The sequence below is a fragment of the Pristiophorus japonicus genome, chromosome 1, assembly GCF_044704955.1.
Source record: "Pristiophorus japonicus isolate sPriJap1 chromosome 1, sPriJap1.hap1, whole genome shotgun sequence".
NCBI classification, from domain to species: domain Eukaryota; kingdom Metazoa; phylum Chordata; class Chondrichthyes; family Pristiophoridae; genus Pristiophorus; species Pristiophorus japonicus.
The window spans coordinates 353,439,240-353,583,418 of NC_091977.1; the positions used below are offsets into that span (position 1 = coordinate 353,439,240).

At 48.6% G+C, this 144,179-nt stretch overlaps 1 protein-coding gene across 1 annotated transcript; it reads right to left on the reverse strand.

Annotated features, from left to right (window-relative positions):
* Positions 1-15,622: 15,622 nt before the first annotated feature.
* On the reverse strand, positions 15,623-74,719 carry mal2 (mal, T cell differentiation protein 2). The gene is made up of 4 exons (XM_070874878.1): positions 74,529-74,719; positions 74,259-74,429; positions 27,325-27,489; positions 15,623-17,289 (listed from the first exon to the last, which is right to left on the reverse strand). The coding sequence occupies exons 1-4, from the start codon at positions 74,655-74,657 to the stop codon at positions 17,218-17,220; spliced, it is 537 nt and encodes a 178-aa protein (XP_070730979.1). The 5' UTR covers positions 74,658-74,719; the 3' UTR covers positions 15,623-17,217.
* Between the last annotated feature and the right edge of the window lie 69,460 nt (positions 74,720-144,179).

Here is a 144,179-nt window from a genome sequence, read left to right on the forward strand (position 1 = left end):
ATGGAACTAGACACAGGGGCGAGTCAATCAGTAATGAGCCAGAAGGTATTCGAGAGGCTGTGGAGCAACGAGGCACAGTGACCCAAGCTGATCCCGATTCAGGCAAAGCTGCACACCTACACCAAGGAACTGATACCAGTTATTGGTAGTGTGGACATAAGAGTATTCCATGAGGGAGCAGTGCACGATTTACCATTGAGGATTGTTCCAGGTGATGGGCCAATGCTGCTTGGCAGGAGGTGGATGCGGAAGATTCGATGGAACTGGGAAGACCTCTGCGTACCTTCTCTGGCGAATGAGGCCTCCCTTTCGCAAAGGCCGAGGAAACCCCCACTTCCAGCTGAACCAGGCATCGAAGTGCAGATCCATTTGCAGCTCCCCGAGGCACAGGCCGCTCATCACAACCACAAGGAGGTAAAGTTCAACCGAGCAGTGATACAGGCGCGGTACACACCACCCGAAGGCGACGACCTTTTCACGACGATGGAAGAGGTTTCAGGTCGACCATGCGGAGTGAGATTCCGGCCGAAACAATTCGAATGCGTCTTCCCGATGCCAGAGGCAAAATACCTGGAAAGGAAGATCACGGCAGTTGGCATCACGGACACAGAGAGGGCGCCCAGACCATGGGACGAGAATGCATCCAGACCACAGGACGAAGGTGTTTTCAGGCCACGGGACGAGAGTGCATCCAGGTCACGGGATGAGAGCGTGTCTAGACCATGGGACGAGAGAGCGTCCAGACCACGGAAGGTCGCCGCAATGGAACGGAGGAATGTGTCGCCCAGCAAGGAAGATGGCTGGGTTTGGTGCGAAGGTAAAGGGGCGGCCGCGGTGAAGGCCAGGAACCCACTATGCTCAAATAAATTGTGTGCACCATGTAACCCTTGCCAGCTGTCTTTCGCGGCCAATGATGTACCATTGTATGGTGTTGGGGGTACCTTACAACAAGCCAAAGTAGCGGGCGAACACCAACCGGTCATATATGTATCTGACAAAGTACTTGTAACAAGTGATGTGTTATCACACGGGGTCGGGTGTGTTGTACAGCAAGCCAAAGTAGCGGGCGAACCCCAAACGATTGAACATGTATCAAATAAGTTAAACAAAGCAGCAGCCTGTGTTCACGGAACTAAAGAGACGTACCAAAGTGTGTCCCAATGTGCGCTCGAGTCAGACAAGCTGCTCATCCCACAAGCTTGGGAGGAACATAGAAACATAGAAAATAGATGCAGGAGTAGGCCATTTGGCCCTTCGAGCCTGCACCACCATTCAATAAGATCATGGCTGATCATTCCCTCAGTATCCCTTTCCTGCTTTCTCTCCATACCCCTTGATCCCCTTAGCCATAAGGGCCATATCTAACTCCCTCTTGAATATATCCAATGAACTGGCATCAACAACTCTGTGCGGCAGGGAATTCCACAGGTTAACAACTATCTGAGTGAAGAAGTTTCTCCTCATTTCAGTCCTAAATATCCGAAGACTGTGTCCCCTGGTTCTGGACTTCCCCAACATCAGGAACAATCTACCCGCATCTAACCTGTCCCGTCCCATCAGGATCTTGTATGTTTCTATGAGATCCCCTCTCAGCCTTCTAAACTCCAATGTATAAAGGCCCAGTTGATCCAGTGTCTCCTCATATGTCAGTCCAGCCATCCCGGGAATCGCTGCACTCCCTCAATAGCAAGAACGTCCTTCCTCAGATTAGGAGGCCAAAACTGAACACAATATTCCAGGTGAGGCCTCACCAAGGCCCTGTACAACTGCAGTAAGACCTCCCTGCTCCTATACTGAAATCCCCTAGCTATGAAGGCCAACATACCTTTTGCCTTCTTCATCGCCTGCTGTAACTGCATGCCAACTTTCAATGACTGATGAACCATGACACCCACGTCTCGTTGCACCTCCCCTTTTCCTAATCTGCCACCATTCAGATAATATTCTGTCTTCGCATTTTTGCCACCAAAGTGGATAACCTCACATTTATCCACATTATAATGCATCTGCCATGCATTTGCCCACTCATCTAACCTCTCCAAGTCACCCTGCAGCCTCTTAGCATCCCCCTCACAGCTCACACCACCACCCAGTTTAGTGGCATCTGCAAACTTGGAGATATTACACTCAATTCCTTCATCTAAATCATTGATGTATATTGTAAAGAGCTGGGGTCCCAGCACTGAGCCCTGCGGCACTCCACTAGTCACTGTCTGCCATTCTGAAAAGGACCCGTTTATTCCGACTCTCTGCTTCCTATCTGCCAACCAGTTCTCTAATTGCGTCCGTATATTACCCACAATGCCATGTGCTTTGATTTTGCACACGAATCTCTTGTGTGGGGCCTTGTCAAAAGCCTTTTGAAAGTCCAAATACACCACATCCACTGGTTCTCCCTTGTCCACTCTACTAGTTACATCCTCAAAAAATTCTAGAAGATTTGTCAACCATGATTTCCCCTTCATAAATCCATGCTGACTTGGACCGATCCTGTCACTGCTTTCCAAATGCGCTACTATTTCATCCTTAATAATTGATTCCAACATTTTCCCCACCACTGACGTCAGGCTAACCGGTCTATAATTGCCCGCTTTCTTGCTCCCTCCCTTTTTAAAAAGTGGTGTTACATTAGCTACCCTCCAGTCCATAGGAACTGATCCAGAGTTGATAGACTGTTGGAAAATGATTACCAATCCACTATTTCTAGGGCCACTTCCTTAAGTACTCTGGAATGCAGACTATCAGACCCCGGGGATTTATCGGCCTTCAATCCCATCAATTTCGCTAACACAATTTCCCGCCTAATAAGGATATCCTTCAGTTCCTCCTTCTCACAAGACTCTTGGTCCCCTAGTACTTCCAGAAGGTTATTTGTGTCTTCCTTCGTGAAGACAGAACCAAAGTATTTGTTCAATTGGTCCGCCATTTCTTTGTTCCCCATTATATACTCACCTGAATCTGACTGCAAGTGACCTACGTTTGTCTTCACTAATCTTTTTCTCTTCACATATCTATAGAAGCTTTTGCAGTCAGTCGCTAACTTCTAAATTTCTCCCAGTCCTCAGGTTTGCTGCTTTTTCTGGCTAATTTTTATGCCTCTTCCTTGGCGAACAGAGGCACCATTATCGATGCGTTGTTTCAAGAATGTCCAACACTGTCTGTGCACTGTAACATGATTCGCCATGGGCCAGGCACAGAGAGCGGCACCTGTGCCCTCAGTTGGCCACCATTGTCCACCCCAGGAAACGGCGCAGCCTGCAGACCCACTCGCCGTCGTGGAAGTGCTAGAAAGCGAGGGGTCAACCATAACAGCCGCCCAGTTAGGACCTGGACCAGCCAGGATCCCATGTTACCGCCTGCCAAAGGTGAACTGCTAGACTCGATGTGGCAACCTATCCGCCGCAGATACGATAGACCCATCCCAATGTTGCAAAGCAAGGCAGGGCGGCTATACATAGTCGGTGGTCTGGGGCCCCCATATTACGACACAAGGTCCATGGGGACCACTAGACCTCCTGCCACTACCGAAAGTCTCAAGGCCATTGCGGCCATCCTGGGCTTGCCAGACCTCAGTCAGCGCCCAACTCACTAAACCTAGCACCACGCGTGTCACGGTAGACTCCCTACTGACCAGGCTATCCTGGGTGCTACGCAATCACCAGACGGAATCACTCAGAACCGAGCCTTCCGCATGTCACCAGCAGAGAATGCACCATAAGTGCACGGCCCCTCCACGTGACGTCAGAATAAGTGATGTAGATCATGTTCAGGGCCCTAGTTGGGCTGCTAGCTCCGCATTAGCCAAGGGGGGGAATGGAGTGTATGTGATGAAAACGGAGCGTTTATTGTGAAACCACATACTGGGCTAACGAGTAAAGCAGTTGGACAAAACCAAACTGCGAACGACAGATAACCAGGAACCACTGTGAAAGGACCTGACCCCCAGCGACCCACTAACACGATCAACTTCGCCGTCAACCACGAGGATGAACCCACCACGTCAGGACTTCAACCCAGGCAATCGACCCGGGGACGAGGGGCGCCAGATCGCCTCAACTTGCAAATAACTTCCACATAAGACTTTGGGAGGGAGTGATGTTATGTATGTATGTAGACCTTACCCAAATGTAAGACTTGCCACTAGGGGGCACACCTGTGGGAGACCTAAGGGTCACCTGTGCACCCTGGGGCAAACAGGTATAAAAGGTGACTCACCATGCTGCTTCCTCACTCTGGAGTCTGAATAAAGACACCAAGGTCACAACAGTCTGAGCTTGCAATATAGTCCTGTGAATTTATTCTGAACATAACACGGCCCTGGATAACGTGGACCACTTTCCATACCTTGGGAGCCTATTATCAGCAAGGGCAGACATCAACGACGAGGTTCAACACTGCCTCCAGTGCGCCAGCGCAGCCTTTGGCCACCTGAGAAAGAGAGTGTTCGAAGATCAGGCCCTCAAATCTGGCACCAAGCTTATGGTCTACAGGGCTGTAGTGATACCCACCCTCCTGCATGGCTCAGATACATGGACCATGTACCATAGACACCTCAAATTGCTGGAGAAATACCACCAATGATGTCTCAGCAAGATCCTGCAAATCCCCTGGGAGGATAGACGCACCAACATTAGTATTCTCGATCAGGCTAACATCCCCAGTATCGAAGCACTGATCACACTTGATCAGCTCCGCTGCGCAGGCCACATAGTTCGCATGCTTGACACGAGGCTCCCAAAGTAAGTGCTCTATTCGGAACTCCTTCACGGCAAATGAGCCAAAGGAAACGTTACATCAAGGCATGCCACGTTAGCTGTGAGGCGCTGACTGCATTGGGCTCTCTTAGCTGGGTCCTTAAGTGCCCCGGCATTGACTTTTTTGTGGCATTGCTTCTGCTGCCCCGTCCGCTTTGGGGCTATGTTAATGAAGATGATGGATCGGATTAAGCGGTGGTCCGTCCAGCAGTCGTCAGCTCTTGTCATGGCGCGGGTGATGCACACATCCTTGCGATCCCTGGCTCGGACGATGACATAGTCGAGCATGTGCCAGTGTTTGGAGCGAGGGTGTTGCCACGATGCCTTGTATTTGTCCCTCTGGCAGAACAAGGTGTTGGTGATGACAAGTTCATGCTCTAGACATTTTGTCAGGAGTAGGGTATCACTGGAGTTGGCTTTTCCTACCCGCTCTCTGCCAATCACACCTCCCCAGAGGTGTGTCCTTACCGACCCTGGCATTGAAGTCACCAAGGAGGATCAGTTTGTTGCCTGCAGGGACATAGGACAGGGATTTTTCAAGGTTGGAGTAAAAACTGTCTTTGGCTTCATCTGTTGCATTGAGTGTTGGGGCGTACGCACTGATGACTGTGATGCACTGGTTCCAGAATAGGGTGAGTCAACGACTCATGAGGCCTTCGTTAATCCCGCAGGGGTAGTCTTTGAGGCGGTCGAGCAGCTCGTTTTTGATGGCAAAGCTGACTCTGTTGAGGCAGCGTTCTTCCTCTGGTTTCCCTTTCTAGAAGGTGGTCTAACCTCCACCTTGTTCCTTGAGCTGGCCTTCCCCTGCCTGCCGAGTCTCGCTTAGGGCTGCGATGTCGATATCAAAGCGTCTAAGTTCCCGGGCAACAATGGCGGTGTGGCGTTCCGGTCTGTCACTGTTGGGGTTGTCCATGAGGGTCCTGACATTCCAAGTCCCGAACTTCATGTTAGAGGAGTGGAAGATGTCCGAGTGTTAGTTCTTTTAACGTGGGGTGATTGTTGCACAACGGCTACCACACGGGCTTAGCTGAGCAAGGTCTTGGTCCAGTGGCAAGGGGGTCCAAGACGACTGGAGACCAGGCACTGCTATATGGGTCTAGTTGCCTACAGCGAGATGTTGGCCGCAGGCTCAGCTCTGGGTAATGTCCTTGATGGTAGGTGGTCCAAGGCTTGGTTGGGGGCAGGCATTGGGATGCTCAGTGGTCCACTGGAGTTCAGAGTGGGAGGGCAGGGGGGGTCACAGCCATGGCATTCACCACATGCTGGAGGAGTAGAGGAGGCCAGGTCACCAATGGGGAAGGAGCGGGGGGAGGCCAGCCGACCTGGTCATCGTTGAGGAGGAGGTTGCCTGTCGCTGCACGAGGTCCAGCCGTCGCCGAGGAAGCCCAGACTCTACCGTGGAGGAGAGGCCCATCCGCCACTACTGGAGGTGTTCCGATCGCCGCTGGAGGTAGAGTGGAGGCCCGATAGCCAGACCTAGCCACCGCAGGAGGCCCAGTCATGTCATTCTTTGAAAATCTCTACAGTAGGTGTCAGTTGGCAATATATATATGATAATATGCATGATTCAAATTGAACAAGTGATTCTGGGAACTATGCAGTGGTGACCCCTTGAGGTCGGTATTAGGATCACTGCACTTTTTGCTATTTTTAATGACCTGGACTTGGGTATGCAGGGCATCATTTCAAAGTTTGCAGATGTCACAAAACTTAGAAATGTAACAAATAGTAAAGAGGATAGCAACAGACTTCAGGAGGACATAGACAGACTAGTGAAATGAGTAGACATAAGGCAGATGAAATTTAATGTGAAGTGATGTATTTTGGTAGGAAGAATGAGGAGAAGCAATATAAACTAAAGGGTACAATTTTAAAGTGGGTGCAGGAACAGCACTGGGGAGGGGGGGGGGGTGTATGAACACAAGTCTTTGAAGGTCTGATGAAGGGTCGTCAACCCGAAACATTAACTCTCCTCTCCCCAGATGCTGTTTGACCTGCTGAGATTTCAAGCATTTTCTGTTTTTATTCCAGATTCCAGCATCCGCAGTATTTTGCTTTTGTATTGTTGTAGCCTTTGAAGGTGGTTGCACAAGTTGACAAGGTTTTTAAAAAGCATATGGCATCCATGGTTTTATAAATAGGGGAAGAGAGTACAAAAGCAAGGAAATTATTCTAAACCTTTATAATCAGTGGTTAGGCCCCAGGTGGAGTACTGTGGACAATTCTGGGCACCACACTTTAGGAAGGATGTCAAGGCCTTCGAGAGGGTGCAGAGGGGATTTACTAGAATAGTACTAGGGATGTAGGACCTAATTACGTGGAGAGACTAGAGAAGCTGGGGTTGTTTTCTTTAGAGCAGAGAAGCTTATGTGGAGATTTGACAGAGGTGTCCAAAGCCACGAAGGGTTTTGATAGAGCAAATAAGGAGAAGCTGTTTCCAATGGCAGAAGGGTTGGTAACCAGAGGGCACAGACTTAAAGACAATTGGCAAAAGAACTGTGACTGGACCTGGACTAAAGCCGCAGTCCCACTTACCGGCAGTGTCCGATGGCAGAAATGTCGCACACCAGATAGCATGTCAGCAATATTCCAGCACAGACAGGCTGGTAAACAACAGAGGGAGAGAACAGAATCCTGAAACATGCAGCACCTGTGCAGTGAAAAAGCAGACGGTGGAGGGTTAAACCTGAAATGGTGCCAGTGTTCCCCACAGAAGCCACCGAACCAATCCTGCTCCAGGAAGAACAGGGAGGTGCCTGTCAGTGAAATCTGGTTGCTGAACCTGTCGAGTTACCTTTTAGCTGAAGGGAAGATAAAAGTTTTTACTTCACCACTCACCTCAATGCTCACTATATTGGACAGCCCGGGCAAAATTTCAGGCAAGTCTCTTTAACAGGGCACTGAAAAAGACTTTAATTTATATCGTACCTTTCAAGACCACCGGACATCCCAAAGCACTTTACAGCCAATGAAATATTTGAAGTGTAGTCACTATTGTAATGTAGGAAATGCGGCACAGCAAATTCCCACAAACAGTAATGTGATAATGACAGGATAATCCGTTTAGGGGTGTTGGCAGGTTTAGTTTCCATATTTACGAAAGGATATACTTGCTTTGGAGGCAGTTCAGAGAAGGTTCACAAGATTGATTCTGGAGATAAGGGGGTTGACTTATGAGGAAAGGTTGAGTAGGTTGGGCCTCTACTCATTGGAATTCAGAAGAATGAGAAGTGATCTTATCGAAATGAATAAGATTATGAAGGAGCTTAACAAGGTGGATGCAGAGAGGATGTTTCCACTGATAGGGGAGACTAGAACTAGAGGGCATAATCTTAGAAAAAGGGGCCACCCATTTAAAACTGAGATGAGGAGAAATTTCTTCTCTGCGGGTTGTGAATCTGTGGAATTTGCTGCCTCAGAGGACTGTGGAAGCTGGGACATTGAATAAATTTAAGACAGAAATAGAATTTCATAAACGATAAGGGGTTAAGGGGAGTGGAGTCCATGATTTTATTGAATGGTAGAGCAGACTCGAGGGGCCATATGGTCTACTCCTGCTCCTATTTCTTATGTTCTTATGACACTTGGGATAACTCCCCTTCGAAATAGTGCCATGCGATCTGCCCACCTGAGAGCGCAGACTGGGCTTTTATTTAAGTTCTCATCTGAAAGATGGCATCTCTGACAGTACAGAACTCCCGCAGTACTGCACTGGAGTGGCAGCCTAAAATTGTGTGTTCAAGTTTCTGGAGTGGGATTTGAACCCACAACCTTCTGACTCAGAGGCAAGAGTGCTACCCACTGAGCCACAGCTGACACTCACAGTATGACAAAAGTGCAGGGGAATGGGACTAATTGGATAGCTCTTTCATAGAAACATAGGAAATAGGTACAGGAGTAGGCCATTCGGCCCTTCGAGCCTGCACCAGCATTCAATGAGTTCATGGCTGAACATGCAACTTCAGTACCCCATTCCTGCTTTCTCGCCATACCCCTTAATCCCCCCTAGTAGTAAGGACTACATCTAACTCCTTTTTGAATATATTTAGTGAATTGGGCTCAACAATTTTCTGTGGTAGAGAATTCCACAGGTTCACCACTCTCTGGGTGAAGAAGGTTCTCCTCATCTCGGTCCTAAATGGCTTACCCCTTATCCTTAGACTGTGACCCCTGGTACTGGACTTCCCCAACATTGGGAACATTAAATTTCAAAGAATTAGCACAGGCACTAAGGGCCAAATGGTCTCTTGCTCTGTATCATTCTATTTCCTTTTAAAATGAGTGCCATGTCATGGGATCACTCCATAAAAGTACTATTTAACCATGCAATGTTTTTCAAACATCCTGATTTAGAAATGTATTTACTTATAGAAATTAATGCGGAGGTAAAAACGTTTGATTAGAGATGATCCGCTCTTCTGTCTTTTCTAAAGCCACTTTTGAGCCAACCTCAAGGAAATTCCAAGATCTTCACCCTCTTTCTCAATCAGGGCTTACCAGGGAAATTATAGTATTTCCACTCAACAGACTGCATCTTATTTCATGTATGTTAAGCCAATGCAGCCATGAATTGTCTCCATTGCTATATTTGCACCTGTTAAGCACACAACAGAAAGCAACTATATGCCAAAATGAAAAAAAATCACAATACCACCCAATTAATAAACTTCCTCTATTTATTGAGCATACAATTAAAGGCCAAACGGTAAAAGAAAAAGACTTGCATGGTCAGCTGTGGCTCAGTTGGTAGCACCCTTGCCACAGAGTCAGAAAGTTGTAGTTTCAAGTTCCACTTCAGAGACTTGAGCACAAAAATCTAGATTGACACTCTAGTTCAGTACTAAGGGAGTGCCACACTGTCCCCGTCTTTTGGATGAGATGATAAACTGAGACCCTGCCTGCTCTTTCAGATGGACATCATCGTAGGCAGTCCCTCGAAATCGAGGAAGACTTGCTTTCCCTTCAAAAGTGAGTTCCAGGTGACTGAACAGTCCAATACAGGAATTACAGTCTCTGTCACAGGTGGGACAGTCGTTGAAGGAAAGTGTGGGTGGGGAGTCTGGTTTGCCGCACGCTCCTTCTGCTGCCTGCGCTTTTTTTCTGCATGCTCTCGGTGCCGAGACTCGAGGTGCTCAGTGTCCTCCAGGATGCTCGTCCTCCACTTGGAAGTCTCTGGCCAAAGATCGCCCTAAGTGTCGATGGGGATGTTGCACTTTATCAAGGAGGCTTTGAGGATGTCCTTCAAATGTTTCCTCTGCCAACCTGGGGCTCGCTTGCCATGTAGGAGTTCCGAGTAGAGCGCTTGCTTTGGGAGTCTTGTGGCGGGCATGCAAACAATGGCATGCCCGATGGAGCTGGTCGAGTGTGGTCAGTGCTTCGATGCTGGCCTGATCAAGATCACTAACGTTGGTGCGTCTGTTCTCCCAGGGGATTTGCAGGATCTTGTTGAGACATCATTGGTGGTATTTCTCCAGCAACTTGAGGTGTCTACTGTATATGGTCCACATTTGTGAGCCATACAGGAGAGCGGATATCACTGCAGCCCTGTAGACCATAAGCTTGGTGCCAGATTTGAGGGCCTGATCTTCGAACACTCTCTTCCTCAGGTGACCGAAGGCTGCGCTGGAGCACTGGAGGCGATGTTGAACCTCGTCGTCAATGTTTGCCCTTGCTGTTAATAGGCTCCTGAGGTATGGAAAGTGGTCCACGTTGTTCAGTGCCGCGCCGTGGGTCTTGATGATTGGGGGGCAGTGCTGTGTGGTGGAGTCAGGTTGGTGGAGGACCTTTGTCTTACGGATGTTTAGCGTAAGGCCTATGCTTTCGTATGCCTCGGTGAAGATGTTGATGATGACGTGGAGTCCAGCCTCTGTGCGCAAGCGCCATCTGCGTACTGTAGCTTGATTACAGATGAGACAGTCTTACATCTGACCGGGAGGCAACAAAGGTTGAACAGGTTCCCACTGATTCTATAGTTTAGTTCCACTCCAGCGGGGAGCTTGTTGAGTGGGAGGTGGAGCATTGCAGCGAGGAAAATCGAGAAGAGGGTTGGCGCGATGACGCAGCCCTGTTTGACCCCGATCCGGACGTGGATTGGGTCTGTGGTGGATCCGTTGGTCAGGATCATGGCTTGCATGTCGTCGTGGAGCAGGCGGAGGATGACGACAAACTTTTGGGGGCAGCCAAAATGGAGGAGGACACTCCGTAGTCCCTCGCGGTTAAGTGTCAAAGGCCTTTGTGAGGTCAAAGAAAGCCATGTACAACAGTTGGTGCTGTTCCCTGCATTTCTCTTGCCGTTGTCGTGCCATAAATATCAATACCGTTGTGCCCCATAGTGGACGGAATCTGCACTGTGACTCCGGGAGGAGCTCCTCAGCCACAGGGAGAAGACGATTGAGTCGTCGTCTAGCGATGACTTTCCAAGTGGCTGATAACTGGGAGATTTCTCTATAGTTGCCGCAGTCGGACTTGTCCCCTTTTTTAAAGATGGTCACGATTACTGCATCTCTGAGATCTCCCAGCATGCTCTCCTCCTTCTAGATGAGAAAGATGAGGTTATGCATTTGTGCCAATACTGTCTCTCCGCCATATTTTAGTGCCTCAGCGGGGATTCCATCTGCTCCCAATGCCTTGTTGTTCTTGAGCTGACGGATGGCTTATTCTACCTCATGCAGGGATGGGGTATTGCTGAGGTGGTGGCGAGTAGCATGCTGCGGGAGAGTCGCGTCGAGGACACTCGTGTTAAAGGCAGCATCTCGATTAAGGAGATCTTCGAAGTGCTCCTTCTAGCGGGTCCTGACTGCCTTGGTGAGTGTCTTCCCGTCCTTGGCCAGCAGTGGGGGGGCCGTGGTGCTTGGATCATAGGTTGGCTTGACTGTGGTGAAAAATTCTTGCACATCATGGCTGTCGGCCAGCTGCTGGATCGCCTGTGCTTTCTCCACCCACCATCTATTCTTTAGGTCGTGGGTTTTTTGCTGGACTTCAGCCTTAAGTCGTCTGTAATGCTGCTTTGCTGCTCCAGAGTTGGGTTGTGGTTTTAGGTTAAGAAATGCCCTGTGGTTGCTATTTATTAGCTCTTGGATCTCCTGGTCATTCTCATCAAACCAGTCATGGTGTTTCCTGACATAAAGATCCCATGCCACTATTTTGAACAAGTGCAGGGGAGTTCTCCCCCGGTGTCTTGGCCAATATTTATCCCTCAATCAACTTCACAAAAAACAGATTACCTGGTCATTATCACATTGCTATTTGTGGGAATTTGCTGTGTGCAAATTGGCTGCTGTGTTTCCATTACAACAGTGACTACACATCAAAAGTACTCATTGGTTGTAAAACGCTTTGGGACACCGAGGTTGCGAAAAGTACTACCTAAATGCAAGTGCCTTTCCTTATGTAGTGTCTTTCACAAATTCAGGATGTCCCAAAACACTTTACAGCCTCCATTTTTGTTTTATGTACAAAAATCTTGTAAATATTCTGGTCATTTTTAATTTTTATTGCTACAGTTCCCTACAACCCATCACTGAAGTCTTGTAAGAGTTTTTCAGCCACCTACAGTAATTTTGACAAATCATCATCATCATAGGCGGTCCCTCGCAGCGAGGATGACTTGCTTCCACGCCAAAAAGGGATGAGTTCACAGGTATTTCAATGAAGGACCTAATATTCCAGATCCAGAACTACATCGTGAAGGATGGAAGATGCCTGTGCTTGGATTTTTTTTTAAACATGTGGTGGCCGTTGCACACCAGCCACCACATGGGCTTGATAGAATTAGGTCTTGGTCCAGTGGCAAGGATTACCCAAGACTAACTGGAGACCTGCTCAGCTGCACAGACCGAGCACGCACACAAATCGCAGTGTGGGCTGACCCGTGCTGCCCCTGGGCCTTCGCCTCTTCTGAGCCCCAGATTTACGCCTCTCTTGGGCCCCGGTCACTTCCCTCTATGGACTCTTGCCACTCCTTCGCCTCTCCTAGTGTGCCTGCCCGCACAGCAATCAGTAACCTGGCTTTGTAGCCGTCGCCCTCCTGCCACCGCATGCTACTCCCTCCAATGGCCCTGGCCTGCTGATGGTCTTGCAGGCCGGGACCACGCCGATTTCCGGGCCGAGCCGCCGCATGCTACTCTCTCCAATGGCTCCGGATCAATTAATAGGATTAGTAAAATAACAGAGGGTGTGACAATGAAACATATGTCAAATTATTTATTGCATTATTCTTGATTATAAATCACACAGGGCTTAAAATTGTTACTTGCCTTCATTGGAAGATGCTTCAGGTTGCATTAGCACAGTAAGTTTGATACTGGTACTTCACTGCAGGACCTTGGGGCAATTTCAACTGCAGTTGAAGGGTTAAAATTCTCCTGTTATGCTGTAAGGAGTCTAGGTGAAGTAAGTTATTCCTGTCACAATCCAATTCCCAATAGGCAAGGGCCAGTGCCAAATTGACAATTTCACTCAGTCACAGGATAGTTACTGTGGAAAATGAAAAACATTTAACGTCACAATGATGCCATACAGCATGTTCTGAAGTTGAGGCAAATTATATTGTTGAACAAAGTGAAGGAACTTTATATCTGCTTTATAGTTAACCAGAAATGCTTGATGCCAGCATTTGGTATTCAAAATAGAAAGGCTAGCGTAACATCCTTTACCTATGAGCATAATAGTCAGGAAAAAAAGTCCTGAACCAGTATCTGTGCTCAATGTTACCTGAACACTGGAAGGAAATATTAGTCTATTATCTCAGGTTTACCCATGACCAAAAAAAGCTACTCTTTTCAGTGTGTAGGGCTGAAGTTGCTGCAAAGTGTAGAGGAACAAAGAGGCCTTGGAGTGCAGGTCCACAGATCCCTGAAGGTACCAGGCCAGATACATAAGGTGGTTAAGACATCATATGGAATACTTGTCTTTATTAGTTGAGGCATGGAATACAAGAGCAAGGTGGTTATGCTTGAATTGCATAAAATGCTGATCAGGCTGCAGCTGGAGCAGTGTGCAGTTCTGGTCACATTACAGGAAAGATGTGATTGCACTGGAAAGGGTGCAGAGGAGAGGACTGGAGTATTTTGGCTATGAGGAAAAATTGGGTTGGATTTCTTTGGAACAGAGGAGGCTGAGGGGAGATCTGATTGAGGTGTATAAAATTATGAGGGGCCTGGATAAAGTGGATAGGAAGAACCCGTTTCTCTTGGCAGAAGGATCAACAACCAGGGGGCATAGATTTAAAATAATTGGGGGGAAATGACTTCACCCAGAGGTTGGTGGGGGTCTGGAACTCACTGCCTGAAAGAGTGGTAGAGGCAGAAACCCTCACATTTAAAAAAATACTTGGATGTGCACTTAAAGTGCCGTAACCTACAGGGCTACAGACCAAGAACTGGAAAGTGGGATTAGGCTGGATATAGCTCTTGGTCGGCTGGCGCTGATACGATGGGCCGAAATGGCCTCCTTCCGTGCTGTAAATCCAGAGTTGGAAAAGTCACTTGTTGAAGAATGGCTATCTTGGCAATTAGACCATACAAGCAATTAGCTCTACTTCTGGCTCCTACCATCAAACCTACATTACCTAGGAATGCAAGCGTGGGGATAAAAGATGATTCTAATCAGAGATGATTTTGAAAGAAAAGTTCCTTCCTATAATTTTGAAATCGCTCCACAGCCTCAACCAATATCTTTACCTCTATTTCACATCTCCAGCCTAATTCTTCATTCTGGATAGCTATCATTTTCATTGCAATTAGAATTCAATTAGTAAGCTGAAGCTAGATATTTCATATTTCGTCTTACTGATGTACATCCATCTACCAGCTGAGAGGAAAAGGCAAAGAATAGGGGATCACAATTGAGCAGTTGCACATCATTGAACAGTCTGGATATAGAGTGAGATCGAACCTCATAAATGAGTAACCAGGCTTATAAGTTAGAGGCAGCATTAGCTCTTCTATTCTGATCTAAAGCATGAAAGTTGTTCAATGGCAAAGCTAATTTAGTTTAAAAAAGTATAAATTGGGCAGTAACAGAAGGGAAAAGAAAATTAGGCAAAGTGCTAAACGGGCTGCCGATTCACTATCGCCAGTTGCCAATGATGAGTTTAGAATCTTCAATATATCTCCGAGTAAATTAGTTCCATCAATCCAAAACACCAGACATCTGGAATGATTTCAGTACAACAGAACTACTGTTGCAACTAAATGACGACATTCCAATGCCCCAATTTACATTGATTATATTAAATCTGTACAATAATGGCTACAATAGAACCAGCTCCAGATGGATAATGGATGTGTGGTGGATGCATCATCTGAACGGTGATTTCAGAAATGAAGTTAAAGACTGACAAAACATTGATAAAACAGGCAAGTTATAAATGCATAGGGAAATTTTCCCCAATTTAAAAACACATTTCCTTGCTTCATTTATGGCAAAGTCCCAAATTTTTAATGGTCACATTGATGTATATAAAAAAATGGTTGCTTACATGAAAGCAATTGTCATATGGTAAAAAGCAGTTTCTGGAGTTATCCTGCTTCAGTTTAGTAGTTACTTAATGTCCATTGATGTTTAAAATCCATTGTGGCAGTTAGAATTGTTACAAGTTTCATTTTTTTTTAAAAAAGGGACTAAAGTAATTCTTCAATTGCTCCAACTGGTGAGCAGTGGGATTGAAAACAAGTTGTGAACATACTGCGCAGTTTTTTGATACCCGAATAAGCACATGTACAACTTAATTCACCGACAGCCAGAATGTAGGATAAACAATGGCACCCTGCCAAACAGATTACTTTTGATGATAAGTAGTGTGCGATAAAGAAAGTATCCAAAAACATCAAAAAGTTTTGTGGATTACTACCTTTATTCAGTGCAAGTTTTTCAACATCCAAGATAAGGAAGACAATAGACAAATCAGATTTAGAAAAACACTATGAAAAGCATTAGAAATTAAGATAGCATGTTGGGTGATGGTTGCCTTGTATGGGCAGATAGGCAGTTTCCATTCACCTCAATTAAAAGTCAACTGAAATTTAACAAACCAATTTTAGCCAAGTTCAAGTTAGACAGCTGTGAATGAGCCACCCTCCATGACTGACAAATCCCTACTTTTCTGGAGGAGCAAGGAGCTGCAATCTGAAAACCAAATGTTATATATGGTCAGATAAGAACCGGTATAGAAAACATGTCAGAGGTAAACCAATCAGGAAGTTTGCTTTTATTCATAAAATTGCTGTTATTATTCAGTAGTGTCTTTGTCTAAAAGGAGGTAATTTTATTCATCTGTGCTGCTGGTGGGAAGTCTTGAATCCTGGCATTGCAAATGAGAAATTCAGACACAAGTCATAAAAATCTGGTTCGCACTGGTGATGGGAGACGTTCCTCACCGAGCATGGACTTGGAAAGCTATTCCTATAGTCTCTATAGCCGCAGCTCTAATCAGTTATACCAATTTGAAGAAAACTAACTAACATATGGTGTAACCACTTTTTAATACTGCGCAGCACCAAGTGTCAAATCTGTGCATAATTTTTCAGTCAAAGACTTTTTAGTTGATTAGTATGAAGCAGTTCATGATTAAATAAACTTTCAGAAAGCTTTATTACTAGGTCATGGACAGCAATTTACCTGATGTTGAGTCACACATTTCATTTGGAAAAACTTCCATTTTAAACCAGCATATCCAATACACACATGACCTGAAACACAAGCACTTAGTAAAAAAGATTCTTGAAATTTCAAGAATGAGGAAACTATAGAACAACTGTGGCATAATGAAAACATAATTGGAATAATTTCCAATTTGTTGTTTCACAAACAATGGCTCCATACTCAAGATTCAACGGTTATACACCAACGATATTTGGTACATACAATAGTTATGAAAAATGTAAAGAATGGATAATTATGTAACATATGCAAAATTGGAAAAATGTTTACTTAAATGATTATCTTGACAGCCATAATTTAATTATAGTAATAGGGAAGTCCCAAGCATAAAGATGAACATTTTTAAGGGAGAAAGGAGGAGTGTTCAAAACCAAATAATAGACAATGGTTATAAAGTCTGACTTATTTCATCCAATCCCTTTGGATTCTTTCATTTTTCTGAATTTAAGTTTACAGTAAATGAACTCCTGCTGTTACTGGTATTGGAATATTTTGTTTGTGAAAGCTATACATGTTTGGACAACACACTCGGCACCCAACATTCAGATAAAGTGGAAACTATTTTATTCTTCTCTTTCACAAGCTTTAGAACTTAACACTGAAAATGATCACAAAAAAAAGTTATTAATTTATAAACAAAAGCCATCACTGCTGCAAAATACTCCAGTATAAAACAGAATTGGCCTATGAAAGGACTGTCCTTCTCTTGGGAAGCATCTCCCATCGGTGTTTGAAAAAGTTTTGTGCCAAAGATTATGAATCCAGCCATCTACATCTTTCCAAACAGTTCATATGTTGCAATTTACAGCTTCCATCTTCTCAAAGCAAGAACCAAACTGCAGCCATAACACAGAGTAACGACAAAAGAAAATATCTGAAATAAGAATGGTAGAAAAATCAGTTTCACCATCAAATTTTTTTAAATCTTGCATAGTTGGCCATTTTTAATTTAGGTTTATGTTGTGTTCCTCTAATAATTTTTTTTCTGTAGTTTGGTTTCTAAACTTCATTGAAATTACAACACGGCAACAAACCTTTTGGCCCAACCCATCTGTGTTGGTGTTTATCGTCCACATAAGCAGTAGTCTTAATCCCACCTGCATACCCTCACCCCAATAGTTTTATTCTCTTTTCCTTCAACCACCTATATAACTGCTTAAGTGTTGACATTCTCTCTTTCGCTTAAGTGCATTTCACAAACACACAACCCTTCTAAAAAATGTTTTCCACATTCTAGAGTCTTGGATCGCTAGAAAGTGTGTTTACACTGTTCCATCCTTAAAAACATAAATGTACATCTAACCTCCTTTGTTCCATCAAAAACAGCCTCAATGTTTGAATTTTTTTCTATTTGTATTTATTCATACCAGGCAGCATTCTAGTGAATCTGCATTGTCCCTTTATTACCTGTGCATCCTTCCTATAATGTGGAGCTCAAAACTACAAGAGTACTCCAACTGTAGTTTTAGGTTTTCACTATTACATCTTGACTTTTATATTCTATACCTATTGCTATAAAACCCAACATTCAATTAACTTTTTATGACCTTATACACTTGAGATACTGCTCTTAATGTCTTATGAACTTGAAACTCCAAATCCCTCTGTTCTTCACGTTACCCAGCTTTCCCTCATTATATAAACATTTTAACCAAAATGTGCTACATTTACTGATATTAAATTCTATCTGGCACTTTTTTGCCCATTCCACCATCTTAATATCCCTTGCAGCTTTGGTTCTCAGAATTATTTATTGTGTCTCCTATTTTAGTATCATCTGCAAATTTTGACACCACTTCCTCTAGCCCTATATCCAAATCATTTATGCACATTAAGTGCCTATATTAATTTTCAGCTTTATTTTTGCTTTGTAACTTCTGCTTTGATTGGTCATTTTAATAACTACATAGCAAAACATTTCAGATATAGCCACAAAACAAATTATCTGCAACAGAAAAGATATTCAAGATTAGAGCAGCAAGTTGAAGGATTTTAGCAAAATATTTAACTATTCAAGATCAGCCAGATTTGTCAAAGGCTGCTTTTTACTGAAAAACTCTTGGACATACTGATGTAAGTAATTACAGAACAAAGGGCCCAAGTTTCCACACGCGCCTAGAACGGCGCAGTCCCGACCTGGACGCCCGTTTTCCGCGCCACAAAGTGCGCCTAAAAAAAATCCTCGGTATTCTCCACCCACCTGCAGGTTCTCTGGCCCTCGGCGCAGCCAGCACGAGCTGTGGGGGGGCGGAGCCAGGTCCCTGCGCTGAAAACAGTGCCGGGATCTCTGCACATGCACGCTACAGTGGGCACGCAAGTGCAGTAGCTCCAGGTGCCGAACTGTGTGGGAGGGGCCCGAAGCACGCAGACCCTAGCCCTGGCTGAATGGCCTCACTGGGGCTACGTGAATAAGGCTCCTCCCATGGCCAGACCAGACACCCGCTCTGGCCCCTCCCTCCCTCCCTCCCCTTCCTTCCTTCCTTCCTTCCCCCCCCCCCCCCCCCCACCCCCACCCCCCACCTGTAAATCTGGTGCTGGGGACGGGCCCTGCCCGAAGTCTCGGGCCGGCCGGTTCAGCCTTCGGTCCCGAAAGGCCTGCCTGAAGCACTTTCACACAGGTAGGAAGATGGTTTATTTAATCTTTTCTTTGCTTATAAATGTTTATTCAGGTTGGATTTATTTGTATAAGTATAAATAAGGATTTATTATAGAATTTAATGACTTCCCTTCCCCCCCACCTCGTTCTGGACGCCTAATTTGTAACCTGCGCCTGATTTTTTTTAATGTGTAGAACAGGTTTTTTCAGTTCTACAAAAATCTTCACTTGCTCCATTCTACTTTAGTTTGGAGTACGTTTTCACTGTGGAAACTTTGAAATCAGGCGTCAGTGGCCAGACACGCCCCCTTTTGAAGAAAAAATTCTGTTCCAAAGTAGAACTGTTCTACCTGACTAGAACTGCAGAAAAAAAAATGTGGAGAATTGCGATTTCTAAGATAGTCAGTTCTCCACCAGTTGCTCCTAAAAATCAGGCGCAAATCATGTGGAAACTTGGGCCCTATGAAACAGAATGATTCACAGACCAGACTCAAACAAGTGTAAGAAATAATATACCACAGAGAATTGTTTTAAATGAACATTAAAAAACAAGTTAGTTATTGAAAAATAGTTAAACATTTGAGCGCCCTGCCCCACAAAAGTAAAGATGATCTATCTGGTCCAAAATTCGAAATTTGCGACATATAGCCCAACCTGTGAAAGATTTGCTGGACCGGATAAAAAGTTGGTGAATGTAACTGATGCAAACCATTGGAGAAGCAGGACTATGAAATGCACATCCTTACACAGAGACTGGAAATCGAGAAAGTCCTTCAGACCAACCTTCTTGTCCTGTTGGACAAACACCTCTAGAACTAGAAATATCATAGCAACACCCTTCATCCCCGACTGACATCATTGCTACATTTAATGAGGCATTGAATTTTATACCAGCATACTGGGCACTAGCTCCTGCTATTTTGAGTTAAAAGTGCTGAACAGCTGCTGGAACTTTCCCAATAGTTGCCTCAAGTGCAGCTGGTACTGGATCCATCAAGCCAGGAGGTACATCCATTCATCGCCAGATCTAGCTGAACCACAATCAGGTCCTTCGCTCATCTTCCAAAACTATTCACTATTCCAGGGTCATCCTGGAATGTAAAAATAACTCCGAGCATGTCCTCTCCAGTACAGTCTTAAACCCCTCTCCCCAGCCTCCTCTATCCTCAGCTCCAACATGTGTAAGGAGCTCATGGAGTTTCAACACCAAGATTGAAACCATCTGTTCAGCTGCTTCCCTCTTTTCCCCTAGCCCATAATGCCAAACTTTCCATAAGGTACACCCTGCCATTCTCCCACCCTAAACTCACATCTTTCTCTAGTTTCTCTCCTATTTCACCTCATGCCCTCTCCGAGCTCATCTTGTCCACGAGAACTCCTCCTGCTCTCTCAACCTTATTCCCAAACTTCCCTTCCTGGCCCCCATGTTAGCTGATAGTTAATGGTCCCCTCTCCAAGTACTGTCCCCTCACCTTCAAATCTGCCATCATCACCCTCCTCCTCAAAAACCTATGCTTAACACTTTTGTCCTTGCAAACTACTGCTGGATCTCAGATTTCCCTTTCCTCTCAAGTCCTTGACATGTTGCCGCCTCCCAAATCCATGCCCATATTTCCCACAACTCCATGTTTGAACCGCTATAGTAAGGCTTTCAACCCTGCCACAGCACTGAAACAGCCCCATAAAAAAAAAAAAAATCACAAATGACATCCTATGTGACTGTGATGCATTCTTTCTCATCAAGAATGAGGGATAGTGTAAGAACAGAGGAACCGATGGTGGGGGGGGGGGGGGGGAGGGGGGTGCATATTCACAAATCTTTGCAGGTGGCAGTGCAAGTTGATTGGGTGGTTAAGAAAGCATATAGGATACTGGGGTTTGTAAATGGAGGCACTGAATACAAAAAAACAAGGTAGTCATGCCAGGCCTTTACAAATCTCTGGTTAGGCTTTAGCTGGAGTATTGCGTACAATTCTGGACACCATACTTTTAGGAAGTATGTTACATTCTTGGAGAGAGTGCAGGAGAGGTTTATCAGGATACCACCAGGGATGAGTGACTTCAGTCATATGGAGAGATTGTAGAAGTTGGGATAGTTCTCCCTGGAGCAGAAAAGGTTAAGGGGAGACTTAATGCAGGTATTCAAAATTATGAGGGGTTTTGATAGAGCAAGTAGGGAGAAACTATTTCCTCTGTCAAGTGGGTCAGTAACTAGAGGTCATAGATTTAATATAATTAGCTAAAGAACTAAAGGGAAATTAGGAGAAATTTCTTCAGAGGGTTGTTATAAGATTAATATCTGGAACACACTACCTGAAAGGGTGGTGGAATCAGATTCCATACGAATTTTCAAAAGGCAATTGAACATGCACATTAAGATGACTAATTTGCAGGGTTATAGAGAAAAAGCTGGGTGTGGGATTAAACTGAATAGCTCTTTCAAAGAGCTAGCACAGGCATGACTAGCTGAATGGTCGCCTTCTGTGTTGCCCATCACCACTACATCTCCCGACATCTCCATTGTCTACGATTTGTCACGCTGTTTGTCAGACATCCTATACTGAATGAGCAGAATTTCCTCCAACTAAATATTGGGAAGACAAAGCCATTGTTTTCAGTCCTTGCCACAGTTTATGTTCCATAGCCACTGACTCCAAACTTCTCCCTGGAAACAGAGGCTGAACCAGACAAGTCACAACCTTGGGAGTCCTATTTGACCTGGAGATGAGCTTCCAACCACATACACGCTTTATCACCAAGACCGTCCACTTCCACCTCTAACATTGCCCCTCTCTGCCACTGCCTCAGCTCATCTGCTGCTGAAACCCTCATTCATGCCTTGGTTACCACTAGACTTGACTATTCCTATGCTCTCCTTGCTGGCCTCCCATCTTCCACCCTACATAAACTTGAACTCATCCAAAACTCTGCTGCCTGTATACTAACTTGCACCAATTCTCGTTCTTCCATCACCCCTTTGCTCGCTGACCTACGTTGGCTTCTGGTCTGGCAATGCCAAGATTTTAAAATTCTCATCCTGTTTTCAAACCCCTCCATGGGCTTGCCCCTCCTTATATCTGTAAACTCCGTCGGCCTTCCATCATTGAGGTTTCTGCGCTCCAATTCTGGTCTCTTTCTTGCACATCTCCGATTTTAATTGCTCCACCATTGTCGGCCGTGCCACAAGAACATAAGAATTTGGAGCAGGGGTAGGCCATATGGCCCCTCGAGCCAGCACCGCCATTGAAGATCATGGCTGATCTTTGTCCTCAACTCTACTTTCCCACCTGATCCCCATAGCTCTCAATTCCCCTAGAGTCTAAAAATCTCTCTCAGCCTTAAATATACTTTGGAGTAGATAATTCCAAAGATTCACAACCGAGTGAATAAATTCCTCCTCATCTCAGTCTTAAGATGACTGAGTGACCCCTTATTCTGAGACAATGCCGCCCAATTCGAGTCTCTCATACCAGGGGAAACAACCTCTCAGCATCTGCCCTGTCAATCACCCTCAGAATCGTTATATGTTTCATTGAGATCACCTCTCATTCTTCTAAACTCCAGAAAGTATCAGCCCAATCTACTCAATCTCTTCAGTTTCAGCTGCCTGGTCCCTAAGCTCTGGAATTCCCTCCCCCTCCCCAAGCCACTCTGCTCCTTTAAGATACCCCTTAAATCTGCCTCTTTGACCAAACTTTTGCTCACCTCCTGTGACTCGGTGTCAAATTTTGTTTTATAACACTCCAGTGAAACACCTTGGGATGTTTTAAAGGTGCTATACAAATGCAAGTAGTTGTTCCTCTATCACCAGCTTGTAACCAGGTTGCAGGAACAGCAGAAAGTTTTGGTAAATTGGGGCTGCATAGGGTCTATGTGCACAAAACAAAATAAAAACACTCCCACTGTAGAAGGGCAAAATTTGTGGCCCCACCCCACCCTCCCCCCCACCGCAGAGGTGGGAGGTGTAATTTTCACTGCAACCCCTTTGAATGTGTGATGTACTGTTCTTTATTAGTGTAATTATAAGTGTGACATTGTATTTTCTTATCCTTAATAAAATCCAAGTTCTTTTGCATTAAACCAATGGTCTTTTGCACTTGATCACATCCCCCAGATAAATCCAGAGTCTAGAACCCAAGGGAGTGGGAGCAATTCGAACCGCTCAAGTAGGTCAGAGGTGAACCTGACCCCCGGGACCACTCCTTACACCACACCAAACCTAGGAGCAGGAAAAGATAGAGCCAGACACATTCTGCTCAGAGCAAGGAGAAAAGAAAAAAGGTGAAGAATTTCTTATATCCCCAACTACCAAACTGAAACAGAAGAGCAGTACAACAAGAGAAAGGAGATTGGAGTACAACACCAGTATCTCTCAAACAAGTTCCAGGTGAAACAGCGATGTACTTGTACTTCTTACAATTTAGTATACTGTATTCGCTGCTCATAATATAGTCACCGCTGCTCACAATGCTTTTTCCTCTACATTGGGGAGACCAAACGCAGATTGAGTGACCGCTCCGCTCAGTTCGCAAGCGTGACCCCAAGCTGTAGATCACATGTCTCTGCTCCACTCCCACTCTGTCCTCGACCTCTTGCACAGTTGAGTATAAGAAAGAGGAGGAGTGGGCCATTTGGCCCCTCGAGCCTGCTCTGCCATTTAATAAGATCATGGCTGATCTGATCACGGACTCAGCTGCACTTCCCTGCCCGCTCCCCATAACCCTTCATTCCCTTATCGCTCAAAAATCTGTCTATCTCCGCCTTAAATATATTCAATGACCCAGCCTCTACAGCTCTCTGGGGCAGAGAATTCCATAGATTACAACCCTCAGAAGACATTCCTCCTCATCTCAGTTATAAATGGCCAGCCCCTTATTCTGAGACTATGTCCCCTAGTTTTAGTTTCTTCTATGAGTAGAAATATCCTCTCTGCATCTACCTTGTCGAGCCCCCCTCATTATCTTATATGCTTTGATAAGATCACCTCTCATTCTTCTGAACTCCACTGAGTATAGGCCCAACCTACTCAACCTATCCTCATAAGTCAATCCCTCTCATCTCCAGAATCAACCTAGTGAGCCTTCCCTGAACAGTCTCCAATGCAAATATATCCTTCTTTAAATACGGAGACTAAAACTGGACTCAGCCTCACCAATACCCTATACAGTTGTAGCAGGACTTCGGCTTTTAAACTCCATCCCCCTTACAATAAAGGCCAACATTCCATTTGCCTTCCAATTACTTGCTGTACCTGCATACTAACTTTTTGTGTTTCATGCACAAGGACTCCCAGGTACTACAGCACTTTGCAATTTTTCTCCTTTTAAATTATAATTTGCTTTTCTATTTTTTCTGCCGAAGCTCAATGCAAGTTCGAGGAACAGCATCTCATCTTTCTATTAGGCACTTTACAGTCTTCTGGACTCAATATAGAGTTCAACAATTTCAGACCATAACCTCGGTTCCTAATTTTTCCAGATGGCAGCTGTTAATGATTCTGCCAATCCGATTTCCACCTCTTCTAGACTCATCTTTTGTTTCTTGTCCCATTAACATCTCTTTTGCTTTGTACAATCATACTTTTTGTAATTTAATCACTCCTGCCTTCCATCCTATTTGTTCTTTCCTGCCCCTGCATTTCTTAAAATCTGATACATCTCTAACTTTTTCTAGTTCTGACAAAAGGTCATCGACCTGAAACGTTAACTGTTTCTCTCTCCACAGATGCTGTCTGACCTGCTGAGTATTTCCAGCATTTTCTATTTTATTTCAAACTCACTGCCCTGGTTTTAAACACCCTCCACATCGGCTTCAAGCTATCCATCTCACTACTGGCAGTGGGTGTGGTTGAGGGGTTGTCAGTTGTGCACTCTGGTTAATTTTAGAACTTGCATATGTGATGGAAAAGCAAAAATAATGACGCTAGTTTGTTCATATTCAGCAGACCAACTTGACCATCACTTTCACAAGTTACCCAAGTGTCATCAAATGAGAAAGCTGTTTCTTGCAAAATTAAATCACAAAATTAATTCTTACTCATTATTGACAGGCCTTCACATCTTATACATTTTAGCACTAGATCTCATTCCCATCCGGCTCTTAAATCCCCTCGTTCAGATGCACTTCTCTAACACCCATCCTTTACAAAGGCAGACTCTTTGTGCATGTTATTCAAAGGCACACTCTTCCTTTCTCACCACTCCCCTGGGATGTTTTCCTTCTACAAGGCACACTCCATTTCTTCTCCTCAGATGAACGGTATTCACTGTACCTACCCTCAATCAGTTTCTACTCCTTGATGCACTCTTCACTGCTGATCCTGACTCTACTCCCAACTGCCACTTTGTTGCTTCAGAGAAACGTAGAAAATAGGTGCAGGAGTAGGCCATTCGGCCCTTCGAGCCTGCACCGCCATTCAATGAGTTCATGGCTGAACATGCAACTTCAGGACCCATTCCTGCTTTCTCGCTATATCCCTTGATCCCCCTAGTAGTAAGGACTACATCTAAATCCTTTTTGAATATATTTAGTGAATTGGCCTCAACAACTAGGTGGGGACTTTCTGCTTTGTGCTGTGGGCAGGAATTCTTGATCTATTATTGCAAACCTGTGTGTTGTTACCCACATTGAGCGGCATCGAGTCCACTTGGCATGAAGCAGTAGCCATCAGGTGGGAACAGTGAGAATCGCATCAGGGAGCACAGCGGTAGTCACCTTCCCTCTCCCCTCACCCAAACCCACATTTCCCATTGCTTGATTTGCTGGCTCAAGGAAAAAAATTTAACATTTGCTTACAATGCCTAAACAGGTCATGGCTCAGGATCCTGTGGCCATTGTTTCCCCAGGAAAAATACTTGGACGTAGTGATTTTAATATGTGGCTTGGGTAGAAGCTTGCTTGAAAGGGATTATTTTTTCCAGATAGCCCGGTATTGGGGTAGCTACCAATAGAGAGCTAAGAGGTAATCCAAAATCTGGATGGGAGGTTATTTTGCACATTAGAAACATACATAGAAAATAGGTGCAGGAGTAGGACCATTCGACCCTGCACCACCATTCAATAAGATCACGGCTGATCCTTCCCTCAGTATAATATATATATATATATATATATTATACCAATGATTCTTCATTAAAGGTGCTAGATGTCTCCTGGTGTTGACAACAGAGAGCTTTTAAAGGAACATAGATATCCACGGTCAAGGAGAGTTTATGTTTTTACATCAAACAAAGTGGGCTAGTCGACGACTTTTTTTTTTAAAACTGTGTGAACAGAAGTTGAACTAATTCTGTCAATTGAGCATCATACTCGATATTCCGTATGTTTTGCCTACTGTTGAATAAAGCAACTTTCAAACCAAACATCTCGCCTAGTTTTAACTTGGAACACAGATGAAAAGGACTACACATGCTTAAGTTATGGTGATCTTGTCCAGATCAGAAGGGGTTTTGTTGTTACATAACCAGATTCTGCTATCACACTGCCAAATACAGGAAAGTGGGAGTCAATTTTTGTAAAAAAAAGGCAACCAGACTACTTAAGGCAGTGACTGACACTGCTGAACCCAAGTAGATACTGGCAGAAGAACCAAATTCTTAACATCTACCTACACCCACAGTAGTTGAGCAAACTTGGATCACACTGAATTTGCAATTTGTTTTCATTCCTTAGAGGCCATGTGCTACCTGTAATCTCTAATGTCAAATGTTACTTCCTTGAACATTTAAAATGTTTGCATACAAGCAAATTACAGGAGAATGCAGCATCTAAGATTGTGTTCGATTAAAAGGGAGATAAGATCAAATTTATAAAGCTACTGCCGAAAACAGCTCTGTACTTGAAAATCAGGCATTATCCCAATTATTTTCACAAATGGCATCTGAAGGAGATGAATCTTCAATTCTCAAGGGATTATTTGATTAGATATTCAAAAAGTTTGCATACATTTCTATTAGTTGTGTATTAAGGCCTCATTTAGACATCTCAGTCCCAGATACAAAACTGTTGAGAAATGTTCCTGCTGGGTCCTCTGACCAGGAGCAGTAAATAGACCTCAGGAGTTTCCAAACAGCTACAATTATTTAGTTTGATCACCTCCTCAGAGAAATTGGAGTGACTTTAAACGGGACCTCCAGGTTAAGCACAGCTATGCCAGAGTAGCTAAATATCACTAAATGTGCTCCAAACTACCCATGAGCAACATTGGTTTGAATATTACACATAATTTGAAAGCTGCAGTTTCTAATTAGACCACTTCTAAAAACTTAATGAGCAACTTGTATTGGTTTAAACTACACAAATGAAAAAACTTACCGTAGCAACAACATTTATACTGTACTGCCGAAAATCTAGAACGGTTACAAAAACAGCTGTGGTTGCATTGAAAGACTCGCGTTCTACAGTTGCAGCTGTCGTTGCCGCTTCAAGGAGTGATGCTCCAAAGTAGAACACAAAGGCAACAAAATGATAGACAAAATCCTGCAATTCAAAAAGTAGCTATTAGGAATAGTATTCGGAATTAAAAAAAACACAAAGGGCATTAATTATAGAAGAAATTACATGCTCATCAAATCTTAACCATCAATAGCAGTTGATTAAGAGATTTTGCAAACATCTACAGAAAACAATCAATCTTGGGAATATACAATTATTTACTTGGAAAAAAAAATGTCCAGCATGGTAGTGAACCACACAGGTTCTATGACAATCCAGATAAGTGGCCAGAACCCCAACTGTGAATAGAAACCACCACTTTCTGGCTCCCCTCATGGCTTAGCTGACCCATCGGTTCAAGGTGATCCCAGGTTTGATTTGTGACCTTCCCAGAATTACCTCAACTGGAATGATGCTATAATTAACTTCAGTACCTCTGGGCTAGAGAAGGGTTGTAACTCCAAAACGCTATCCACTAATTGCCCCAGATATCCACATTCCTGCCCAGACAGGCTCAGGCTCGTCAATGACCTCCCTTTAGTTGAATAGCCGAATCACTCACCACTGAGGCAATAGGAGACAAGGGAGAAAATTGACAAGAGGATAACCTTCCTTAATTTTCAAGATTGAATGATCACTTCGATAATTAAGTTAGCCTGGAGTTAGGCTCCCAGGTAACTCTAGAAGCGTGCACATGTAGCATTTGAGAGAAGTATAAAAAAAAATAATGGTGCTGACTTCACCTCATAGAAATAACATGAGTGAGGTGCCATTTAAAATGGAGTGTTTTGCACAAGAGTTGAAGACTATGAAGGATGATTAGAAACATAAAGCCTTAAGTTGTCCAATTATGAGGAAAAGGAATGTAATGGCAAGGTATCTGGGTGACTGGTGGGGAGAATCAATGAGGCCCCAAGGTTATGGCTTTTCAATCTTTGTACAGTTGATCTGATACTTCCAAAAAAACATCAGTGCTGAATGGAGGTAATAACACTTTCTTTCTCACCATGCTTTTAAGTTTCCCCATCATTCACCAGCCAAGAGGGTGAGTACCACATATGCTCCTCAGTTTCTGATGTTCTCCAACAAGCTGTTTTAAATGGACATTCCAATTTTTCTTCCCAGTATGCGAGGATTCTACCTTGCTTAGGGATAGTGTGGTTGTGAGTAGAAACTGGACAATCACAGATGCAAACCCATATCTCATCACTCAAAGCATATTGGAATACCACTGAATTCTGCTTTTAGTAATAAATAAATATTTAAAAAAATAATAGATATACCTAAAAAGACAGAAAAACTATGACAGGTGAACAAATATGACTAAACCCAAAAATCTTGTCATATTTTCAAATCCAAGTAAACTATGAGGACATTTTATGGTAGCCCCTAGCAGTTTACAAGGACTGGAATATCAGGTCCTTCATTGAAACATCTGCAAACTCATTCCTTTTGGTTTGGAAGCAAGTCATCCTCGTTCGAGGGAGCGTCTATGATGATGATGATGACGACAACTACTCCATGAGAGAAACCAAGTCAAGCTGTCCACATTTCAACAGAACGATGTTTAATCCTTTCCTGACATTAGGCCATCTGTTTACAGCTACCTTTTCTCACAGCTAATCCTTTTGGCTATATATAAGCAGGAAGTTCCAGCTTTCATTTTCTAAAAAGACTTCATAATTTTATTCTTCTAAAACAAAAACTTTTCCCATTACAACTACTTGCATTTGTATTGTGCCTTTAACAAAGAAAAACATCCCAAAGCACTTCAGAGGCAGGAGGAATATAGAACCCGAACCAAAGGAGGCGAAATTAGGAGAGGTGATCAAAAGCTTGGCTAAAGAAGTGGATTCTTAAAAGGAGGGGAGGGAGGCAGTAAGGTGGAGGGGTTTAGGAATGGAATTCCAGCAAAATCAGACCGAGGTGACTGAATGCACATTTGCCAATGGTGGGGCAACGGGCGGGCATGACTGATGCGCGAGGCCAGAGTCAGGGGAACTGAGAGTTTAGTGGAGGCGGGGGAAGAAAGTAAGTTGTAGGATGTTCCAGGGTTGGGGCCAGGTACCGTGGTCAGAGACTTTAAAGACAAAGATAAGAATTTGAAGTTTGTGGTGTTGGGGAACTGGGAGCTAATGCATGTCAACAAGCACAAGGGTGATGGGTGAGCAGAGTACAAATAGAATTTGAGGAGCTAGAATTTATGGACAGTGAAGGATAGGAGTTGGAAAGATACGGCATCTTAGTAAGCGAGTCTGGAGGTGAGGAAGGCAGGCATGAGACTTTCAGTGATAGCTGGGCTCAGGTAAGGGTGGATTTAGGGAATGTTACTGAGGTAGAAGTTGCCAGTTTTCGTTAATGGCGAGGATGTAAGGTCAAAACACGGCTCAGGGTCAATTAGGACATCAAGGTTGTGAATAGTTCAGTCCAGCCCAAACAGTGGCCAAGGAGGGGGAACTGAGTTAATGACAAAGGAAGCTGAGCTTGTGGCACGGGCCAAAGATTGCAGGCTTGATATTCCAGATATTTAGCTGGAGACAGAGATTTGAAGATACAATATTCCTGATCAGTACCATCATAGCGAATCACAGGTGAAAGCTTATATATGAAAGCATATATATTCATTAACCAGGCTAATGAAATAACTGCACAATATTTTAGTCTATGATTTTTTTAAATGTTTCTGCACTTGATGTAATCATAATGATGCAATATTGTTATTGGCAAGAAGTTCTTCATATCCCCATTTCCAGTTCCTGTCAACGGAGAAAATAACATGGAAAAAAAGTCATACATACCACCCTAGGAAATAAAGTTCACCAACAGCTTAAAAAAAAAATCTGACAATTCAAAGCTGCCCGAATGTAGTCTACAACATACATGCAAGTGCAGTGGGGCACAGAGAATGCCAGGTATATTTTGCAATTTGTAATGGAGACTCTGGCAACAATTTTACTAATTTCTTGGAGAAATTGCAAGCTATTGGATTTATGTATTCATACTTTCTGCTGCTAAAACTAAATTGTTTTACATAGTTGTCAGTGACATGGAGGTGCACACTTTCTCTGTCCCCTTGGATCTTTCAGGTCTGTAAGTGACTAAAGGGCTGGATTTTTGGGTCGTTTGCGACCCGGGTTTTGCCCCTCTGCAGCGAAAAATGAGATGGTGAGTTCTTTTGCATTCGGGTGCGATCCTCCAATTGGATTTTGCGGTACCAGAAAGAGCTGTGCTGGGTGTGCAATGGCTCTCCTTGGCACACACCCGACCCATATGCCCTGCGATGACCACCAGGGAAAACACAGCGGTCCAGCCCTGCCGGCGAGGTGGATAAACTGCAAAAAAGGTAAGTTCCAGTGTTTATTTTTTTTTTTTTGTAGCGATGTGTTGTAAGGGTGTTTGCAATATTTTTTGGAATGTTTGAATTTTTTTCCCCCCTCCCAAGGCCTCTTGAAGTGCTCCCAGCCCCGCACTTTAATTGGTAAGGTTCCTGTTTTTGCGCCGTGAAAGCCGTACAACGTCTCCCTTTGCGCTGGTGCAGAGCCCAGATGACAAAAGTGGCTCCACACAGCGCAAACGTTAATCTGGCAGTAAATTTCCCACCCCGCCTCAGTTTTCGCCCCGAAAACAGCAAAGCCAAAAATCCAGCCCCAAGCATTTACTCACTGATTTAGGAGATATTATTTTACCATTCAAGTTAAAATGATCAGCTTCCAACATTTTTGCATTCAGATTAAATGTATGGCTCACCTATGGTGCAACATGTCTACCTTATGTGCAGAATGATATCCCGGTGCAGTGCACAAATGGTAGATCCCAAAATGGAAAGAAATGTCAAAGCAAAGTTGAAGAGAAGGATCTTAACTAAAACTCTGCAATCAGGGAGGGGAGGTAACAAGACAAAAGGCATTGGGAAAAATTTGGAACATAGTGGTTGAATGATTGGCCATTGATGGGAGCAGAAAGTAAGAGTAGGCTTGAATGAAAGTGAAGATTGTAGCATGGAGGAAATCAAAGGGTGGGGCAAGGCCATGTAGGGATTTGAAGTCAAGCTGATTTTAAAATCAGCAGTGCAACTTAAGAACGAGCGGATAAGCTTGCTATTGGAGAGGATAATGTAGGCATTTGATGAGTTGTAGTTTGTGGAGATTCTAGGTGTGGGGCCATCAAAGCCAGTGTTGGAGAAAGAGCCTTGTATCAGTAGAGATAGGGGCAGAGGCAGGCAATATTAGAAATTAAAAATAAACAATTTTGATGACTGATGTGATGCACAAGAGGAAGCTGAACACACCAAAATTCAGCACTTCTGGGCTTAACCCAAGGTGGTTGTCAGAGATATAATGAGTCAAAGGCCAATTGTGTGCGAGTGTTTGTAGTAGCCATTGCACTATTGGACCACTTATCATAATGGAATAGAATGTAGATGTACAATCTCCCAGCAATGTTAAATATGTGAAATTGCAGGTCATGGTTGCGTGTACTTTCCAAAGGTCAGCTGGCAGACTAGTCTGATGTAAATGTTAATAAGTGTTCCATTAAGAGATGTTATTTTTGAATAAGATTGAGCAAGGAGATTAATTTGGTGTCAAAAATGTTCTTTCAAATTAAGCTCAAAATGATTAGTTATAAACTGTTCATTCAAAAGGCATATAAAACAGAACTAAATCAAATTTTGTTTTCAGACAGATCAGTGTATTCATCATTGAGTGAGAAAGCCATTTTGTGCACGCATCTTACCACTTAACCCATTTCGCTTGTAGCCATGAAGATTTGGCTAAACAACTGGATCCATGAAGCATCAAAAGCAGTAAAAAAAAACCACACATTTAATCAGCTTCTAACCATATTGTTCGATATTGCAATTCATAACACAGATTATGAGCTTTTCCAAAACAAAAACCTGTATTTCTAATCTGGTGGCGTTTGGGGAAAGGCTTTGTGATGAAACAATACTCCAATCTTCAGCAGAGTCATGGGAACTTCTTGTTTTTAGTGGATTGCTTTAGTCTCTTTGTAACTTTCATTTTGGTTAGATACTTAATCGCCCTAATTTTAGCTAATGTGTATCTCAATGATAAACCACCAAGCGTAAAAACAAAATTTAAACTTTAAAACAGCGTAGTCTTACTATCTCAGTTAAAATTTCAGATGTGTATTTTTGCATTATTGGTGGTCAGCAGCTACACATGAACAATCAACCCTAAACCATCAAGTTTTCCAGTTTTTTTTTTGGGGGGGGGGGGTTGGGGAAGTATGTACACAAAAACGGATGTCATAGAAACCATTTAGAACATAAGAAATAGGAGCAGGAGGCGGGCTTTTGGCCTCTTGAGCCTGCTCCGCCATTCAATAAGATCATGGCTGATCTGATCATGGACTCAGCTACACTTCTCTGTCCACTTCCCATAACCCTAGACTCCCCTATAGCTCAAAAATCTGTCTATCTCCACCTTAAATATATTCAATGACCCAGCCTCCATAGCTCTCTGGGGTAGAGAATGCCAAAGATTCACGACCTTCAAAGAAGAAATTACTTCACATCTCGGTCTTAAATGGGTGACCCCTTATTCTGAAATTATGCCCCCCCTAGTTCTAGATTCCCCGAGGGGAAACATCCTCGCTGCATCTACTCTATCAAGCCCCCTCAGAATCTTATGCTTCAATAAGATCACCTCTAATTCTTCTAAACTCCAATGAGTACAGGCTCAACCTTTCTTCATAAGACAATCCCTTCATCTCAGGAATCAACCTAGTGAACCTTCTCTGAACTGCCTCCAATGCAAATATTTCCATTCTTAAATAAGGAGACCAAAACTGTATGCAGTACTCCATGTGTGGTCTCACCAACACCCTGTAAAGTTGAGGCAAGACTTCCCTACTTTCATACTCCATTCCCCTTGCAATAAATGCCAACATTCCATTTACCTTCCTAATTATTTGCTGTACCTGCATGCTAACTTTTTGTGTTTCATGTACAAGCTCCCCCAGATTCCTCTGTACTGCAGCATTTTGTAATCTCTCTCTATTGAAATAATAATTGGCTTTTTTATTTTTCCTACCAAAATGGATAACCTCACATTTTCCCACATTATACTCCATCTGCTAAATTTTTGCCCACTCACTTAACCTATCTATATCCCTTTGCAGATTCTTTGTGTCTTCCTCACAACTTGCTTTCCCACCTATCTTTGTATCAACAAATTTGACTGCAGTACACTTGGTCTCATAATCCAAGTCATTTAGATTATAAATAGTTGAGGCCCCAGCACTGATCCCTGTGGCACCCCACTAGTTACAGTTTGCCAACCTGAAAATAATCCATTTATTCTGACTCTGTTTTCTGTTAGTTAGCTAATCCTCTATCCATGCTAATATATTACCCCCAACCCCATGAGCTCTTATCTTGTACAGTAACCTTTTACGTGGCACCTTATTGAATGCCTTCTGGAAATCAAAATACACTACATCCACTGGTTCCCCATTATCCGCCCTACTCATTACATCCTCAAAGAACTCTAGCAAATTTGTGAAACATGATTTCCCTTTCATAAAACCATGCTGACTCTGCTGGATTGTATTATGATTTTCTAAATATCTTGCTATTACTTCCTTAATAATGGACTCCAGCATTTTCCCAATGACAGATGTTAGGCTAACTGGTCTATAGTTTTCTATATATTTGAGATGTTTCAGCTTTTAAAGTAGCAAGCCCTCAAGGTATTTCTTGAGGCAACTTACTTATCAAATGGTACCTTGACATGTTTTCAGAGCTCCCTCATATCAAGTTAATTAATTCTGAGAAAGGAGCAAAGTTACTGTACTGATGCACCATGAAAGAGCGAGTGGCTCCAAACAGTTCATTTGACCATCATACAAGCGTCATTCCAGAATAAATCTATTATCTTTTCACACATCAGTGTATCACTCTTACTTTAATTCTCTTGACCACGATGAGGCTCTTCATTTTAAGTCATGTTTAGCATGGTGCATTTTTTTGGGGTTTTAAGAAATATAGGGCTCAATTTTTCCAGGTCATTTGCGCTGTTTTTTTGGCGCGTGCCATTCTTTTCGGCGTATTTGTTTTTTTTCGCCCAAAGTTTCCCCCTGCGATCTGCGCTGGCGTAATTGACTTAGTTACGATTTTTCTAGGCCAGTTTTCTTTTGACGTCATGTCTACGACGTTTTTTTCAATTGTTCGCAGTTTGGCCAACATTTTTTCCTCTTAGGTTGGCGTATCTGGCCACTCCCGAAAAACCTTCTGGTGAGTTAAGAAAACCAGTGCACATTCACAAAGCTGCGCTGAAAGACGCCATTGTTTTTAAATCGAAGATTTTGGAGGGAGTCAAGAACACTGTCAAAATCAACAATAAAGTTCAACCTTTTTTTTTAAGCCTGTCAACGTAAAAGTGTAAATTTGTTGGATTTCAGAAGTTCTCTTTTTTTAAAAAAACACACCCACACACCACCACTGAACGTCTTGAAGCAGGGCTGGAGGGTTGTAGCTTTGGCCGTCAGAATCGGCCTCATGCCCAGACACAGCGGCTTGGGGTTCGGCTACAAAACAAGCTGTGTGGCGGGGGGGGGGGGCGGGAAGAGGAGAGCAAGGTGCTGATCGGAAGGCTTGGAGCCCGGGGAACAAGGTGCCTTCTGCACTGAAGACTGCAATTAGTGGGGGGTGCGGGGGAAGAGAGAGAGGGGAGAAGTCACAAGACTCCAATTAGTAAAGGTGTGGGGGAGGGGGAAGAGAGGATAAGTCATAAGACCTTTGGGTATAGTCCATCCATACAGATCTTGGGGGAAAAGAAAGAACTGCGAACCTGTCCTGCCCTGCCCGCCTTCCTGCCATTTTGAGCTTCTTTCAAATGTTAAATTTAAGTATGGGGGCAATACTGATAATGCCATACCTTGTATGAGACAACAGATTCGACTTCATCGCATCAGGAACATCAGAGCCCATAGGGTATTGGGCAGGAGGCCTTACCCACCACAGTTATATCGAGACAGGCGTTCGTATCTCCACCTGAGTGATGCAGACTGTATCAGAAGGCGGAGTTTCCGCAATGAAGTTGTAACTGAGATCTGTGAGTTGGTGAAAGCAGACCTGCAACCTAGAAGCATCATGGGGACCTCTGTCATAGCTGCACTTTCATTCTATTCCTCCGGATCGTTTCAAGCTACAACTGGAGATGTGTGCGCCATCTCAACATGCAACACATGTCTCCATTCGCCAGGTCACAGCTGCACTGTATGCACGGAGGAATGATTTCATAAAATTCCCCATGCAATCCATGACAGGGCTGTGGGCTTCTCCAGGATTGCTGGCTTCCAAAAAGATACAGTACTGCATTGATTGTAACCACATCGCCTTGCGAGCACCTTTGGAGGATTCAGAGATGTACAGGAACAGAAAAGGCTTCTGCTCCATTAATGTGTAGCTCGTGTGTGACGACATGCATCATATCATGTCAGTTGATGCAAGATACCCTGGCAGCACCCATGATCCGTTCATCCTATGCGACAACGTTATATCTGCCATGTTTCAGCAGCAGCCAGAAGGGCAGAGCTGGCTACTGGGAGACAAAGGGTACGGCCTCGCCACCTGGCTCACGACGCCCCTACGCGTAACCCGGACGGAAGCTGACCGCCAATACAACATGTCGCACATTGCGACGTGCAGCATCATAGAGAGGACTATTGGCATCTTGAAACAGCGTTTCCGATGCCTGCACCATTCCGGAGGCTACTTGCTGTACTCCCCTGAGATTAACGGTCAGTTCTCTGTGGTGTGCTGCATAACTTAGTCATCATGAGGCAGCAACACCTGCTAGTGGAAGACCCACCTGTGGTGAGAGTGGCTGATGATAATGATGCGGAAGATGCAGATGACTAGCAGGAGGACGACAACGAGGAGGATGAGGAAGCCATGCAAGTGCCTGAGGCTGGAGCTCGACGGCGGAGGAGGGTGGGCCATCGTGCCCCTTTAACGATTGCTCGAGCCTTGCACCACCAGCTCATCCGTAAACACTTCACTAATGCCCAAGGGCTCAGCGACAACTATTCCACATGGACATGTTTATTGTTTGGAGCTGTTCCGTAATGTTGTGTTGATGGAACATGATTCAGTTTTAATGTAAAATATATTTTATTCAAAAGTTTACAATGTACTTAACTTAACTGCAATAACATTATTCTTGCATCAAACTTCACTTTATCACTTATAAACTTGTAAATTTACATAACTTACAAAAATTTTTTTAATTTGACAACAGTTACAAACAGTAACAATAACAACAACAACAAAGAAAGGCTGCACCCACCCATCTCTCCTCCACCTTATTTCAAAGACCACTCGCTGCGCTTGGTCTTGGACACTCTACCATCCCCCACCCTGCCCACTGGCGATGGCACAGTGTTCCTGGGCTTGGTACCAAGCTTATTCTTTCTAACATCTCGGGTACTGCGCACCTCGGGGGGGGGGGGGGAGGGGAGGGGGGTGTCGCCGGCAAGTTGGAGGGCCCGGCTTTGGGCTCTTGAGAGGCTGGTGTAGGGATTGGAGTGGGAGTCACAGTTGATGATCAATGGGCGGCGGGTCTGGGCGTGTTCCCTTATTGCAGCAGCTAACTCCAACATGCCGTCCCTCATGTGCCCTGACAGTGTCTCAACGACCTGCAACATTCCCTCCCTCATGGCCACTATTCCCTCACTGATGGTCCCGATATCGTTTCCATTTCTCATGTCATTGCTGTTACTTCTCCCGACAGTTCCGCTACTCATCACTCACCCTACTGATGGCATCCAGGAATGATCGGGTAAGGTCAATGCTCTCCGCACTCAATGACATCATCTGAACCACATCTGTTAGATCCTGCACCTTAGGACAGCGCAGTTGAGCTCTCCTTCCCCTCCTCCCCACCGGTGTGGCTCACACCCCAACACTGGGACCCGCAGCCTGGGACGGTGGGGCCCTGGTGTGCCTTGCTGCACCCCACCACTGGGACCTGCAACCTCAGAAGGTGGGAAACCATGGAATGTCCCACCAACACTCAAACCACCCTAGTCACGGAAGGGGCTGTCACTTCAATGAGCAGCACCTCCCCCAAAGTCAGTACAACAGTGGGCGCTTCATCCAACTCCATCCCCTCCCCCTCCTCCCCCCCCCCCCCCCATGTTGGTACGGAGGGTTGGATTGGAAGATGTTCTCCTCTTCAGGCTCATCAGTGTCTGAATCATCTTCTGCATTGTCAGGGTTGGCCTCAAGTTTTGCAAAATATAACAGAATAGTTAAATGGTTAGCAGCAGAGGAAGGTGCAAGATGGGTAGCATGAGTAGGCTCACACATTGCAGGCCAGGCAGCAGGTTGATTTGAAGGACTTACCCTCTTCCTCGTTGTGGGCCCAGCTTGTGCAGTGGTGATTGCTTTTCTCCAGGCAGGACCCATCAAAGCAGTGACCCTCTCTTCCAAGGGGGTCAATGGGTACAGATTTGCTGGGCCCCTCCTGTTTGAATTCTTTTCCTTTTATTATCTGCCACCTTCCTCTGCAAAGATGAAAATGCAACTTTTTAAAGAGAGGGTGTCTTTCTGCTGGGTGGGACATAGATGGTCACATTTACAATTGCAATTCCATTGAATAAATGAAAATATTACTTACACTAACTACTTGATCAGGGTTCTGCCACCTCTTACACTGGCCTCCAGATCTCGTGGTGGTCACCATTGCACAGTAATCTTCTGCAACTTGGTTCCAGCGTTTCTTGATTTCTTTGGGTGGAACTTTTGTGTGACCTCTGCTGGTGTCCAGCTCCTGCCATCTGTTCTCAATCATAGTAATTAGTGCCTCCACTTCATCCTGTAAGAAACTCTTGGTCCTTGCATCGCGTTGCATCTTGTATTGCTCCAGTTGCGATTTTTCCTACGCTGTCACACAGCACTCCTTCTCACACACACAAATGGCTCTTTAAAAATGGCTGATTGCCAAATCCAAGCTGTACTGAGCATGTGCGTCCATGGGAATGTCGTCAAAAACTTACTTTTTTTTCCGCGCATGCGCAGAAAGTGCGGCTTCATTTTTTGGCGCAGACAGCAGGCTCCTCCCTCACCTCCCCCCCCCCCCCCCCCCCCGCGGCAGCAACTGGACATGCTGTGCGGCGTCAAATTTGAATTATACATTGGGGAAACTTTGGCAAATTATTTCTGGCTCATTTCTGGCCTAGAAAAACAGGCAATGTGCCAGAAAAAGGGCTTGGGGAAAATTGAGCCCATAGACTATAAATATTAGCATTGAAATCAAAATCTACATTTAGGTGTGGAAAGTTACACCCTGTTGAGCAACTGATTACAGTAATACACCATTTTCAGTACTACAGTTAAATATAAAACTCCCATTTTAACCGGCTAATTGCCAGGCTGTGGTTTAAAAGCAGTTTCTAAAGGTGTCTGAACTCATAGCATCAAGAAAGAAGCAATATGTGAAATGTTAGTGCTTTGTGCATTCCAAACTCCCAGTAATGTATTTATGACATCTCAAATATATTCCACACATACTTTAAACTTTGAGTTCTATTAAACCAGAGTTAACTACTAATCTGCTAACAGCTATGTATTCTCAAGTCATAAACAAAGGTGATATAATGAGGTAGAGTAGTTACAGATCAAGAGTCAAAACACTTCCACTCATTGCCAAGATTTAGATTCAAGCTATTAAACAATACTACTGCATGGGTAACAAAGGGAACATTACTGATGTGCAAAATCACAATATATTTAATATAAAATAAATTATTTATTTCACTTAGCTACCCAAGAAACAGGTTTAAAAATAATGACCCATTACCTGGAAGGAGATATAGGCCTCGATATTAACCCCCACCCATAACAGCCAGGATAGGGTGGTGGGGTGGGGGGAAACAAAAGTTTAAAAATGTAAAAGTGGGGAACGCTTCCCCAACTCACTGTGGCTGATTTTGTGGAGTGAGAGTGTCCCGGTATAGAGAACTGGGACACTTCATGAACAATTAAATCAGGCTCCCACAGTGCGACTGGGAGCCCGATTTAAATTCAACAGTTCGCACATGGCAATGAAAGGGAGGCGGAAGCTGCTGGCTCACGAAGGTAAATGCCTTTTACAGCACTCCTTGGGGGCTAGGAGAAGCAGGAGTGCTCCCCACAGCCCCTCAAGGAAGTCTTCAGCCTACCCTCTGCTGCAATCGCAGACCTTCTTCCCTCCATTTGTTCCCAAACTCAGATCTCTGGCCGTACCACCTCCCGATTCCCTGGGATTGTCCACAAGGGTCACCAGCTACGGCCTCCTGCCGCTGGTTTTCCTGCCGAGTAGCCTGCCAGTCTGTCGATCTGTCAATTTAGTCGGGTGCTAGGTTCGAAAGGGAAGAAAAAAATTATAATAAAGGTCCGTTAATTCGGCAGGACCTCCGCGTCCCTGGCCTTGCTGTTTTCCCTGGCCTTTTTCACCCTCCCCGCCACCATGTAAAAATCAGGGCCAACGATTCCTAAGTTAATGGGCCAAAGAGGGTGGTTTTCCATAGGACACATCTTTAATTTACGCCCTTAGCAACACTGAATGCCAGGGACTCAAGAGCTCTTGGTATTCACTATTGCCAGAGTGGTGGGGGTGGAGTACAAGGAGTTTAAAAGTTCAATGATCAATTGCAACTATGTCTTAGCAAAGTTTTTTTTTGCCCTCCCCACAGGAACAGGTATCCTAGTTTTGCAGGAATGGTACAGACATCCGCCCGATTTATTTAAAAATAGTTTGATCCTGGAATTACAGTGGGATTAGGGCATTCACAAAAATTCTGTTTTGTCCTAAATACACCCCTGAGTATTCCCTGGTATTTCAGGGTCACTGCAGCACCATGGAGGCCTGACATTAGAGAGTCTGACCATCAGCAAAGAGCTGATCAGCTGACATCCGCACTGAGTGTATCACTGAACAATTCAGATTATTGATGAATGGCATCCTATTGAATCCTGGATAGTCATAAGGTGACACAAAACTCAGTACCGACAGGGGTTTATTTAATTTACATTTCAGCAACCTCCTGAAACATGTAACACTTCCTAAAGACCTTTGTATATTACAGTAGCTCTATCTATGGTCATATAGCGCAGTCTATAAAAATCAAGATGCAATTGGTATAAAACCTTTAAGACCACAGTTGGATTATGTGCAGTTTTAGGCTTCACATTATAAGAAGGATCTTGGGACAATAGAGGGGTAAAAGTTCAGGAGAAAATACTAATAAGACTTGAAAAATTGGGGCTGTTTTCATCAGAACAGAGGACACAAGGTGATTTGATTGAGGTTTTAAAATTAATGAAGGGATAGGATATGGTAGTTAGAAACAAAACGTCTACAGTGGTTGAGTGATGTAGAATCAAAGGACCCAAGTTTGCCCCCAGGGTTAGAACGGCGTATCTCCGTGTGGTGCACCGACTTTTAGATCAGAAACGGCACCTATTATTTACCTTGGTATTCTCCCCTCCGTCTGGTCGATCCAGGCCCTTGGCACAGCGCAGCAGAATGCGTGGAGGGCGGAGCCAGGTCCTGGCGCTGAAAACAGTGCCGGGACCTCTGCACATGCGTGCTAGAGTGTTCGCGCATGTGCAGTCGCTCCAGACCAACGAGGCTGTGTGGGAGGGGTCCGAAGCATGGCGCCCCTAGCCCTGGCCGAATGGGCTGCCAGGGCGAAGATCGGACTCAGGCCTCCTTCCCTCCCTCCCATTTAGCTCCCACTCCCCCCGATCCCTCCAGTTTAGCTCCCGTTCCCCCCCCCTCCCTGTTAGCTCCCGCTCCCCCCTCCCCAGTTTAGCTTCCGCTCCACGCCTGTCCTCTTCCACCCTGACCCCCCCCCCCCCAGCCACGTCATCAGCGGCGGGACCCACCCGCCCGCCCCCCCCCCCGGCATCTTGCTGGGAGCAGGCCCGCCCAAAGTCTTCGGCGGCCCGGACTGGCTTCTACGTCATCGGCGGGGCCCGCTCGAAGTTGGCCCGTTCAGCCTCCCTCTTCTCCCCCCTCCCGCTCTCTTTCCACCCCCCGTCGTCAGAAACACAGACACTGAGAGAGAGAGCCAGAGACATTGGGGGGCCCCGTCCCAGCACACTGTTGGAGAGCTCCCGGTGCTGCAGTCGGTCAGTAAAAACTTCATTTTTTATTTATTGATTGATTGATTTTTTATTTTGTTTATTTTTTTTAATTTAAATTTTTTTTGATTTTATTGGTTGATTTATTGATTTATTTATCATTTATTATTGATGATGGCTCTTTATTTGTAAAAGTGAAGTGTTTAATGTTTGTCAACCCCCCTTCGCCCGCCCGCTCTCCCATCTCTCATTCCCTACGCCTGATTTATAACAGTAGGCAAAATTTTTCTGAGCGTACAAAAATCTACACTTACTCCATTCTAAGTTAGTTTGGAGTAAGTTTTTGCTGCTTAAACTTACAAAACAGGCGTAAGTGGCTGGAAACGTCCCTTTTGAAAAAAAATCTGTTCTACAATGAAATTATTCTCACTCACTAGAACTGGAGCAAACTAAATGCTGAGAATTGCAATTTCTAAGATTCATTCTAAACTAGTTGCTCCAAAAAAATAGGAGTAACTCAGACAGAAACTTGAACCCAAAGTTGCCAACTCTGATTTGATGTATTCCTGGAGATTTGATCATGTGACATTTGATCACATGGCTTTCAATCACGACAATTTGAGTGCCTCTGTATCAAGCCCCTAATTAAATATAATTGATTTATAACTTGTTCATCTTACTGAAAAATAAACAAAATAGAAAGATATAGTAATGCTTAAATAAAAACTTCTGCAATGTTTCTACAATATCAACCTCAATAAGAAACGTTCAGTAAATACCCTGATTCAACAAAAACATTGATGTAACCTCTAAAATTTTCATACAATTTTATGACTTAAAAAAAATACAGAGCAAGTTATAAAAACAAAATCAAAAATTCACTGACACCCACCCCTCACCACTGAAGCCCAGCATCAGGGAGGTGAGGCTCAGTCCTCAGCGAGAATCACCAAAGCTGCCTGACTCCTGTAGTAGAACACTAGACACAACAGCTCACATCACAGTCTGACAGGCATGTTAAGTGTATAATTCGACAAAGTGCTTCCAAGTCACAGTATCTCACCATCATCATCACAGGCAGTCCCTCGGAATCGAGGAAGACTTGCTTCCACTCCTGAAGTGAGCTCTTTGGTGGCTGAACAGTCCAATATGAGAGCCACAGACTCTGTCATAGGTGGGACAGATAGTCGTTGAGGGAAGGGGTGGGTGGGACTGGTTTGTCACACGTTCTTTCCACTGTGCGCTTGATTTCTGCATGCTCTCGGCGTTGAGATGAGAGGTGCTCAGCGCCCTCTCGGATGCACTTCCTCCACTTAGGGCGGTCTTGGGCCAGGGACTCCCAGGTGTCAGTGGGGATGTTGCACTTTATCAGGGAAGCTTTGAGGGTGTCCTTGTAACGTTTCCGCTGCCCACCTTTGGCTCGTTTGCCATGAAGGAACTCTGAGCAGAGCACTTGCTTTGGGAGTCTCGTGTCTGGCATGCGGACTATATGGCCTGCCCAGCGGAGCTGATCGAGTGTGGTCAGCGCTTCAATGTTGGGGATGTTAGCATGCCTGTCCTCCCAGGAGATTTGTAGGATCTTGCGGAGACATCGTTGGTGATATTTCTCCAGCAACTTGGTGTCTATTGTACATGGTCCATGTCTCTGAGCCATACAGGAGGGCAGGTATTACAACAGACCTGTAGACCATGAGCTTGGTGGCAGTTTGGAGAGCCTGGTCTTCAAACACTCTTTTCCTCAGGCGACCGAAGGCTGCACTGGCACACTGGAGGCGGTGTTGGATCTCGTCGGCGATGCCTGCTCTTGTTGTTAGGCTCCCGAGATATGGGAAGTGGTCCACGTTGTCCACGGCCGTGCCATGGATCTTGATGACTTGGGGGTGGGGGGGGGGGGGGGGGCAGTGCTGTGCGGTGAGGACAGGCTGGTGGAGGACCTTTGTCTTATGGATGTTTAGTGTAAAGGCCAATGCTTTCGTATACCTCAGTAAATACGTCGACCGTGTCCTGGAGTGCAGCTGCTGTATGTGCGAAGACGCAGGCATCGTCCGCGTACTGTAGCTCGACGACAGAGGTTGGGGTGGTTTTGGATCTGGCCTGGAGATGGCGCAGTTTGAACAGGTTCCCAATGGTTCTGTAGTTTAGTTCCACTCCAGCAGGGAGCTTGTTGACTGTGAGATGGAGCATGGCGGCGAGGAAGATTGAGAATAGGGTTGGGGCGATGACGCAGCCCTGTTTGACCCCGGCCCGGACACGAGTTGGGTCTGTGATGGATCCATTGGTAAGGATCACGGCCTGCATGTCATCGTGGAGCAGGCCGAGGATGGTGACGAACTTTTTGGGGTATCCGAAATGGAGGAGGACACTCCATAGACCCCCGCGGTTGACAGTGTCAAAGGCCTTTGTAAAGTCGAAGGCGGCCATGTATAAGGGCTGGCGCTGTTCTCTGCATTTTTTCTGTAGCTATCGTGCTGCCAAAATCATGTCCGTTGTGCTCCATATATCATTCAGTTATCGGAAGCCACTCACACCACAAAATCTCCTGGTTTAATTCCTGCTTAGTGTTTAGTTAGTTGATCTGAGGAGAGAGTGAATTCTCAATTGCATCTATTGCTTTAAGAAAATAAGTTATTCAATCACGTGTGATTCTCAATATTTTTGATGAGCAATGACCAATTTCTGTTTACTAGAGGAGGAATACACTGTTTACTCAAAAAATCATGTTATTTGAAAGGTTAATCAATTCTTTCTTTCCTTCATCAAGTTTCTTCTCTCCACACTAGCCTAAGCAATCACTATTCATACATCTGCCAGGACATTAAATGTAAATTTCAACATTAGGCTATTTGACTGCAGGGGATGTTACAGACAAGTCAGATCCTGTCCTCTTCCAGGAGTGGTTGCTGGATAAACGATCTGGATGAGGTACAACTATGAAACATTAGTGAAACATTAGTGAAACTTGGCAGACAACAGACCAATGCAAAAAGCTTCAAATCTGCTTCAGTTGACTCCATGGGACAAAAAAAAACTCCCTGCTGCAGTAGAAATGTACATGGTTCAATCCTTGGTCCTTGCAGATTCACATGATTTGGACGCTGCAACTGGTCTCAACATCTCTGTACTGGTGGAAACGAGGAATCAGAAGCAAAATTAAGCCAGGAATCTTACTCAACACTATCCAATAATATCTGCCAGAAAATTTGAATGGATGTTGGACGAGGGTAGGATTTGTGATGAGCCTCTTTGAATAGCCTGCCAATGCTCACCGTCTATGCCCAACCAAAAATTGTAAGGTGCCAACGGGCTGCTGGTATCCATGGAACTATCACCCAGCATGAATACAGGCAAGGAGAAAAAATTGGGAAAAAGGGAACACACTCAGTTGCAGCAGCAGACAGTTGGCAGGCAGCCCAGCAGGAAGTGGGAGTGGGAGTAAGAAGAAATATGGTGAGATGGAAGCAGCAGCAGCAGCAAGCAATAAAAGGTCTAGAGATGGGAAAATTGGAACAGACGTTGAGATCACCAGAAGGCAGGTAAAGGAATGAAGATAACAATTAGTTTTCAAAGAATAAAGCACAGAATGAAAAAAACAGTCCATCAAGTCTGCTGCTTCTAATCGATGTTTCCTGTAATTTTTTTGGGGGGGCTGCAGAGCCCATTCAAAATACCACGCATGCACGTTTTTTCTATTTAAAACCTGACAAGCCAGCTGCGCAGGACCATGCACGGCTGCGAGAGCTTAAAGGGAACATTACTTCTAATCCACAATTTACATTGGGAGGGGCAAGTAACCCTCAATTATACTAGAAGACGACTGTTCCAGTTTCCAGTGTGTGTGTGGCGATCAGAGGGGGCAAATGTTAACTGCGATGCTATAGAATCTGTAACGTGCATGTTGAATGTGCCATGTAAAACTCACTCCATCATCAGGAACTCTTTCAGTTAATCTTCCAAAAACATTTTGTATAAGGTAATGAAGCAAAACTCTCCAATATTCACCCATTTTTCCACCTGAATGAAGCGAAGGCTGAATCAATGCTTTTGTAAAAAATCTTATTCCGAACAGTAAAATATTTTCATGAAAGTTAGAATTATACTCCTCTTTCTCCATTCCTTCCCCCACCCCCCACCCCCCCATATAGTACTTGGATTGCCCCATACTGTATTTGGGAATGACTAAAGTCAATTCCTTGGATGGCTATTTGATTATCGAGTGAGTAGCTGAGCAATACAGACCAGGAAAGTCCCAGGTTTTATCCTAAACTGCACAGTTAGACAATTTCAGCCAGGGTGTCATTTAGGGTAGTACAATTGCCTTCACCGTCCCAGATTAGGAAGGGGGAAAAAAAAAAGAAATCAGACAGGTTTCAAACTCCTGATCCCCATCAAACAACCGACACTAAATATGTATATGTGTAGACTTTGGACAAAATAGGATTGGTGCTGGCTGTGATTCCTTCTTAGTCAAATATCTCACCATAAAGGTTCATACATGAATAATGGCCACTTGAGTGAAAGGTGCTCAGCTCCATGGAATCAAAGTCCATTCTTGGGAGGTGGTGGGTGGGGGCAGGATGAAGACAGTAAATGCAGAAAATTGGTTAAAGAAAAATGAATACATGATGTTTGTGGTTATGTTTACCTGCTCTTTTTGCAATCATATTTTTAAATCTAGTTTATATGGGCAAGGTAATCTCAATATACACACACAAGGTATCAACTTGACACTGTATGTAGCACACTCATTAAATAGAAACAGACTGCGTGAGTAATCACATTTTCTGCCTGCCAATATTAATTGCAGCAGGAAGCAAGATAAACCAATTTAAGAAATGGCAAAATACAGCTAGAATTCAATCTATATTGCGAAAGTTAATATGTTGGATTTTGCAGTCAGCGCTGAAAGAACGGCGCTCACCACTCATTACATTTACAGCTGCCCACAGTCTTTTCACAGGACTTTTGAGTGGCAACTTGCGGTTACGAGAGATCTTTTTCATGCTGAGCCCTCTACAGAGGGTCTGTGCTGTGGGTGAGCAGGGAAAGCAAGTGTGTCTCTTCAACCAATTAGATTGAAGAATTCTCAGAGATATGCAGAGTCTAAATCAGGAAGTATAAATTATATTTAATTAAATGTAAATTGATGCACAACAATTAAAATAGAGGGTAAGAAAGATAGGATTGAAATAGAAAAGGAGACAAATAATTTTTTAAAATTAATTTTTATAAAATCTCCAATAATTAAATTGAGTAGGAAATGAGACCCCGCACTTGTTAAATTTTCAGGGCCAGAGAGGTTGTTTAGCAGTAAATAAGATTTACCACACTTAAAAATTCACTTATACCTAAATGCATCAGCCCTAACTTTTTCTGGCGCGGTTAGTGGGTATCTAGTAGGTAAGTATTGCAACCTCATGCCCATCATGTATTTCAATGCCGAATCACTTGGTGAGGTACTGGTACAGTGAAGCTTGAGGAAAAGCATGGCAAATCGGACAGTAACCTCAGGATTTCCGTGTTTAATTGCGCATATGTGGACACCAGAAGTTGCAGTCTTATTTACTCCATAATAACGGTGAGCACCATTAGCCTCAGCATTATTCTTAACCCAAAATCTAGGCTAATATTTTTCCCTCCCTCAATGATCTTCACACCCACACTGGAACCTAAACAGGAGACTTATGCAGGCATAAATATCTGAATTCTATCTCCTGATGTAAATTGGAGAGCATTATTTGATGTTGAATTAGTTTACCATTCCTTAGATTTAATTTAACCAGATGTTTAAAAAAGTTATCTTCTACAAAAAATAACTCAGTATAAAAACAATCCCACCTAAATTTCCATGGTATAACAGTGAGATTTAATCCATTAAGGAAGATTATTCATCATCATGGCATGAAATAGATAAATAAATTTTACTGAACTTCCATTGATTAAATGGGTCATACTATCAATATACTAGGGATGTCAAATGTGATGGTGGCCGTGTCCCCATTACTCAGTCTAGTCTTTTGTTCATAACTCAAAAAAATGCATTGTTATGGAAGAAATGATGTGCAATAGGAGAGAGAGCATGAACATGTGGCTGGAGAGTTGGTGAAGGAGGGAGGGCTTTAAATTCTTGAGGCATTGGGACCACTTCTTGGGGACCTGTACAAACTGGACGGGTTGCACCTCAACAGCGCCGGGACCAGTATCGTCACGGGAAGTTTTGCTAGTGCTGTTGGGGAGAGTTTAAACTAGCTTGGCAGGTGGATGGGAACCTGAGAACAAATTCAATAGGGAAGGAAGTAAAGCAGAAATTTGATAGCAAGAATCGAGAAAGTGAATCTGAGAGAGAGGAAACAAGGCTTAGTAAGTAGCAATTAAGGAGGTTTTCCTGTGCTAAATGGTATATACTTTAAATGCAAGGAATATAGCAAATAAGGCAGATGAGCTAAGAGCACAGGTAGATACTTGGTTTATAGCCATTACAGAAACATGGCTGAAAGAGGGGCAGGTTTGGCAGATCAATATTCCTGGTTACAGGATTTTTAGACAAGACAGAGAGGGGGGTAAAAAGTGGGGAGGGGGGGGGGGGATTGTGAACTGATTTAAAAAACTATTACAGCGATGAGGAGGGATGATATGTTAGAGGGATCATCAAAAAAGGCCATATGGGTTGAATTGAAAAATAAAAAAGGGGCAATCACACTGCTGGGCATGTATTATAGACCCCCAAACAGTGGGAGGGAAATAGAGGAACAAATATCTAGGCAAATTGCTGTGAAGTCCAAAAACCATAGGGTAAACATAGAAAATAGGTGTAGGAGTAGGCCATTCGGTCGTTTGAGCCTGCACCACCATTCAATAAAGTCATGGCTGATCATTCACCTCAGTACCCCTTTCCTGCTTTCTCTCCATACTCCGTTATCTCTTTAACCGTAAGGGCCATATACAACTCCCTCTTGAATATATCCAACAAACTGGCATCAACAACTCTCTGCGGTAGAGAATTCCACAGGTTAACAACTCTCTGAATGAAGAAGTTTCTCCTCATCTCGGTCCTAAATGGCTTACCCCTTATCCTTAGACTGTGTCCCCTAGTTCTGGACTTCCCCAATACCGGGAACATTTTTCCTGCATCTAACCTGTCCAGTCCCGTCAGAATTTTATATGTTTCTATGAGATCCCCTCTCATCCTTCTAAACTAGAGTGAATACAGGCCCAATCGATCCAGTCTCTCCTCATATGTCAGTCCTGCCATCTCAGGAATCAGTTTGGTGAACCTTCGCTGCACTCCCTCAAAAGCAAGAACGACCTTCCTCAGATTAAGAGACCAAAACTGAACACAATATTCCAGGTGAGGCCTCACCAAGGCAATGTACAACTGAAGTAAGACCTCCCTGCTCCTATAGTCAAATCATCTAGCTATGAAGGCCAACATACGAAACGGTCAGAAACGAGTGTACTATGCTTAAACAAAGGGGACTACAGTGGGATGATGGCAGAGTTGGCTAAAGTAGACTGGAAACAAGGACTAAACGGTGGCACAATTGAGGAACAGTGGAGGACTTTTAAGGAGCTCTTTCATAGTGCGCAACAAAAATATATTCCAGTGAAAAAGAAGGGCGGCAAGAGAAGGGATAACCAGCTGTGGATAACCAAGGAAATAAAGGAAAGTATCAAATCAAAGACCAATGTGTATAAGGTGGCCAAGGTTAGTGGGAAACTAGAGGATTGGGAAAATTTTAAGCAACAGCAAAGAATGACTAAAAAAGCAGTAATGAAAGGGAAGATAGATTACGAAGGTAAACTTGCGCAAAACATAAAAACAGATAGTAAAAGCTTTTACAGATATATAAAACGGAAAAGAGTGACTAAAGTAAATGTTGGTCCCTTAGAAGATGAAAAGGGGGATTTAATAATGGGAAATGTGGAAATGGCCGAGACCTCAAACAATTATTTTGCTTCCGTCTTCACAGTGGAAGACACAAAAACCATGCCAAAATTTGCAGGCCACAGGAATGTGGGAAGGGAGGACCTGGAGACAATCATTATCACTAGGGGGGTAGTGCTGGACAGGCTAATGGGACTGAAGGTAGACAAGTCCCCTGGGGTCCTGATGAAATGCATCCCAGGGTATTAAAAGAGATGGCGGAAGTTATAACAGATGCATTTGTTATAATCTACCAAAATTCTCTGGACTCTGGGGAGGTACCAGCAGATTGGAAAGCAGCTAATGTAACGCCTCTGTTTAAAAAAGGGGGCAGGCAAAAGGCAGGTAACTATAGGCCAGTTAGTTTAACATCTGTAGTGGGGAAAATGAAACTATCATTAAGGAAGAAACAGCGGGACATCTGGATAGGAATAGTGCAATCAAGCAGACGCAGCATGGATTCATGAAAGGGAAATCATGTTTAACTAACTTACTGGAATTCTTTGAGGATATAATGAGCATGGTGGATAGAGGTGTTCCGATGGATGTAGTGTATTTAGATTTCCAAAAGGCATTCGATAAGGTGCCACACAAAAGGTTACTGCAGAAGATAAAGGTACGCGGAGTCAGAGGAAATGTATTAGCATGGATAGAGAATTGGCTGGCGAACAGAAAGCAGAGAGTCGGGATAAATGGGTCCTTTTCCGGTTGGAAATCAGTGGTTAGTGATGTGCCATAGGGATCAGTGCTGGGACCACAACTGTTTACAATATACATAGATGACCTAGAGGAGGGGACAGAGTGTAGTGCAACAAAATTTGCAGATGACACTAAGATTAGTGGGAAAGCGGGTTGTGTAGAGGACTCAGAGACTGCAAGGAGATTTGGATAGGTTAAGCAAATGGGCTAAGGTTTGGCAGATGGAATACAATGTCGGAAAGTGTGAGGACATCCACCTTGGGGGAAAAAAAAACAGTAAAAGGGAATATTATTTGAATGGGGAGAAATTACAACATGCTGTGGTGCAGAGGGACCTGGGGGTCCTTGTGCATCAATCCCAAAAGGTTAGTTTGCAGGTGCAGCAGGTAATCAGGAAGGCAAATGGAATGTTGGCCTTCATTGCGAGAGGGATGGAGTACAAAAGCAGGGAGGTCTTGCTGCAACTGTATAAGGTATTGGTAAGGCCGCACCTGGAGGACTGCGTGCAGTTTTGGTCAACTTACTTAAGGAAGGATATACTAGCTTTGGAAGGGGTACAGAGACGATTCACTAGGCTGATTCCAGAAATGAGGGGGTTACCTTATGATGATAGATTGAGTAGACTGGGTCTTTACTCCTTGGAGTTCAGAAGGATAAGGGGTGACCTTATACAAACATTTAAAATCATGAAAGGGATAGACAAGATAGAGCAGAGAGGTTGTTTCCATTGGTGGGGGAGACTAGAACTAGGGGGCACAGCCTCAAAATACGAAGGAGCCAATTTAAAACCGAGTTGAGAAAGAATTTCTTCTCCCAGAGGTTGTGAATCTGTGGAATTCTCTGCCCAAGGAAGCAGTTGAGGCTAGCTCATTGAATGTTTTCAAGTCAAAGATAGATAGATTTTTAACCAATAAGGGAATTAAGGGTTACGGGGAGAGGGCGGGTAAGTGGAGCTGAGTCCACGACCAGATCAGCCATGATCTTATTGAATGGCGGAGCAGGCTCGAGGGGCTAGATGGCCTACTCCTGTTCCTAATTCTTATGTTCTTATGTTCTTATACCATTTGCCTTCTTCACCACCTGCTGTACCTGCATGCCAACTTTCAATGACTGATATACCATGACACCCAGGTCTCGTTGCACCTCCCCTTTTCCTAATCTGCCGCCATTCAGATAATATTCAGCCTTCGTGTTTTTGCCACCAAAGTGTATAGCCTCACATTTATCTACATTATACTGCATCTGCCATGCATTTGGCCACTCACCTAACCTGTCCAAGTCACCCTGCAGCCTCTTAGCATCCTCCTCACTGGTCACACCACCACCCAGCTTAGTGTCATCTGCAAACTTGGAGATATTACACTCAATTCCTTCATCCAAATCATTGATGTATATTGTAAATAGCTGGGGACCCAGCACTGAGCCCTGCGGCACCCGACTAGTCACTATTCTGAAAAGGACCCGTTAATCCCGACTCGCTGCTTCCTGTCTGCCAACCAATTCTCTATCCACATCAGTACATTACCCCCAATACCATGTGCTTTAATTTTGCACACCAATCTCTTGTGTGGGACCTTGTCAAAAGCCTTTTGAAAGTCCAAATACACCACATCCACTGGTTCTCCCTTGTCCACTCTACTAGTTACATCCTCAAAAAATTCTAGAATATTTGTCAAGTATGATTTCCCCTTCATAAATCCATGCTGACTTGGACCGATCCTGTCACTGCTTTCCAAATGCGCTGCTATTTCATCTTTAATACTTGATTCCAACATTTTCCCCACTACTGATGTCAGGCTAATCAATCTATAATTACCCGTTTTCTCTCCCTCCTTTTTAAAAAAGTGCTGTTACATTAGCTACCCTCCAGTCCATTGGAACTGATCCAGAGTCTATAGACTGCTGGAAAATGATCACCAATGCATCCATTATTTCTAGGGCCACTTCCTTAAGTACTCTGGGATTCGGACTATCAGGCCCCGGGGATTTATCGGTCTTCAATCCCATCAATTTCCCCAAACACAATTTCCTGCCTAATAAGGATTTCCTTCAGTTCCTCCTTCTCACTCGACCCTCGGTCCCCTAGTATTTCCGGAAGGTTATTTGTGTCTACCTTCGTGAAGACAGAACCAAAGTATTTGTTCAACTGGTCTGCCATTTCTTTGTTCCCCATTATAAATTCACCTGAATCTGACTGCAAGGGACCTACGTTTGTCTTCACTAATCTTTTTCTCTTCACCTATCTATAGAAGCTTTTGCAGTCAATTTTTATGTTCCCGGCAAGCTTCCTCTCATACTCTATTTTTCCCCTCCTAATTCAACACTTTGTCCTCCTCTGCTGGATTCTAAATTTCTCCCAGTCCTCAGGTTTGCTGCTTTTTCTGGCCAATTTATATGCCTCTTCCTTGGATTTAAGACTATCCTTAATTTCCCTTGTTAGCCACCTTCCCCATTTTATTTTTACTCCAGACAGGGATGTAGAATTGTTGAAGTTCATCCATGTGATGTTTAAATGTTTGCCATTGCCTATCCACCGTCAACCCTTTAAATATCAGTTGCCAGTCTATTCTAGCCAATTCGTGTCTCATTTCATCAAAGTTGCCTTTCCTCAAGTTCAGGACCCTCGTCTCTGAATTAACTGTGTCACTCTCCACCTTAATAAAGAATTCTGCCATATTATGGTCACTTCCCCAACAAGATTGCTAATTAGTCCTTTCTCATTACACATCACCCAGTCTAGGATGGCCAGCCCTGCAGGAAATCCTCCTCTACCATATTGCTACCAGTTTGGTTAGCCCAATCGACATGTAGATTAAAGTCGCCCATGATAACTGCTGTACCTTTATTGCACGCACCCCTAATTTCTTGTTTGATGCTGTCCCCAACCTCACTACTACTGTTTGGTGTACACAAAACTCCCACTAGTGTTTTCTGCCCTTTGGTATGCCGCAGCTCCACCCATACAGATTCCACATCATCCAAACTAATGTCCTTCCTTACTTCTGTGTCAATTTCCTCTATAACCAGCAACGCTATACCACCTCCTTTTCCTTTCTGTCTATCCTTCCTGATTGTTGAATACCCCTGGATGTTGAGTTCCCAGCCTTGGTCACCCTGGAGACATGTCTCCGTGAAGCCAATTATATCATATTCGTTAATTGCTGCCTGCGCAGTTCATTCGTCCACCTTATTATGAATACTCCCCACATTGAGGCACAGAGCCTTCAGGCTTGTCTTTTTAACACACTTTGCCCCTTTAGAATTTTGTTGTAATGTGGCCCTTTGATTTTTGCCTTGGGTTTCTCTGCCGTCCACTTTTTCTTTTCTTCTTTCTATCTTTTGCTTTTGCCCCCATTCTATTTCCCTCCGTCTCCCTGCATCGGTTCCCATCCCCCTGCCCAACCGGTTTCGGTCTTGCCCAGGTGCAGACCGTCCAGTTTGTACTGGTCCCACCTCCCCCAGAACTGGTTCCAATGTCCCAGGAATTTGAATCCCTCCCTTCTGCACCACTCCTCAAGCCACGTATTCATCTGTGCTATCCTGCGATTCCTACTTTGACTAGCACGTGGCAATGGTAGCAATGCTGAGATTACTACCTTTGAGGTCCTTACAGGGAGGATAAAGAAAAAAAAGGGACGCTTATGTCATATACCAAAGGCTAAATATTATAGAATCTTTAGAAGAATATAGCAAGGTAAGAGGCAAAATTTAAAAGGATATTAGGAATGCTAAGAGAGCACGAAAAGTTCTTGGCTAGTAAAATTAAGGAAAACCCTAAGATGTTCTAAAAATTTATTAAGAGCAAGAGGGTAACTAAAGAAAGGGTAGGGCCTATAAGAGACCATGAGGGCAATCTTTGTGTGGAGGCGGAAGATGTTGGTAAGGTTCTTAACGAATACTTTGCATCTGTTTTCACAAAGGAAAGGGGCAATGCAGATACTGCTATCAAGGAGGAGTGTGATATTCTGGATGAAATAAATATAGAGAGAGGGGAGATATTAAGGGGTTTAGCAGCTTTGAAAGTAGATAAATCCGCAGGCCCGGATGAAATGCATCCTAGGCTGTTGACCGAAGTAAAAGAGGAAATAGCAAAGGCCTTGACCATCATTTTCCAGTCCTCTTTGGATTTGAGCATGGTGTCGGGAGGATTGGAGGACTGCTAATGTAGTACCCTCATTTAAGAAGGGAGAAAGGGATAGGCCGAGTAAGTACAGGCCAGTAAGCCTAACCTCAGTGGTGGGAAATTATTGGAAAAAATCCTGAAAGACAGGATAAATCTACATTTGGAAAGGCAAGGATTAATTAGGGACAGTCAGCACAGATTTGTTAAGGGAAGATAGTGTTTGACTAACCTGGTTGAATTTTTTGAGGAGGTAATCAAGAGGGTCGGTGAGGATAGTGCATACAATGTCGTGTATATGGATTTTAGCAAAGCTTTTGATAAGGTCCCAAATGGTAGAATGATCATCAAGGTTAAAGCCCATAGGATCCAGGGCAAAGTGGCAAGTTGGATCCAAAATTGGCTTGGGGTAGAAGGCAAAGGGTTGGTAGACGTTTGTGTGACTGGAAGAATGTTTCCAGTGGGGGTCTGCAGGGCTCAGCATTGGGTCCCTTGCTTTTTGTGGTATATATCAATGATTTAGATTTGAATATAGGGAGTATGATTAAGCAGTTTGCAGACAACATTAAAATTAGCTGTGTGGTTGATAATGAAGAGGAAAATCATGGACTGCAGGAGGATATCAATCTACTGGTCAGGTGGGCAGAGCAGTGGCAAATGGAATTTAATTCAGAGAAGTGTGAGGTGATGCACTTGGAGAGAGCTAATAAGGAAAGGGTAGATACATTAAGCGGTAGGTCACTTAATAGCGTAGATGAACAAAGGGAGTGCTTGTCCACAGATCCCTGAAAGTAGGCGGCCAGGTGAATATGGTGGTTAAGGCGGCATATGGAATGCTTGCCTTTATTGGCCGAGGCATAGAATACAAGAGCAGGGAGGTTATGCTTAAATTGTATAATACTTTGGTTAGGCCATAGCTGGAGTACTGCGTGCAGTTCTGGTCGCTGTATTATAGGAAGGACGTGATTGCACTAGAGAGGGTGCAGAGGAGATTTACTAGGATGCTACCTGGAATGGAGAATCTTAGTTAGGAGGACAGATTGAATAGGCTGGGTTTGTTCTCATTGAACAGAGGAGGCTGAGAGGAGACTTCATTGAGGTGTACAAAATATTGAGGGGCCTGGACATAGGGGATAGTAAGGGCCTATTTCCATTGGTGGAGGGGTCTATTATGAGGGGGCATAGTTTTAAGGTGGTTGGTGGAAGGTTTATAGGGGATTTGAGGGGGGGGGGGGGGGCTTCTTTACGCAGAGGATTGTGGGTCTCTGCCTGAAAGAGTGGTGGATACAGAAACCCTCAACACTTTTAAAGAGATGGTTAGATGGGCACTTAAAAGTGGCATAACCTGTAGGGTTATGGACCTACAGCTGGTAATTGGGATTAGACTGGATAACCTCTTGTTGGCCGGCGGAGATATAAGGTAAGTACTGCAGGGAATCGAATATGGCCAGGGTGATGATCTGGACTGGTTTTGATCGCCAGGATGGGTCGGAGAGGAATTTTCCCAGATTTTTTCCTCCCTAAATTGGCCTGGGTTTTTAATCTGTTTTTTGGCTCTCCCAGGAAATCACATGGCTCTGGTTGGGGTGAAGTGTAGAATGTTTTAGTGTAAGGGGTGTCGCAGTTGTCTGGGGTGGACTGGTTGGGCTGGGTGCTCTTTACCTTTCCGCCATTATTCATTGGTTTATATGTAACCTTCAGGGCTGCTGACCGAGGGCCGTGCGGCTCTTTGGCGGCCGGAGTGGACACTATGGGCCAAAATGGTCTCCTTCTGTGCTGTAAATTTCTATGTTTTAATACCTTATCTATAACAGGCTCAGACTTGTGTTGTGTACAAATTCAGCCCAATTTGAAACTTATGGCATCATCTGTCATTTTATTCCAAGCGCACAAGTGTACAGAATAGGAAAGAAACATGCATTTTAACAAGCTTCATTGGCTTACAAGGCACAAGCAAGAAAAGACTGGATTGTTAAAAATCACATCTATTCCATGCTACATTTTGTATAAGCATCTTTTTAAATAATGGCAATTTTATGTAATCAAATCCAGAATAGTCCCACCAGGGAACAAATTCCTCAATTAAAAAAAAAATCACCAATTGTTACCAAGGCCAGATTTATTCTTTGGATCAGTAATGGGCCAATAAGCTCAGGCAAAAGTCAGCTTTTCTAATCTAACACAATTTTGGAATTACAATACAAACAGTAAAATTGCATAAACATTATTCACCATCATAGTACAGGGTTTAAATTATATTTGATCTATCCAAGTGGGCAAAAATTTACTTTCCCCAACTTCATGAACACCTAAAATAGCTGCACATAAAATTATGTAGAATCTTGTGAGCAATGTTAAGAGGTAAGATTCAAGACTAATTTTAGGAATAGTCACGTGTATAGTGTGCAATTACATACAAAATTATGCTTATGATTCCTAAAGCAGTACAAATCCACTTTTCTACAGTGGAAACAGTGAAGGGCTATAGAGAAAAGAGCAGGGGAATGGGACTAATTGGATAGCCAGTACAGACCTGGTGGGTCGAATGGTCTCCTGTGCTGTATGTTTCTGTGATGCCAGCATTACTTTTATACTCTAGGCACAGTATTCTGATGGGAACAATGTATAGCCTTTAGCCCAAGAGGTAAAGCTTAACTAAATAAGCTGAGCACACTGAACCAGAGTTACAAATGAATTAGAAAGCCCACAGGAAAGTGAAAGCCTGAAAGTAATTTCATAATTTCTGCTCATCTTCACACGCCCTTGACTTCGTTCTTCTGCCTTCAAATATTTTCCTGCTGAGCTCATTCATTCCATATTTTCCTTTCTCTACTCCATAATGAACTCATTTAATTTCTCCACATCAGTGTCCTTGCTTGTCCTTACACTCAAATTATTCTTGCTGCCTCTCCTGAAGACACTTCTCACTGTGGTATGGTTTCACCATCATCATCCAGCACTTTACTCATGTGCCCATTATTCATATGTACTGTCATGCCACTCAACCACTGCAAGCATGATCCTGTCCTCAACCAATGTCCATACATGTACTTTCCTAGGGATCACTGAATAGCAATAAGGAGCAAGAACCCTAGCCAATTTCTTTCCTTCACTAACCCAAGGCTGCTGAGGCCATTGTACACTGATTGTCCTAGGTGGGATCAGCTAATTCTGCATAAACCAAGAATCAAACTCTGTGTATAGCTCAGCTACTTAGTGATTGCAGTCTCCTCCATCCTGCTCCTTACCCACCTGTACATCAGATACCACCACAAGATATGATGTCAGTAACAAACTCATCCTTCACTGTGCAACATGTTAATAAAATACACAATCAATGCTGCACAAAATAAACCATTGCATAAAGGGACCACAAATGCACAGAATGTGGACAAAATGCACCAGAGAATTTGGTCACATTGGCACTTGTATAATGGCCTTCATTTTATTTGAAACTTTCAGTGATAAATAATGAAAAGTGAGAGTGCGCCAAAACATGGTCTAACAACTTTAAATTTCAAGCAAAATGGAGTGCTTCCACCTCGGGAGAAACATGTCTTCCTAAACCAGAGCATGGTGAAATTCAGCAAGATTTACATTAACTGCCTTTTTGGGAACGAGCACTGCAAAAGACTTCTCAATTCAGACTGGATTATAGTTTTGCCTTTTTCACATTTCTCCCATCTGATACAAACTGAATTCTTTGATGCACAAATGATTATAGATATTAATGTTGGGAAAAGGTACATTTTCAACTTGCACACAGACACAGTGACAATACAAATCATTCATCCATCATGTTGGCAGATCGCATTCAAAACTTTGACATGAGATTCTGCAATACAGATAGATGCCATTGTAATGAGGGCATGAATTTCACATAGACAGAAATTTACAATGCACGTGTTCTACCCACACATGAGGAATCATGTATTCAAGCACAACAGCTGAAGGAATCAGCAGGCTGCACTTTTATAATAAATTAACTGATGCTAGGCATCAATTGCCATTTAACAAGGAAAATGGTCCTTCTAGATCATGAAACTTCCCAAGTGACAGTACAGGTAGTTCCAGGAGCTCACAAAAAGAGAACGAGTGGCATTCTCACTCCTCTGAACATTAGTTTTCTTCTTGTCTCCAGAACTAGGGATCACAGTCTCAGTATAAAGGGTCGGCCATTTAGGACTGAGATGAGGAGAAATTTCTTCACTCAGAGGGTTGTGAATCCTAGAGTGCTATGGATGCTCAGTCATTGAATATATTCAAGAATAAAATAGATAGATTTTGGGACACTCAGGGAATCAAAGGATATGGGGATAAGGCAGGAAAGTGCAGTTGAGGTAGAATATCAATCACAATCATACTGAATGGCGGAGCAGGTTCAAGATGCAGTACGATCTGCTCCTGCGCAATATTGGCTTTAAGCGGCGCGGCGCTGAGCAGGTCCCGCGCAGCTGGCTCACTGGCTTTTAAATGGAAAAACGGTGCATGCGCGGAAATGGGCTACACATTCCGTTAAATGTGCCGGGCTGCCCCCTCAAAAAGACTAGAGGGAACATTTCTTATGTTTCCTTTGCCACAGTAAGGGTACTGGAGAACAAAAATCTAAGTAAAAAAAAAAAACACACATTTTAGCTTCCTGCAGGACAGCTGGTAAAGGCAACGCCAAATTGAGTCAGAGACCAAGACCTATGTTAAGCCCAAGTTGGTGCTAAATTAGTTGATTTGAACCAGAGTTGCAGTTGAGTTGCTACAATTAGGCTGCTTGCGCCTGTCTAGGGAAGAGAAAAGCAGCCAGGGTTTGTGCTTATCATCACTGTTTACTGACCTCCACTGTAAAATGAACATGGGGGGGCCACTGATAGGATTGGAAATAAAAACAGAAAATGCTAGAATCTCAGTGGGTCAGGCAGCATCTGTAGAGTATAAGAGTTAACGTTTCAGGTCAATGACTTTTTAAGTGTTTCAATGTGAAATTCATGTCCTCATTACAATGACATCTATCTGTTGTATTGCAAAATCTGAAGTTAACGTTTTGAATGAGATCTGCCAACACGATGGATGAATGACATTAACTCTGTTTCTCTCTCCACAGATGCTGCCTGACCAGCTGAGATTTCCAGCATTTTCTGCTTTTATTTCAGATTCCAGCATCTGCAGTATTTTGCTTCAGTACTGATCGGATTGGTCTTAGCCATGATGTGATCTCCTCCCCTCCTCAGTGTACAATAGCTTGCCAATATACATGAAGAACAGCCACTTTGTTGAGGTACGATAAATCAGCTATGCCTGGGGGTTTGGGCACAAACAAATTACGTGACTTAATAGATCGTGAAATTTTGGGTGTAACTGTAACAATACTACAATTCACCCAAATGGCCTTGATCTTTTACGACCGTCCATCAAACCCTCTGCCTAAGTTAATATCTGGCCATGCCAGACTCTCAAATATAAATATCCTCCAATTGCACTTGTTCAGGGGTGCGGTTCTCATCGAGTCCAGATTTCCAGGCGCAGCAGGAAACAAGTCATTTTTCTGGTCTTTTATTTACACATTTTTGAACATTTTCAATGGAAAAAATTATCCTCAGAGACCTGTCTAGTTCTTTTAATTCATTTTTATGGCACAAGTGCAAGTCACAATAAAAATTGAAGTATCCCTGATTACAGCTTCTTAAACACACCGGCTGCGATTTTGCCGAGGGTGGAGAGTCCAAGGCAGCCGGAATTGGTGGCATGTGGAGAAGGCACTTCCAGCTCCAGCTCGCCCTCTCAACAATCTTCTGTTGATGGGGCTTGTTAAACCCGCCCTGCGAGGTTCCCGGCAAATTAACAGGAAGCGGGTCTGATGACGTCATCTGATGACGCTTCACCAGCCTGTTTCCCAAAAGGGACAATGGGCAACTTTTTTTTGACAGTTGTTCTGTCAGTGTTTTGCAGCATTGAGGTTCTGCAAACACTGACAAGCACTTCACAAAGGTGCATGGCTGCACCCAGGCTCTCCCATGACCCTCTCCAGATGCGTAGAGAGAGAGTCACAGCAGACAGGGAGGTTCTCTTCCCTTCCAATGGGCAGGGGAGACCTCTCCACGACACCAACGCAGCCTGGTTGCACATTGCACAGGAGGGCACAAGCAGGAGGAACTGGCTGCAGTGGCGCAAACTTTTCAATGACCTCAGTAGATCACGAAACGTTACTTCAAAGCCACACTCAACCTTATCCTGCTGTGCTACTCATCACATCCCCACCCTACTCCTGCACATCCTTACTCAACATCAACGTACCATGCACCTCTACCCACATTATCACATCCCCATCTCACTAGCCACCCCTCACACTCACCCTTATCCTAGTGCAAGCATACCAACTAACAAAACACAAGGGTAGGCACTTCACTGTTTTAGCCAATGTTGATGTAGAGTTTCTGCTAATGTGCTATCAAACACTGAAATCTTTATTTTCAACACTGTGTTCTTGGACAGATTTTTGTGCACCTTTGGAAGTGGCTTAGTGAATTGCAGTGACTGGTGAGACATAAGGGTACCCCGCACACTGGTGATAAGTATAAAAAGGAATAGCCTGGGCATGCTTTATGGTGCTGATGTGGGGTGGTGCCAACCTGGCGCATCATGTGGCAGCCAGGGTGTACAGAGTCTGAAGTAAATGTGGCCATAGTGAGGCCATCCCTGGCAGCAATGTGGTTGGGTGCTGATGCCCTTTGTCCTGTGCAGCATCAGGTGATTGCAGAGAAGGTTAGTGTTGTTGTTGGTGATGCTGGTGTGTTTAGTGGTGTGGGTGCTGATCATGGTGGGATTCTAAGGACCAAGGTGAGATTTTTTCAAGGGCACTGATGCTGCTGGAATAGCTGGTAGGTGAACTTGAGATGACAAAAGCGATCTTTCAATGGTAAGAGGGGTTGCTTCAAGGAGGTGACAGTGGAGAGTTCACTGCAAACTCTTCCAAACAGCAAACAATGCAAAAGTGTCTTCCAAATCCTGAAGGTTTCAGCTTCTGAGATTGGAAAGCGAACAGCTGTAAAATGATAGCTTTTATACCACTTTTGCAGCAGTCACCTATTGAAAGCAATGGAAATTGAGAACACGACACACTTATCTGGTGTGTTCCTCGAGGGATGGCAAACTTGTCAAAGTTGGTTAAATGGTAAGTGCCTGATTATAATCCTCTTAAATACCTTTAAACTACCTTAATTGACTGTCCCGCTGCTTGCTGCGAGAGCCACAGGCAGACTAGACAGTTGAGAAACTGGCACAGAGGTGGGTTCAGAGCGGACTTCTGCCCCACTGTCAATCAGGGCCATTTTGACAGCGAGCCCGCTTCCAAACCCACACTCGCAGGACTGTTAAGATTTCGGCCACCATCTCTAAATGATGGTTAAAAATGAGTTGAAACTTATATACTGCTGTGGGTTTCCTTAGTCTTTGGTGATTTATGCCCATTTTAAGTTCGAGTATACTCTCGTCATCACAGGCGATCCCTCGTATCGAGGATGACTTGCTTCCACGCCAAAAAGAAATGAGTTCGCAGGTGTTTCAATGAAGGACCTAATATTCCAGGTCCCAAACTACATGCTGAAGGGTGGAAGATGCCTGTGCGTGGATTTGTTTTAACATGTGGTGGCCTTTGCACACCAGCCCACCACACGGCATGACAGAGCTCGGTCTTGGTCCAGTGGCAAGAATTAACCAAGACAACTGGAGACCAGCTCTGCTCTAATGAAATTGGGGAGATACTTAGGCGCAACTTGACATCAGCAAAATGCATGCAATTTGATTGAGGGGAAAGCTAGCTTTATTTTTTTTTTTTTTAAGTTGTCAGGACCAAACTTGCCATTAACCCATGTCAGATGCTACCTGACCTGCTGAGAATTTCCAGCATTTATTTCAGATTTCCAGCATCTGCAGTATTTTGCTTTTGTATTAATCCTTAATCCATACCTGGATCTTGTAGCTCAATATTTATAAAGCTATAATTTACTAAACAAAATCGGTTTTGTCCAACGTTACGTATAAATTTCACAGTGAAGATAAATGAAAGTGAAAATTTCTCAAATGAACTTGTCTTAAAATACTTTTCCTCTCAAACAGCTCCTGAACTCACTCGGCCTCCAAAAAACAATCTCCGAACCAGGACATTAGTTAGTTGGTGTTGAAAGCTGACTCCACCCTATCAACAAATCAACTTCAACGACAACTGGAGCCTACACACTCATTGTAAATAGAATAGGGAGACGACAATCAGGACATCTCTATTCTAATGTTTACCATGCCTATGTAACCTGAATTTGCATGTTCATTCGCATGTGGACTTTGTCTGCTACTCCGGATCCAAGCCCATTACTTCTATCTTCCTAGTTTTCTCTATCCTTTAACACTTTAGGGCCTTTCGCTTTGCCTTCCTGTTACCCAGTTATGCCTTTCATTTATCCCCTTTTGGGTATTTTGCCCTCCGAAATCCTTCACTATTCCTCTAACTTTCTATTCGGCTGCCACCGTCCCCGGCTTGACGATCGTTTGGATAAATCACAGCTTCCCACTGTGCCTCTCAGCATTTTCAGAAGGATCCATTAAGGCACTCATTGCCGCCTCCTTACGAGCAACAACCCAATCCTATTCTCTCACCAACCTTCCCCACAGAGCACCCACTGGGGGCTAATCTTCTGAATCAGCTTCCTATTCCACTGTCATCCACCGACTGCTGACCCCATAGATTCTGCCAGTGGAACAATCACTGTTCCTCTCCACAACTCCCTCCAGAATGTCCATTCACTTGCAAACAAGGCCCTTGCCATCCATGACTTTATTGTGGATAATTGCATTATCATGGCAACAGAAATTTGGCTCATGGATGATATCACCTTGTTCCAACATGGTTATATCTTCTACCACCTGCCCAGTAGTGGCAGTGTAGTCATCATCACCAAATCTCACCTTGATAGGTCCACCTACTCCACTGAGCACCTCACTTTCCCCCCCCCCCCCCCACCCGCCCGCCCCTCACCTCTCCTTTAAAATCAGTTCTCTATCACCGACTCCAAGTTTCTCACCGAGTTATCCTCACTGCTTTCCTTCCTCAGCTTCTGCACCGAGCAACTTATCTTGTTATTTCAACCTCCGTATCAATTCACCCTGCTCTCTCTCCTCAGAGTTCAATGCACTCCTGTCCTTCCTTAAACCTTTCTCCTTATAAACTCTACCTACCCATATTCATGGCGACTCCCTCAGGCTTGCCTTCTCAGTGTCTATTCTCATCATCTCGATCACAGACAAAGCCATCTCCGATCACCATCTTGTATCCCTCAATACTCTCATTCCTCTTCCAATCCTACTTCCTTCTGCGCCCACCCCTGCTCACTACTCCAGGAGCATTCTGGAATTCAAAGATAACCACCAGATAGCTCCACTACCAACCTTCTCCTTAAATACCTCGTTCATGCCCCGTCCACCAAGTGGACTGGAGACCATTCATTCAGCTGCCTCTGCCTCAAACCTCCTTTCCCCTTGTCCAACAACCGAAGCTTCTCTTCCTCCCCCCACCCCTGAAATCACATCTTTCTCTGGTTTCTCTTCTATCTCCCCTCAGGTTCTCTCCAAGCTCATCTTGTCCACGAGACTCACTTCCTGCTCTCTCGACCCTATTCCTACTAAACTACTGACCACATAACTTCCCTTCCTGGATCCTATGTTAGCTAATATGATAAACAGCTCTATCTCCTCAAGCACTGTTCCCCTCCCTTTCAAATCTGCCGTCACTCGCCTACTCAAAAAAAAAACTCACCTTGACCCCTCCATTCTTGAAAGCTACCACCCCATCTTCAACCTCCCTTTCTTCTCCAAAGTCTTTGAATGTGTTATCACTTTCCAAATCTGTGTCCATCTTTTCTGCAATTCCATGTTTGAATCTCTCCAATTAGGTTCCTGCCCCTGTCACAGCAATGAATCGGCCCTATAGAAAGCCACAAATGAAATGGTGTGATTGTGGTGCACTATCCTTCCTCATCCTTCTCAACCTGTGCAGCATTCAACACCGCTACCACACCAGCCTCCTCCGTTCAGCTGAGTGGTATTGACATTGCATGGTTCCACTCTTACCTATCCAGTCATAGCCAGAGATTCTCCAGCAATGGCTTCTCTTCTTACCTCTGCACCATTACCTCTGGAGACACACAAGTATCTATCCTTGGCCCTCTCCTATTATTATATGCTGGGCCTCATTGATATCATTTGAAAGCATGTCAGGTTCCACACGTACACTGACAACATCTTGTATTTATATAGCGCCATTAACGTAGTAAAACATCTGAAGGCACTTCACAGGAGTGTTACAAGTCCAAAATTTTGACACTGAGCCACGAGATATTAGGGCAGATGACCAAAAGCTTGGTCAGAGGTAGGTTTTAAAGGAGCATCTTAAAGAAGGAAAGAAAGGTAGGGAGGCGGATAGGTTTAGGGAGGGAATTTCAGCTTTGGGGCCGAGGCAGCTGAAGGCACGGCCGCCAATGGTCGAGCGATTAAAATCAGGGATGATCAAGAGGGCAGAATTAGAGGGCGTGACTGGAGGCAAATACAGAGAGAGAGACAACAGCCAACTGTACCTCCCCACATCTCTCGATCCCTCCACTGCCTCTTGTCAGACCATTTGTCTGACATCCAGTCATGGATAAGCTGCAATTTCCTCCAATTAAACTTTGGGAAGACCAAAGCCAGTGCCACAAACTCCGTTCCCTTGCCGATTCCATTCCCCTCCCTGATCACCGTCCCAGGCTGAACCAGACCATTTGCAACCTCGGTGTCCTATTTGTCCCTGTGCTGAGCTTCTGACCCCATATCCTCTCCGCCACAAAGACCATCTACTTTCATAGCATCGCTCTCATGATCGGCCTCAAATCTCCTCTTGCCATAAACTTGAGCTCATCCAAAAGTCTGCTGCCCATATCCTAACCTGCTGCAAGCCTTGAGCATAGAGCTTGGAGAACTGGGTAAACGCAATCAGAGTGGATCACAAGCGGAGTGAAAGAATTTGGAGAGCTGGAAGGCGGTTAAGACGTCTAACTGAAAAGGAGTAGAGACACAGAGCCCAAGGACTCTAAGTTAACTGGCCCAACAGCAGACCTGCGGGTGTGCGAAAGGAATTGCCGGAGATAAAGATAGGCTCCAGAGCCCGGAGGGAGCATGAGCGCCAGAGAGCAAGGTTAAAAAAAAACGAAAAAAGTGACGTTAGTACAAGAGAAAGAGCTGATTGGTGAGTAGCTGGTGACTGTTTTTTTTTTCAGTCTAGTTTTTTTCTGTTACGTTAGTTAATATTTAGTGAGGCTGAGAGCTACGTGGATAGCACATTTCAAGAGGTAGTCACCCTGCAATGCAAGAGTGTACACGCATAGTGGGAATGGTTGACCACCAGACAAGGAGGACCAGGCAAGTGGCGCAGGAGTCCCAAGTGCATCTCGCTCTCTAACCAGTATTACTGGTGAAGGCGATGGTTTCTTTGTGACAGGTGGGATAGGCAGTCATTGAAGGAAAGGGTGGGTGGGGAGTCTGGTTTGCCGCACACATCTTCTCTGCCTGCACTTGCTTTCTGCATGCTCTCGGCGACGAGACTTGAGGTACTCAGCGCCCTCCTGGATACTCCTCCTCCACTTAGGGTAGTCTTTCGCCAGCAACTTCCAGGTGTCGGTGGGATGTTGCATTTTATCAAGGAGGCTTTAAGGGTGTCCTTGAAACGTTTCTTCTGCCCACCTGGGGCTCGCTTGCCATGCAGGAGTTCCAAGTAGAGCGCTTGCTTTCGGTGTCGTGTGTTAGGCATGCGAACAATGTGGCCTGCCCAGCGGAGCTGGTCGAGTGTGGTCACTGCTTCGATGCTGGGGATGTTGTCCTGATTAAGAACACGGATGTTGATGCGTCTGTCCTCCCAGGGGATTTGCAGGATCTTGGAGATATTGTCGGTGCTATTTCTCCAGCGATTTGAGGTGTCTACTGTATATGGTCCACATCTCTGAGCCATAGAGGAAGGCAGGTATCACTGCAGCCCTGTAGACCATGAGCTTGGTGCCAGGTTTGAAGGCTCGATCATCGAAAACTCTCTTCCTCAAGTGGGCGAAGGCTGCGCTGGCTTACTGGAGGCGGTGTTGAACCTCGTTGTCGATTCTGCCCTTGCTAATAATAGGCTCCCAAGGTATGGAAAGTGGTCCACGTTTTCCAGGGCCGCACCGTGGATCTTGATGACTGGGGGGCAGTGCTGTGTGGCAGGGTAAGGTTGGTGGAAGACCTTTATCTTACGGATGTTTAGTGTAAGGCCCATGCTTTCCTACGCCTCAGTGAAGATGTTGACTATGACTTCAATCTCTGAATGTGCGCAGACACAGCTCGACGACAGTGGATGGGACTGTCTTGGATCTGGCCTGGAGACAACGAAGGTTAAACAGGTTCCCACTGGTTCTGTAGTTTAGTTCCACTCCAGCGGGGAGCTTGTGGAGCGTCGCAGCAAGGAAGATCGAGAAGAGGGTTGGCGCTATGATGTAGCCCTGCTTGACCCCGGTCCATACGTGGTTTGGGTCTGTGGTGGATCCATTGGCCAGGATCACGGCTTGCATGTCATCGTGGAGCAGGCGGACAAACTTTTGGGGCAGCAGAAACGGAGGACGACGCTCCACAGTCCCTCGCGGTTAACATGGCTGAACTGATCCACTTCCCTGCCCGCTCTCCATAACGCTTTATTTCTTTATCGTTCAAAAATCTGCCCATCTCCATCTTATATATATTCAATGACCCAGCCTTTACAGCTCTCTGGGGCACAGAATTCTACCCTCAGAGAAGAAATTCCTCCTCACAGTTTTAAATGGGTGGCCCCTTATTCTGAGACTATGTCCCCTAGTTTTAGTTTCCCCCATAGTGGAAATATCCTCTCTGCATCCACCTTGTCGAGCCCCCTCATTATCTTATATGTTTCAATAAGATCACCTCTCATTTTTCTGAACTCCAATGAGTGTAGACTCAAACTATTCAACCTACCTTCAAAAGTCAACTCCCTCATCTCCGGAATCAACCTAGTGAACCTTCTCTGAACAGCCTCCAATGCAAATATATCCTTCCTTAAATACAGAGACCAAAACTGTACACAGTATCCTAGTGTGGCCTCACCAATACCCTGTACAGTTGCAACAGGACTTCTCTGCTTTTATACTCTATCTCCATTGCAATAAAGGCCAACATTCCATTTGCCTTCTTGATTACTTGCTGTACTTGCATACTAACTTTGTGTTTCATGCACAAGGACCACCAGGACCCTCTGTACTGCAACACTTTGCAATTTTTCTCCATTTAAATTATAATTTGCTTTTCTATTATTTCTGCCAAAGTGGATAACCTCACATTTTCCCCACATTATACCAAATTTTTGACCACTCTCTTAGCCTGATCTATCTATATCCCTTTGCAGATTTTTTGTGTCCTCCTCAAAATTTGCTGCCCCATCCATCTTTGTATCATCAGCAAATTTGGCTACATTACACTCAGTCCCTTCATCCAAGTCATTAATATAGACTGTAAATAGTTGAGGACCCAGCACCGATCCCTGAGGCACCCTACTAGTCACTGTTTGCCAACCGGAAAATGACCCTCTATCCCACCTCTGTTTTGTTAGTTAGCCAATCTGCTATCCATGCTAATATATTACCCCCAACCCCGTGAACTTTTATTTTGTGCAGTAACCTTTTATATGGCACCTTATCGAATGCCTTCTGGAAATCCAAATACACCACATCCACTGGTTCACCCTTATCTACACTGCTCGTTACATCCTCAAAAGAACTCCAGCAAATTTGTCAAACATGATTTCCCTTTCATAAAACCATGCTGAATCTGCTTGATTGAACTATGCTTTTCCAAATGTCCCGCTACTGCTTCCTTAATAATGGACTCCTGTATTTTCCCAACGACAGATGCTAAGTTAACTGGTCTATAGTTTCCTGCTTTTTGTCTGCCTTCTTTTTTTTTTAAATGGGGGCGTTACATTTGCGGTTTTCCAATCTGCTTGGACTGTCCCAGAATCCAGGGAATTTTGGTAGATTACAACCAATGCATCCACACATATCTCTGCAGCCACTTCTCTTAAGACCATAGAATGTAAGCCATCAGGTCCAAAGGACTTGTCCACCTTTAGTCTCATTATTTTACCTAGTACTACTTCATTAGTGATAGTGATTGTTCCTCCCTCCCTATAGCCCCTTGATTATCCACTATTGGGATGTATTTAGTGTCTTCTATCGTGAAGACCGATACAAAATATTTGTTCAACATCTCTGCCATTTCCCTGTTCTCCATTATTAATTCCCCAATCTCATCCTCTCAGGGACCAACATTCACTTTAGCCACTCTTTTCCTTTTTATATACCTGTAGAAACTCTTAGCATCTGTTTTTATATTTCATGCTAGTTTACTTTCATAATCTATCTTCCCTCTCTGTCTTTTTTTTTTTAAAAGTCGTTCTTTGCTGGCTTTTAAAAGTTTCCCAATCCTCTGGTCTCCCACTAGTCTTGGCTACATTGTATGCCCTTATTTCAACTTATCATCTCTTAATTCCTTAGCAAGCCACGGAGAGTTATACCTTCTCGTAGTCTTTCCTTCTCATTGGGATATATGTTTGCTGCGTGTTATAAAATATCTCCTTAAATGTCTGCCACTGCTCATCAACCATCCCATACTTTAATCTATTTTCCCAGTCCACTTTAGCCAACTCTGCCCTCATACCTTTGTATTCTCCTTTATTTAAGCTTAGGATACTTGTTTGAGAGCCAACTTTCTCACCCTCCAACTGAATTTGAAATTCAACCATTTTGTGGTCACTCATTCCTAGAGGATCCTTTATTACAAGATCATTTATTAATCCGGTCTCGTTACACAGTACCAGATCTAAGACAACCTGCTCCCTGGTTGGTTCTGCAATATACTGTTCAAGGAAACTATCCTGGATACACTATGAACTCTTCCTCAAGGTTACCCTGGCTAATTTGCTTTGTCCAATCAATATGAAGGTTAAAATCGCCCCTGATTATTGTCGTTCCTTTATTATTTCTTGATTTATACTCTGTCCAATAGTGTAGCTACTGTTGGGGTCTATAGACTCCACCCACCAGTAACTTTTTCCCCTTATTATTCCTAATCTCCACCCAAACTGATTCAACATTTTGATCTTGTGAGGCAATATCATTTCTCACTAACGCACTGATCTCATCCTTTATTAACAGTGCTACCCCACCGCCTTTTCCTTTCTGTCTGTCTTTCCGAATTGTCAAATACCACTGAATATTTAGTTCCCAGTCCTGGTCACCTTGCAACTTCGTCTCTGTATGGCTATCAGATCATATCCATTTGTATCTATTTGTGCCGTCAACTCATCTATTTTGTTACAAATGCTATGTGCATTCTGATAAAGAGCTTTTAAATTTGTTTTGTTACCATTTTTTTCCTGGTTTGACCCCACTTTCTGATTCATCTTTATGTCCCTTCGTGGCACGCTCTGGTTTTCATTTCCCCCCCCCCCCCAGTGATACTTACTCGATTGTCTTCTCCTTATTCTATGACTTTTTTAATTTTCGCTCATCTGAATCCCACCCCCACCCCCCACTTATTAGTTTAAAGCCCTCTCTACAGCCCTAGTTATTTGATTCGCTAGGACCCTTGTCCCAGCACGGTCTAAGTGGAGCCTGTCCAAACAGAACAGCTCTGGTGCCAATGTCCCAAAACCAAAACCCATTTTGCCCACACCAGTCTTTGAGTCACGTGTTTAATTCTCTGATCTTAATTACCCAATGCAAATGTAGGTCCCCTGCAGTCAGAATCAGGGGAAGTCATAACGGGGAACAAAGAAATGGCGGACCAATTGAACAAGTACTTTGGTTCGGTATTCACGAAGGAGGACACGAACAACCTTCCGGTTATAAAAGGGGTCGGGGGGTCTAGTAAGGAGGAGGAACTGAGGGAAATCCTTATTAGCCGGGAAATTGTGTTGGGGAAATTGATGGGATTGAAGGCCGATAAATCCCCAGGGCCTGATGGACTGCATCCCAGAGTACTTAAGGAGGTGGCCTTGGAAATAGTGGATGCGTTGACAGTCATTTTCCAACATTCCATTGACTCTGGATCAGTTCCTATGGAGTGGAGGGTAGCCAATGTAACCCCACTTTTTAAAAAAGGAGGGAGAGAGAAAACAGGGAATTATAGGCCGGTCAGCCTGACATCGGTAGTGGGTAAAATGATGGAATCAATTATTAAGGATGTCATAGCAGTGCATCTGGAAAGAGGTGACATGATAGGTCCAAGTCAGCATGGATTTGTGAAAGGGAAATCATGCTTGACAAATCTTCTGGAATTTTTTGAGGATGTTTCCAGTAGAGTGGATAAGGGAGAACCAGTTGATGTGGTATATTTGGACTTTCAGAAGGCGTTCGACAAGGTCCCACACAAGAGATTGATGTGCAAAGTTAGAGCACATGGGATTGGAGGTAGTGTACTGACATGGATTGAGAACTGGTTGTCAGACAGGAAGCAAAGAGTAGGAGTAAATGGGTACTTTTCAGAATGGCAGGCAGTGACTAGTGGGGTACCGCAAGGTTCTGTGCTGGGGCCCCAGCTGTTTACACTGTACATTAATGATTTAGATGAGGGGATTAAATGTAGTATCTCCAAATTTGCGGATGACACTAAGTTGGGTGGCAGTGTGAGCTGCGAGGAGGATGCTGTGAGGCTGCAGAGCGACTTGGATAGGTTAGGTGAGTGGGCAAATGCATGGCAGATGAAGTATAATGTGGATAAATGTGAGGTTATCCACTTTGGTGGTAAAAACAGAGAGACAGACTATTATCTGAATGGTGACAGATTAGGAAAAGGGGAGGTGCAAAGAGACCTGGGTGTCATGGTACATCAGTCATTGAAGGTTGGCATGCAGGTGCAGCAGGCGGTTAAGAAAGCAAATGGCATGTTGGCCTTCATAGCAAGGGGATTTGAGTACAGGGGCAGGGAGGTGTTGCTACAGTTGTACAGGGCATTGGTGAGGCCACACCTGGAGTATTGTGTACAGTTTTGGTCTCCTAACCTGAGGAAGGACATTCTTGCTATTGAGGGAGTGCAGCGAAGGTTCACCAGACTGATTCCCGGGATGGCGGGACTGACCTATCAAGAAAGACTGGATCAACTGGGCTTGTATTCACTGGAGTTCAGAAGAATGAGAGGGGACCTCATAGAAACATATAAAATTCTGACGGGGTTAGACAGGTTAGATGCAGGAAGAATGTTCCCAATGTTGGGGAAGTCCAGAACCAGGGGTCACAGTCTAAGGATAAGGGGTAAGCCATTTAGGACCGAGATGCGGAGGAACTTCTTCACCCAGAGAGTGGTGAACCTGTGGAATTCTCTACCACAGAAAGTTGTTGAGGCCAATTCACTAAATATATTCAAAAAGGAGTTAGATGAGGTCCTTACTGCTAGGGGGATCAAGGGGTATGGCGAGAAAGCAGGAATGGGGTACTGAAGTTGAATGTTCAGCCATGAACTCATTGAATGGCGGTGCAGGCTAGAAGGGCCGAATGGCCTACTCCTGCACCTATTTTCTATGTTTCTATGTTTCTATGTTTGTGGCTCAGGTAGTAACCCAGAGATTATTACCTTTGTGGTTATGCTTTTTAATTTGGCCCCTAGCTGGACATAACCTCTCAACAGAACCTCTTTTTTTGTCCTAGCTATGTCGTCTGATGGACTTCCAAAAGGCGTTTAATAAAGTGCCACATAATAGGCTTGCCAACAAGGTTGAAGTCCATGGAATAAGAGAGACAGTGGCAGCATGGAGACAAAATTCACAAAGTGACAGGAAACAGAGTAGTGAACAGTTGTTTTTCAGACTGGAGGAAAATATACAGTTGTGTTCCCCAAAGGTGGGTACTACGACAACTGCTTTTCTTGATCTAGGTTAATGACTTGGATGTGGGTGTACAGGGCACAATTTCAAAGTTTGCAGATGACACAAAACTTGGAAGTATAGTGAACAGTGAGGAGGATAGTGATAGACTTCAAGAGGACATAGACAAGCTGGTGGAATGGGTGGACATGTGGCAGATGAAATCTAATGCAGAAAAGTGCAAAATGATACATTTTGGTAGGAAGAACGAGGAGAGGCAATATAAACTAAAGGGTACAATTCTAAAGGGGGTGCATAAACAGAGACCTGGGGGTATATGTTCACAAATCATTGAAGGTGGCAGGGCAGGTTGAGAAAGCAGTTAAATAAAGCATATGGGATCCTGGGCTTCATAAATAGAGGCATACAGTACAAAAGCATGGAAGCTATGATGAACCTTTATAAAACACTTGTCTGACCTCAATTGGTGTATTGTGTCCAATTCTGGTCATCGCATTTTAGGAAGGATGTGAAAGCCTTAGAGAGGTTACAGAAAAGATTTACAAGAATGGTTCCAGGGATGAGGGACTTCAGTTACATGGATAGATTAGAGACGCTGGGGTTGTTCTCCTTAGAGCAGAGAAAGTTAAGAGATTTGATAAAGATGTTCAAAATCATGATGGTCTGGACAGAGTAGCTGGTGAGAAACTGTTCCCATTGGTGGAAGGGTCGAGAACCAGAGGACACAGATTTAAGGTGATTGGAAGAACCAAAGGTGACATGAGGAAAAACATTTTTATGCAGCGAGTGGTTAGGATCTGGCATGCACTGTCAGAGGGTGGTGGAGACAGATTCAATTGTGGCTTTCAAAAGGGAATTGGATAAGTAGCTGAAGGAAAAAAAAATTTGTAGGGCTACAGGGAAAGGGCAGGGGAGTGGGGCGAGCTGATGTGCCCTTGCAGAGAGTCGGCATGGTCTTGACAGACTGAATGGCCTCCTTCTGAGCTGCAACCATTCTATGATTCTATGATTCAAAGTCCTGTTCACCCATCACCACTGTGCTCGCTGACCTATATTGGTTCCTGGCCTTGCCCCTCTCCATTTCTGTAGCCTCTTTCAGCTCGACAACCCTCCAAGAACTCTGACTGCCTCCCACTATGGCCTCTTGTGCATGCCCCACTCCTTTCACCTCTGCATTGGCAGCCATGCTTTCAGCCCTCCAATTTTTAAGCACTAGGATTCCCTCCCTAAACCTCACTTCCTCTCTTCTCCTTCAAGACTCTCCTGAAAAAAAACTTACCTCCGATCAAGATTTTAAGTTACTTGATCTATCTCCTTGCACTAATTTTTGTATTACATGTCTGTGAAGCAATTCAGCACATTTTTCTATGTTAAAAGGCATGATACAAATAGATGTTATTAGAATATCTAAGATGTAATCAGATATCATAATTCCCCAGCACCACCTGATGTCAGATTAAATCAAAATCAGAAGTCTCAATTTGAATTAGCTATCTCAGCAAAAATGGTTGTTGGGGCGTTATGATTGACTTCTGCCCAGAGGGAGAAACAGGGAAGATCAGATTCCTATTCAGTGCTCCTGCTATAACATTCTATACTGACCGACAGTACATCCTAACAAATAGCCTACCGCTCAGCAATTTGTATTTTGTTTCATAATCCCAGTTTTTTTTCTTTTTACTTCAGGCTCTGAAATTGATAAATTCAAAAAAGGGGTTTCATACCAGCAGACCCGCCCTGCTACAAATCAAAGTAAAATCGCTCCCTGCAATACCACTGTACACCGACAGTCAAACAATGACTTCTTGCTTCATAAAAGGTGACAAACAAAGGGTAGTTTAGTTTCGAAGTTTCCGGATGCTAGATTTTACAGACCGATTTAAAACTAGTGGATAATTTTCACGAGTTTGCAGACAGGTGATTTAGCACTGGCTCCGGGCGACACCTTTTGGTCTTGGTGCTTGAGATTTTGCGAGCGGCAGCGAGATACGGACTACTTTCACAGGGTGTTGGGATCCCCAGTGATTACTGGTTGACAACGACATTTACTTACCACCAAATTCCAGTCGGTATCCACTCTGTATGCCAGCCCGCACAGGTACACGGACAGGTACAGAGACGAGCACACGAACATGGTGACGGACACAAACATCACCCAACCTTGCATCAGAGGCACGGGGACGTGGGACGAGGCGACCAGAATCCACACCAACCCTCCGAACAACTTGAGGTAAAAGAGAGATTGTTACCCAGTGAGCAAACACTCGCGGCGCCACCGCCCAACACTACAGCAGTCCTTGCAACGATTATATCGACTACTCACAATCTCCAAACAGATGAAGGCTCCGGAATAGGTTTGCAGAACCGACGTGCCGACAGGTAAAGTCGCCCGAGGCGCCGGGAACGCCACGGCGCTGGAGTTGAGGGTTGAATTTGCAGCAGGAGCCGACATGGTGCCTGTTGCCGCGAGCAGGTGAGTGCAGCGCCCTGGGAGCGAGAGCTGGCCCCGTCACGTGACGCCGAGCCCGGACAGGTGCTGCCACTCCACGCACGCGCGCAACCCCGCGCCCCGCCCTGCTGTTGCTGCTGGTTGATTGTAGACAAGCCGTCGCTCAGCGTGCCCCAGGTAAACCAACGCCAGAGCTTCCTGAGCGTAGAAGTTAGAATGAGAGGTGGACGACACTGAGATTAGGTGTGCCGTTTAATTCAATTGCATTTTATTCACACTTTCAATCCCGGACAGGGCAGCAATAAACTGTAACAATTCGTATCTCTTGGGCGCGTTGGGGGTTGCGAGAGGGAAAAAGCTAAGCGATCAATTGAACTGAGACGATCACTCCGTAATAAGATGTGCAAGATAGCCTTGAAACCAGCCATTGTACCTGCTACAGATCACGTCAAAAATAATTTGAGGACAAAGGCAAATACAGGTCGGCCTTGATGACGCTTTTAAGGTCGCATCATATTTCAGCTGGACCTGGTATCGTTTATAAATGAATAATGTTTAGTGATTTTAGGATTAATTGGCATAGCCAGATTTGTTGTAAGTAACCGCAACAGTCGTTGTTTGTGGTGTCCAGATAAGAGGCATTGGATTGTCACTGATACCCAACACGGAATCAAGCTTACACTGCACTCAAAGTTAAATGATGCAGCATCTCTCTCACAACTAACATTTCAATATATTCTCCGACACAAAATCTAATATGTAATCCAATTCGTAATAAGGTAGATGAATTAACTGCGCAGATAGCTGTTAACGGATATGATGTCATTGGGATTACAGAAACATGGCTCCAGGGTGACCAAGGCTGGGAACTCAACATCCAGGGATATTCAATATTCAGGAAGGATAGACAGAAAGGAAAAGGAAGTAGGGTAGCATTGCTGGTTAAAGAGGAGATTAATGCAATAGTAAGGAAGGACATTAGCTTGGATGATGTGGAATCTGTATGGGTAGAGCTGCGGAACATCAAAGGGCAGAAAACGCTAGTGGGAGTTGTGTACAGACCACCAAACAGTGGTGGTGAGGTTGGGCAATAAAGGTACAGCAGTTATCATGGGTGACTTTAATCTACATATAGGTAGGACTAATCAAACTGGTAACAATACGGTGATGGAGGATTTCCTGGAATGTATAAGGGATGGTTTTCTAGATGTCGAGGAACCAACTAGAGAGCAGGCCATCCTAGACTGGATCTTGTGTAATGAGAGAGGATCAATTAGCAATCTTGTTGTGCGAGGCCCCTTGGGAAAGAGTGACCATAATATGGTAGAATTCTTTATTAAGATGGAGAGTGACACAGTTAATACAGAGACTAGGGTCCTGAACTTAAAGAAAGGTAACTCCGACGGTATGAGACATGAATCGGCTAGGATAGACAGGCAAATGATACTTAAAGGGTTGACGGTGAATAGGCAATGGCAGACATTTAAAGATCACATGGATGAACTTCAACAATTGTACATCCCTGTCTGGAGTAAAAATAAAACGGGGAAGGTGGCTCAACTGTGGCTAACAAGGGAAATTAAGGATAGTGTTAAATCCAAGAAAGTGGCATATAAATTGGCCAGAAAAAGCAGCAAACCTGAGGACTGGGAGAAATTTAGAGTTTAGCAGAGGAAGACAAAGGGTTTAATTAGGAGGGGGAAAATAGAGTATGAGAGTAAGCTTGCAGGTAACATAGAAACTGACTGCAAAAGCTTCTATAGGTATGTGAAGAGAAAACAATTAGTGAAGAAAATGTAGGTCCCTTGCAGTCAGAATCAGGTGAATTTATAATGGGGAACAAAGAAATGGCAGACCAATTGAACAAATACTTTGGTTCTGTCTTCACTGAGGAAGACACAAATAACCTTCCAGAAATACGAGGGGACCGAGGGTCTAGCGAGAAGGAGGAACTGAAGGAAATCCATATTAGTCAGGAAATTGTGTTAGGGAAATTGATGGGATTGAAGGCCGATAAATCCCCAGGGCCTGATAGTCTGCATCCCAGAGTAGTTAAGGAAGTGGCCCCAGAAATAGTGGATGCATTGGTGGTCATTTTCCAACATTCTATCGACTCTGGATCAGTTCCTGTGGATTGCAGGGTAGCTAATGTAACCCCACTTTTTAAAAAAGGAGGGAGAGAGACGATGAACTAGTAGAGTGGACAAGGGAGAACCAATGTATGTGGTGTATTTGGATTTTAAAAGGCTTTTGACAAGGTCCCACACAAGAGATTAGTGTGCAAAATTAAAGCATATGGTATTGGGGGTAATGCATTGACGTGGATAGAGAACTGGTTGGCAGACAGGAGGCAAAGAGTAGGAATAAACGGGTCCATTTCAGAATGGCAGGCAGTGACTAGTGGGGTATAAGAACATAAGAACATAAGAATTAGGAACAGGAGTAGGCCATCTAGCCCCTCAAGCCTGCTCCGCCATTCAACAAGATCATGGCTGATCTGGCCGTGGACTCAGCTCCACTTACCTGCCCGCTCCCTGTAACCCTTAATTCCCTTATTGGTTAAAAATCTATCTATCTGTGATTTGAATACATTCAATGAGCTAGCCTCAACTGCTTCCTTGGGCAAAGAATTCCACAAATTCACAACCCTCTGGGAGAAGAAATTCCTTCTCAACTAGGTTTTAAATTGGCTCCCCCGTATTTTGAGGCTGTGCCCCCTAGTTCTAGTCTCCCCGACCAGTGGAAACAACCTCTCTGCCTCTATCTTGTATATCCCTTTCATTATTTTAAATATTTCTATAAGATCACCCCTCATCCTTCTGAACTCCAACAAGTAAAGACCCAGTCTACTCAATCTATCATCATAAGGTAACCCCCTCATCTCCGGAATCAGCCGAGTGAATCATCTCTGTACCCCCTCCAAAGCTAGTATATCCTTCCTTAAGTAAGGTGACCAAAACTGCACGCAGTACTCCAGGTATGGCCTCACCAATACCCTGTACAGTTGCAGCATGACCTCCCTGCTTTTTGTACTCCATCCCTCTTGCAATGAAGGCCAACATTCCATTCGCCTTCCTGATTACCTGCTTCACCTGCAAACTATCCTTCTGTCATTCATGCACAAGGACCATCAGCCGGTCCAGGCAGCGGGCGGTCGAGGGGGTCGTTCAACCTGACTGCCTGCCTCTCTTCCGCTCTTACATCCGGTCCAGGGTGTCCTTGGAGATGGAGCACGCGGTGTCCACCGGTACGCTCGCGGCCTTCCGCGAGAGGTGGGCACCGGAGGGACTGGAGTGCATCATCACGCCCGGCAACCAAATTTTAATTTGATTTTACGTTTTAAAGTTTAATTTGTTTTAATTGCCGGTGCTTTTAGTGTCCCCCTTCCCTTTTATAGGGGGCACTGGGGAAAATTGTGATTTTAGTGCCCCAAAAAAAAAAAAAAAAAAAAAAGAAAAACACAAAAAAAAACAAAAAAAAAGGGGGGAAAAAAAGGGCCTTGAAAATGTCTGGAGTGTCACCCAGGTCGGGTGGCACCGTTTATTGTTTTTATGTTTTCACAGGTGAACTCAAAAGAGTTTCATGCACAAGGACATCCGGTCCAAGGTGTCCTTGGAGATGGAGCACGCGGTGTCCACCGGTACGCTCGCGGCCTTCCGCGAGAGGTGGGCACCGGAGGGACTGGAGTGCATCATCACGCCCGGCAACCAAATTTTAATTTGATTTTACGTTTTTAAGTTTAATTTGTTTTAATTGCCGGTGCTTTTAGTGCCCCCCTTCCCTTTTATAGGGGGCACTGGAAAAATTTGATTTTAGCGCCCCAAAAAAAAAACCAATAACCCCCAAAAAAAAGGGGCCTTGAAAATGTCTGCTGTGTCACCCAGGTCGGGTGGCATGGTTTTAATGTTTTATGTTTTTGCAGGTTAACTCAAAAGAGTTCATGCACAAGGACATCCGGTCCAAGGTGTCCTTGGAGATGGAGCACGCGGTGTCCACCGGTACGCTCGCGGCCTTCCGCGAGAGGTGGGCACCGGAGGGACTGGAGTGCATCATCACGCCCGGCAACCAAATTTTAATTTGATTTTACGTTTTTAAGTTTAATTTGTTTTAATTGCCGGTGCTTTTAGTGTCCCCCTTCCCTTTTATAGGGGGCACTGGGGAAAATTGTGATTTTAGTGCCCAAAAAAAAACCAAAAAAAGAAAAACACAAAAAAAAACAAAAAAGAGGGGGGAAGAAAAAGGGCCTTGTAAATGTCTGGAGTGTCACCCAGGTCGGGTGGCACCGTTTAATGTTTTATGTTTTGCAGGTGAACTCCAAAAAGAGTTTCATGCACAAGGAACCAATCGTGGAGCAGTGGAGGCGTGTCCTGCTCAGTTGGAGCTGTGAGCAGTGAGAGGAGCAGCTTGCAACTTGAGCTCCTGCCTGGAGAGCCCTGAGACCAGCCCAGGAAGAGAAGGAAGGAAGGGGCTTCACCTTCAACTGTTATCCAGAGGGAGAGGAGGAGAACAGAAAACTTTAAACAACTTTACCATTTCTGCAAGGAGTTGGAGAGAGGGGGAAAAGACAAACAACATCCAGTGTGGAAGGAGGGAGACTCAACAGTTCTACAGGTGGGTGTGGGTGCATTTCCCAAAAAGACTTTGTTGTATCGGTGGGGGGAGGAAAGAAGACCACTGAGGGCCGGAACATCGCGGGGGGTGTGTGTGTGTGTGGTAGTGTGCGTGGGGGCCGTGCTTACAACTAGGTCCCCCCCACAATTGGAACCCCCCCCACCCCCCCACATTTGCCTAGCCTGGGATAGCTGGAGCTACCAGGCTGAAGATTTTCATTAATCACCCTATTAAAGATCGTTTGGGATTGTGTGCCTGGTGGCTCTAGCTACCCCAGGTGAAGACGTCTTCTCCCCCCACCTGAAGACCAACCCAAAGACTGTGTTTTTTGTGTGTTTTGCCATCTGGGGAGTGCACCCACCCACAGCTGCGAGGGGAGACCTCCCCTCGCAGCCCCCCCCCCCTTCCCACCCCCCTCTCTCTTTCTCCGTTACTCTCTGTTTCTCCCCTCTCTCTCTGAGAGCCCTTTTCTTCCGAAATTTAAAAAAAAACCCAATTAAGACAACTGAGCAGAGGGAGCAAGGCCTCTCCCCAATTGTCAACGAGGGGAGAGGTGCCTCGTTAAGGGCTCCTCTGCTCAGTTAACATACGAGGCCATTAAAGACCATTAAGGCCTGTGACTCTGGGGTGGGTGTAGCCCTTAAAGGGACCCCGTGATGGCGACCCCATCCACGCCGGTGGCAGGGCCAGCAAGGACGTATGCGCAGGCGGTGTCCACATCCACGGCACCTCCTGCGCCACCCGCTGCCCTGCCACCGTTCAGACTTATAACCAGGAAACACGGGGTCAAGAGCTACACTCACCCCACAATGAGCATTGAGGAGTGCGTGCGGGCGATGGCTGGGGTAGTCGGCCCCTCGGCCATTGTCGCAGCCTCCAAGATGTCTGGGAAGGCCGTGTTCTTCCTGGGGTCGGAGCGGGCGGTGTCCCTGGCCCTTGAAAAGGGGCTCACGGTGGGCGGGACGTTCCTGCCGGTGGACCCTCTCGAGGCCACCGCGCAGAGGGTCATCATTTCAAACGTCCCGCCCTTTGTTCCCGCTGAGCTCCTCCTCCCTCACCTACAACAACTGGGAGAGGTAAGGTCAGGGATCAACCCCATACCGCTCGGCCTCAGGGAGAGCAGCCTGCGCCACGTGTTCTCCTTCCGCCGCCAGCTCTTTGTCCGGCTGGCGCGGCAGGAGACGACGGAGGGATCTTTTAATGTGGTGCACGAGGGGACTGCCTACCGCGTCTTCTGGACGTCGGACGGCGTGCGGTGCCATGCCTGCAGGGAGGTGGGGCACGTTCGCAAGAACTGCCCCGCCTCCAAGGCCGCCAAACCACCGAAGGCGGCCAAGGCTGGCGCCGCCGCCACCCCTCCCCCTAGTTGCGTCCGCGTGCCGGGAGCCATGGGTGCGCGGGCATCGTCGGAGGCCTTTGTTTTCAGGGCCTCCGGCGGGGGAGAGGGAGAGCGTCCGACCGGAAAGAAGGCGCGGAAGAAGACAAAACATCAAGAGGCGGGTCCCCTCAGTGCGCCGGATAATTTGACCACCACGCTCAGCCCAACCCCATCACCGGCGAGCGCGGGGTGCCCCGAGCCCGCGCCCGAGCCCTTGAACAACACCACAGAGGGGCCCGGGCGCGGGCAAGAAAAGGAAAAGGGGGGGGCGGAGCGGGAGGCCTCGGCAGACATGGAGGTCTCCCTGACTCCGCGCGCCCCCAGGAACAAAAAGAGGCACCGCCCCAATGACGCGGAGGGGGAACAACATCCCTCCGCGGAGGAGTCGGTGCCCGCCGCGTGTCCCGCGTCCCCCACCAGCGCCCCCAAATTGCGCTGCAGGCGCGAGGAGTCTTTCCCCGGGGAGGGTGAGACAGTTGAGGCTGCCCAGCCTCTGCCTCCCGGGGATGGAGTGGAAGATCTGCCTGTCGTGGGGGGCGTGGGGACCGCGGAGGAATGCGTTGCCGCCGGGCCGGGCGTCCCGGGGACTGAGGCGGGCGAGGCCGAAAAGGCCGAACTTGAGCCCGCCCAGCTATTACCCAACTTCCCCCGGGAGTTGCTCGACCCGGCAGAAACAGAATATATTGATTTTAATGAAACTGTAGATGCTGGGCCGGGGGGTGGCAGCGGGGAGGGGGAGGAACACCCACCCTCGCCTCTTACTTTGGAGCTGGAGCACTTGGGGAGCCTGGGGATCTCCTATGGCCGGGTCTCTCCTTGTTCCCCGGTTCCTGGGGCGGAGGGGGAACCCCTTCCGCTGTCCTTTCCCGACCCAGCACCATTTTTAAAAGAGCCCAGTGGGGACTCCTCTGCCGACGGTCCTGGGGGTGGGATCGGGGCAGAGCCAGGGCCGGTTGGAGCGGCCGGTTCATTTGCCGTACCTTGTGCGGTCGATGGGCTGGCTGCTGGCGGCCACCTCCCGGAGGAGGACGGGGATTCGGTGGGGGACGCGGGAGAAGAACTAGAGACCACCGCCAGGGAGGCGGTGGATCTGCTCGCGGCCGCCGCTGAGGCCCTCCTCATTCCTGCAAAGGAACTCCGGGACTTTTTGGCCCAGAGCCGGGGTCGCCGCGACCAAGCCCGACTGGCCCTGGAAAAACCATAGCCAGCCTCAACATCAACGGCGGCAGAGGGGCACGCCGTAGATTTGACAATTTTTCGCTCCTGCGGGAGGGGAAATATGCGGTGTGCTTCCTGCAAGAAACCCACACCGTTCCGGGAGACGAAGCCACGTGGCTCCTGGAATGGCAAGGAGAGGTCTGCATGAGCCACCTCACCGCCATTTCTAGTGGGGTGGCCATCTTGCTGGGCCCGCATTTTCAGCCGGAGATCTTGGGGGTCGAGGAGCCCGTGCCAGGCCGCTTGCTGCACGTAACGGTTCGCCTGGGGGACGTGCCGCTCCATCTCGTGAACGTGTACGCCCCTCATCCCGGCCCGCAGCAGACGCGCTTCTTTGAAGAGGTGTCCGCTCTTCTTGGCTCCGTCGACGTCGGCGACTGCATTGTCCTCGGGGGGGATTTTAACTGCACCCTCGAGGCGAGGGACCGCTCCGGTGCCCCGCAGTGCATGACGGCGATGGAGAAGTTGAGGGACCTGGTCGGGTCCTTCGACTTGGTGGACGTCTGGCGAAATCTCCACCCCGACTCCAGCGCCTTTACTTGGGTGAGGCCTGGAGTTGGATGGTCTAGAGTCGACCGCCTTTACGTGTCTCGGGCGTACGTTTCCTGCGTCCCGGCGACCTCCATGCGGCCGGTGCCGTGTTCGGACCACCACCTGGTGTGGGCGGAGCTCGCTTCGCTCCGCGCGAGGACGGGGTCCGCGTACTGGCACTTTAACAACCGGCTGCTGGAGGACGTGCGGTTCCAGGACTCGTTCCGTCGATTCTGGTCCGACTGGAGAAGGAAGCAGGGGGGCTTCCCCTCCTTGAGGCTATGGTGGGACGTGGGCAAGGCTCACGTCCGCGTCTTCTGTCAAGAGTACGCGAGGGGGTCGACCAAGAGGCGGGCGGCCAGAGTCGGGCGCCTAGAAAAAGAGGTGCTCGACCTGGAAGCCCGTCTCGGTCAAGTCGTCCAGGACCCGGCCCTGCGGACGGTGTACGAAGCGAAGAAGGCCGCGCTGAAGGACCTGCAGCTCATCGGGTCCCGAGGCGCGTTCGTGAGGTCGCGGATCCGGTTCCTGCGGGATCTGGACCGCGGCTCCCCCTTCTTCTACTCGCTGGAAAAAAGGCAGAGTGTCCGTAAGCAGCTCTTGACGCTGCTGGCCGACGACGGCTCTCTCGTCTCGGATCCGGAGGGCGTCAACAACAGGGTCCGTGAATATTACGGGGCTCTGTTCTCTCCGGATCCGTCCAGCGAGGAAGCGCGTAGAGTTTTGTGGGAGGACCTGCCGAAGGTCAGCCCGGAGGGCGCCGAAAATCTGGAAGCTCCGCTAAGCCTGGCGGAGCTGACCGGTGCCCTCGCCCGGCTCTCGAGGGGAAAATCCCCGGGGCTGGACGGGCTGACCGTGGAGTTCCACAGGGCGTTCTGGGACGTCCTGGGGAGCGACTACGCGCGGGTCCTGGGGGAAAGTCTGGCGACCGGGGAGATGCCCCTCTCTTGGCGCAGGGCAGTCATCGTCCTGCTGCCTAAGAAGGGCGATCTCCGCCTCCTTAAGAACTGGTGCCCGGTCTCCCTCCTCAGCACGGACTACAAAATCTTCGCCAGGGCGATGTCTGCTCGCCTTGGTGCCGTGCTGGACCACATGATTCACCCCGACCAGTCATACACGGTCCCGGGCCGGACGATCCACGACAACATCCATCTGGTCCGGGACCTCATCCATTGCTCCCAGGAGGCTGGTCTGTCGGTCGCCTTCCTATCCCTCGACCAAGAGAAGGCGTTCGACAGGGTGGATCACGACTATCTGCTCGGAACTCTGCGCGCTTTCGGGTTCGGGACGCATTTCGTCGCCCGGATCCGACTTTTGTACGCCGCCGCGGAGTGTCTGATTAAGGTTAACGGGTCCTTGACGGCGCCCCTTCGCTTTAGGAGAGGGGTGCGCCAGGGATGCCCCATGTCCGGCCAGTTATACGCCGTTTGCGTGGAGCCTTTCCTGCGCCTCTTGCGGACGAGGTTGACGGGACTGGCTCTGCAAGGGCCGGGCGTGGAGGTCGTCCTCTCGGCTTACGCCGATGACGTGCTCCTCGCGGTAGAGGATCCCGCTGACCTGCGGAGGATGCGTGAGTGCCAGGAGATTTACTCGGCCGCGTCCTCCGCCAGGATCAACTGGGAGAAATGTTCCGGACTCCTGGTGGGTCAGTGGCGGGTGGACTCCCTGCCGGAGGAGCTCAGGCCTTTTGCCTGGAGCACGACCCATCTCCTCTATCTGGGAGTCTACCTTAGCCCCGACGAGGGAGCCTGGCCGGCGAACTGGCAGGAACTGGAGGCCAAGGTCGCCGCTCGCCTAGGGCGCTGGACAGGACTGCTCCGAGTGCTGTCCTACAGGGGTCGAGCGCTAGTTATAAACCAGCTGGTGGCCGCAATGCTGTGGTACCGGCTGGTCACTTTGACCCCTCCCCCTGCGTTTGTCGCCAAGATACAGAAGAAGCTGGTGGACTTCTTCTGGAACAACAGGAAGCACTGGGTCTCTGCCGCGGTCTTGAGTCTCCCGCTTGAGGAGGGCGGTCAGTCGTTGGTGTGCGTCAGCGCCCAGCTCGCGACTTTCCGTCTTCAGACCCTGCAGAGATACCTTTACGTCGAGCCCCCTCCTAGGTGGTGTGCTCTGGCGAGGTATTTCTTCCGCCAGCAGCTCGACCTCAATTATGACACGCAGCTCCTGTTTGTGAACTTGGGGGGTGCCAGGACCGCCCTCCGGGAGCTGCCTGTCTTTTACAGGGAACTCATCAGGGTCTGGAACAAAGTCTCCACCAAGCGCAGCTCTCCACCGGCTGGAGTGGCGGCCGTCCTGCAGGAGCCGCTGCTCGGGAATCCGTACCTCCACGGCCGAGGTTTTATGTGGCGGTCGGAAGAGAGGGCTGTGGCTGGTGAGGTGACCAGGGTCAGGGACCTGCTCGATGGTGGAGGAGCGGGCTGGATGGCGCCAGTCACGCTGGCGCGGCGCCTAAATTCTGCCAACGTCCGCCATGCGGCCGATGCCATCGAGTCGCTAAAAACAGCTCTGGGCCCTGACTCCGTTAGGTGTATCGAGGAGGCTCAAGCACGTGGGGAGATCCCGTCCGAACTGACCCCCGTCCGGACGGAATTCCTCATCGGCGCCAAACCCCGGAACCTCCCTCGGGGGCCGGCGCCTCACAACTTGAGCCGCCTCGGGGAAATCCCCTCCGTGCCTTTCAGTTCCGCGCGGAGGGGTTTCCTGTACGGGCTGCTCCTGCACACCCTCAACTTTGCCATCCTCGCCGGCCGTCCGGACACGCCATGGCGCACCATCTTGCCGTCCGGAGGAGGCGGGGGTCCCCGATGGAGGGCACTCTACGCAGGGGTCCTCCCACTATTCATCGGGGACTTGGCCTGGAGGGTGGTGCACGGAGCAGTGCCGTGCAATAAATTTTTTAAGCCGGTTCACGGACTCCCAGGCCGCCTGCAATTTCTGCGGTCTGGAGGAGTCCGTGTTCCATGTTTTTATTGAATGCACGAGGTTGCAGCCCCTGTTCCACTATTTGAAGGGGCTGCTCCTGAAATTCTGGCTGCACTTCAGTCCCACTCTCCTGATCTTTGGGCACCCTGTGCGGAGGGGAGCGGGTAGGTCCGAAGGCCTCCTCGTAGGACTGCTCCTGGGCACGGCCAAGGGTGCCATCAGCCGGTCCAGGCAGCGGGCGGTCGAGGGGGTCGTTCAACCTGACTGCCTGCCTCTCTTCCGCTCTTACATCCGGTCCAGGGTGTCCTTGGAGATGGAGCACGCGGTGTCCACCGGTACGCTCGCGGCCTTCCGCGAGAGGTGGGCACCGGAGGGACTGGAGTGCATCATCACGCCCGGCAACCAAATTTTAATTTGATTTTACGTTTTAAAGTTTAATTTGTTTTAATTGCCGGTGCTTTTAGTGTCCCCCTTCCCTTTTATAGGGGGCACTGGGGAAAATTGTGATTTTAGTGCCCCAAAAAAAAAACCAAAAAAAAAAAAAAGAAAAACACAAAAAAAAACAAAAAAAAAGGGGGGGAAAAAAGGGCCTTGAAAATGTCTGGAGTGTCACCCAGGTCGGGTGGCACCGTTTATTGTTTTTATGTTTTCACAGGTGAACTCAAAAGAGTTTCATGCACAAGGACATCCGGTCCAAGGTGTCCTTGGAGATGGAGCACGCGGTGTCCACCGGTACGCTCGCGGCCTTCCGCGAGAGGTGGGCACCGGAGGGACTGGAGTGCATCATCACGCCCGGCAACCAAATTTTAATTTGATTTTACGTTTTTAAGTTTAATTTGTTTTAATTGCCGGTGCTTTTAGTGCCCCCCTTCCCTTTTATAGGGGGCACTGGAAAAATTTGATTTTAGCGCCCCAAAAAAAAAACCAAAAACCCCCAAAAAAAAGGGGCCTTGAAAATGTCTGCTGTGTCACCCAGGTCGGGTGGCACGGTTTTAATGTTTTATGTTTTTGCAGGTTAACTCAAAAGAGTTCATGCACAAGGACATCCGGTCCAAGGTGTCCTTGGAGATGGAGCACGCGGTGTCCACCGGTACGCTCGCGGCCTTCCGCGAGAGGTGGGCACCGGAGGGACTGGAGTGCATCATCACGCCCGGCAACCAAATTTTAATTTGATTTTACGTTTTTAAGTTTAATTTGTTTTAATTGCCGGTGCTTTTAGTGTCCCCCTTCCCTTTTATAGGGGGCACTGGGGAAAATTGTGATTTTAGTGCCCAAAAAAAAACCAAAAAAAGAAAAACACAAAAAAAAACAAAAAAGAGGGGGGAAAAAAAAGGGCCTTGTAAATGTCTGGAGTGTCACCCAGGTCGGGTGGCACCGTTTAATGTTTTATGTTTTGCAGGTGAACTCCAAAAAGAGTTTCATGCACAAGGAACCAATCGTGGAGCAGTGGAGGCGTGTCCTGCTCAGTTGGAGCTGTGAGCAGTGAGGAGAGCAGCTAGCAACTTGAGCTCCTGCCTGGAGAGCCCTGAGACCAGCCCAGGAAGAGAAGGAGGGAAGGGACTTCACCACCACTTTTACCCAGAGGGAGAGGAGGAAAAAGCAGAAAACTTTGAACAACTTTACCATTTCTGCAAGGAGATGGAGAGAGGGGGAAAAACCAACAACATCCAGTGTGGAAGGAGGGAGACTCTACATTCTACAGGTGGGTGTGGGTGCATTTCCCCAAACAGACTTTGTTGTATCGGTGGGGGGAGGAAAGAAGACCACTGAGGGCCGGAACATCGCGAGGGGTGTGTGTGTGTGTGGTAGTGTGTGTGGGGGCCTTGCTTACAACTAGGCCCCCCCCACAATTGGAACCCCCCCCACCCCCCACATTTGCCTAGCCTGGGATAGCTGGAGCTACCAGGCTGAAGATTCTTTAAATCACCCTATTAAAGATCGTTTGGGATTGTGTGCCTGGTGGCTCTAGCTACCCCAGGTGAAGACGTCTTCTCCCCCCACCTGAAGACCAACCCAAAGACTGTGTTTTTTGTGTGTTTTGCCATCTGGGGAGTGCACCCACCCACAGCTGCGAGGGGAGACCTGCCCTCGCAGCCCCCCCCCCTTCCCACCCCCCTCTCTCTTTCTCCGTTACTCTCTGTTTCTCCCCTCTCTCTCTGAGAGCCCTTTTCTTCCGAAATTTTTTAAAAAAAAACAAAACCCAATTAAGACAACTGAGCAGAGGGAGCAAGGCCTCTCCCCAATTGTCAACGAGGGGAGAGGTGCCTCGTTAAGGGCTCCTCTGCTCAGTTAATATACGAGGCCATTAAAGACCATTAAGGCCTGTGACTTTGGGGTGGGTGTAGCCCTTAAAGGGACCCCGTGATGGCGACCCCATCCACGCCGGTGGCAGGGCCAGCAAGGACGTATGCGCAGGTGGCAACCGCTTCCACGGCCCCTCCTGCGCCACCCGCTGCCCTGCCACCGTTCAGACTTATAACCAGGAGACACGGGGTCAAGAGCTACACTCACCCCACAATGAGCATTGAGGAGTGCGTGCGGGCGATGGCTGGGGTAGTCGGCCCCTCGGCCATTGTCGCAGCCTCCAAGATGTCTGGGAAGGCCGTGTTCTTCCTGGGGTCGGAGCGGGCGGTGTCCCTGGCCCTTGAAAAGGGGCTCACGGTGGGCGGGACGTTCCTGCCGGTGGACCCTCTCGAGGCCACCGCGCAGAGGGTCATCATTTCAAACGTCCCGCCCTTTGTTTCCGCTGAGCTCCTCCTCCCTCACCTACAACAACTGGGGGAGGTAAGGTCAGGGATCAACCCCATACCGCTCGGCCTCAGGGAGAGCAGCCTGCGCCACGTGTTCTCCTTCCGCCGCCAGCTCTTTGTCCGGCTGGCGCGGGAGGAGACGACGGAGGGATCTTTTAATGTGGTGCACGAGGGGACTGCCTACCGCGTCTTCTGGACGTCGGACGGCGTGCGGTGCCATGCCTGCAGGGAGGTGGGGCATGTTCGTAAGAACTGCCCCGCCTCCAAGGCCGCCAAACCACCGAAGGCGGCCAAGGCTGGCGCCGCCGCCACCCCTCCCCCTAGTTGCGTCCGCGTGCCGGGAGCCATGGGTGCGCGGGCATCGTCGGAGGCCTTTGTTTTCAGGGCCTCCGGCGGGGGGGAGGGAGAGCGTCCGACCGGAAAGAAGGCGCGGAAGAAGGCAAAACATCTAGAGGCGGGTCCCCTCGGTGCGCCAGATAATTTGACCACCGCGCTCAGCCCAACCCAGTCACCGGCGAGCGCGTGGTGCCCCGAGCCCGTGCCCGAGCCCTTGAACAACACCACAGAGGGGCCCGGGCGCGGGAAAGGAAAGGAAAAGGGGGGGGCGGAGCGGGAGGCCTCGGCAGACATGGGGGTCTCCCTGCCTCCGCGCACCCCCAGGAACAAAAGGAGGCGCGGCTCCGATGAGGCGGAGGGGGAACAACATCCCTCCGCGGAGGAGTCGGTGCCCGCCGCGTGTCCCGCGTCCCCCACCAGCGCTCCCAAATTGCGCTGCAGGCGCGAAGAGTCTGTCCCCGGGGAGGGTGAGGCAGTCGAGGCTGCCCAGCCGCTGCCTCCTGGGGATGGAGTGGAAGATCTGCCTGTCGTGGGGGGCGTGGGGCCAGCGGAAGAATGCATTGCCGCCGGGCCGGGCGTCCCGGGGACTGAGGCGGGCGGGGCCGAAAAGGCCGAACCTGAGCCCGCCCAGCCAATACCCAACTTCCCCCGGGAGTCGCTCGACCCGGCAGAAAAACAAACTGATTTTAATGAAACTGTAGATGCTGGGCCGGGGGGTGGCAGCGGGGAGGGGGAGGAACACCCACCCTCGCCTCTTACTTTGGAGCTGGAGCACTTGGGGAGCCTGGGGATCTCCTATGGCCAGGTCTCTCCTTGTTCTCCGGTTCCTGGGGCGGAGGGGGAACCCCTTCCGCTGTCATTTCCCGACCCAGCACCATTTTTAAAAGAGCCCAGTGGGGACTCCTCTGCCGACGATCCTGGGGGTGGGATCGGGGCAGTGCCAGGGCCGGTTGGAGCGGCCGGTTCATTTGCCGTACCTTGTGCGGTCGATGGGCTGGCTGCTGGCGGCCACCTCCCGGAGGAGGACGGGGACTCGGTGGGGGACGCGGGTGAAGACCTAGAGACCACCGCCAGTGAGGCGGTGGATCTGCTCGCGGCCGCCGCTGAGGCCCTCCTCATTCCTGCAAAGGAACTCCGGGACTTTTTGGCCCAGAGCCGGGGTCGCCGCGACCAAGCCCGACTGGCCCTGGAAAAATGGTCCGAGCCAGAGCTGATCAAGGGGTCTGTCCGCGCCGCCGTTAAAACCTTGGCCGCGGGCGGGCCCTTGACAAAGGAGCAGCACCTTGAGCTGCGCGAGCTCGAGGGACTCCTCGCTGGGCTGCGGAGGGAGCGGAGTTCAACAAAAGACTCCGCTCCCTCCCCCACAATAGGTTAAGGTAGAGGTTGCACTATGCTTTTGCCATGAAGATAACCATAGCCAGCCTCAACATCAACGGCGGCAGAGGGGCACGCCGTAGATTTGACAATTTTTCGCTCCTGCGGGAGGGGAAATATGCGGTGTGCTTCCTGCAAGAAACCCACACCGTTCCGGGAGACGAAGCCACGTGGCTCCTGGAATGGCAAGGAGAGGTCTGCATGAGCCACCTCACCGCCATTTCTAGTGGGGTGGCCATCTTGCTGGGCCCGCATTTTCAGCCGGAGATCTTGGGGGTCGAGGAGCCCGTGCCAGGCCGCTTGCTGCACGTAACGGTTCGCCTGGGGGACGTGCCGCTCCATCTCGTGAACGTGTACGCCCCTCATCCCGGCCCGCAGCAGACGCGCTTCTTTGAAGAGGTGTCCGCTCTTCTTGGCTCCGTCGACGTCGGCGACTGCATTGTCCTCGGGGGGGATTTTAACTGCACCCTCGAGGCGAGGGACCGCTCCGGTGCCCCGCAGTGCATGACGGCGATGGAGAAGTTGAGGGACCTGGTCGGGTCCTTCGACTTGGTGGACGTCTGGCGAAATCTCCACCCCGACTCCAGCGCCTTTACTTGGGTGAGGCCTGGAGTTGGATGGTCTAGAGTCGACCGCCTTTACGTGTCTCGGGCGTACGTTTCCTGCGTCCCGGCGACCTCCATGCGGCCGGTGCCGTGTTCGGACCACCACCTGGTGTGGGCGGAGCTCGCTTCGCTCCGCGCGAGGACGGGGTCCGCGTACTGGCACTTTAACAACCGGCTGCTGGAGGACGTGCGGTTCCAGGACTCGTTCCGTCGATTCTGGTCCGACTGGAGAAGGAAGCAGGGGGGCTTCCCCTCCTTGAGGCTATGGTGGGACGTGGGCAAGGCTCACGTCCGCGTCTTCTGTCAAGAGTACGCGAGGGGGTCGACCAAGAGGCCGGCGGCCAGAGTCGGGCGCCTAGAAAAAGAGGTGCTCGACCTGGAAGCCCGTCTCGGTCAAGTCGTCCAGGACCCGGCCCTGCGGACGGTGTACGAAGCGAAGAAGGCCGCGCTGAAGGACCTGCAGCTCGTCGGGTCCCGAGGCGCGTTCGTGAGGTCGCGGATCCGGTTCCTGCGGGATCTGGACCGCGGCTCCCCCTTCTTCTACTCGCTGGAAAAAAGGCAGAGTGTCCGTAAGCAGCTCTTGACGCTGCTGGCCGACGACGGCTCTCTCGTCTCGGATCCGGAGGGCGTCAACAACAGGGTCAGTGAATATTACGGGGCTCTGTTCTCTCCGGATCCGTCCAGCGAGGAAGCGCGTAGAGTTTTGTGGGAGGACCTGCCGAAGGTCGGCCCGGAGGGCGCCGAAAATCTGGAAGCTCCGCTAAGCCTGGCGGAGCTGACCGGTGCCCTCGCCCGGCTCTCGAGGGGAAAATCCCTGGGGCTGGACGGGCTGACCGTGGAGTTCCACAGGGCGTTCTGGGACGTCCTGGGGAGCGACTACGCGCGGGTCCTGGGGGAAAGTCTGGCGACCGGGGAGATGCCCCTCTCTTGGCGCAGGGCAGTCATCGTCCTGCTGCCTAAGAAGGGCGATCTCCGCCTCCTTAAGAACTGGCGCCCGGTCTCCCTCCTCAGCACGGACTACAAAATCTTCGCCAGGGCGATGTCTGCTCGCCTTGGTGCCGTGCTGGACCACATGATCCACCCCGACCAGTCATACACGGTCCCGGGCCGGACAATCCACGACAACATCCATCTGGTCCGGGACCTCATCCATTGTTCCCAGGAGGCTGGTCTGTCGGTCGCCTTCCTATCCCTCGACCAAGAGAAGGCGTTCGACAGGGTGGATCACGACTATCTGCTCGGAACTCTGCGCGCTTTCGGGTTCGGGACGCATTTCGTCGCCCGGATCCGACTTTTGTACGCCGCCGCGGAGTGTCTGATTAAGGTTAACGGGTCCTTGACGGCGCCCCTTCGCTTTAGGAGAGGGGTGCGCCAGGGATGCCCCATGTCCGGCCAGTTATATGCTGTTTGCGTGGAGCCTTTCCTGCGCCTCTTGCGGACGAGGTTGACGGGACTGGCTCTGCAAGGGCCGGGCGTGGAGGTCGTCCTCTCGGCTTACGCCGATGACGTGCTCCTCGCGGTAGAGGATCCCGCTGACCTGCGGAGGATGCGTGAGTGCCAGGAGATTTACTCGGCCGCGTCCTCCGCCAGGATCAACTGGGAGAAATGTTCCGGACTCCTGGTGGGTCAGTGGCGGGTGGACTCCCTGCCGGAGGAGCTCAGGCCTTTTGCCTGGAGCACGACCCATCTCCTCTATCTGGGAGTCTACCTTAGCCCCGACGAGGGAGCCTGGCCGGCGAACTGGCAGGAGCTGGAGGCCAAGGTCGCCGCTCGCCTAGGGCGCTGGACAGGACTGCTCCGAGTGCTGTCCTACAGGGGTCGAGCGCTAGTCATAAACCAGCTGGTGGCCGCAATGCTGTGGTACCGGCTGGTCACTTTGACCCCTCCCCCTGCGTTTGTCGCCAAGATACAGAAGAAGCTGGTGGACTTCTTCTGGAACAACAGGAAGCACTGGGTCTCTGCCGCGGTCTTGAGTCTCCCGCTTGAGGAGGGCGGTCAGTCGTTGGTGTGCATCAGCGCCCAGCTCGCGACTTTCCGTCTTCAGACCCTGCAGAGATACCTTTACGTCGAGCCCCCTCCTAGGTGGTGTGCTCTGGCGAGGTATTTCTTCCGCCAGCAGCTCGACCTCAATTATGACACGCAGCTCCTGTTTGTGAACTTGGGGGGTGCCAGGACCGCCCTCCGGGAGCTGCCTGTCTTTTACAGGGAACTCATCAGGGTCTGGAACAAAGTCTCCACCAAGCGCAGCTCTCCGCCGGCTGGAGTGGCGGCCGTCCTGCAGGAGCCGCTGCTCGGGAATCCGTACCTCCACGGCCGAGGCTTTATGTGGCGGTCGGAAGAGAGGGCTGTGGCTGGTGAGGTGACCAGGGTCAGGGACCTGCTCGATGGCGGAGGAGCGGGCTGGATGGCACCAGACACGCTGGCGCGGCGCCTAAATTCTGCCAACGTCCGCCACGCGGCCGATGCCATCGAGTCGCTAAAAACAGCTCTGGGCCCTGACTCCGTTAGGTGCATCGAGGAGGCTCAAGCACGTGGGGAGATCCCGTCCGAACTGACCCCCGTCCGGACGGAATTCCTCATCGGCGCCAAACCCCGGAACCTCCCTCGGGGGCCGGCGCCTCACAACTTGAGCCGCCTCCGGGAAATCCCCTCCGTGCCTTTCAGTTCCGCGCGGAGGGGTTTCCTGTACGGGCTGCTCCTGCACACCCTCAACTTTGCCATCCTCGCCGGCCGTCCGGACACGCCATGGCGTACCATCTTGCCGTCCGGAGGAGGCGGGGGTCCCCGATGGAGGGCACTCTACGCAGGGGTCCTCCCACTATTCATCGGGGACTTGGCCTGGAGGGTGGTGCACGGAGCAGTGCCGTGCAATAAATTTTTAAGCCGGTTCACGGACTCCCAGGCCGCCTGCAATTTCTGCGGTCTGGAGGAGTCCGTGTTCCATGTTTTTATTGAATGCACGAGGTTGCAGCCCCTGTTCCACTATTTGAAGGGGCTGCTCCTGAAATTCTGGCTGCACTTCAGTCCCACTCTCCTGATCTTTGGGCACCCTGTGCGGAGGGGAGCGGGTAGGTCCGAAGGCCTCCTCGTAGGACTGCTCCTGGGCACGGCCAAGGGTGCCATCAGCCGGTCCAGGCAGCGGGCGGTCGAGGGGGTCGTTCAACCTGACTGCCTGCCTCTCTTCCGCTCTTACATCCGGTCCAGGGTGTCCTTGGAGATGGAGCACGCGGTGTCCACCGGTACGCTCGCGGCCTTCCGCGAGAGGTGGGCACCGGAGGGACTGGAGTGCATCATCACGCCCGGCAACCAAATTTTAATTTGATTTTACGTTTTAAAGTTTAATTTGTTTTAATTGCCGGTGCTTTTAGTGTCCCCCTTCCCTTTTATAGGGGGCACTGGGGAAAATTGTGATTTTAGTGCCCCAAAAAAAAAAACCAAAAAAAAAAAAAAGAAAAACACAAAAAAAAACAAAAAAAAAGGGGGGAAAAAAAGGGCCTTGAAAATGTCTGGAGTGTCACCCAGGTCGGGTGGCACCGTTTATTGTTTTTATGTTTTCACAGGTGAACTCAAAAGAGTTTCATGCACAAGGACATCCGGTCCAAGGTGTCCTTGGAGATGGAGCACGCGGTGTCCACCGGTACGCTCGCGGCCTTCCGCGAGAGGTGGGCACCGGAGGGACTGGAGTGCATCATCACGCCCGGCAACCAAATTTTAATTTGATTTTACGTTTTTAAGTTTAATTTGTTTTAATTGCCGGTGCTTTTAGTGCCCCCCTTCCCTTTTATAGGGGGCACTGGAAAAATTTGATTTTAGCGCCCCAAAAAAAAAACCAAAAACCCCCCAAAAAAAGGGGCCTTGAAAATGTCTGCTGTGTCACCCAGGTCGGGTGGCATGGTTTTAATGTTTTATGTTTTTGCAGGTTAACTCAAAAGAGTTCATGCACAAGGACATCTGGTCCAAGGTGTCCTTGGAGATGGAGCACGCGGTGTCCACCGGTACGCTCGCGGCCTTCCGCGAGAGGTGGGCACCGGAGGGACTGGAGTGCATCATCACGCCCGGCAACCAAATTTTAATTTGATTTTACGTTTTTAAGTTTAATTTGTTTTAATTGCCGGTGCTTTTAGTGTCCCCCTTCCCTTTTATAGGGGGCACTGGGGAAAATTGTGATTTTAGTGCCCAAAAAAAAACCAAAAAAAGAAAAACACAAAAAAAAACAAAAAAGAGGGGGGAAAAAAAAGGGCCTTGTAAATGTCTGGAGTGTCACCCAGGTCGGGTGGCACCGTTTAATGTTTTATGTTTTGCAGGTGAACTCCAAAAAGAGTTTCATGCACAAGGAACCAATCGTGGAGCAGTGGAGGCGTGTCCTGCTCAGTTGGAGCTGTGAGCAGTGAGGAGAGCAGCTAGCAACTTGAGCTCCTGCCTGGAGAGCCCTGAGACCAGCCCAGGAAGAGAAGGAGGGAAGGGACTTCACCACCACTTTTACCCAGAGGGAGAGGAGGAAAAAGCAGAAAACTTTGAACAACTTTACCATTTCTGCAAGGAGATGGAGAGAGGGGGAAAAACCAACAACATCCAGTGTGGAAGGAGGGAGACTCTACATTCTACAGGTGGGTGTGGGTGCATTTCCCCAAACAGACTTTGTTGTATCGGTGGGGGGAGGAAAGAAGACCACTGAGGGCCGGAACATCGCGGGGGGTGTGTGTGTGTGTGGTAGTGTGCGTGGGGGCCGTGCTTACAACTAGGCCCCCCCCCCCCACAATTGGAACCCCCCCCACCCCCCCCACATTTGCCTAGCCTGGGATAGCTGGAGCTACCAGGCTGAATATTGTCATTAATCATCCTATTAAAGATCGTTTAGGATTGTGTGCCTGGTGGCTCTAGCTACCCCAGGTGAAGACGTCTTCTCCCCCCACCTGAAGACCACCCCAAAGACTGTGTTTTGTGTGTGTTTTGCCATCTGGGGAGTGCACCCACCCACAGCTGCGAGGGGAGACCTGCCCTCGCAGCCCCCCCCCCTTCCCACCCCCCTCTCTCTTTCTCCGTTACCCTCTGTTTCTCCCCTCTCTCTCTGAGGCCCCTTTTCTTCCTAATTTAAAAAAAAAAACAAAACCCAATTAAGACAACTGAGCAGAGGGAGCAAGGCCTCTCCCCAATTGTCAACGAGGGGAGAGGTGCCTCGTTAAGGGCTCCTCTGCTCAGTTAATATACGAGGCCATTAAAGACCATTAAGGCCTGTGACTTTGGGGTGGGTGTAGCCCTTAAAGGGACCCCGTGATGGCGACCCCATCCACGCCGGTGGCAGGGCCAGCAAAGACGTATGCGCAGCTGGCAACCGCTTCCACGGCCCCTCCTGCGCCACCCGCTGCCCTGCCACCTTTCAGACTCATTACTAAAAAACACGGGGTCAAGAGCTACACTCACCCCACAATGACCATCGAGGAGTGCGTGCGGGCGATGGCTGGGGTAGTCGGCCCCTCGGCCATTGTCGCAGCCTCCAAGATGTCTGGGAAGGCCGTGTTCTTCCTGGGGTTGGAGCGGGCGGTGTCCCTGGCCCTTGAAAAGGGGCTCACGGTGGGCGGGACGTTCCTGCCGGTGGACCCTCTCGAGGCCACCGCGCAGAGGGTCATCATTTCAAACGTCCCGCCCTTTGTTCCCGCTGAGCTCCTCCTCCCTCACCTACACCAACTGGGGGAGGTAAGGTCGGGGATCAACCCCATACCGCTCGGCCTCAGGGAGAACAGCCTGCGCCACGTGTTCTCCTTCCGCCGCCAGCTCTTTGTCCGGCTGGCGCGGGAGGACACGACGGAGGGGAATTTTAATGTGGTGCACGAGGGGACTGCCTACCGCGTCTTCTGGACGTCGGACGGCGTGCGGTGCCATGCCTGCAGGGAGGTGGGGCACGTTCGTAAGAACTGCCCCGCCTCCAAGGCCGCCAAACCACCGAAGGCGGCCAAGGCTGGCGCCGCCGCCACCCCTCCCCCTAGTTGCGTCCGCGTGCCGGGAGCCATGGGTGCGCGGGCATCGTCGGAGGCCTTTGTTTTCAGGGCCTCCGGCGGGGGGGAGGGAGAGCGTCCGACCGGAAAGAAGGCGCGGAAGAAGGCAAAACATCTAGAGGCGGGTCCCCTCGGTGCGCCAGATAATTTGACCACCGCGCTCAGCCCAACCCAGTCACCGGCGAGCGCGTGGTGCCCCGAGCCCGTGCCCGAGCCCTTGAACAACACCACAGAGGGGCCCGGGCGCGGGCAAGAAAAGGAAAAGGGGGGGGCGGAGCGGGAGGCCTCGGCAGACATGGGGGTCTCCCTGCCTCCGCGCGCCCCCAGGAACAAAAGGAGGCACGGCTCCGATGAGACGGAGGGGGAACAACATCCCTCCGTGGAGGAGTTGGTGCCCGCCGCGTGTCCCGCGTCCCCAACCAGCGCCCCCAAGCAGCGCCGTAGGCGGGAGGAGTCTGTCCCCGGGGAGGGTGAAACAGTTGAGGCTGCCCAGCCTCTGCCTCCCGGGGATGGAGTGGAAGATCTGCCTGTCGTGGGGGGCGTGGGGACCGCGGAGGAATGCGTAGCCGCCGGGCCGGGCGTCCCGGGGACTGAGGCGGGCGAGGCCGAAAAGGCCGAACCTGAGCCCGCCCAGCCAATACCCAACTTCCCCCGGGAGACGCTCGACCCGGCAGAAACACAATTTACTGTTTTTAATGAAACTGTAGATGCTGGGCCGGGGGGTGGCAGCGGGGAGGGGGAGGAACACCCACCCTCGCCCCTTACTTTGGAGCTGGAGCACTTGGAGGGCCTGGGGATTTCCTATGGCCGGGTCTCTCCTTGTTCTCCGGTTCCTGGGGCGGAGGGGGAACCCCTTCCGCTGTCATTTCCCGACCCAGCACCATTTTTAAAAGAGCCCAGTGGGGACTCCTCTGCCGACGATCCTGGGGGTGGGATCGGGGCAGTGCCAGGGCCGGTTGGAGCGGCCGGTTCATTTGCCGTACCTAGTGCGGTCGATGGGCTGGCTGCTGGCGGCCACCTCCCGGAGGAGGACGGGGACTCGGTGGGGGACGCGGGTGAAGACCTAGAGACCACCGCCAGTGAGGCGGTGGATCTGCTCGCGGCCGCCGCTGAGGCCCTCCTCATTCCTGCAAAGGAACTCCGGGACCTTTTGGCCCAGAGCCGGGGTCGCCGCGACCAAGCCCGACTGGCCCTGGAAAAATGGTCCGAGCCGGAGCTGATCAAGGGGTCCGTCCGCGCCGCCGTTAAAACCTTGGCCGCGGGCGGGCCCTTGACAAAGGAGCAGCACCTTGAGCTGCGCGAGCTCGAGGGACTCCTCGCTGGGCTGCGGAGGGAGCGGAGTTCAACAAAAGACTCCGCCCCCCCCCCCACAATAGGTTAAGGTAGAGGTTGCACTATGCTTTTGCCATGAAGATAACCATAGCCAGCCTCAACATCAACGGCGGCAGAGGGGCACGCCGTAGATTTGACAATTTTTCGCTCCTGCGGGAGGGGAAATATGCGGTGTGCTTCCTGCAAGAAACCCACACCGTTCCGGGAGACGAAGCCACGTGGCTCCTGGAATGGCAAGGAGAGGTCCGCATGAGCCACCTCACCGCCATTTCTAGTGGGGTGGCTATCTTGCTGGGCCCGCATTTTCAGCCGGAGATCTTGGGGGTCGAGGAGCCCGTGCCAGGCCGCTTGCTGCACGTAACGGTTCGCCTGGGGGACGTGCCGCTCCATCTCGTGAACGTGTACGCCCCTCATCCCGGCCCGCAGCAGACGCACTTCTTTGAAGAGGTGTCCGCTCTTCTTGGCTCCGTCGACGTCGGCGACTGCATTGTCCTCGGGGGGGATTTTAACTGCACCCTCGAGGCGAGTGACCGCTCCGGTGCCCCGCAGTGCATGACGGCGATGGAGAAGTTGAGGGACCTGGTCGGGTCCTTCGACTTGGTGGACGTCTGGCGAAATCTCCACCCCGACTCCAGCGCCTTTACTTGGGTGAGGCCTGGAGTTGGATGGTCTAGAGTCGACCGCCTTTACGTGTCTCGGGCGTACGTTTCCTGCGTCCCGGCGGCCTCCATGCGGCCGGTGCCGTGTTCGGACCACCACCTGGTGTGGGCGGAGCTCGCTTCGCTCCGCGCGAGGACGGGGTCCGCGTACTGGCACTTTAACAACCAGCTGCTGGAGGACGTGCGGTTCCAGGACTCGTTCCGTCGATTCTGGTCCGACTGGAGAAGGAAGCAGGGGGGCTTCCCCTCCTTGAGGCTATGGTGGGACGTGGGCAAGGCTCACGTCCGCGTCTTCTGTCAAGAGTACGCGAGGGGGTCGACCAAGAGGCGGGCGGCCAGAGTCGGGCGCCTAGAAAAAGAGGTGCTCGACCTGGAAGCCCGTCTCGGTCAAGTCGTCCAGGACCCGGCCCTGCGGACGGTGTACGAAGCGAAGAAGGCCGCGCTGAAGGACCTGCAGCTCGTCGGGTCCCGAGGCGCGTTCGTGAGGTCGCGGATCCGGTTCCTGCGGGATCTGGACCGCGGCTCCCCCTTCTTCTACTCGCTGGAAAAAAGGCAGAGTGTCCGTAAGCAGCTCTTGACGCTGCTGGCCGACGACGGCTCTCTCGTCTCGGATCCGGAGGGCGTCAACAACAGGGTCCGTGAATATTACGGGGCTCTGTTCTCTCCGGATCCGTCCAGCGAGGAAGCGCGTAGAGTTTTGTGGGAGGACCTGCCGAAGGTCGGCCCGGAGGGCGCCGAAAATCTGGAAGCTCCGCTAAGCCTGGCGGAGCTGACCGGTGCCCTCGCCCGGCTCTCGAGGGGAAAATCCCCGGGGCTGGACGGGCTGACCGTGGAGTTCCACAGGGCGTTCTGGGACGTCCTGGGGAGCGACTACGCGCGGGTCCTGGGGGAAAGTCTGGCGACCGGGGAGATGCCCCTCTCTTGGCGCAGGGCAGTCATCGTCCTGCTGCCTAAGAAGGGCGATCTCCGCCTCCTTAAGAACTGGCGCCCGGTCTCCCTCCTCAGCACGGACTACAAAATCTTCGCCAGGGCGATGTCTGCTCGCCTTGGTGCCGTGCTGGACCACATGATCCACCCCGACCAGTCATACACGGTCCCGGGCCGGACAATCCACGATAACATCCATCTGGTCCGGGACCTCATCCATTGTTCCCAGGAGGCTGGTCTGTCGGTCGCCTTCCTATCCCTCGACCAAGAGAAGGCGTTCGACAGGGTGGATCACGACTATCTGCTCGGAACTCTGCGCGCTTTCGGGTTCGGGACGCATTTCGTCGCCCGGATCCGACTTTTGTACGCCGCCGCGGAGTGTCTGATTAAGGTTAATGGGTCCTTGACGGCGCCCCTTCGCTTTAGGAGAGGGGTGCGCCAGGGATGCCCCATGTCCGGCCAGTTATACGCCGTTTGCGTGGAGCCTTTCCTGCGCCTCTTGCGGACGAGGTTGACGGGACTGGCTCTGCAAGGGCCGGGCGTGGAGGTCGTCCTCTCGGCTTACGCCGATGACGTGCTCCTCGCGATAGAGGATCCCGCTGACCTGCGGAGGATGCGTGAGTGCCAGGAGATTTACTCGGCCGCGTCCTCCGCCAGGATCAACTGGGAGAAATGTTCCGGACTCCTGGTGGGTCAGTGGCGGGTGGACTCCCTGCTGGAGGAGCTCAGGCCTTTTGCCTGGAGCACGACCCATCTCCTCTATCTGGGAGTCTACCTTAGCCCCGACGAGGGAGCCTGGCCGGCGAACTGGCAGGAGCTGGAGGCCAAGGTCGCCGCTCGCCTAGGGCGCTGGACAGGACTGCTCCGAGTGCTGTCCTACAGGGGTCGAGCGCTAGTCATAAACCAGCTGGTGGCAGCAATGCTGTGGTACCGGCTGGTCACTTTGACCCCTCCCCCTGCGTTTGTCGCCAAGATACAGAAGAAGCTGGTGGACTTCTTCTGGAACAACAGGAAGCACTGGGTCTCTGCCGCGGTCTTGAGTCTCCCGCTTGAGGAGGGCGGTCAGTCGTTGGTGTGCGTCAGCGCCCAGCTCGCGACTTTCCGTCTTCAGACCCTGCAGAGATACCTTTACGTCGAGCCCCCTCCTAGGTGGTGCGCTCTGGCGAGGTATTTCTTCCGCCAGCAGCTCGACCTCAATTATGACACGCAGCTCCTGTTTGTGAACTTGGGGGGTGCCAGGACCGCCCTCCGGGAGCTGCCTGTCTTTTACAGGGAACTCATCAGGGTCTGGAACAAAGTCTCCACCAAGCGCAGCTCTCCGCCGGCTGGAGTGGCGGCCGTCCTGCAGGAACCGCTGCTCGGGAATCCGTACCTCCACGGCCGAGGCTTTATGTGGCGGTCGGAAGAGAGGGCTGTGGCTGGTGAGGTGACCAGGGTCAGGGACCTGCTCGATGGCGGAGGAGCGGGCTGGATGGCGCCAGACACGCTGGCGTGGCGCCTAAATTCTGCCAACGTCCGCCACGCGGCCGATGCCATCGAGTCGCTAAAAACAGCTCTGGGCCCTGACTCTGTTAGGTGCATCGAGGAGGCTCAAGCACGTGGGGAGATCCCGTCCGAACTGACCCCCGTCCGGACGGAATTCCTCATCGGCGCCAAACCCCGGAACCTCCCTCGGGGGCCGGCGCCTCACAACTTGAGCCGCCTCCGGGAAATCCCCTCCGTGCCTTTCAGTTCCGCGCGGAGGGGTTTCCTGTACGGGCTGCTCCTGCACACCCTCAACTTTGCCATCCTCGCCGGCCGTCCGGACACGCCATGGCGTACCATCTTGCCGTCCGGAGGAGGCGGGGGTCCCCGATGGAGGGCACTCTACGCAGGGGTCCTCCCACTATTCATCGGGGACTTGGCCTGGAGGGTGGTGCACGGAGCAGTGCCGTGCAACAAATTTTTAAGCCGGTTCACGGACTCCCAGGCCGCCTGCAATTTCTGCGGTCTGGAGGAGTCCGTGTTCCATGTTTTTATTGAATGCACGAGGTTGCAGCCCCTGTTCCACTATTTGAAGGGGCTGCTCCTGAAATTCTGGCTGCACTTCAGTCCCACTCTCCTGATCTTTGGGCACCCTGTGCGGAGGGGAGCGGGTAGGTCCGAAGGCCTCCTCGTAGGACTGCTCCTGGGCACGGCCAAGGGTGCCATCAGCCGGTCCAGGCAGCGGGCGGTCGAGGGGGTCGTTCAACCTGACTGCCTGCCTCTCTTCCGCTCTTACATCCGGTCCAGGGTGTCCTTGGAGATGGAGCACGCGGTGTCCACCGGTACGCTCGCGGCCTTCCGTGAGAGGTGGGCACCGGAGGGACTGGAGTGCATCATCACGCCCGGCAACCAAATTTTAATTTGATTTTACGTTTTAAAGTTAATTTGTTTTAATTGCCGGTGCTTTTAGTGTCCCCTTCCCTTTTATAGGGGGCACTGGGGAAAATTGTGAATTTAGTGCCCAAAAAAAAACCAAAAAAGAAAAACACAAAAAAAAAAGGGGGGGGGAAAAAAAGGGCCTTGTAAATGTCTGGAGTGTCACCCAGGTCGGGTGGCACCGTTTAATGTTTTTATGTTTTGCAGGTAAACTCAAAAGAGTTTCATGCACAAGGACATCCGGTCCAAGGTGTCCTTGGAGATGGAGCACGCGGTGTCCACCGGTACGCTCGCGGCCTTCCGCGAGAGGTGGGCACCGGAGGGACTGGAGTGCATCATCACGCCCGGCAACCAAATTTTAATTTGATTTTACGTTTTTAAGTTTAATTTGTTTTAATTGCCGGTGCTTTTAGTGCCCCCCTTCCCTTTTATAGGGGGCACTGGAAAAATTTGATTTTAGCGCCCCAAAAAAAAAAACCAAAACCCCCCAAAAAAAAGGGGTCTTGAAAATGTCTGCTGTGTCACCCAGGTCGGGTGGCATGGTTTTAATGTTTTATGTTTTTGCAGGTTAACTCAAAAGAGTTCATGCACAAGGACATCCGGTCCAAGGTGTCCTTGGAGATGGAGCACGCGGTGTCCACCGGTACGCTCGCGGCCTTCCGCGAGAGGTGGGGACTGGAGTGCATCATCACGCCCGGCAACCAAATTTTAATTTGATTTTACGTTTTTAAGTTTAATTTGTTTTAATTGCCGGTGCTTTTAGTGTCCCCCTTCCCTTTTATAGGGGGCACTGGGGAAAATTGTGATTTTAGTGCCCAAAAAAAAACCAAAAAAAGAAAAACACAAAAAAAAACAAAAAAGAGGGGGGAAAAAAAAGGGCCTTGTAAATGTCTGGAGTGTCACCCAGGTCGGGTGGCACCGTTTAATGTTTTATGTTTTGCAGGTGAACTCCAAAAAGAGTTTCATGCACAAGGAACCAATCGTGGAGCAGTGGAGGCGTGTCCTGCTCAGTTGGAGCTGTGAGCAGTGAGGAGAGCAGCTAGCAACTTGAGCTCCTGCCTGGAGAGCCCTGAGACCAGCCCAGGAAGAGAAGGAGGGAAGGGACTTCACCACCACTTTTACCCAGAGGGAGAGGAGGAAAAAGCAGAAAACTTTGAACAACTTTACCATTTCTGCAAGGAGATGGAGAGAGGGGGAAAAACCAACAACATCCAGTGTGGAAGGAGGGAGACTCTACATCTTCTACAGGTGGGTGTGGGTGCATTTCCCAAAAAGACTTTGTTGTATCGGTGGGGGGAGGAAAGAAGACCACTGAGGGCCGGAACATCGCGGGGGGTGTGTGTGTGTGTGGAAGTGTGTGTGGGGGCCTTGCTTACAACTAGGCCCCCCCCACAATTGGAACCCCCCCCACCCCCCACATTTGCCTAGCCTGGGATAGCTGGAGCTACCAGGCTGAAGATTTTCATTAATCACCCTATTAAAGATCGTTAGGAGTGTGTGCCTGGTGGCTCTAGCTACCCCAGGTGAAGACATCTTCTCCCCCCACCTGAAGACCACCCCAAAGACTGTGCTTGTGTGTTTTGCCATCTGGGGAGTGCACCCATCCACAGCTGCGAGGGGAGACCTGCCCTCGCAGTTTCCCCCCCCGCTTCCCACCCCCCTCTCTCTTTCCCTGTTACTCTGATTCTCCCCTCTCTCTCTGAGAGCCCTTTTCCTCCCAAATCAATTTAAAAAAAACCAATTAAGACAACTGAGCAGAGGGAGCAAGGCCCCTCCCCAATTACCAACTAGGGGAGAGGTACCTCATTAAGGGCTCCTCTGCTCAGTCTAATCAAACGAGGCCAATTAAAGACCATTAAGGCCTGTGACTTTGGGGTGGGTGTAGCCCTTAAAGGGACCCCGTGATGGCGACCCCATCCACGCCGGTGGCAGGGCCAGTGAGGACATATGCGCAGGTGGCAACCGCTTCCACGGCACCTCCTGCGCCACCCGCTGCCCTGCCACCTTTCAGATTAATCACTAAAAAACACGGGGTCAAGAGCTACACTCACCCCACAATGAGCATTGAGGAGTGCGTGCGGGCGATGGCTGGGGTAGTCGGCCCCTCGGCCATTGTCGCAGCCTCCAAGATGTCTGGGAAGGCCGTGTTCTTCCTGGGGTCGGAGCGGGCGGTGTCCCTGGCCCTCGAAAAGGGGCTCACGGTTTGTCGGGACGTTCCTGCCGGTGGACCCTCTCGAGGCCACCGCGCAGAGGGTCATCATATCGAACGTCCCGCCCTTTGTTCCCGCTGAGCTCCTCCTCCCTCACCTACACCAACTGGGGGAGGTAAGGTCGGGGATCAACCCCATACCGCTCGCCCTCAGGGAGAACAGCCTGCGCCACGTGTTCTCCTTCTGCCGCCAGCTCTTTGTCCGGCTGGCGCGGGAGGAGACGACGGAGGGATCATTTAATGTGGTGCACGAGGGGACTGCCTACCGCGTCTTCTGGACGTCGGACGGTGTGCGGTGCCATGCCTGCAGGGAGGTGGGGCACATTCGTAAGAACTGCCCCGCCTCCAAGGCCGCCAAGCCACCGAAGGCGGCCAAGGCTGGCGCCGCCGCCACCCCTTCCCCTAGTTGCGTCCGCGTGCCGGGAGCCGTAGGTGCGCGGGCATCGTCGGAGGCCTTTGTTTTCAGGGCCTCCGGCGGGGGGGAGGGAGAGCGTCCGACCGGAAAGAAGGCGCGGAAGAAGGCAAAACATCAAGAGGCGGGTCCCCTCAGTGCGCCAGATAATTTGACCACCGCGCTCAGCCCAACCCCGTCACCGGCGAGCGCGGGGTGCCCCGAGCCCGTGCCCGAGCCCTTGAACAACACCACAGAGGGGCCCGGGCGCGGGCAAGAAAAGGAAAAGGGGGGGGCGGAGCGGGAGGCCTCGGCAGACATGGAGGTCTCCCTGACTCCACGCGCCCCCAGGAACAAAAAGAGGCACCGCCCCAATGAGGCGGAGGGGGAACAACATCCCTCCGCGGAGGAGTCGGTGCCCGCCGCGTGTACCGCGTCCCCCACCAGCGCCCCCAAATTGCGCTGCAGGCGCGAGGAGTCTTTCCCCGGGGAGGGTGAGGCAGTCGAGGCTGCCCAGCCGCTGCCTCCTGGGGAGGGCATGGAAGATCTGCCTGTCGTGGGGGGCGTGGGGCCAGTGGAAGAATGCGTAGCCGCCGGGTCGAGCGTCCCGGGGACCGAGGCGGGCGGGGCCGAAAAGGCCGAACCTGAGCCCGCCCAGCTATTATCCAACTTCCCCCGGGAGTCGCTCGACCCGGCAGAAATACAAAATATTGAGAAATTTAATGACACTGTAGATGCTGGGCCGAGGGGTGGCAGCGGGGAGGGGGAGGAACACCCACCCTCGCCCCTTACTTTGGAGCTGGTGCACTTGGGGAGCCTGGGGATTTCCTATGGCCGGGTCTCTCCTTGTTCCCCGGTTCCTGGGGCGGAGGGGGAACCCCTTCCGCTGTCATTTCCCGACCCAGCACCATTTTTAAAAGAGCCCAGTGGGGACTCCTCTGCCGACGATCCTGGGGGTGGGATCGGGGCAGAGCCAGGGCCGGTTGGAGCGGCCGGTTCATTTGCCGTACCTTGTGCGGTCGATGGGCCGGCTGCTGGCGGCCACCTCCCGGAGGAGGACGGGGACTCGGTGGGGGACGCGGGTGAAGACCAAGAGACCACCACCAGCGAGGCGGTGGATCTGCTCGTGGCCGCCGCCGAGACCATCCTCATTCCTGCAAAGGAACTCCGGGACTTTTTGGCCCAGAGCCGGGGTCGCTGCGACCAAGCCCGACTGGCCCTGGAAAAATGGTCCGAGCCAGAGCTGATCAAGGGGTCCGTCCGCGCCGCCGTCAAAACCTTGGCCGCAGGCGGGCCCTTGACAAAGGCGCAACACCTTGAGCTGCGCGAGCTCGAGGGACTCCTCGCTGGGCTGCGGAGGGAGCGGAGTTCAACAAAAGACTCCGCTCCCTCCCCCACAATAGGTTAAGGTAGAGGTTGCACTATGCTTTTGCCATGAAGATAACCATAGCCAGCCTCAACATCAACGGCGGCAGAGGGGCACGCCGTAGATTTGACAATTTTTCGCTCCTGCGGGAGGGGAAATATGCGGTGTGCTTCCTGCAAGAAACCCACACCGTTCCGGGAGACGAAGCCACGTGGCTCCTGGAATGGCAAGGAGAGGTCCGCATGAGCCACCTCACCGCCATTTCTAGTGGGGTGGCCATCTTGCTGGGCCCGCATTTTCAGCCGGAGATCTTGGGGGTCGAGGAGCCCGTGCCAGGCCGCTTGCTGCACGTAACGGTTCGCCTGGGGGACGTGCCGCTCCATCTCGTGAACGTGTACGCCCCTCAGCCCGGCCCGCAGCAAACGCGCTTCTTTGAAGAGGTGTCCGCTCTTCTTGGCTCCGTCGACGTCGGCGACTGCATTGTCCTCGGGGGGGATTTTAACTGCACCCTCGAGGCGAGGGACCGCTCCGGTGCCCCGCAGTGCATGACGGCGATGGAGAAGTTGAAGGACCTGGTCGGGTCCTTCGACTTGGTGGACGTCTGGCGAAATCTCCACCCCGACTCCAGCGCCTTTACTTGGGTGAGGCCTGGAGTAGGATGGTCTAGAGTCGACCGCATTTACGTGTCTCGGGCGTACGTTTCCTGCGTCCCGGCGGCCTCCATGCGGCCGGTGCCGTGTTCGGACCACCACCTGGTGTGGGCGGAGCTCGCTTCGCTCCGCGCGAGGACGGGGTCCGCGTACTGGCACTTTAACAACCGGCTGCTGGAGGACGTGCGGTTCCAGGACTCGTTCCGTCGATTCTGGTCCGACTGGAGATGGCAGCAGGGGTGCTTCCCCTCCTTGAGGCTATGGTGGGACGTGGGCAAGGCTCACGTCCGCGTCTTCTGTCAAGAGTACGCGAGGGGGTCGACCAAGAGGCGGGCGGCCAGAGTCGGGCGCTTAGAAAAAGAGGTGCTCGACCTGGAAGCCCGTCTCGGTCAAGTCGTCCAGGACCCGGCCCTGCGGACGGTGTACGAAGCGAAGAAGGCCGCGCTGAAGGACCTGTAGCTCGTCGGATCCCGAGGCGCATTCGTGAGGTCGCGGATCCGGTTCCTGCGGGATCTGGACCGCGGCTCCCCCTTCTTCTACTCGCTGGAAAAAAGGCAGAGTGTCCGTAAGCAGCTCTTGACGCTGCTGGCCGACGACGGCTCTCTCGTCTCGGATCCGGAGGGCGTCAACAACAGGGCCCATGAATATTACGGGGCTCTGTTCTCTCCGGATCCGTCCAGCGAGGAAGCGCGTAGAGTTTTGTGGGAGGACCTGCCGAAGGTCAGCCCGCAGGGTGCCGAAAATCTGGAAGCTCCGCTAAGCCTGGCGGAGCTGACCGGTGCCCTCGCCCGGCTCTCGAGGGGAAAATCCCCGGGGCTGGACGGGCTGACTGTGGAGTTCCACAGGGCATTCTGGGACGTCCTGGGGAGCGACTACGCGCGGGTCCTGGGGGAAAGTCTGGCGACCGGGGAGATGCCCCTCTCTTGGCGCAGGGCAGTCATCGTCCTGCTGCCTAAGAAGGGCGATCTCCGCCTCCTTAAGAAATGGCGCCCGGTCTCCCTCCTCAGCACGGACTACAAAATCTTCGCCAGGGCGATGTCTGCTCGCCTTGGTGCCGTGCTGGACCACATGATCCACCCCGACCAGTCCTACACGGTCCCGGGCTGGACAATCCACGATAACATCCATCTGGTCCGGGACCTCATCCATTGTTCCCAGGAGGCTGGTCTGTCGGTCGCCTTCCTATCCCTCGACCAAGAGAAGGCGTTCGACAGGGTGGATCACGACTATCTGCTCGGAACTCTGCGCGCTTTCGGGTTCGGGACGCATTTCGTCGCCCGGATCCGACTTTTGTACGCCGCCGCGGAGTGTCTGATTAAGGTTAACGGGTCCTTGACGGCGCCCCTTCGCTTTAGGAGAGGGGTGCGCCAGGGATGCCCCATGTCCGGCCAGTTATACGCCGTTTGCGTGGAGCCTTTCCTGCGCCTCTTGCGGACGAGGTTGATGGGACTGGCTCTGCAAGGGCCGGGCGTGGAGGTCGTCCTCTCGGCTTACGCCGATGACGTGCTCCTCGCGGTAGAGGATCCCGCTGACCTGCGGAGGATGCGTGAGTGCCAGGAGATTTACTCGGCCGCGTCCTCCGCCAGGATCAACTGGGAGAAATGTTCCGGACTCCTGGTGGGTCAGTGGCGGGTGGACTCCCTGCCGGAGGAGCTCAGGCCTTTTGCCTGGAGCACGACCCATCTCCTCTATCTGGGAGTCTACCTTAGCCCCGACGAGGGAGCCTGGCCGGCGAACTGGCAGGAGCTGGAGGCCAAGGTCGCCGCTCGCCTAGGGCGCTGGACAGGACTGCTCCGAGTGCTGTCCTACAGGGGTCGAGCGCTAGTCATAAACCAGCTGGTGGCCGCAATGTTGTGGTACCGGCTGGTCACTTTGACCCCTCCCCCTGCGTTTGTCGCCAAGATACAGAAGAAGCTGGTGGACTTCTTCTGGAACAACAGGAAGCACTGGGTCTCTGCCGCGGTCTTGAGTCTCCCGCTTGAGGAGGGCGGTCAGTCGTTGGTGTGCATCAGCGCCCAGCTCGCGACTTTCCGTCTTCAGACCCTGCAGAGATACCTTTACGTCGAGCCCCCTCCTAGGTGGTGTGCTCTGGCGAGGTATTTCTTCCGCCAGCAGCGCGACCTCAATTATGACACGCAGCTCCTGTTTGTGAACTTGGGGGGTGCCAGGACCGCCCTCCGGGAGCTGCCTGTCTTTTACAGGGAACTCATCAGGGTCTGGAACAAAGTCTCCACCAAGCGCAGCTCTCCGCCGGCTGGAGTGGCGGCCGTCCTGCAGGAGCCGCTGCTCGGGAATCCGTACCTCCACGGCCGAGGTTTCATGTGGCGGTCGGAAGAGAGGGCTGTGGCTGGTGAGGTGACCAGGGTCAGGGACCTGCTCGATGGCGGAGGAGCGGGCTGGATGGCGCCAGACACGCTGGCGCGGCGCCTAAATTCTGCCAACGTCCGCCACGCGGCCGATGCCATCGAGTCGCTAAAAACAGCTCTGGGCCCTGACTCTGTTAGGTGCATCGAGGAGGCTCAAGCACGTGGGGAGATCCCGTCCGAACTGACCCCCGTCCGGACGGAATTCCTCATCGGCGCCAAATCCCGGAACCTCCCTCGGGGGCCGGCGCCTCACAACTTGAGCCGCCTCGGGGAAATCCCCTCCGTGCCTTTCAGTTCCGCGCGGAGGGGTTTCCTGTACGGGCTGCTCCTGCACACCCTCAACTTTGCCATCCTCGCCGGCCGTCCAGACACGCCATGGTGTACCATCTTGCTGTCCGGAGGAGGCGGGGGTCCCCAATGGAGGGCACTCTACGCAGGGGTCCTCCCACTATTCATCGGGGACTTGGCCTGGAGGGTGGTGCACGGAGCAGTGCCGTGCAACAAATTTTTAAGCTGGTTCACGGACTCCCAGGCCACCTGCAATTTCTGCGGTCTGGAAGAGTCCGTGTTCCATGTTTTTATGGAATGCACAAGGTTGCAGCCCCTGTTTTATTATTTGAAGGGGCTGCTCCTGAAATTCTGGCTGCACTTCAGTCCCACTCTCCTGATCTTTGGGCACCCTGTGCGGAGGGGAGCGGGTAGGTCTGAAGGCCTCCTCGTAGGACTGCTCCTGGGCACGGCCAAGGGTGCCATCAGCTGGTCCAGGCAGTGGGCGGTCGAGGGGGTCGTTCAACCTGACTGCCTGCCTCTCTTCCGCTCTTACATCCGGTCCAGGGTGTCCTTGGAGATGGAGCACGCGGTGTCCACCGGTACGCTCGCGGCCTTCCGCGAGAGGTGGGCACCGGAGGGACTGGAGTGCATCATCACGCCCGGCAACCAAATTTTAATTTGATTTTACGTTTTTAAGTTTAATTTGTTTTAATTGCCGGTGCTTTTAGTGTCCCCCTTCCCTTTTTTAGGGGGCACTGTGGAAAATTGTGATTTTAGTGCCCAAAAAAAAACCAAAAAAAGAAAAACAGAAAAAAAAAGGGGGGAAAAAAAAAGGGCCTTGTAAATGTCTGGAGTGTCACCCAGGTCGGGTGGCACCGTTTAATGTTTTATGTTTTTGCAGGTGAACTCCAAAAAGAGTTTCATGCACAAGGAGAGAGGTGGGCACCGGAGGGACTGGAGTGTATCATCACGCCCGGCAACCAAATTTTAATTTGATTTTACGTTTTTAAGTTTAATTTGTTTTAATTGCCGGTGCTTTTAGTGTCCCCCTCCCCTTTTATAGGGGGCACTTGGAAAAATGTGATTTTAGCGCCCCAAAAAAAAACCACAAAAAAAAAACCCACCAAAAAAAAAAGGCAAAAAAAGGGGCCTTGAAAATGTCTGCTGTGTCACCCAGGCGGGTGGCACGGTTTAATGTTTATGTTTTTTTTTTCAGGTAAACTCAAAAGAGTTTCATGCACAAGGACGCCCAGGTCCCTCTGCACCGCAGCATGTTGTAATTTCTCCCCATTCAAATAATATTCCCTTTTACAGTTTTTTTTTCCAAGGTGGATGACCTCACATTTTCTGACATTGTATTCCATCTGCCAAATCTTAGCCCATTCGCTTAACCTATCTAAATCTCTTTGCAGCCTCTCTGTGTCCTCTACACAACCCGCTTTCCCACTAATCTTTGTGTCATCTGTAAATTTTGTTACACTACACTCTGTCCCCTCTTCCAGGTCAACTATGTATATTGTAAACAGTTGTGGTCCCAGCACCGATCCCTGTGGCACACCACTAACCACCGATTTCCAGCCCGAAAAGGACCCATTTATCTCGACTCTCTGCTTTCTGTTAGCCAGCCAATTCTCTATCCATGCTAATACATTACCTCTGACTCCGCGTACCTTTATCTTCTGCAGTCACCTTTTATGTGGCACCTTATCGAATGCCTTTTGGAAATCTAAATACACCACATCCATCGGTATACCTCTATCCACCATGCTTGTTATATCGTCAAAGAATTCCAGTAAATTAGTTAAACATGATTTCCCCTTCATGAATCCATGTTGCGTCTGCTTGATTGCACTATTCCTATCTAGATGTCCCGCTATTTCTTCCTTAATGATAGCTTCAAGCATTTTCCCCGCTACAGATGTTAAACTAACCGGCCTGTAGTCACCTGCCTTTTGTCTGCCCCCTTGTTTAAACAGAGGCGTTACATTAGCTGCTTTCCAATCTGCTGGTACCTCCCCATAGTCCAGAGAATTTTGGTAGATTATAACGAATGCATCTGCTCTAACTTCCGCCATCTCTTTTAATACCCTGGGATGCATTTCATCAGGTACAGCAGGGCTCAGTGCTGGGACCCCAGCTATTTACAATATTAATGATTTGAACAAAGGAATTGAATGTAATATCTTCAAGTTTGCAGATGACACTAAGCTGGATGGCAGTGTTAGCTGTGAGGAGGATGCTAAGAGGCTGCAGGGTGAGTGGGCAAATGCATGCCAGATGCAGTATAATGTAGATAAATGTGAGATTATCCACTTTGGTGGCGAAAACAGGGAGGCAGACTATTATCTGAATGGTGACAGATTAGGAAAAGGGGAAGTGCAACGAGATCTGGGTGTCATGGTACATCAGTCATTGAAAGTTGGCATACAAATACAGCAGGCGATGAAGAAGGCAAATGGCATGTTGGCCTTTATAGCGAGCGGATTTGAGTATAGGAGCAGGGAGATCTTATTGCAGTTGTACAGGGCCTTGATGAGGCCACACCTTGAATATTGTGTACAGTTTTGGTCTCCGAATCTGAAGAAGGATATTTTTATTATTGAGGGAGTGCAGCGAAGGTTCACCAGACTGATTCCCAGGATGGCAGGACTGACATATGAAGAAAGACTGGATCGACTAGGCTTATATTCACTGGAATTTAGATAAATGAGAGGGGATCTCATAGAAACATATAAAGTTCTGACGGGATTGGACAGGTTAAATGCAGGAAGAATGTTCCCGTTGTTGGGGAAGTCCAGGACCAGGGGTCACAGTCTAAGAATAAGGGGTAAGCCATTTAGGACCGAGATGAGAATAAACTTCTTCACTCAGAGAATTGTGAACCTGTGGAATTCTCTGCCTCAGAAAGTTGTTGAGACCAGTTTGTTAGATATATTCAGAAGGAAGTTAGATGTGGCCCTTATGGCTAAAGGGATCAAAGGGTATGGACAGAAAGCAGGAATGGGGTACTGAAGTTGCATGATCAGCCATGATCATATTGAATGGTGGTACAGTCTCGAAGGGCCGAATGGCCTACTCCTGCATCTATTTTCTATGTTTCTATGTGAAGCTCTAAAGCAATTGTATGCCTTATTTGGCATCTATGGCAGATCAGCTAATATTGTGATTATATCACCAACAATGTGTGAAAAGCAAATGATAGGAATAGGATAGGGCAAGAAAGTAAGTCTAGGAGACAGAAAGAGAATGGGGAGAGAGGGATGGTGCAGAGGAGGGGCGAGGAGGAGTGGGTGGAGGAGAGGTGGAAGGGGACAGGCGAGTAAAGGCAGGGAACCATCCTAAGTGTTATGAGGGTATAGGAGGGGGTGGCAGTAAGGAAACCTACCATTTGCCCACGTCTGGTGGGCAGTCTTAGTGAGGATGAGGGATTAGTGGAGACCATCTAAGAGGGAGTTGGATGTGGCGCTTGTGGCTGGAGGGATCGAGGGGTGTGGAGGGAGAGCAGGAAAGGGATTCTGAGTGAATGATCAGCCATGATCTTGTTGAATGGTGGTGCAGGCTCGAAGGGCTGAATGGTCTACTCCTGCACCTATTTTCTATGTAATCTATTTAATCACTTCCCTTCAGCTGTTACACTTGTAGGTAGTTAAGATTTATATTTCAACTGTGGTTGAGGAAAGTGGGAACCTGTCCTTCCCTCCATGCAGGCTATGATTTCAATTTCAGCTAGAGGTGAGGGGATGGGTTTCAGTGAAGTCCTGACATCTCAGTAGAGGGGGAGTGGTGGTAAGTTTGAGCTTTCTCTACCTCCCCCCCCCAAACAAGGTGGAGTGGGGTTGGGATGAGATGGACTTTTACACTTAAATTTCAGTTAAAGGGAAAGGCACTATCAACTCTATGAGTTTCAATTCAGCACATGGAAGGGGTTGCAAAATCAGTGAATGGGGAAGGGGACGAACAGCATAAAATTAGTTTGCTCTGGAGAGGATGACAGCAAAATGGAAAGGGCAGTGATGGTTGGCACTGCCAAACTTGCAGTGAAGGTACTCCCATAGTGCTGTTTGGTAGCAAGTGAGCTTCAGGATTTTGACCCAACGACAATGGAATGATGATATATAGAAACATAGAAATTTACAGTGCAGAAGGAGGTCATTTCGGCCCATGTCAGCCGACAAAGAGCTGCACAGCCCTGAAGGTTACATGTAAACCTATGAACTATGACGGATAGGCAAAGAGCACCCAGCCCAACCAGTCCGCCTCACAGAACTGCGACATCCCTTACACTGAAACATTCTGCACTCCACCCCAACCGGAGCCATGTAATCTCCTGGGAGAGGCAAAAACCAGATAAAAACCCAGGCCAATTTAGGGAGAAAAAATCTGGTAAAACTCCTCTCCAACCCATCCAGGCGATCAAAACTAGTCTAGGAGATCACCCTGGCTGTATTCGATTCCCTGCAGCACTTACCATTATTATCTGCGCCATCCAATAAAAGGTCACCCAGTCTAATCCCAATTACAAGCTCTAGGTCTGTAACCCTGCAGGTTACGCCACTTTTAAGTGCCCATCCAACCATCTCTTAAAAGTGGTGAGGATTTCTGCATCCACCACTATTCTAGGCAGCGAGTTCCAGATCCCCACAACTCTCTGCGTAAAGAAGCCCCCCCTCAAATTCTCTCTAAATCTTCCACCAACCACCTTAAAAATATGCCCTCTCATAATAGACCCCTCCACCAATGGAAATAGGCCCTTACTATCCACTATGTCCAGGCCCCTCAATATTTGTACACCTCAATGAGGTGCTTCTCAACCTCCTCTGTTCCAAAGAGAACAAACCCAGCCTATCCAATCTGCCCTCATAACTAAGATTCTCCATTCCAGGCAGCATCCGAGTAAATCTCCTCTGCATCCTCTCTAGTGCAATCACATCCTTCCTATAATATGGCAACCATAACTGCACGCAGTACTCCAGCTGTGGCCTAACCAAAGTATTATACAATTTAAGCATAACCTCCATGCTCTTATAATCTATGCCTTGGCCAATAAAGGCAAGCATTCCATATGCCTTCTTAACCACCTTATCCACCTGGCCTGCTACTTTCAGGGATCTGTGGACAAGCACTCCAAGATCCCTTTGTTCATCTACACTATTAAGTGGCCTACCGCTTAATATGTATACCCTTTCCTTATTAGCCCTCCCAAAGTGCATCACCTCATACTTCTCTGAATTAAATTCCATTTGCCACTGCTCTGCCCACCTGACCAGTAGATTGATATCCTCCTGCAGCCCTTGACTTTCCTCTTCATTATCAACCACATAGCCAATTTTAGTGTTGTCTGCAAACTTCTTAATCATACTCCCTATATTCAAATCTAAATCGTTGATATATACCACAAAAAGCAAGGGACCCAGTACTGAGCCCTGCGGACCCCCACTGGAAACATCCTTCCAGTCACAAAAACATCCATCAACCCTTTGCTTCCTACCTCCAAGCCAATTTTGGATCCAACTTGCCACTTTGCCCTGGATCCCGTGGGCTTTAACCTTCATGACCAGTCTACCATGTGGGACCTTATCAAAAGCTTTGCTAAAGTCCATATACACTACATTCTACGCAATACCCTCATCGACCCTCTTGGTTAACTCCTCAAAAAATTCAATCAGGTTAGTCAAACACAATCTTCCCATAACAAATCCGTGCTGACTCTCCCTAATTAATCCTTGCCTTTCCAAATGTAGGCTTATCCTGTCTTTCAGGATTTTTTCCAGTAATTTTTCCACCACTGAGGTTATGCTGACTGGCCTGTAATTATTCAGCTTATCCCTTTCTCCCTCCTTAAACAATGGTACTACATTAGCAGTCCTCCAATCCTCCGGCACCTTGCCCAAATTCAAAGAGGACTGGAAAATGATGGTCAAGACCTCTGCTCTTTCCTCTTTTACTTCGCTCAACAGCCTAGGATGCATTTCATCCGGGCCTGGGGACTTATTTACTTTCAAAGCTGCTAAACCCCTTAATACTTCCCCTCTCATATTTATTTCATCCAGAATGTCACACTCCTCCTCAATAGCAGTATCTGCATTGCCCCTTTCCTGTTCATTAAGAACCTTACCAACATCTTCCGCCTCCACACAAAGATTACCCTCATGGTCTCTAATAGGCCCTACCCTTTCTTTAGTTAACCTCTTACTCTTAATAGATTTATAGAAAATCTTGGGGTTTTCCTTAATTTTACTAGCCAAGAATTTCTCGTGCTCTCTCTTAGCATTCCTAATATCCTTTTTAATTTTGCCTCTTAACTTTCTATATTCCTCAAAAGATTCTATAGTATTTAGCCGTTGGTGTATGACATAAGCTTCCCTTTTTCTTTATCCTCCCCTATAAGTCCCTAGACATCCAGGGGGCTCTAGAATTATTATTCCCAATCTTTTTCTTTAAGGGCACATGTTTGGCCTGCAACTTCCTGATCTCCTCCTTGAATACCTCCCACTGTTCTGACACTGATTTACCCACAAGTAGCTGTTTCCAGTTCATTGTGGCCAAATCACTCCTTAACTTAGCAAAATTAGCTTTTCCCCAATTTGGGACTTTTATTCCAGGCCTATCCTTATCCTTATCCATAACCAACTTGAATCTGACTGAATTATGGTCACTGGCACCCAAGTGCTCTCCGACTAATACCCCTTCAACCTGCCCAGCTTCATGCCCCAAAACTAAATCAAAGACCGTCCTCTCTCATGTTGGGCTTGCTACATACTGACTAAAAAAGTTCCTTTGAATGCATTTCAAGAATTCCACACCCTCTATACCTTTCACACTATATTTGTCCCAATCAATATTTGGATAGTTAAAATCCCCTACTATTACTATCCTATGATTTTTGGACTTCACAGCAATTTGCCAACATATTTGCTCCTCTATCTCCCTCCTACTGTTTGGGGGTCTATAATACATGCCCAGCAGTGTGATCGTCCCTTTTTTATTTTTCAATTCGACCCATATGGCCTCATTTGATGATCCCTCCAACATATTATCCCTCCTCACTGCTGTAATAGTTTCTTTAATCAGTACCGCGACACTACCCCCCTCTCTATCTTGTCTAAAAATCCTTTTAACCAGGAATATTGATCTGCCAAACCTGCCCCTCTTTCAGCCATGTTTCTGTAATGGCTATAATGTCATACACCCAAGTGTCTACCTGTGCTCTTATATCATCCGCCTTATTCGCTATACTCCTTGCATTAAAGTATATAACATTTAGCACAGGAAAACCTCCTTGATTATTACTTACTAAGCCTTGTTTCCTCTGTCTTACAGATTCACTTTCTAGATTCTTGCTATCCAATTTCTGCTTTACTTCCTTCCCTATTGAATTTGTTCTCAGGCTCCCATCCCCCTGCCAAGCTGGTTTAAAGTCTCCCCAACAGCACTAGCAAAACTCCCCGCGAGGATATTGGTGCCGGCGCTGTTGAGGTGCAACCCGTCCGGTTTGTACAGGTCTCATCTCCCCCAGAAGTGGTCCCAATACCTCAAGAATTTAAAGCCCTCCCTCCTACACCAACTTTCCAGCCAAGTGTTCATCCTCGCTATTCTTCTATTCTTGTACTCATTAGCACGTGGCACCGGTAGTAACCCGGAGATTACTACCTTTGAGGTCCCAGCTCCCTGAATTCTGCCTGTAGGACCTCATCCCTCTTTCTACCTATGTCCTTGGTCCCGATATGGACCATGACCTCTCGCTGTTCACTCTCTTCACCCCCCCAGAATGCAGAATGCCCTGCGTCCACTCTGTGACATCCTTGACCCTGGCACCAGGGAGGCACCAAACCATTCGGTTGTCACGTCTATGGCAGCAGAAACACCTGTGTGTTCCCCTAACTATAGAATCCCCTATCACTAGAGCTCTTTTATTCTTCGTCCCTCTCCCCTGTGCAGCTGAGCCACCCATGGTGCCTTGGAATTGGCTCTGGCTGCTCTCCCTAGAGGCACCATCATCCTTACCGATACTCAAAAGTGAATATCGTTTTGAAAGCGAGATGAGCTCCCAGGGGGACTCCTGCACTACCTGCCTCGCATTCTTACTTTGTGTGGTGGTCAGCCACTTCCCCTCTGCGTGCACGCCTTTAAGCTGCGGGGTGACCACCTCCTGAAATGTGCTATCCACGTAGCTCTCAGCCTCGCGGATGCACCGTATTGACTCCGTCCGCTGCTCCAGCTCCGAACCGCGGAGCTCAAGTAGTTGAAGCTGGATGTCCAAGGCAGGATTGTGTAGAACTTGGAGGTGGCGATATTCCCATGCACCTGCTGCCCTTGTTCATCTAGGTGATAGAGGTCACGAGTTTGGGAGGTACTGTCGAAGAAGCCTTGGCGAGTTGCTGCAGTGCATCTTTTAAATGGTACACACTGCAGTTGCGCCATTAGTGGAGGGAGTGAACGCTTAAGGTGGTGGATGGGGTGCCAATCAAGCAGACTGCTTTGTTCTGGATCGTGTCCAGTTAGTTGGTGAACCAGTTGGGTTTTTTATGACAATCCGATAGCTTCATGATAAGCATTACTGACATTCCAAGTGTATTTAATTTATTTTTAATTAAACTGAATTCAAATTTATAAATTGTCATGTTGGATTTTGAACTCAAGTCTCCATAATATTAGTCTAGTCCTCTGGGTTACTAGTCTAGTAAAATATTCAATGCACTACCGTACCCAATAACAGCTACAGTAAAGGAGTAAATGAGTTCAGTGAAGCCCAGTCTAATGTTTTTCTCTAACTGGCCCCCAAACCTGCGATGCTTGAAGAGGTAACCATTACACTCTGGAACCCAAGGCCTGTATGGCCGCAGTCTGAGAATCCTTTGGAAAAGTGGCAGTTGCCTTTAGGCCCTCCTGGTATAGGAGGCTGCACTGCAGATGTCCATGGATTGCCTTACATTTTATGTTGCGCTGCACAATGTCAACGTGACTAATGGACTCCTCCACCCAAGCTGTTATCTGAAGGACACTGATGCCTGCACTCATGCTTGATTCACAGAGATTCCTGAGGTCCAAATCCCAGACTCAGCAGCCATCATTGAAAGCCAACAGGTAATGATGCACCTACATAAAATCTTAAGACCTCAAATACAAATATTAGTCATCCCAATACCTAACGTTGGTGCACCTCGTTCAGTTTTCCCTCCCACCCTGACATTACTCCTCTAACCTGTTATTTTCTAACCTTATAGCCAATTTCTTATCCATACCCAAGTTTTTCCCAGAATCCCACAGATTTAAGCTTAATTAATAATCTTTTGTGTGGAACTTTATTAAATGCCTTTTGGAAGTTTAAGTACCGAGTTCTGATGGATGTTTTTATGGCTGAAATGGGTAGAAGAATGTGATAAGGTTTCTCCAGTCTGGTTCTACCAGTGTGAGCTTTGCTGCCCTCTGAACTGTCTGCCTCCTTATCTTCCTCATTGGCAAGTCATCCTGCTGCTCCACTGCCCACTGTGTTTCTATCTTGTGTGGTTGGATGCCCCTTTTGATAGCCAGATTATGGAGAACACAGCAAGCCACAATGATCTTGGACACCTTAGTTGGATTGTATTGCAGGATTGCACATGAATGATCTAATTAGAATGAGAAGATCTAATAAGTAGAACCCATTTCAGTATGTCGATGATATTTTTGGCAGTGGAAACATGAGCATCATTGAACCTCTACTCTGCTGCAGTTAGGATGGAATACTGGATTGGTGAAGGATTAATGGATTATGTGAGCTACTGGGGAACCTGGAATTCAGCTGCATTATTTTGTGCCAACGATCACACACTATCTATTCACTGAGTGGTACCTCTTACAATTCATGTAAGAAGCACCTCTATCTGTTGGAACTTGCAGACCCATATGGGTGGCGTCAATTATACCTTACACCCTGGACTAACTAGCAAGATGGTAAAAATCAAGTGCATGTGCTTGCTGTTGGGTGCCATCTATGGAAAAGTAAATAATCATTTGCCCCGGCAAACAGGACATCAGTGACCTGGTAATTGCATCGATGCACCGTTAACTGGCTGATGCAGACAGTGTCACCTGTGGCCTCCTGAAACTCTTCAATGGCAAAAAAAAATGAATGCTATTAATTTTATTACATTAATACATTAAAGGAACTGTGGCAGTTTAGGAGTGTGGCTTCAGGTCTTATTCCAGCAGGTGACAGGACTCTTGTACTTCTGGTCATGACTGCAAAACAGGCTGTCTATTCCTCTGATTATAGAATCCACACAACTACCAGTCTCCTGTTCTTGTGGTAAGAGTCTCTCTTTTCTCCCCATAGATAACCCCTTGATCAACAATGATGTGATGTTGCTCTTGATTACGCTCCTTTGTGCTTCTGTCCTTGTTCTTATCATAGGTGTTGAGAATTGTGTATCTTTTAGGCACGTTCAGTGTTTTTTCCCTGCTGGTTCCTCTTATTTCCTCCTCTTCCCTCTTGCAGGCAGTCACCATTTCCATCTTTCTGTTTCACTATTCTGACTATCTGTAGGATAACCATCTTCTGGAATGTATCTTCCAGAAACTTTTCCTTCCTAAATGAGTTGCAGAGCTGATCTTCAAAGTCAGCATTCCTCTGCAGCAGCAACACAATTCTCTAAAATTGTATGTGTATATACTCCTCCTGGATACTTTGCAGATACAGAATATCTCCGATTGTGAACGCTGCACACATCTATTTTTCCCAATAGCTACAATAGTGTCACAATGGCTTTCCCTGTGAGAACCCTTTGTATCTATGCTTTTTGGAGGAAGAAGACCACCACTAACAGGGAACGCAAGGCAGTTGAAGTGGCATTAGAGACACTCTGTGCCCATTTGCGAGTATCCTTACACCCAAATTGACAAAGCGTTGGCTCCCTTTATTTTGGAGTTGTCAGTTCCATATCATCTTTTATCGAATCCGGCAAAAAAGCATTTTTACAAATTCAGACCTAACTTCTCACCCCCATCCCTCCCACCCCTCATCCCACTGCCTCAGCTATTCACACATTCTTTGTCTTATGTCATTAATTTCTTTCATTATGCTTCTTCCTATCATCTCGTGATAGTCACATAACCATCTCTTATTCTTCCTTTAGGCGAATCACAAGTCATTCTACCATACTTCTTTTCGTGCCTGTTTTTGTTTCATTTCATTCCCCTTTTTGCTTTATTCCGATTTAAATGCTATTTATTTTCTATTTTGTTTCCCAATTCTGACAAAGGGTTAGACCTGAAACGTGTTAACTTGTCTTCTCTGCACTGATGCTGACTGACCTGAGTGTTTCCAGAAGTTTCTGTTTTTTCTTTAGATTTTCAGCATTTTCAGTCTTTTGCCTTATAATCTTCTTGATAAATCTACGGTTGCTCACACTGTACGAATCACACCCTGCCTAGTTACTGTGAAAATGGCAACAGACCTGGAATCACTCATTTAATTTTTATGTAACACATTTTGAAGACTTGACCCAGAAAGTATGCCCTTAGCTAGAGTTAATATTATTCCCTTGGACACAATCCACCTTGTTAACTGCTGACAAACAATGAAAATTGTTTTATTCCCATCATTCCCAAGTCCTTTTAATGTGCAATCTCTTTAAAGTTTTTTCCATTCACTGTGTAGATTTAACATGAATCCCTGGGCAGGGTTTCCTCATCAAGATTGCTATTGAGGAATTTGAAATGGAGATACAGGGATCAATTCTTTTGAACATGCTCCTGTGAAAAAGTAACGGAGCCATCTAGATAGAAACCATTGATGAGCTCCCTGTTCTTTATTATTGTCCAAATAAAACGAAGGACAAATCCGATCTGGCCAATTACCGCCCCATCAGTCTACTTTCAATCATCAGCTAATTGATGGAAGGTGTTGTCGACAGTGCTATCAAGTGGCACTTATGAATAACCTGCTCAGCGATGTTTAGTTTGGGTTCTGCCAGGACCACTTGGCTCCAGACCTCATTATAGCCTTGGTCCAAACATGGACAAAATAACTAAATTCCACAGGTGAGGTAAGAGTGATTGCCATCAAGGCAGCATTTGACCAAGTGTGACATTAAGGAGTCCGAGTAAAATTGAAGTCAATGGGAATCGGGGGAAAAACTCTCCACTAGCTGGAGTCATATATAGCACAAAGGAAGATGGTTGTGGTTGTTGGTGGTCAATCATTTCAGCCCCACGACATCACTTCAGTAGTTCCTCAGGGAAGTGTCCTAGGCCCAAACATCTTCGGCTGCTTCAGCAATCTTCCCTCTCACCATAAGTTCAAAAGTGGGGATGTTCACTGATAATTGCAGTGTTCAGTTCCATTCACAACTCCTCAGATAATGAAGCAGTCCATGCCCAAATGCAGCAAGACCTGGATGCCATTCAGGTTTGGGCTGATAAGTGGCAAGTAACATGCGCGCCACACAAGTGACCGGCAATGACCATCTCCAACAAACGAGAGTCTAACCACCGTCCCTTGACATTCAACGGCATTACCATCGCCGAATCCCCCACCATCAACATCCTGGGGGTTCCCATTGACCAGAAACTTAACGGACCAGCCACATAAATACTGTTGCAACAAGAGGAGGTCAGAGGCTGAGTATTCTGTGGCATGTGTCTCACCTCTTGACTCCGCAAAGCCTTTCCAAGGTCTACAAGGCACATGTCAGGCGTGTGATGGAATACACTCTCCACTGTCCTGGATGACTGCAGCTTCAACAACACTCAGAAAGCTCGACACCATCCAGGACAAAGCAGCCCACTTGACTGGCACCCCATCCACCACCTTAAACATCCACTCCCTCCACCACCAGCGCAGCATGTCTGCAGTGTGTGCCATCTACAAGACGCACTGCAGCAACTCGCCATAGCTTCTTCAGCAGCACCTCTCAAACCCGTGATCTCTACCACCTGGAAGGACAGGGGCAGAAGGCGCATGGGAACACCATCACCTCCAAGTTCCCCTCCAAGTTACACACCATTCTGACTTGGAAATATATCGCCATTCCTTCATCGTTTCTGGGTCAAAATCTTGGAACTCCCTCCCTAACAGCACTATGGGAGAACCCTCAACATATGGACCGCAGCGGTTCAAGAAGGCGGCTCACCACCACACCTTCTCAAGGGCATTTAGGGATGGACAATAAATGCTGGCCTTGCCAGTGACACCCACAAGGTTGTAGTTGCTAGAGGTCAATCATCTCAGCCCAGAACATCGCTGCAGGAGTTCATCAGGGCAGTGTCCTGGGCCCAACCATCTTCAGATATTAATGGAGCTCCTTCCTCCCGTTAGTTGTTTATTGTCCACCACCATTCACAATTGGATGCAGCAGGACTGCAGAGCTTTGATCTGATCTTTTGCTTGTGAGATCACTTAGCTCTGCCTATAGCATGCTACTTCCACTGTTTAGCATGCATGTAGTCCTGTGTTTCAGCTTCCCAAGTTTGGCACCTTATTTTTAGATATGCCTGGTGCTGCTCCTGGCATGCTCTTCTGCACTTCTCATTGAACCAGGGTTCGTCCCCTGGCTTGATGATAATGGTCAAGTGAGGGATATGCCGGGCCATGAGGTTACAAATTGTGGTGGAATACAATTCTGCTGCTGTTGATGGCCAACAGCTCCTCATGAATGCCCAGTTTTGAGCTGCTAGATCTGTTCTGAATCTATCTCATTTAGCACGGCGGTAGTGCCACACAACACGATGGAGGATGCCTTCAGTGTGCGGTGGTCACTGCTACCAATGCTGTAATGGACAGATGCATCTGCGACAGGTAGATTGGTGAGGATGAGATCAAAGAAGAATTTCCCTCATGTTGGTTCTCTCACCACCTACCGCAGTCCTAGTCTGGCAGCTGTGTCCTTCAGGACTCGGCCAGCTCAGTCAGCAGTGGTGTTACAGAGCCACTCTTGGTGATAGATATTAAAGTCCCCCACCCGGAGTAAATTCTGTGCCTTTGCTACCCTCATTGCTTATTCCAAGTGGTGTTTAACATGGAGGAGTACTGATTCATCAGCTGAGGGAGGGCGGTAGGTGGTAATCAACAGGAGGTTTCCTTGCCCATGCTTGACCTGAAGCCATGAGACTTCAAGGGGTCCGGAGTCAATGTTGAGTACTCCCAGGGCCACTCCCTCTCGACTGCATACCACTGTGCCATTGCCTCTGGTGGGTCTGTCCTCCCGGTGGAACAAACATACTCAGGGATGGTGATGGAGGAGTTTGGGACATTGGCTGAAAGATATGATTCTGTGAATATGACTATGTCAGGCTGTTGCTTAACTAGTCTGTTGGACAGCTCTCCCAATATTGGCACAAGTCCCCAGATGTTAGTGAGTAGCACTTTGTAGGGTTGACTAGGCTGGATGTGCAGTTGTCATGTCTGAAGCCAATGCCGAGGTTGATGGCAACTCAATGGCTTGCTAGGCCATTTCAGATGGCAGTTAAGAGTCAACCACATTGCTGTGGGTCTGGAGTCACATTTAGGACAGACCAGTTAAGGATGGCATATTTCCTTCTCTAAAAGACATTAGATGGGTTTTTACGACAATCCGATAGTTTCATGGTCACCATTACTGATACTAGGTTTTTTATTAAAGATTTATTTAATTAATTGAATTTAAATTCCACAGCTGCCATGGTGGGATTTTAACTCGCGTCTCTGGATCATTAGTCCAGGCCGCTAGATTACTAGTCCAGTACCATAACCATGCTTAGTGCAGATATTGGCCTTGAAATTCCATGCGGATTCCACTGGTCTTCTGCTGAGAATCTAGCGGAACCTCCAGAGAAAAAAATAGGAGACCCGATCACATCAGATCTCCAAAGTTACCAAGAGTTTCCTCAGTGACTTTTAAGAGGCAGAATGTTTTTCTACCCCTTACAATAACAACTACAGCTTGTCTTTGCATTGCACCTTTTAAGGTAGAAAAACGTCCCAGGACACTTCATAGAAGTGTAATCAGAAAAACAGAGACGCTGAGCCAAAGAGGCGATCAAAAGCTTGGTCACAGAGGTGGGTTTTAAGGGTGGTTTTAAATGAGGAGAAAGAGGTAGATAGGCACAGTGAATTCAAGAGCATGTGATTAAAGGCATGCACGTCAATGATGAGGAAACGGGAAGGGTAATGTGCAAGAGGCCAGAGTCAGAGAGGAAATTACCAATTTGAGATAGATTGCACAAGCATCCATTTTTTGCCCAAGCATTGTGAAAGCTATGAACTTTGACTTAAAAGAAACTATTCATGCATATTGTTTTACTTTTGTTCTGGTGCTGTGGAACCTGCCCTTCAATACAAGTGAAGCAGATTCCATAGCACTGAGACTTTCAGGCATTAAAAACATAATTAGTCAGGGTTAATTCAAACTGAATTTCACCAAGGTGAAAGTACAGTGGTTGTGCACCTACACTATCAAACAAGCATTTTTAAAATTGTCATACTACAACATGCCTTAGTGCATAATTCTCTTAAATTGCTTAACACTTTAATGGAACAAGTTCTGTAAGCAAAGTGACACAAGCCTCTTGTATATGAGAACAGACTTTATGAAATTCAATGAAAAATATTTCTCCAAGTCAATATAACTTTCAAAATGCATACTATTCATTGCTGGTTAATAAATATACTGTGACTGAATAGCCACAGATGGGTGTTATTCCAGAAACCGAGATAGCCTTTACAAGACGATATAAGGAATTTTAGAACAAACCTGTATATTATTGTAGCAGGGGCAGGGGGAGGGGGGCGGGGTGCTTCAGTAAGAAGACACCTGCAGTCTTCAAAAGGGTAAAAAATAGTTTTTTTTCTTTCAAAAAGGGTAAAGAAATCTGGCTTGCTGATTGTTCGCTATTTGTTTTAAGTAAATCATTAATGTGTTCTCTGCAGTCGCTGTTTCTTTTTTTTTTGCGCTGCCTGCACTGGAATGCAATTTGCAATCTATTACTGACCACTCCCTGCGAGACTTGGGATAATTTTCAACTTTGCTGTCTGGGAGGTAACTTGGCGGAGAAAATTATGTGTCCATTGTATAACCCGATCCCTGGAGATCAACCTGATAAAAATGAGGTGTGTTCTACAACAGTCGGGTGATATGCTCCGCCAACATAGAAACATAGAAAATAGGTGCAGGAGTAGGCCATTCGGCCCTTTGAGCCTGCACCACCATTTAATATGATCATGGCTGATCATTCACCTCAGTACCCCTTTCCTGCTTTCTTTCCATACGCCTTGACCCCTTTAGCCGTAAGGGCCACATCTAACTCCCTTTTGAATATATCTAATGAACTGGCCTCAACAACTTTCTGTGGTAGAGAATTCCACAGGTTCACAATTCTCTGAGTGAAGAAGTTTCTCCTCATCTCGGTCCTAAATGGCTTACCCTTTATCCTTAGACTGTGACCCCTGGTTCTGGACATTCCCAACATCGGGAACATTCTTCCTGCATCCAACCTGTCCAATCCCATCAGAATTTTATATGTTTCTATACGATCCCCTCTCATTCTAAATTCCAGTGAATATAAGCCTAGTCGATCCAGTCTTTCTTCATATATCAGTCCTGCCATCCTGGGAATCAGTCTGGTGAACCTTCACTGCACTCCCTCAATAGCAAGAATATCCTTCCTCAGATTAGGAGACCAAAACTGTACACAGTACTCAAGGGTGTGGCCTCACCAAGACCCTGTACAACTGCAGTAAGACCTCCCTGCTCCTATACTCAAATCCTCTCGCTATGAAGACCAACATGCCATTTGCCGCCTTCACCGCCTGCTGTACCTGCATGCCAACTTTCAGTGACTGATGTACCATGATACCCAGATCTCGTTGCACCTCCCCTTTTCCTAATCTGTCACCATTCAGATAATATTCTGCCTTCCTGTTTTTGCCACCAAAGTGGATAACTTCACATTTATCTACATTGTATTGCATCTGTCATGCATTTTCCCACTCACCTAACCTGTTCAAGTTACCCTGCAGCCTCTTAGTATCCTCCTCACAGCTCACACTGCCACCCAGCTTAGTGTCATCTGCAAACTTGGAGATATTACATTCAATTTCTTCATCTAAATCATTAATGTTGTCTGTGCAGGCACCAAATTGGAAAATTTCCCCCCTCATATTTTACATGACTGTGATCTTTAAAATAATCTATTGCTTTAACCAAATCGCATTATGCTATTACAGTTCAGTTAATTGCACAAATAGTCAATATAAATGGAAAGATTTCACTATCAATGGATTGACAAAGGCTAACCAATGGTTCCATTAATTTATCAAGCGAGGAACTGAGCCATACAGATAAGGAAGGACATGGGTTTTCCCCCTGGTTATGCTTATCTCAGTGGGGGCTCCATGTTTGAATCCCTTCAAGCAGGTTTCCTCCCTGTCACAGCACTGAAATTACTCTTATCAAAGTTACAAATGATATCCAACATAACTGTGCCCGTGGTAAACTATCCAACCTTGTCCCTCTCGACCTGTCTGCAGCCTTTGACACGGTTGACCACACCATCCTCATCCAACACCTCTCCACTGTTGTCCAGTTGGGTCGGACTGCACTCGCCTGGTTCCATTCTTATCTATCTAATCGTAGCCAGAGAATCACCTGCAATGGCTTCTCTTCCTTCTCCTGCACCATTACCTCTGGTGTCCCCCAAGGATCTATCATTGGCCCCCTCCTATTTCTCATCTACATGCTGACCCTCCGCAACATCATCCTAAAAACCAGCATCAGTTTCCACATGTACGCTGATGACACACAGTTGTACCTTACCACCACTTCTCTTCACCCCTCCACTGTCTCTAAATTGCCAGATGGCATGTTTGACATCCAGTACTGGGTGAGCGGAAATTTCCTCCAACTAAATATTGGGAAGACCGAAGCCATTCATTGTCTTCGGTCGGTCCCCACCACAAACTCTGCTACCTAGCCACTGACTCCATCCCTCTCCCTGGCAACTGTCTTAGACTGAACCAGACTGTTTGCAATCTTGGTGTTATATTTGACCCCAAGATGAGCTTCCGACCACATATCCGCGCAATCACTAAACTGCCTATTGCCACCTCCAGAACATCGCCTGAATCCGCCCCTGCCTCAGCTTATCTGCTGCTGAAACCCTCATCCATTCCTTTGTTACCTCTAGACTTGACTATTCCAACGCACCCCTGGCTGGCCTCTAACATTCTACTCTCCGTAAACTTGAAATCATCCAAAACTCTGCTGCCCGTATCCTAACTCGCACCAAGTCCCGTTCAGCAATCATCCCTATGCTCACTGACCTACAATGACTCCTAGTTAGGCAATGCTTCAGTTTTAAAATTCTTATTCTCTTTTTCAAATCGCTCCATGGTCTCACCCCTCCCTATCTCTGTAAACGCCTCCAGCCCCACAACCCTCCGAGATATCTGCACTGCTCTAATTCTGTCCTCTTGAACATCCCTAATTATCTGGTCATTATCACATTGCTGTTTGTGGGGTTTGCAGTGCGCAAGTTGGCTGCCGCGTTTCCCACCATTGGTGGCCGTACCTTCAGCTGCCAAGGCCCTGAGCTCTGGAATTCCTTTTTGCTATTCTGATGAGAGTAGGTTCCATAATTTGCACAAGTGACCCTGAGTTAAGGAGGGAGAAATAAGGTGGGATTCTTGCTCATGATTGCTATCCAGCAACTCCTGGCCCCTGCTGGAAGTGTTCTTGGTAAGTACAGGTTCATGCTGTCCATAAGTGATGTCCTTCATATAGCTGCCCAGTGCTTATTGTCAACACTTTTGCATGAATAATTACCACTCAGGTTGTGGGCAGTGATGCTGGAGAACACCTAGTACCCATGGAACTTTACTGAAGCAAAGTGTGAATGCCTTCAGGAGAGGACAATGGTAGGAGAAAAATTGATGAAAAATAACATTTGTATGACATGAAAGGAACCAACTGCAATAAGGAAATAATACAGCAATGCTGGTGAAAAAGGAAAGTATTTTGAGAGTTTATTTCATTTGTTATCAGCAAATAAATCTAGGCTGATAGTTCAATGCGGTGCTGAGGGAGTGCTGCACTATCGGAGGTGGCGTCTTTTGGATGAGACATTAAACCGACATCTACTCTCTCAAGTGGTGGTAAAAGATCCCATGACACTATTTCGAAGAAGAGCAGGGGAGTTATCCCCGGTGTACTGGTCAATATTTATCCCTGATTCAACACAACAAAAACAGATTATCTGGTCATTATCACATTGCTGTTTGTGGGGTTTGCAGTGCGCAAATTGGCTGCCGCGTTTCCCACATTACAACAGTAACTACACTCCAAAAAGTACTTCATTGGCTGTAAAGCACTTTGAAACATCCAGTGGTCGTGAAAGGTGCTCTATAAATGGAAGACTTTTTTATAAACCTGTCACAAACCTTGTACTGCTGTGTAATGTTATAAATTCTTCCAATCAGGCTAAGAAATCATTTTGCTATATCTGTAGATCGATGAAATTCTGTTAAGCTGGCCAATATGATGTTGTTGTACTGCTATGCATTTTTCCAAGAATACTGAATCATTTTTACCAGTAAAACCATCACTTTTATCAGGGTGAAGTGATAGTTTTGTTAAACTTGCGATGTCTATGCGAGTATCTGATAGTAAACTACTGTTATTCACCTTTATTTCAGTTGTGTACAACGAGGATGCATTAACAGATGATCTTTGTATGTGGATCAGACGGGGAATGGTACCCCTGTAAAGATAGGTAACATACTTAGCATTGTTAACATTTTTATCTCATAATACTCCTGTGAAGTGCCTTGGGACGTTTCACTACATTAAAGACGCTACATAAATACAAGTTGTTGTTGTATAGCTGGGGTCCGGCAGAACAGACTTAGGATTGGAGGTGCTCCAGACCATAACACTTCTATTCTCCAGGTCAAAGTAACAATGGTTGGTCTGTAATTACTGCAAATAAATATTTTGAATTTAACCTCTCTGTGAGCGTGTTTATTTCTGGTGTCCGAAGTCACTGATTACACAAACAAGAATTAAATGTTGTCAATACCTGCTCTTATTTCAGTAAACCAGTTTTAGTCATTTCCTTCTCTCAGGAATACATAGTTTAATACTTGCACTGTTTGAAACAGCAATTCAAACTAACTCACCAAAAGCATGTCATTATACTGATCCAACCTGTTTCTGTATGGAGCGAGGCAAATGTGCATTTTACTTCCAAATACTACTGCTAAGAAATAGTTTCAATTAAGCACCTTCCTATAGTGTTTTAGTTGAAGAATACAGATATTCAAACACATGAAGTATTGTAATTGCATTTTGTTCAGTAAATACCTAGCCGTTCTATTTTGTAGTCATACATTCTTCATATAGAGATAGATTTTTGCTTCACACGGGGAGAGATTTTTACCTTTACTGCCTAGACATGGTGCGCAGAGAGGACAATCAGGCAGGGCGGATCATACACTTCTAACTGGGCCTACTTGATTTTTTTAATTGCATTTAAATGAATGACAATGAGGCAAAATAAATTACATGTCTTTAGGTAGATCTGCACATGTTGATGGAGAAACAAAATGAGGTGAATCACACATCTGAGATATCTAAGCCTATTTCTGTTAGGCAAGGGTTATGGAACCAAGGCAGGTAGATGGAGTTGGGATACAGATCAGCCGTGATCTAATTGAATGGCGGAACAGGTTCAAGGGACTGAATGGCCTACTCCTTTTCCTATGTTCCTAAGCAGCCATACAAGTGTGGATTCCACCTCGTATGAGGTGATGGCAATGTGTCATGTCCACCCTGGAAGACAGCAACATTATCGACACATCGACTGAGAATAAAAACTGGTTGCTAGTTTGGCGAGATTATTCTATCACCGCAGCTATTTGTTAAACTTGAGAAAGAGGTTTTCAGTCTCATCTTGGGCAGGTGTTATAGCTGAATCATAGTCCCTGGTCATCAGCAGAATACTAGTTCCTAATAACATTCAAACTATTTGGTTCTGTATGGACGACTGGAAACTGAATGATCTAATAAAAGCTATGCATTTCCAGTACTTCGCACAGTGGAGTTCCTTGAGAAACTTAGGGGAGCTAAGTATCAACAGCTCTTGAACTGACCAAAGACTATTGGTAGGGATTGCTAAGCAATGAAGTCCAATTATACTCTGTGTTTGCCACATTGTTGCAGTTGTCGAGGTTTACAGTCAAACTGTTTGTGATTTTTTAAAAAGTGCATCCTCCATGTTTTAGTGGCTGGTGGATTTTGTTGGTTTGCCCCTTTATTAACTGCCTGTTGGGCCGCATGTAGATCTGGTTTTCCTGAACGCAGCTGCCCCTGCACCAGCTGCATTCAGGGCAGCCTAATATTGCAAAAGGGGGCCTCAAACAGGCATTACGCTCCTTATTTAATATACAAAGGGCCTAATGCCTGTGTCAGGTGCAGGCATTTTTGCCTCTACCAAAATGGCAGGTAGGGCCCATCTAGCTAGTAATGAGCATGTGCTGCCTGACCGCGGTACTGGAAGCTTAGGAGCCTGTTTAGCTGAAAAAAGGATGCGTCGCCTTCTATTTTCTAGGCCTGAATAATTGGTGATCCAGAGTTTTGAGATGATGTTTTCTTTTCCTCATCCTTTATTTTCTTATTGTTGTTTCCAAAATATTGTGCAGAACCTAATTTTTATTGCTATTAACCTTCCCAATATAAAATTCAAATCAGTTTGTTACCATTACAGTTATAAAACCTGTGTAATTTCAACACTGAAGTCACTACTTTCAGGAGCACCACCATAAGGAATATAGTGGTACTACATTGCTATTTAATTAACTTATTTCAGGCTGCATCTATTTCCGCCACTGTGTTGGAAACAGTAGACTTCTTATTCTCACTGACAGAATGTGAGAAGACAATAACACTTTGGGCTCAATTTTGCCCAAGCCCATTTTCTGGCGTATTGCCAGAGTTACGCTAGTTTTTCTAGGTCAGAAATGCGACGGAAATAATTTGCCAAATTTTCCCAATGTATAATTTAAATTTGGCATCGCACAGCGTGTCAAGTCGCCTCGGGGGGTAGAACCTGCTGTCTGCGCCAAAAAACAATGCCACACCTTCTGCGCATACGCAGGAAAAAAAAGTTAAGTTTCTGATGTCGTTGCAATGGACGCACATGCACAATACAGCTCTGAGTTGAAAATCGACCATTTTTAAAGAGCCAGTTGTGTGTGTGAGACGGAGTGCTGTGTGAGAGCATAGGAAAAATCGCGGCTGCAACGCGATGCAAGGACCAAGAATTTCTTACAGGATGAAGTGGAGGCACTAATTACTGTGATTGAGAACAGATGGCAGGAGCTGGACACCAGCAGAGATCACATAAAAGTTCCACCCAAAGAAATGAAGAAACGCTGGAACCAAATTGCAGAAGATTACTGTGCAATGGTGACCACCACGAGATCTGGAGGCCAGTGTAAAAAGAAGTGGCAGGACCTTGATCAAGTAATTAGTGTAAGTAATACTTTCATTTATTCAATGGAATTGCAATCGTAAATGTGACCATCTGTATGTCCCACCCAGCAGAAAGACACCCTCTTTAAAATGTTACATTTTCATCTTTGCAGAGGAAGGTGACACTTAATTAAAAGGAAAGAACAGGAGGAGGCCTGGCAAATCTGTACTCATTGACCCCCTTGGAAGAGAGGGTCACTGCTTTGATGGGACCTGCCTGGAGAAAAGCAATCACCACTGTACAAGCTGGGCCCACACTCGAGGGAGAGGGTAAATCCTGCAAATTCATCATGGTCCTTCAAATCAGCCTGCTGCCTGGCCTGCGATGTGTGAGCCTACTCATGCACCTACCCAGCCCCCTCCTCTGCTGCTCACCATTTGTCTGTGTTCTGTTACATTTTGCAGCACTTGAGGCCAACCCTGACAATACAGAAGAAGATTCAGACGCGGACTAGCCTGAAGAGGAGAACATCTTCCAATCCAACCCTCCAGACCAAGAACATGGTGGGGAGGGGATGGAGCTGGATGAAGCTCCCACTGTTGTACTGACTTTGGAGGAGGTGCCGCTCAAGGAAGTTACAGCCCTTTCCGTGACTAGTGGTTTGCATGCTGGTGGGACATTCCATGGTTTCACACCTTCCGAGGTTGCGGGTCCCAGTGGTAGTGAGGTGCAACAAGGCACACTCAGGGCCCCGCCGTTCCAGGCTGCGGGTCCCAGAGGTGGGGTGCAGCAAGGTACACCCAGGGCCCCACCGTCCCAGGTTGTGGGTCCTAGTGGTGGGGTGCAGCGAGGCACACCCGTGGGGAGGAGGGTAAGGAGAGCTCGACTGCACTGTCCTGAGGTGCAGGATCTAACAGATGTGGTTCAGATGATGTAATTGAGTGCGGAGAGCATTGACCTTACCCGATCACTCCTGGACGCCATCGGTGGGGTGAGTGATGAGGTAGCAGGGCTGTCGGGAGAAGTAACAACAATGACACGAGAAATGGGAACGATATCCGGGACCATCAGTGAGGGAATAGTGGCCATGAGGGAGGGAATTTTGCAGGTAATTGAGACAATTTTGCTCAACATGAAGGAGGGAATGTCAGAGGTAATGCAAACCACGTCACTGACCATGAGGGAGGGAATGTTTCAGGGCGCGTGAGAGATGGCATGTTGGAGTTAGCTGCCGCAATAAGGAAACACGCCCAGACCCTGCACCTATTGACAGAATCAACTGTCACTCCCACTCCAATCCCCACATCAGCCTCTGAAGAGCCCAAAGCCGGGCCCTCCAACTTGCCGCCTGACGCCGCCCCAGCCCACCACCCCCCTCAACAGGTGCGCAGTACCCGAGATCTTAGAAAGTATAAGCTTGGTACCAAGCCCAAAAACACTGTGCCACCGCCTGCAGGCAGGGTGATGGAGAGTCCAAGCACAGCGGGCGGTCTTAGAATAAGGGGGAGGAGAGATGGGTGGGTGCAGCCTTTCTTTGCTGCTGTTGTTGTTATTGTTGTTGCTCTGTTCTCAAATTAAAAGTTTTTTGTAAGTTATATAAATTTACAAGTTTAAAAGCTTGTAAGTGATCTTAAAGAGTGATTTTAAAAGTAAAGTTTGATACAAAAGAACTGTTAAACTTTTAAATAAAATATATTTTACATTAAAACTGAATCATGTTCCATTAACACCACACAACATTACGGAACAGCTCCAAACAGTAAACATGGTCCATGTGGAATAGTTGTCGCTGAGCCCTCAGGCATCAGTAAAGCGCAAGGCTCAAGCAATCGTTAAAGGAGTAGGATAGCCCGCCCTCCTCCGCCGTCGTGCTCCGGCCTCAGGCACTTGCATGGCTTCCTTATCCTCCTCCTCCTCCTCCTGCTCACCATCTGCATCTTCCACATCATTATCATCAGCCACTCTCACCGCAGGCGGGTCTTCCACTACCAGGTGCTGCTGCCTCATGATGGCTAAGTTATGCAGCATGCAGCACACAACAGTGAACTGACCGACAATCTCAGGGGAGCACAGCAAGTAGCCTCCGGAATGGTCCAGGCATCGGAAACGCTGTTTCAATATGTCAATAGTCCTCTCTATGGTGCTGCGCGTCGCAATGTGCGACATGTTGTTTTCACAGTCAGCATCCATCTGGGTTACGCGTAGAGGCGTTGTGAGCCAGGTGGCGACGCCATACCCTTTATCTCCCAGTAGCCAGCTCTGCCCTTCTGGCTGCTGCTGCTGAAACGTGGCAGATACAACGCTGTCGAGAAGGCTGAATGCATCATGGGTGCTCCCAGGGTATCTTGCATCGACTGACATGATATAACGCATGCTGTCAGACACGAGCTGTAAATTAATGGAGTGGAAGCCTTTTCTGTTCCTGTACATCTCGGAATCCTCCAAAGGTGCACGAGAAGGCGATGGGGGTACAATGCCACGCTGTACCTTTGGGAAGCCAGCAATCCCGGAGAAGCCCTGTCATGCATTGCTTGGGCAGTCATGGGGAATTTTATGAAGTCATTCCTCTGCGCATAGAGTGCAGCCATGACCAGGCGAATGCAGACATGTGTTGCATGTTGAGAGATTGCACACACATCCCCAGTTGTAGCTTGAAATTAGCCGGAGGCATAGAATGAAAATGCAGCTGTAACCTTCACTTCAACTGACAAAGCAATCCTCCTGATGCTTCTATGTTGCAGGTCTGTTTTGACCAACTCACAGATCTCACTTACAACTTATTTGCGGAAACACAGCCTTCTGACACAATCTGCATCACTCAGGTGGAGGTACGAATGCCTGTCTCGATATACCCGAGGTGGATAAGGCCTCCTGCCCTACGGGCTCTGATGTTCCCGATGCGATGACATCAAATCAATTGTCTCTACGTAGCACCATGATGGAGAAGGCTCGCACAAGGTATGACATTGTCAGTATTGACCCCATACTTAAATTTAACCTTAGAAAGAAGCTCAAAATGGCAGGAAAGTAGGCAGGACAGATTTGCAGTTTTCTCTCTCCCCAGGATCTGTATGGATGGGCCACACCCAAGGTCTTGTGACATCTCCCTCCTCCTCCACCCCCCTTAACTAATTGCAGTCCTGTGATTTCACCCCTTCTCTCTCCACCCCCCTTTCATTGCAGTCTCCAGAAGCCTTCCAATCGGCACCTTGCTCTCTCTCTCTCTCCTCCCCTCCCCCCCCCCACCCTGCCCCACCAAGGCTTGTTTTCTAGCTGAGCCCCTGTGTCCGGCCGTGGGGCCGATTCTGCTGGCCAAAGCTACGACCCTCCAGCGTTGCTTGAAGACATTCGGTGGTCGCATGTGAGTGAGTTTAAAAAAATGAGAACAATTCTGAAATCCAACAAATTTACATTTACTACATTGACAGGTAAAAAAAGTTGAACTTTATTATTGATTTTGACAGTATTCTTCACTCCCTCCAAAATCCTCGATTTAAAAACAATGGCGTCTTTCAGCACCGATTTGTCACTGCGCGCTGGTTTTCTTAAGTGCCCAGAAGGTTTTTCGGGAGTGGCCAGATACCTAGGAAGAAAAAATGTTGGCCAAACTGCAAAAATTATAAAATCTGGCGCAGACTTGAGGGAACTATGATTTAAAAAAAAAACTTGCCTAGAAAAATCGTAACTAAGTCAGTTACTGCAGTGCAGATCGCAGGGGGAAACTTGGAACAAAATAAATGTGCCAAAAAATGACTGGGGAAAATTGAGCCCTTTGTCTGGAATGTGTAATTTGATGCAGTCATTGTCAGGCAGGCAACAGAGTTCAGAGAGCAGCTCATATTTGTCCAAGTGCTCAGTCAATGTGACCTTAACAAGAGATTCTAGTAACTACCCCACAACTAATAAGCCTATAATTTTCTAGTTTATCTCTCCTACCCTTCTTGAATAATAGAGTCACTAGGGTCTTCCTCCCTTCATTACATTAGTCACTACACTTCAAAAGTACGTCACTGGCTGTAAAGCGCTTTGGGATATCTTGAGGTTGTGAAGGGCACTACATAAGTGCAAGTCTTTCTTTTCACGTCCTGCCTTTCTCATTGCATTGCAGATGTGGGTTCTTGTCTCCTCCAATTGTCACCTCATCAGCACCATGAGAGAAGAAACCAACAGGAAGGAAGACACAAATAACCTTCCGGAAATACTAGGGGACCGAGGTCTAGTGAGAAGGAGGAAGTGAAGGAAATCTTTATTAGTCAGGAAATTGTGTTAGGGAAATTGATGGGATTGAAGGCCAATAAATCCCCAGGGCCTGATAGTCTGCATCCCAGAGTACTTAAGGAAGTGGCCCTACAAATAGTTAATGCATTGGTGATCATTTTCCAACAGTCTATCGACTCTGGATCAGTTCCTATGGACTGGAGGGTAGCTAATGTAACACCACTTTTTAAGAAAGGAGGGAGAGAGAAAACGGGGAATTATAGACCGGTTAGCCTGACATCAGTCGTGGGGAAAATGTTGGAATCAATTAGTAAAGATGAAATAGCAGCGCATTTGGAAAGCAGTGACAGGATTGGTCCAAGTCAGCATGGATTTATGAAAGTGAAATCATGCTTGACAAATCTTAAAGAATTTTTTGAGGATGTAACTAGTAGAGTGGACAAGGGAGAACCAGTGGATGTGGTGTATTTGGACTTTCAAAAGGCTTTTGACAAGCTCCCACACAAGAGATTTCTGTGCAAAATTAAAGCACATGGTATTGGGGGTAATGTATTGACGTGGATAGAGAACTGGTTGGCAGACAGGAAGCAGAGAGTCGGGATAAACGGGTGCTTTTCAGAATGGCAGGCAGTGACTAGTGGGGTGCCGCTTGGCTCAGTGCTGGGACCCCAGCTATTTACAATATACATCAATGATTTAGATGAAAGAATTGAGTGTAATATTTTCAAGTTTGCAGATGACACTAAGCTGGGTGGTGGTGTGAGCTGTGAGGAGGATGCTAAGAGGCTGCAGGGTGACTTGGATAGGTTAGATGAGTGGGCAAATGCATGGCAGATGCAGTATAATGTGGATAAATGCGAGGTTATCCACTTTGGTGGCAAAAACATGAAGGCAGAATATTATCTGAATGGCGGAAGATTAGGAAAAGGGGAGGTGCAACGAGACCTGGGTGTCATGGTACATCAGTCATTGAAAGTTGGCATGCAAGTACAGCAGGCGGTGAAGAAGGCAAATGGCATGTTGGCCTTCATAGCTAGGGGATTTGAGTATAGGAGCAGGGAGGTCTTACTGCAGTTGTACAAGGCCTTGGTGAGGCCTCACCTGGAATATTGTGTTCAGTTTTGGTCTCCTAATCTGAGGAAGGACATTCTTGCTATTGAGGGAGTGCAGCAAAGGTTCACCAGACTGATTCCCGGGATGGCAGGACTGACATATGATCGACTGGGTCTGTATTCACTGGAGTTTAGAAGGATGAGGGGATCTCAGAGAAACATATAAAATTCTGACGAGACTGGACAGGTTAGATGCAGGAAAAATGTTCCCAATGTTGGGGAAGTCCAGAACCAGGGGACACAGCCTAAGGATAAGGGGTATGCCATTTAGGACCGAGATGAGGAGAAACTTCTTCACTCAGAGAGTTGTTAACCTGTGGAATTCTCTACCGCAGAGAGTTGTTGATGCCAGTTTGTTGGATATATTCAAGAGTGGTCTTTACAGCTAAAGGGATCAAGGGGTATGGAGAGAAAGCAGGAAAGGAGTACTGAGATGAATGATCAGCCATAATCTTATTGAATGATGGTGCGGGCTCGAAGGGCCGAATGGCCTACTCCTACATCTATTTTCTATGTTTCTATGTAACAGGATGCTTAGAAGCTTCTTTAAGCATTCAGCACCTTTTGAGGGATGCAAAGGACAACCAACTGACTTGTGCATGATAATGTTGTGCCACTCTTCAGTATCATAGTGTTTCCCTGCACCTTGTCAAGAGCTGATGGCTGCCATTATAAAAGCTTTACTATGATTTTCACAGAATTTTGCCCTTGCCTACCTGGAGGTTAAAGTTTCATGTATCAAAGTACTGAAACAAGAACTCCATGAGAAGGCACAAAACTAGTTCTGTGGCCAGACAGAGGAGCAGCACAACAACTACTTCTCTGGTTTAGGGCTGAATAAAGTATCTATGAGGACTGACCAGACTGGCAAGCCACTCGATATGAGGTTGCATGGCACCAATTTGTGCCAGTCATTGTGAACCTGAAGTCACATATGGTACATGATCTGTTAAAAAAAAAATCCCACAAATTTCACATCTACTGGGGGTGTGAGGCCTTCACCTTCAATAGCCTCCCACCTCACTTTAAGTTTGAAAACCCTCCACGCCAGCAATTGACATGGCCCCATCAAGTATGTGCCTTTAACTGGGCAATGCAAGATCATGCGGGGTGCTGTAGCCATTTCAGGCTGAGTTTGACAAAGCCACATCATTGACTATTTTATATAATTTTCATTCAACAAGAGGGGAGGCTGACATCATCTGCTCGTGACATCAAGTGGTGTCACAAGTGGAACCATAGCTTTTTAGCATGCGCTGAAAGTGACGGCATCGACCGGCACATGCTCAGTGACAGAAGAAGAGATACGTGGAGTCAGAGGAAATGTATGAGCATGGATAGAGAATTGGCTGGCGAACAGAAAGCAGCGAGTCGGGATAAATGGGTCCTTTTCGGGTTGGAAATCGGTGGTTAGTGGTGTGCCACAGGGATCGGTGCTGGGACCACGACTGTTTACAATATACATAGATGACCTGGAAGAGGGGACAGAGTGTAGTGTAACATAAAGATTTGCAGATGACACAAAGATTAGTGGGAAAGCGGGTTGTGTAGAGGACACAGAGAGGCTGCAAAGAGATTTGGATAGGTTAAGCGAATGGGCTAAGGTTTGGCAGATGGAATACAATGTCGGAAAATGTGAGGTCATCCACCTTGGGGAAAAAAAACAGTAAAAGGGAATATTATTTGAATCGGGAGAAATTACAACATGCTGCGGTGCAGAGGGACCTGGGGGTCCTTGTGCATGAAACTCTTTTAGGAGTCTACCTGCAAAACATAAACAACATTAAACTGTGCCACCCGACCTGGGTGACACAGCAGACATTTTCAAGCCCCTTTTTTTTTTGGGTTTTTTTTTTTTTTTTTTTTTTTTTTTTTTTGGTTTTTTTTTTGGGGGCGCTAAAATCAAATTTTTCCAGTGCCCCCTATAAAAGGAGAGGGGGACACTAAAAACACCGGCAATTAAAACAAATTAAACTTTAAAACGTAAAATCAAATTAAAATTTGGTTGCCGGGCGTGATGATGCACTCCAGTCCCTCCGGTGCCCACCTCTCGCGGAAGGCCGCGAGCGTACCGGTGGACACCGCGTGCTCCATCTCCAAGGACACCCTGGACCGGATGTAAGAGCGGAAGAGAGGCAGGCAGTCAGGTTGAACGACCCCCTCGACCGCCCGCTGCCTGGACCGGCTGATGGCACCCTTGGCCGTGCCCAGGAGCAGTCCTACGAGGAGGCCTTCGGACCTACCCGCTCCCCTCCGCACAGGGTGCCCAAAGATCAGGAGAGTGGGACTGAAGTGCAGCCAGAATTTCAGGAGCAGCCCCTTCAAATAATGGAACAGGGGCTGCAACCTCGTGCACTCAATAAAAAACATGGAACACGGACTCCTCCAGACCGCAGAAATTGCAGGCGGCCTGGGAGTCCGTGAACCGGCTTAAAAATTTGTTGCACGGCACTGCTCCGTGCACCACCCTCCAGGCCAAGTCCCCGATGAATAGTGGGAGGACCCCTGCGTAGAGTGCCCTCCATCGGGGACCCCCGCCTCCTCCGGACGGCAAGATGGTGCGCCATGGCGTGTCCGGACGGCCGGCGAGGATGGCAAAGTTGAGGGTGTGCAGGAGCAGCCCGTACAGGAAACCCCTCCGCGCGGAACTGAAAGGCACGGAGGGGATTTCCCCGAGGCGGCTCAAGTTGTGAGGCGCCGGCCCCCGAGGGAGGTTCCGGGGTTTGGCGCCGATGAGGAATTCCGTCCGGACGGGGGTCAGTTCGGACGGGATCTCCCCACGTGCTTGAGCCTCCTCGATACACCTAACGGAGTCAGGGCCCAGAGCTGTTTTTAGCGACTCGATGGCATCGGCCGCGTGGCGGACGTTGGCAGAATTTAGGCGCCGCGCCAGCGTGACTGGCGCCATCCAGCCCGCTCCTCCGCCATCGAGCAGGTCCCTGACCCTGGTCACCTCACCAGCCACAGCCCTCTCTTCCGACCGCCACATGAAGCCTCGGCCGTGGAGGTACGGATTCCCGAGCAGCGGCTCCTGCAGGACGGCCGCCACTCCAGCCGGCGGAGAGCTGCGCTTGGTGGAGACTTTGTTCCAGACCCTGATGAGTTCCCTGTAAAAGACAGGCAGCTCCCGGAGGGCGGTCCTGGCACCCCCCAAGTTCACAAACAGGAGCTGCGTGTCATAATTGAGGTCGAGCTGCTGGCGGAAGAAATACCTCGCCAGAGCGCACCACCTAGGAGGGGGCTCGACGTAAAGGTATCTCTGCAGGGTCTGAAGACGGAAAGTCGCGAGCTGGGCGCTGACGCACACCAACGACTGACCGCCCTCCTCAAGCGGGAGACTCAAGACCGCGGCAGAGACCCAGTGCTTCCTGTTGTTCCAGAAGAAGTCCACCAGCTTCTTCTGTATCTTGGCGACAAACGCAGGGGGAGGGGTCAAAGTGACCAGCCGGTACCACAGCATTGCGGCCACCAGCTGGTTTATGACTAGCGCTCGACCCCTGTAGGACAGCACTCGGAGCAGTCCTGTCCAGCGCCCTAGGCGAGCGGCGACCTTGGCCTCCAGCTCCTGCCAGTTCGCCGGCCAGGCTCCCTCGTCGGGGCTAAGGTAGACTCCCAGATAGAGGAGATGGGTCGTGCTCCAGGCAAAAGGCCTGAGCTCCTCCGGCAGGGAGTCCACCCGCCACTGACCCACCAGGAGTCCGGAACATTTCTCCCAGTTGATCCTGGCGGAGGACGCGGCCGAGTAAATCTCCTGGCACTCACGCATCCTCCGCAGGTCAGCGGGATCCTCTACCGCGAGGAGCACGTCATCGGCGTAAGCCGAGAGGACGACCTCCACGCCCGGCCCTTGCAGAGCCAGTCCCGTCAACCTCGTCCGCAAGAGGCGCAGGAAAGGCTCCACGCAAACGGCGTATAACTGGCCGGACATGGGGCATCCCTGGCGCACCCCTCTCCTAAAGCGAAGGGGCGCCGTCAAGGACCCGTTAACCTTAATCAGACACTCCGCGGCGGCGTACAAAAGTCGGATCCGGGCGACGAAATGCGTCCCGAACCCGAAAGCGCGCAGAGTTCCGAGCAGATAGTCGTGATCCACCCTGTCGAACGCCTTCTCTTGGTCGAGGGATAGGAAGGCGACCGACAGACCAGCCTCCTGGGAGCAATGGATGAGGTCCCGGACCAGATGGATGTTGTCGTGGATTGTCCGGCCCGGGACCGTGTAGGACTGGTCGGGGTGGATCATGTGGTCCAGCACGGCACCAAGGCGAGCAGACATCGCCCTGGCGAAGATTTTGTAGTCCGTGCTGAGGAGGGAGACCGGGCGCCAGTTCTTAAGGAGGCGGAGATCGCCCTTCTTAGGCAGCAGGACGATGACTGCCCTGCGCCAAGAGAGGGGCATCTCCCCGGTCGCCAGACTTTCCCCCAGGACCCGCGCGTAGTCGCTCCCCAGGACGTCCCAGAACGCCCTGTGGAACTCCACGGTCAGCCCGTCCAGCCCCGGGGATTTTCCCCTCGAGAGCCGGGCGAGGGCACCGGTCAGCTCCGCCAGGCTTAGCGGAGCTTCCAGATTTTCGGCGCCCTCCGGGCTGACCTTCGGCAGGTCCTCCCACAAAACTCTACGCGCTTCCTCGCTGGACGGATCCGGAGAGAACAGAGCCCCGTAATATTCACGGACCCTGTTGTTGACGCCCTCCGGATCCGAGACGAGAGAGCCGTCGTCGGCCAGCAGCGTCAAGAGCTGCTTACGGACACTCTGCCTTTTTTCCAGCGAGTAGAAGAAGGGGGAGCCGCGGTCCAGATCCCGCAGGAACCGGATCCGCGACCTCACGAACGCGCCTCGGGACCCGACGAGCTGCAGGTCCTTCAGCGCGGCCTTCTTCGCTTCGTACACCGTCCGCAGGGCCGGGCCCTGGACGACTTGACCGAGACGGGCTTCCAGGTCGAGCACCTCTTTTTCTAGGCGCCCGACTCTGACCGCCCGCCTCTTGGTCGACCCCCTCGCGTACTCTTGACAGAAGACGCGGACGTGAGCCTTGCCCACGTCCCACCATAGCCTCAAGGAGGGGAAGCCCCCCTGCTTCCTTCTCCAGTCGGACCAGAATCGACGGAACGAGTCCTGGAACCGCACGTCCTCCAGCAGCCGGTTGTTAAAGTGCCAGTACGCGGACCCCGTCCTCGCGCGGAGCGAAGCGAGCTCCGCCCACACCAGGTGGTGGTCCGAACACGGCACCGGCCGCATGGAGGCCGCCGGGACGCAGGAAACGTACGCCCGAGACACGTAAAGGCGGTCGACTCTAGACCATCCAACTCCAGGCCTCACCCAAGTAAAGGCGCTGGAGTCGGGGTGGAGATTTCGCCAGACGTCCACCAAGTCGAAGGACCCGACCAGGTCCCTCAACTTCTCCATCGCCGTCATGCACTGCGGGGCACCGGAGCGGTCCCTCGCCTCGAGGGTGCAGTTAAAATCCCCCCCGAGGACAATGCAGTCGCCGACGTCGACGGAGCCAAGAAGAGCGGACACCTCTTCAAAGAAGCGCGTTTGCTGCGGGCCGGGATGAGGGGCGTACACGTTCACGAGATGGAGCGGCACGTCCCCCAGGCGAACCGTTACGTGCAGCAAGCGGCCTGGCACGGGCTCCTCGACCCCCAAGATCTCCGGCTGAAAATGCGGGCCCAGCAAGATGGCCACCCCACTTGAAATGGCGGTGAGGTGGCTCATGCGGACCTCTCCTTGCCATTCCAGGAGCCACGTGGCTTCGTCTCCCGGAACGGTGTGGGTTTCTTGCAGGAAGCACACCGCATATTTCCCCTCCCGCAGGAGCGAAAAATTGTCAAATCTACGGCGTGCCCCTCTGCCGCCGTTGATGTTGAGGCTGGCTATGGTTATCTTCATGGCAAAAGCATAGTGCAACCTCTACCTTAACCTATTGTGGGGGAGGGAGCGGAGTCTTTTGTTGAACTCCGCTCCCTCCGCAGCCCAGCGAGGAGTCCCTCGAGCTTGCGCAGCTCAAGGTGCTGCTCCTTTGTCAAGGGCCCGCCCGCGGCCAAGGTTTTAACGGCGGCGCGGACGGACCCCTTGATCAGCTCCGGCTCGGACCATTTTTCCAGGGCCAGTCGGGCTTGGTCGCGGCGACCCCGGCTCTGGGCCAAAAAGTCCCGGAGTTCCTTTGCAGGAACGAGGAGGGCCTCAGCGGCGGCCGCGAGCAGATCCACCGCCTCCCTGGCGGTGGTCTCTAGGTCTTCACCCGCGTCCCCCACCGAGTCCCCGTCCTCCTCCGGGAGGTGGCCGCCAGCAGCCGGCCCATCGACCGCACAAGGTACGGCAAATGAACCGGCCGCTCCAACCGGCCCTGGCACTGCCCCGATCCCACCCCCAGGATCGTCGGCAGAGGAGTCCCCACTGGGCTCTTTTAAAAATGGTGCTGGGTCGGGAAATGACAGCGGAAGGGGTTCCCCCTCCGCCCCAGGAACCGGAGAACAAGGAGAGACCCGGCCATAGGAAATCCCCAGGCCCTCCAAGTGCTCCAGCTCCAAAGTAAGGGGCGAGGGTGGGTGTTCCTCCCCCTCCCCGCTGCCACCCCCCGGCCCAGCATCTACAGTGTCATAATTATTTAATTGTTTTTCTGCCGGGTCGAGCGACTCCCGGGGGAAGTTGGGTATTGGCTGGGCGGGCTCAGGTTCGGCCTTTTCGGCCTCGCCCGCCTCAGTCCCCGGGACGCCCGGCCCGGCGGCTACGCATTCCTCCGCGGTTCCCACGCCCCCCACGACAGGCAGATCTTCCACTCCATCCCCGGGAGGCAGAGGCTGGGCAGCCTCAACTGTCTCACCCTCCCCGGGGAAAGACTCCTCGCGCCTGCAGCGCAATTTGGGGGCGCTGGTGGGGGACGCGGGACACGCGGCGGGCACCGACTCCTCCGCGGAGGGATGTTGTTCCCCCTCCGCCTCATTGGGGCGGTGCCTCTTTTTGTTCCTGGGGGCGCGCGGAGTCAGGGAGACCTCCATGTCTGCCGAGGCCTCCCGCTCCGCCCCCCCCTTTTCCTTTTCTTGCCCGCGCCTGGGCCCCTCTGTGGTGGTATTCAAGGGCCCGGGCACGGGCTCGGGGCACCCCGCGCTCGCCGGTGACTGGGTTGGGCTGAGCGCGGTGGTCAGACTTTCCGGCGCACCGAGGGGACCCGCCTCTAGATGTTTCTCCTTCTTCCGCGCCTTCTTTCCGCTCGGACGCTCTCCCTCCCCCCCGCCGGAGGCCCTGAAAACAAAGGCCTCCGACGATGCCCGCGCACCCATGGCTCCCGGCACGCGGACGCAACTAGGGGGAGGGGTGGCGGCAGCGCCAGCCTTGGCCGCCTTCGGTGGTTTGGCGGCCTTGGAGGCGGGGCAGTTCTTACGAACATGCCCCACCTCCCTGCAGGCATGGCACCGCACGCCGTCCGACGTCCAGAAGACGCGGTAGGCAGTCCCCTCGTGCACCACATTAAAGTGCCCTTC

Coding starts and splice junctions, on each gene's coding strand:
- mal2 (XM_070874878.1), bottom strand. CDS start 74,657: ATGTCGGCTCCTGCTGCAAATTCAACCCTCAACTCCAGCGCCGTGGCG. Junction 74,430..74,528: donor CCTTCATCTGTTTGGAGATT/GTGAGTAGTCGA, acceptor TTTTACCTCAAG/TTGTTCGGAGGGTTGGTGTG. Junction 17,290..27,324: donor GTATAAATGTTGTTGCTACG/GTAAGTTTTTTC, acceptor TTCTTATTTCAG/ATATTTTCTTTTGTCGTTAC.